Genomic DNA, 144,179 nt, shown 5'->3' with positions numbered 1-144,179 from the left:
GGTAGCACTACACTACACTGGCTGGTAGCACTACACTGGCTGGTAGCACTACACTGGCTGGTAGCACTACACTGACTGGTAGCACTACACTGACTGGTAGCACTACACTACACTACACTGACTGGTAGCACTACACTACACTACACTGACTGGTAGCACTACACTACACTACACTGACTGGTAGCACTACACTACACTACACTGACTGGTAGCACTACACTGACTGGTAGCACTACACTGACTCACTGTGATGACAAACATATTGAATTCTGGAGCGCTTTGCCACAATTACAGTTGATCTTTTTTTACTTTTTATTGTCTGAAGTAATGAGCTTTGTCCATGTGAAAACACCCCCCACCCCCCCCTCGTTTATTCACTATTTTATAGAAACAATATGCTCCTCCTGCCTTTGTTTTGAATGGTGTTTTCCTAGTCTTTGTAATGACATTAAATGTCCACTAGATGGGAGTGTTTTCACTAAAGTACCTACTTTTCCAAAACCCCAATCTGTTTGATTATTCGATAAATATATTAATAATCACTACCCTTTCCAAGACACAAAGCCTGGATGAAAATATTGTTTCTACAAAATAATTAAACTGTTGAGGAGGCTTCAGTGGAGGAAGGACCAGGGTTATTCCACAGCCCATTTATTCTGGAACAGAGTAATACATCAAATCAAGTCAAGCTTTACTTATATAGCATATTTTCAGACCTGAATGCAACACTATTTGCTTCACTGGAAAGAAATATGAAAATAAAAACGGAAATATTTACTACACAAGAAACATAAGATGAAAAAAAAGATGAACAGTTTAAAACTGGAAGACTAATAAAGCACTCTAAAAAAAAAAACAAAGCTAAAAATATGTTTTAAAATCTATTTTAAATATGTCCACAGTTTCAGCCCCTCTCGGGTTCTCTGGCCGGCTATTCCAGAGGCTGGGGGCATAATAACTAAAGGCTGCCTCTCCATGCCTCTTAGTCCAAGGCTTTGGGATAGTTAAAAGGCCAGTGCCAGAGGACCTGAGGGACCTACTGGGTACATAACTTAAAAGCATTTCTGACACGTATTGGGGGGCACAATCGTGGATTGGTTTAAAAACCATTAGAAGAATCTTACAATCAATTCTAAAACTCACAGGCAGCCAACTGGTCTCTGTATGTTTTGCAGTTGACCAATGGCTTTCTTGGGTTGACCAGAGCAGGAGAGCATTACAGTTGTCACGCCTGCTTGTAATTAAAGCATGGATGAGTCTCTCTATATCAGGCTGAGAGAGAAACGGACACACCTTGGCAATGTTCCTCAGGTGGTAAAAAGCTATTGTGGTTACATTCCTAATGTGTGATTCGAAATTGAGTTCAGACTCTAAAATAACACCTAGGTTTTTACCTGGTGATTTCTTTATTGCCCATGAATTAAAATGTGCAGCCAGATGTGCTTTGGCTCCAACATCAAGTACCTCTGTCTTGATTTAGCTGGAGGAAGTTGTGAGCTGTCCAAGTATTTAAATATTGTATGTGTTGCCTTATCAACAAAGTAGAATAACAATTGTTGGACTGTGAAAACCATGACAAATACTAACAGGTTAGAGTAGCCCTGAAAGGCCCCAGGGTCAGCAACAACAGTAAGCAATGGACACCATGATGCCCAAAGAGCTCTCCAAACAGGTCATGGACAAAGTTGTGGAGAAGTACAGATCAGGGTTGGGTTATTAAAAAATAACCGAAACTTTGAACATCCCACGGAGCACCATTAAATCAATTAATAAAAAATTGAAAGAAAATATGGCACCAAAATAAACATGCCAAGAGAGGGTAGCCCACCAAAACTCACGGACCAGGCAAAGAGGGCATTAATCAGAGAGGCAAAAAAGAGACCAAAGATAACCCTGAAGGAGCTGCAAAGCTCCACAGCGGAGATTGGAGAATCTGTCCATAGAACCACTTTAAGCCATACACACCACAGAGCTGGGCTTTATGGAAAAGTGGCCAAGAAAAAAGCCATTGCTTTCAGAAAAAAATAAGCAAACATGTTTGGTGTTCGCCAACAGGCAAGTGTGACACTACCCAAACAAATGGAAAAAGATACTCTGGTTAGATAAGACAAAAGTTTTGCTTTTTGGCCATCAAGGAAAAGGCTGGCGCAAACCCAACACCTCTCATCACCCCTAGAATACCATCCCCACAGTGAAGCATGGTGGTAACAGCATCATGCTGTGGGTAGATTTTCATCGGCAGAGACTAGGAAACTGGTCAGAATTGAAGGAATGATGGATGGCACTAAATACACGGAAATTCTTGAGAGAAACCTGTTTCAGTCTTCCAGAGATTTGAGACTGGGACGGAGGTTCACCTTTCAGCAGGACAATGACCCTAAGCATACTGCAAAAGCAACACTTGAGTGGTTTAAGGGGAAACATTTAAATATCTTGGAATGGCCTAGTCAAAGCCCAGACCTCAATCCAATTGAGAATCTGTGGTATGACTTAAAGATTGCTGTACTCCAGCGGAACCCATCCAACATGAAGGAGCTGGAGCAGTTTTGCCTTGAAGAAAGGGCAAAGATCCCAGTGGCTAGATGTGCCAAGTTTATAGAGACATACCCCAAGAGACTTGCAACTCTATTTGCTGCAAAATGTGTCTCTACAAAGTATCGACTTTGGGAGGGTGAATAGTTATGCACGCTCAAGTTTTCAGTTTTTTTGTTGTTTTATTTCTTGTTTGTTTCACAATTAAAAAATATTTTACATCTTCAAAGTGATAGGCATGTTGTTTAAATCAAATGATACAAATCCCCAACAAATCCATTTTAATTCCACGTTATAAGGCAACAAAATAGGAAAAATGCCAAAGGGGGGTAAATAATTTCGCAAGCCACTGTAGAGGAGTTAGAATAGAAAATTAGGAAAGAGAGGAAAGGAAAGGAGGAAAGGAAGCTACGAAATGTAGAGGAGCTAGAATAGAAAATGAGGAAAGAAAGGAGGAAAGGAAGCTAGGAAATGTAGAGGAGCTAGAATAGAAATGAGGACCGAAAGGAAAGGAGGAAAAGGAAGCTAGGAAATGTAGAGGAGCTAGAATAGAAAATGAGGACAGAGAGGAAAGGAAAGGAGGAAAGGAAGCTAGGAGCTAGTGTGGATCGGCGACTACTTCAGCAGGAGTTAACTATCACTCACAGCCACATTGTAATCTTCGAGTCCTTGAATATTTTGGTTGTTTATCAACCACTAGCCGAACATTCTGCTTCTCTGCTCGGAGCCTTTTGAAAGTGGGGTACAGGGCATGTCATCTCTCCACTATTTCATGAGGAAATTGTTCATTAATGGAGAATGGGTTGTTCTTCAGTTCTCTGCCTTGTTACAACAAGGTAATCTTCAATTTGTAGTGTGTTAGCATAGCTACGATTGGACGGGGGCCTTCCCTCTCTTCTGCCACCGAAACGGTGAGCCCTTTGACAATCAATTGTGTCCACCTGTTCGTCCGTCATCTTGAGATGACGTTTCATGAACACCTTGACTTTTTCCTCCAATGTCTGATATTTTTCATTTTCATCCTCAATTCACTTTATAACAATATTAATCTTCATACTTCTGCACTTTAGTTCAAGTAATTCTGCTTTCATTGTATTTATCATCGTACCGTAGCCTCTCTGTAGTTTCTTTTAGGGCAGTCCGCTGTAGTTTTCAATATCTTATTTCTTCCGCTCGTATTTCTTCCATTTTATTACTGTAATCTATTCCCGTTTTTTAGACCTCAACCTCCCCCAGGCAATAGATCCAGCTTTTTAACTGCTCGCTCATGCTTTTTAAGCAATGCTGTATCTTCTGGAGACATAGTTATAAAACATCCCCCTCCAATGTTACATTTTAGACAGCCCTTCAGTTTCGCTCTCAGAGCTTGAGGAAAGGTCTTCTCTTGTTCTCTTCGATACTTTCTGATTTATTTTTCGAGCAAATCAATATGCTGATCAATAAATAGTTCAAGTTTCTTTATTTTATCCAGAATGTTTATTTCACAGTTTTTCAGCTAATCCTCAATTTGATGATTTAATTAATGGGACAAGCTGCCACCTGCCACGTCATCAACCACCTAGAGGGCTTTCCCGATTGGGGTGAGGGTTAGAAAAAGACCAAGTGTTAGCCCACTTAGTTAAAGCCCATAGGTATGAGTTCAGGAAGCTAACACAACTCTTCAAGTCTCCTGCAAGGTTACTCATGAAAAGAGCACCTCGGTGACATTTCACCCCCACTTTGACCTCATACTCAGAGATCACAGCACCAATATAACTGAGTTCTGGGTTCTAAATCAGGCCTACTGCATAACAACAACAACCACAACAAGCAGAAGGATCCACGAGATGAGCAGCATGAAACCTGAAGACGTGTTTGTTTGACTGATGGGGTTCTAACCCAGGTCTCCTGTGTGCCAGACACAGCGTGTTACACTTCACCTTTGACCTCCTCCTTGAAGAGACTCATTCAAGTCCCATGACCAATGCCTAGGCTTTAGCTCAACAGGCTAATACAGTCTGAACCCAGTCAGTCATATGTTAACCTTATAATGACTACCCTGGCCGGAGACTTGAAACCAACACATGTCAAACTACCACATCTAACACTAACACATGTCAAACTACCATGTCTAATGCAAACTAACATGTCTAACGCAAACTAACACATGTCAAACTAACATGTCTAACGCAAACTAACACATGTCAAACTAACATGTCTAACACAAACTAACACATGTCAAACAAACACGTCTAACACAAACTAACACATGCCAAACTAATATGGAAAGCCAAAAGGTTCAAATCGCCTTGACCGGAACATGTCTTACGTACCCGATTTAATCTGGTTACTACTCCTGCCCAGAAACTAGAATATGCATATAATTAGTAGATGTGGATAGAAAACACCCTAAAGTTTCTAAAACTGTTTGAATGGTGTCTGTGAATATAACAGAACTCATATGGCAGGCCAAAACCTGAGAAGATTCCATACAGGAAGTGCCCTCTCTGACCATTTCTTGTCCTTCTATAGCCTCTTTATGGAAAATAGAGGATTTCTGCTGTAATGTGACATTTTCTAAGGCTCCCATAGGCTCTCAGAAGGCGCCAGAACGGGGAATGATTACTCTGCAGTCCCTGGGCGAAAAACAGTAGGGCTTTTGGAAAGTGGTTGTTCTGAGAACAATGACATGGGTGCGCGCGTGCATGTGAAGACTCCATTTTCTATTTTCAGTGTTTGTACGAAAACAAGGTCTCCCGGTTGGAATATTATCGCTATTTTACGAGAATAATCGCATAAAAATTGATTTTAAACAGCGTTTGACATGCTTCGAAGTACGGTAATGGAATATTTTGACATTTTTTGTCACGATACGCGCCGGCCCGTCACCCTTCGGATAGTGTCTTGAACGCAAGAACAAAATGCAGCTATTTGGATACAACTATGGATTATTTGGAACCAAAACAACATTGGGTGTTGAAGTAGAAGTCCTGGGAGTGCATTCTGACGAAGAACAGCAAAGGTAATCCAATTTTTCTTATAGTAAATCTGAGTTTGGTGAGTGCCAAACTTGGTGGGTGCAAAATAGCTAGCCATGATGGCCAGGCTATCTACTCAGAATATTGCTGTGCTTTCGCCGAAAAGCTATTTTAAAATCGGACACCGCGATTGCATAAAGGAGTTCTGTATCTATAATTCTTAAAATAATTGTTATGTTTTTTGTGAACTTTTATCGTGAGTAATTTAGTAAATTCACCGGAAGTTTTCGGTGGGTATGCTAGTTCTGAACATCACATGCTAATGTAAAAAGCTGGGTTTTATAAATATGAACTTGATTGAACAAAACATGCATGTATTGTATAACATAATGTCCTAGGAGTGTCATCTGATGAAGATCATCAAAGGTTAGTGCTGCATTTAGCTGTGGTTTTGTTTTTTGTGACATTATATGCTAGCTTGAAAAATGGGTGTCTGATTATTTCTGGCTGGGTACTGACATAATTTAATGTTTTGCTTTCGTTGTAAAGCCTTTTTGAAATTGGCAATGTGGTTAGATAAAGGAGAGTCTTGTCTTTAAAATGGTGTAAAATAGTCATATGTTTGAAAAATTGACGTTTTTTGATTTTTGAGGAGTTTGTAATTCGTGCCACGCTCTATCATTGGATATTGGCGAGGCGTTCCGCTAGCGGAACATCTAGATGTAAGAGGTTAGATAGCATATAGTTAATATACTGTCAAGTTTGATGTATAAATACTAACGTAAGGTAGATAGCTTACATACTGCTGTAATGATATGCTGTGTGGTTCATAAGGACAGTGTAGCTATCAAAATGTTAGCCAACATAACGTGTAAGGTAACTTATTTGCCTTCTTCATCAACTGGTAATACATAAATAATGAAGCAGGTTAATAGATTAAACATTCCACTTTTAATTCCAATGCTTTTTTTCAAGATACAACATTGTCATCTTTGGCGGTATAGATGGATTTTCAAGGAAGGTCAGTATATTATTTAGTGTACATATTGCATATTTCCCATCACCCTTCCCATCACCAGTCTGGTGTCAAGCGTAGGCTACCTCTTGTATAGATGTTCTATCTGGACACTGCAGCCAATAACAAAGCAACGACTGCTTTTGGGTACTTTATGGATGGATGGAGTGAGTCGGCAGAAATGGCTTCAAGGTAAATATTGATATAATAGAATGAAAAAAATAAATACTTGTATTGTTATTGTAACATCTTGTGACGAGTTATTTTCTGTATAAAAACCCTTGACATCTTCCTCGTCAAACCTCGTAAGATTGATATCTGTGCTGTATCGACGTATCGTGAAAATGACATCTGCTGCTTTAGATTAAACGATCATATCTCAGTTATTGTTTTCATATCTACAAAAAATTAACTGTTTTCTTTACTTTCAGAGTGCGAGCTGATCAAGGGGTCACCAATATAGATATTGCCAGATGTTCACTGTCCGAGGAACAGGCCGTGGAAGCTTTATTCCTGGCAAAATTGTCCACAACCAGAGGTAATTTAACTGTTCTTTTTCTCTCTTCCTTTCTGCCTGTCTTGTTGTACATGGAAGCTGTCTCACATGCATTCATTAAAAAACCCTTAAGATGTCAGCTGCTAATTTTCAGATTTACACCACATAAACACAGCCATTTTCACAAGCCCCTGTTGCTGCCAAATGTATCATCACTAATACAGATTTGTTTCTTTTGAGCATTCCAGATTCAGCAGGTGGAGGACCTGCTTTATCAGGAGGATAATCTGGAATCTGGAATCACTGACAATGGGGTCCTTGTTCCTGACATCACATGCCCCCTGTCTACTGAGAATCTTGCTGTGCTGCAACGTCAAGTGAACCCTGCCACTGACTCCTCATTTTTTTGGTCAGGACATATACATGCTCTTCGATTAGTTATGAGTCTCCAGCATTTTAGGTGCAGTCCTCCCACATTATGTAGGATATTGTTTTAGCCCCAGTGCCAGTCTTGATAATGACAATCATTTGTATTTTTTGGTGGAGGGTGAAAGGATAGCAGGCCCAGCTGTCAAAGTGAGAGATTAGGCTATTCTGGATAGAGCAGGTACTTTCGTGTAGTCTATTTCTTGTGAGGTTTTCTGTCTTTAGATACAGAGAGCTATCAAAGCCTGTCTGCAAATTAAGAGATCCCAATGAAGAGCAGCGGTTCTCAGTCCTGGTCCTGGGTACTCAAAAGGGGTACACATTTTTGTTTTTGCCTTAGCACTGCACAGCTGATTCAAATGATCAACTCATCATCAAGCTTCAAGTGGTATTTATGTATTCATTTGTGATGCCATCCTTGATATGATCCTGCTATTGTCACATGCTACACATGCACATGTATCAATCTATCCAATGTTATCATGGTTTGTTATAAGGGATATTATACTTATGTTATACAGGAAGTATTATTGAAGAGATGCTTTACATTGAAATACAGATTGATGCAGTAGTCCCAGAGTTAATGATCCAAGGTCAGTTTTGTATTTCACTTCCTGATGATTATGATGACTGACCGTGTTAGAATTAAAAAACAAGGCTTAATCATGCTCTCTCTCTATCCATCTGTCTCTCGTCTGCAGTTATGTTTTGATGTGAGAGAGGAAGCCAGTCCCGTCATCGCCACCTCACCCGATCTTAAGATAACCTTCGGGCCGACTGGGGGTCCAAGGCTGGTTAGGAGACACCGCATTTGTGATGAACTGAGAGAATATTAGGGTAGCACTGTAATTCATTAAACATATGCTGTCTGCCTCTGTTCTTACCTCTTTCCCTTTCTGTCTTCTACACCTCTCTCCCCACCTAATTTTTCTTCCTCGTTTTATAATGCACACCAGATGTGCATTGAAGTACAGATTTAACTTGTATTTATAATATAATATTACAATTATTATATTTATAATGCATGTATTATGTATTTATAACAACTGGATAATGAACTTCTTTCAATAAAATGTTTCACATTTTCCGCTGGTTGAAATGAAGTATCTCATTGAAATACTATCCTGTGTCCTCAGATTAATGCAGATGAAGGGAGTTAGATATGCATCAGGAAGAGCAGTGTACTGTTTTTTTTCTGTATATATGAATTACAAATCAGCCTTTACTTAAATCTTGTTTTCAGTCTATTGCATAGTTACAATGTGTAATCATTGATGTCCAAGGTGCAGGAGTGGTAAACACTGTTTAAGTGTATAATTGTAATACATACATGCAAAACTGAAAGCGCAAACCACTGCTTTTAATCAGGGAAAAGTGACCGGAAACATGACCGAATACAAACAGTGCAGCAATCAAACAAGCTAAGCGTCAGTATAGAGACAAAGTAGAGTCTGATTTTATTTTATTTTATTTGAACCTACCATTAACCTATATTAATTGTTTATGGTTCATTGAATAAGCATGGGAAACAGTGTTTAAACCCTTTACAATGAATATCTGTTATTTAGATTTTTATGAGTTATCTTTGAAAGACAGGGTCCTGAATAAGGGACGTTTCTTTTTTTGCTGAGTTTATATTATACACTTTAATAATGTTTACATAACTCATATCATATGTATATCTATGCTGCTCAGCCATCGCTCATCCATATATTTCTATGTACATATTCTCATTCACCCCTTTAGATTTGTGTGTATTAGGTAGTTGTTGGGGGATTTGTTAGATTACTTGTTAGATATTACTGCACTGTCAGAACTAGAAGCACAAGCATTTCGCTACACTCACATTAACATCTGCTAACCATGTGTATGTGACAAATAAAATATGATTTGATTTGATTTGAATATATTCAATGTACAGGCTACAATGTGGGGGATCTCATGCGTGGTAATAACTACAGTACATGTATATAGGACTTGCATCCTTGGCACAATAAAGTTATTATATTCTACTCTATCCATAGGCTTCATTAATGCCATTAAGACTTGAAGTTGATACAACAACTATGATAGCTGAGGTTCATAGATAGGTTCTGAACTAATATTCATACCAAACGTTTTAGGGTCCATACACAGATCAGCTACATACTGTAGCTAGCTACACATCCATAGGCATACAGTTATTTTTATCCTCCACTACACAATCAGCAAATAAATAGTTAGCTAGCTATGTTACTTCAGCTGCATTGCACGACAAATATAAGCAAGCTAACACAATTGTACATTCAATTTGCAGTAAATGCTTTAGCTAGCTAGATTCTTTACATCCACTGTTTAACAAGACGACGGCCTGATCTTCTGGTTTTCTCAGAGTCCCTAAAACATTAAACAACACGAATTACAAATTCATACTCATGTCATAACACTAGCTAGCTGCCTAATGTTAGCTAGTCAGCTAACTTGCTACATAGCAATTTTCGTAAATTAACTTTAATACAAAAAAATATGCTCAATCGTTTGTCTCTACATTAACTAACATATTCCTCTCAATTGTACATTTTTTGCTTGACTCATTATGACATTATAATTACTTACATTTGCTTCCCCTGTAATGTTTTGTCAGCCATCTTTGTTGAAACAAGCCACCAGGGACGTGTGGCTCGCGCTAAAATCATCATTGGAACCACTCAATATAATTGGTCATATAAAAACCCAAATGCATAATGAGTGCTCTAACTCCCCCTTGTGGTGGTCTGGAGTAATGAAGCCGTGACGCTGGGTACCTCTAAGTCCCGCGGTGTAAGCTCACAACTTTTAAAGGAGGAACCACTGTAGGTTAATGTAGGTTGTTAGGTACATTTTAGGCTATTATTAGGTTAATGTAGTTTACTGTTCAGTTAATGAACATGCACCTATGGAACCGTTGTTAACCTCTCCAGGGTCGGCGGGACGAAATCGTCCCACCTACGTAACAGCCAGTGGAATCCTGTGGCGCGTTATTCAAATACCTTAGAAATGCTATTACTTCAATTTCTCAAACATATGACTATTTTACAGCTATTTAAAGACAAGACTCTCGTTAATCTAACCACACTGTCCGATTTCAAAAAGGCTTTACAACGAAAGCAAAACATTAGATTATGTCAGCAGACTATCCAGCCAGAAATTATCAGACACCCATTTTTCAAGCTAGCATATAATGTCACAAAAACCCAGAAGACAGCTAAATGCAGCACTAACCTTTGATGATCTTCATCAGATGACACACCTAGGACATTATGTTATACAATACATGCATGTTTTGTTCAATCAAGTTCATATTTATATCAAAAACCAGCTTTTTACATTAGCATGTGACGTTCAGAACTAGCATACCCCCCGCAAACTTCCGATGAATTTACTAACAATTTACTAAATTACTCTCGATAAACGTTCACAAAAAGCATAACAATTATTTTAAGAATTGTAGATACAGAACTCCTCTATGCACTCGATATGTCCGATTTCAAAAAGGCTTTACAACGAAAGCAAAACATTAGATTATGCCAGCAGAGTACCCAGCCAGAAATAATCAGACACCCATTTTTCAAGCTAGCATATAATGTCACAAAAACCCAGAAGACAGCTAAATGCAGCACTAACCTTTGATGATCTTCATCAGATGACACACCTAGGACATTATGTTATACAATACATGCATGTCTGTTCAATCAAGTTCATATTTATATCAAAAACCAGCTTTTTACATTAGCATGTGACGTTCAGAACTAGCATACCCCCCGCAAACTTCCGATGAATTTACTAACAATTTACTAAATTACTCACGATAAACGTTCACAAAAAGCATAACAATTATTTTAAGAATTATAGATACAGAACTCCTCCATGCACTCGATATGTCCGATTTCAAAAAGGCTTTACAACGAAAGCAAAACATTAGATTATGTCAGCAGAGTACCCAGCCAGAAATAATCAGACACCCATTTTTCAAGCTAGCATATAATGTCACAAAAACCCAGAAGACAGCTAAATGCAGCACTAACCTTTGATGATCTTCATCAGATGACACACCTAGGACATTATGTTATACAATACATGCATGTCTGTTCAATCAAGTTCATATTTATATCAAAAACCAGCTTTTTACATTAGCATGTGACGTTCAGAACTAGCATACCCCCCGCAAACTTCCGATGAATTTACTAACAATTTACTAAATTACTCACGATAAACGTTCACAAAAAGCATAACAATTATTTTAAGAATTATAGATACAGAACTCCTCTATGCACTCGATATGTCCGATTTTAAAATAGCTTTTCGGATGAAGCACATTTTGCAATATTCTAAGTACATAGCCTTGCCATCACGGGCTAGCTATTTAGACACCCGGCAAGTTTAGCCTTCACCAAAATCACATTTACTATAAGAAAAATTGTCTTACCTTTCCTGTTCTTCGTCAGAATGCACTCCCAGGACTTCTACTTCAATAACAAATGTTGGTTTGGTCCCAAATAATCCATCGTTATATCCGAATAGCGTCGTTTTGTTCGTGCGTTCCAGAAACTATCCGAAATGGTAAATAACGGTCGTGCGCATGGCGCATATCGTGACAAAAAAATTCTAAATATTTCATTACCGTACTTCGAAGCATGTCAACCGCTGTTTAAAATCAATTTTTATGCAATTTATCTCGTAGAAAAGCGATAATATTCCGACCGGGAATCTGCGTGTCTGTAAGAAGAGGGAAAAACAGAAAGACGGGGGCGGACTGTGCACGCGCCTAAAGCCCTTTGTCCCCTGATAGACCACTTAGCAAAAGCGCTCCTGTGTTTCAGCCAGGGCTTTGAATTACGTCATTCAGGTTTTTCCCGGGCTCTGAGACCCCATTGGAGCTGTGGGAAGTGTCACGTAACAGCTAAGATCCTGACTCTTCAATAAACAGAAACAAGAAGAACGACTCCTTGTCAGACAGGCCACTTCATGCATGAAACCTTCTCAGGTTTTTGCCTGCCAAATGAGTTCTGTTATACTCACAGACACCATTCAAACAGTTTTAGAAACTTTAGGGTGTTTTCTATCCATATGTAATAAGTATATGCATATTCTAGTTACTGGGTAGGAGTGGTAACCAGATTAAATCGGGTACGTTTTTTATCCGGCGGTGTAAATACTGCCCCCTAGCCCTAACAGGTTAACTAGCCTTTCAAAGCACTTCATGATGACAGAAGTGAGTGCTACGGGGCGGTAGTCATTTAGTTCTGTTACCTTTGCTTTCTTGGGTACAGGAAAAATTGTGGCCATCCTGAAGCATGAGGGGACAATAGACTGGGATAGGGAGTGATTAAATATGTCCGTAAACACACCAGCCAGCTGGTCTGCGCCTGCTCTGAGGATGTGGCGAGGGATGCCGTCTGGGCCAGCAGCCTTGCGAGAGTTAACAAGTTTAAATGTTTTACTCACGTCAGCAAATGAGAAGGAGGGGGGGGGCTGCAGTCTTTCGAGCCGCGACGGTGGCACTGTATTATCCTCAAAGTGGACAAAGAAGGTGTTTAATTTGTCTGGAAGCGTGACGTCAGTGTTAGTGACGTGGCTGATTTTGTTTTTGATGTCCGTGATTTCCTGTAGACCCTGCCACATACGTCTCGTGTCTGAGCCGTTGAATTGCGACTCCAACTTGTCCCTGTACCGGCATGTCACTTGTTTGATTGCCTTACGGAGGGAATAACTACACTGTTTATATTCAGCTATATTTCCAGACCTCTTTCCATGGTTAAATGTGGCGCGAATACCTCCATCTGGTTAGGTATAGTGGTTACAACATCTCCAATGCACTTCTTTATAAACGCACTCACCGAGTCAGCATATAGGTCGATGTTGTTCTCTGAGGCTGACCGGAACATATTCCAGTCCGCGTGATCAAAACAATATTGAAGCGTGGCTTCCAATTGGTCAGACCAGCATTGAATGGTTCTCATCACTGGTACATCCTGTTTAGGTTTCTGCCTATAAGACGGAACGAGCAAGATGGCGTCATGGTTGGATTTGCCGAAGGGAGGGCAGGGCAGGGATTTGTATGCATCACGGAAGTTAGAGTAGCAGTGATCGAGAGTATTAGCCCTACGTGTCGTGCAATCAATATGCTGATAGAATTTAGGTAGCCTTGTTCTCAAATTTGCTTTGTTAAAATCCCCAGCTACAATAAATGCAGCCTCCGGATATGTAGTTTACATATCTATTGAAGTTCCTTGATTGCCGTCTTGTTGTTCACTTGAGGAATGTACACAGCTGTGACTATAACTTACGATGTTAGGTTAATGTAGGTTAATGTTAGGTTAATGTTCTGTTCATGTAGGTTAATATTTGGTTAATCTAAGTTAGCGGCTACTTCTCAGAGAGTTTTGAATTGTCAAGAGGAGTTGAACAAGGCTGTCCGCTGTCACCATATCTATTCATTAAGGCCATAGAAATGTTACTATTAAAATCAGATCAAATAACAACATTAGAGGATTTGAAATCCAAGGCTTAAAAACAAAGGTGCTCATGTATGCTGATGACTCAAGTTTTATATTAAGTCTGCAAGCTAGATGCCTGCAATGTCTCATTGAAGATATAGACTTTTCTGGACTCACTGACTAAAACCTAACTACGATAACTGTACAATATTACGTATTGGATCTTTAAAAAATACAACTTCTACATTACCCTGCAGTTTACCTATAAAATGGCCTGATGGTGAAGTAGACAAAACAAAATATATAAATGAGCTCTCCGCAATGAATTTTAATAGAAAACTAGTAAAAATAGACACGATCCTGCAAACATGGAGAGGTAAATACCTGTCTATTTATGGAAAAATTGCCCTGATTAACTCTTTAGTATATCTCAGTTTTCTCACTTACTTATGCTGCCTACTCCTGGTGATTCGTTTCTCAAATCAAATGGGTAAAACATATTTCGCTTTATCTTGGATGCTAAACCAGACAAGATAAAGTGTGCCTACGGTAGCCCACTGACAAAGAAATGATCAGTCTATAATTTTAATGGTAGGTTTATTTGAACAATGAGGGACAGAATAACAACAACAAAGTCCAGAAAAACGCACGTCAAAAATGTTATAAATTGATTTGCATTTTAATGAGGGAAATAAGTATTTGACCCCCTTTGCGAAACATAACTTAGTACTTGGTGGCAAAACCCTTGTTGGCAATCACAGAGGTCAGACGTTTCTTGTAGTTGGCCACCAGGTTTGCACACATCTCAGTGATTTTGTCCCACTCCTCTTTGCAGATCTTCTCCAAGTCATTAAGGTTTTGAGGCTGACGTTTGGCAACTCGAACCTTCAGCTCCCTCCACAGATTTTCTATGGGATTAAGGTCTGAAGACTAGCTAGGCCACTCCAGGACCTTAATGTGCTTCTTCTTGAGCCACTCCTTTGTTGCCTTGGCCGTGTGTTTTGGGTCATTGTCATGCTGGAATACCCATCCACAACCCATTTTCAATGCCCTGGCTGAGGGAAGGAGGTTCTCACCCAAGATTTGACGGTACATGGCCCCGTCCATCGTCCCTTTGATACGATGAAGTTGTCCTGTCCCCTTAGCAAAAAACACCCCTAAAGCATAATGTTTCCACCTCCATGTTTGACGGCGGGGATGGCGTTCTTGGGGTCATAGGCAGCATTCCTCCTCCTCCAAACACGACGAGTTGAGTTGATGCCAAAGAGCTCCATTTTGGTCTCATCTGACCACAACACTATCACCCAGTTGTCCTCTGAATCATTCAGATGTTGATTGGCAAACTTCAGACGGGCTGTAATTTTTTGTGAAGAATCAACACCAAGTGGGACACAATCATGAAGTGGAACGAAATTTATTGGATATTTCAAACTTTTTTAACAAATAAAAAACTGAAAAATTGGGCGTGCAAAATTATTCAGCCCCTTTACTTTCAGTGCAGCAAACTCTCTCCAGAAGTTCAGTGAGGATCTCTGAATGATCCAATGTTGACCTAAATGACTAATGATGATAAATAGAATCCACCTGTGTGTAATCAAGTCTCCTTATAAATGCACCTGCGCTGTGATAGTCTCAGAGGTACGTTTAAAGCGCAGAGACCATCATGAAGAACAAGGAACACACCAGGCAGGTCCGAGATACTGTTGTGGAGAAGTTTAAAGCCGGATTTGGATACAAAAAGATTTCCCAAGCTTTAAACATCTCAAGGAGCACTGTGCAAGCGATAATATTGAAATGGAAGGAGTATCAGACCACTGCAAATCTACGAAGACCCGGCCGTCCCTCTAAACTTTCAGCTCATACAAGGAGAAGACTGATCAGAGATGCAGCCAAGAGGCCCATGATCACTCTGGATGAACTGCAGAGATCTACAGCTGAGGTGGGAGACTCTGTCCATAGGACAACAATCAGTCGTATACTGCACAAATCTGGCCTTTATGGAAGAGTGGCAAGAAGAAAGCCATTTCTTAAAGATATCCATAAAAAGTGTCATTTAAAGTTTGCCACTAGCCACCTGGGAGACACACCAAACATGTGGAAGAAGGTGCTCTGGTCAGATGAAACCAAAATCGAACTTTTTGGCAACAATGCAAAACGTTATGTTTGGCGTAAAAGCAACACAGCTCATCACCCTGAACACACCATCCCCACTGTTAAACATGGTGGTGGCAGCATCATGGTTTGGGCCTGCTTTTCTCCAGCAGGGGCAGGGAAGATGGTTAAAATTGATGGGAAGATGGATGGAGCCAAATACAGGACCATTCTGGAAGAAAACCTGATGGAGTCTGCAAAAGACCTGAGACTGGGACGGAGATTTGTCTTCCAACAAGACAATGATGCAAAACATAAAGCAAAATCTACAATGGAATGGTTCACAAATAAACATATCCAGGTGTTAGAATGGCCAAGTCAAAGTCCAGACCTGAATCCAATTGAGAATCTGTGGAAAGAACTGAAAACTGCTGTTCACAAACGCTCTCCATCCAACCTCACTGAGCTCGAGCTGTTTTGCAAGGAGGAATGGGCAAAAATGTCAGTCTCTCGATGTGCAAAACTGATAGAGACATACCCCAAGCGACTTACAGCTGTAATCGCAGCAAAAGGTGGCGCTACAAAGTATTAACTTAAGGGGGCTGAATAATTTTGCTCTGACAATTTTTCATTTTTTTATTTGTTAAAAAAGTTTGAAATATCCAATAAATTTTGTTGCACTTCATAATTGTGTCCCACTTGTTGTTGATTCTTCACAAAAAAATACAGTTTTATATCTTTATGTTTGAAGCCTGAAATGTGGCAAAAGGTCGAAAAGTTCAAGGGGGCCGAATACTTTCGCAAGGCACTGTATATGTCCTTTCTTGAGCAGGGGGACCTTGCGGGCACTGCAGGATTTCAGTCCTTCATGGTGTAGTGTGTTACCAATTGTTTTCTTGGTGACTATGGTCCCAGCTGCCTTGAGATCATTGACAAGATCCTCCCGTGTAGTTCTGGGCTGATTCCTCACCGTTCTCATGATCATTGCAACTCCACGTGGTGAGATCTTGCATGGAGCCCCAGGCCGAGGGAGATTGACAGTTCTTTAGTGTTTCTTCCATTTTTGAATAATCGCACCAACTGTTGTCACCTTCTCACCAAGCTGCTTGGCGATGGTCTTGTAGCCCATTCCAGCCTTGTGTAGGTCTACAATCTTGTCCCTGACATCCTTGGAGAGCTCTTTGGTCTTGACCATGGTGGAGAGTTTGGAATCTGATTGATTGATTGCTTCTGTGGACAGGTGTCTTTTATAAAGGTAACAAACTGAGATTAGGAGCACTCCCTTTAAGAGTGTGCTCCTAATCTTAGCTCGTTACCTGTATAAAAGACACCTGAGAGCCAGAAATCTTTCTGATTGAGAGGGGGTCAAATACTAATTTCCCTCATTAAAATGCAAATCAATTTATAACATTTTTGACATGCGCTTTTCTGGATTTTTGTTGTTGTATTCTGTCTCACTGTTCAAATAAACCTACCATTGAAATTATAGACTGATCATTTCTTTGTCAGTGGGCAAATATACAAAATCAGCAGGGATCAAATACTTTTTTCCCTCACTGTAGAGCCCTGAATTAGCACATCCCATGTGATGTATCTTAAGTGGTAACAATGAGTCAAAATCCACTTAACAAGGCTGTCTGAAACATTATAAAACAAGTCATATGTTTCATATACAGTACCAACCACTTTTCATTTTTTTTCAAGTTAATATGCACAGTGGGCTATAAGAAAGAAAAAAACCTGCTTTAATAAAATATATAATTTGAAGAACAAACGTCGCAATTCATACCTTGTAGTAAAACTGAAATGAGCTTTCGATTTTAAAATAAGACAGGTTAAATGTAAAAAAAAAAAAAAGTTTAATGTTCTTTTACTTAAAAAATAATCCTTATCATATAGGCCTAGACCTAGTTTCTCAAACTCAGTCCTGAAAAGTGTGTGTGTAGGTGAAAACAAGTAAAAATGAAATAAAAAGGTTTTCTGTGTGCCTTCACTCTGTCTTCCTCCTCAATGATGTTTCAACAAAGCACCAAGAACTTGTCTGTCTGTCTGTCTGTCTGTCTGTCTGTCTGTCTGTCTGTCTGTCTGTCTGTCTGTCTGTCTGTCTGTCTGTCTGTCTGTCTGTCTGTCTGTCTGTCTGTCTGTCTGTCTGTCTGTCTGTCTGTCTGTCTGTCTGTCTGTCTGTCTGTCTGCCTGCCTGTCTCCCGCTTTTCTCCCACTCTTTACCCTCTGTAGTGTGTGAAACTACACAATGTCTTGCAGGAACTTGCACAATGTTAAAACAATATATTATTTCGATACATTGTAAAAAATTCAGTATTTTTCCACACTCTACCCTAGCCAGGTGAAAATTGGGGGAGGGACATAACAAATAAATAACTTTGCATGTGTGGCTCCTTATCACAAACAATCAGTATGGCAAAAAATGATCTCTCCTCAGAGGGCCTTAGAAATAATTTTTGCAGAGAGAGAAGCTAGTTTGGAAAGAACGTCTTTTACTTTGGAATGTGAGGATCGTGTCAATTCAGAGTATGACAGTGAGTTGGAAGAAGAGGATGAGATTAACCCTCAGCCAGGCCCAGGACCAGCCCGTCAGCAACCAGCCCCAGGACCAGCCCGTCAGCAGCCAGCCCCAGGACCAGCCCGTCAGCAACCAGCCCCAGGACCAGCAGCCAGCCCCAGGACCAGCCCGTCAACAACCAGCCCCAAGACCAGCCCATCAGCAGCCAGCTGCAGGACCAGCCCGTCAGCAACCAGCACATCTGCAGCTTGCAGGAAGAGAAATATGTATGTAAACATTTTTTTAAATTTTTTGCCCAAGGAATGAGCCACCCCGCAATGTGATACGGATGCATCCAGGGTCGACGTGGATGGTGGTTACTCATGTACAGGACATAAAGTCTTCCTTTCAACTGTTCATCCCAGACACCATCCTGAAAATCATTCTGGACTGCACTAATTTGGAGGGAAGGAGTGTTTTTAGAGAGAGATGGAAGGAGATGGACCAAACTCATTTTCATGCATACTTTGGGGTTCTTATCCTTGCTGTTTTCAGATCCAATGGGGAATCCAAAAACCTGTGGAATGCAGAAATTGGCAGAGAACTTTTCAGTGCAACAATGTCTCTGGAAAACATTTACATTTTGTCAGCCATCTTTGCTGAAGAAAGTCGCCAGGGATGGGTGGCTCGTGTCAAATTTGTCATTGGAACTGCTCGATATGACTGGTCATATAAATAACTTGGGACCCAAATGCATAATGAGTGTTCTAACTCCCCCTTGTGGTGGTCTGGAGCAATGAAGCCGTGACACTGGGTACCTCAAATTCCCGCGGTGTAAGCTCACAACTTTTAAAGGAGGAACCACTGTATATAGGTCCTGGATGTCAGGGAGCTTGGCCCCAGTGATATACTGGGCTCAACGTTACCGTTGATGAGCCACTTATGCCATTTAGGGGCCGCTGCCTCTTCATGCAGTACATACCGTTTAAACCCGCAAAATATGGGATCAAGATCTGGGCTGCCTGTAATGCTGCTTCATCATATGAGTGGAACTTGTAAGTGTATACGGGGAGGCCAGATGGAGGAGCCTCTGAGAAGAACCAAGGGATGTGGGTTGTCCTAGACGTGACACAGAGACTCCGTGGCAACAATATTGAATGAGATAACTGTTTTACTTCGCACAGGCTGAGACAGGGAGCTCCTCAAGAGAAAGTTGACAATGGTAGGAAAAGTATGAAAAAAAAACAAGCCAGAGCTTCAGCTGTTAAATTAGTGCAGTACAGCTATTCAGGATGACAGTGTGATCACGCTCTCCTTAGCTGATATGGGCAAGACCTTTAAACAGGTCAACATTCACAAAGCCACAGGGCTAGACGGATTACCAGGACATGTACCCCGAGCATGCGCTGACCAACTGGCAAGTGTCTTCACTGACATTTTCAAACTCTCCCTGACCAAGTCTGTAAAACCAACATGTTTCAAAAAGACCATCATAGTTCCTGTGCACAAGATAGCCAAGGTAACATGCCTAAATGATTACCATCCCGTAGCACTCACCATGGTAGCCATGAAGTGCTTTGAAAAGCTGGTCATGGCTCAAATCAACACCATCATGCCGGAAACCCTAGACCCACTCCAATTCGCACACCACCCCAACAGATCCACAGGTGACGCAATCTCAATCACGCTCCACACTGCCCTTTCACACCTGGACAAAAGGAACATCCATGTGAGAATGCTATTCATTGACTACAGCTCAGCGTTCAACTCCACAGTGCCCACAAAGCTTATCATTAAGCTAAGGACCCTGGGACTAAACACCTCCCTCAGCAACTGGATCCTGGACTTCCTGATGGGCCACCCCCAGGTGGTAAGGGTAGGCAACAAAACATCTTCCACGCTGATCCTCAACACACTGGAGCCCCTCAGTGGTGCATGCTTAGTCCCCTCCCATACTCCCTGTTCACCCACGACTGCATGGCCAAGCACGACTCCAACACCATCATTAAGTTTGCTGACGACACAACGGTGGTAGGCCTGATCACCGATCATCGCTGGGACTGAAGTGGAGCGGGTCGAGAATTTCAAGTTCCTTGGTGTCCACATCACCAACAAACTATCATGGTCCAAACACACCAAGACAGTTGTGAAGAGGGCATGGCAACACCTTTTCCCCCTCAGGAGACTGAAAAGGTTTTGCATGGGTTCCCAGATCCTCAAAACATTATACAGCTGCACCATCGAGAGCATCCTGACCGGTTGCATCACCGCCTGGTATGGCAACTGCTTGGAATCTGACCGTAAGGTGCTACAGAGGGTAGTTCATATGGCCCAGTACATCTCTGGGGCCAAGCTTCCTGACATCCAGGACCTATATACTGAGCGGTGACAGAGGAAGGCCCAAAAAATTGTCGAAGACTCCAGTCATCCAAGTCATAGACTATTCTCTCTGCTACTGCACGGCAAGCGGTATCAGAGTGCCAAATCTAGGACCAAAAGGCTCTTTAACTCCAAGCCATAAGACTGCTGAACAATTAATCAAATGGCCACCGGACTATTTACATTGCCCCCGCCCCCCCCGCCCCCCCCCCTCCCATTTACATGGACTCCCGAGTGTTTTTTTACACTGGTGCTACTTGCTTGTTATTTTCTATGCACAGTCACGTTATACATTACCTTGACTAACCTGTACCACTACCATTACCACTAACCACATTGACTCGGTACCGTTACCCTCTGTGTTGTTATGTCATTTTCTTGTTACTTTTTGATTTTTATACATTTTTTTTTTTACATTAGTTTATTTAGTAAATATTTTCTTGACTCTATTTCTTGAACTGCATTGTTGGTTAAGGCCTAAGGTCTCGTAAGTAAGCATTTCACTGTTGAGTATAACAACACAGGCTAGCAGTAGTACAGTAGCTAAATAGCAGGGCTATAGGCTAGCCATATTACAAACGCTATGTAAACAGCACAGGAATAACAGCAGTGATGGCTAAGCAGTAGCATATAGCAGCTAATAGCACTGGGCTAATAGGCAGAAAATGGCACACAATGGTCACGCTATGTACAGGGGCTATCAGAGGGGCTGGCATAGCATACTATATGTGACTCGTTTCAGGAAACTAGGTGTATGTCACGCGTTACTACTTCACAGGACAGATACTTGAATGTAAACATTTTTTTTAATCAAAATGTTATTTTTTTGTTGGCAGAAATGCCTTCTGGAACATGTGAACTTTCATGTGCTTTAATAACAAACTTGTATGCCATCTGTAAAAATGTATAAAATGGTTAAATTATGAGCATAGTTGGTTTAGTCACAGAAAAAGACAGGAAACCTTCTCGCTAGCCATGATTGGCTGAGATAATGGATGGGCTGGACATGCCGAGAGATTGGTCTGCCCTGTATACCGATTCTGTATATAATATGAGCTGGTCATTTTGTGTAGGTAATCCTTTCTAATGCAGATTTTTTGAGAAATATCACAAAGAACTGCATCAGTGTTGCTAAGGCTCTCCACTTTCTGATGGACAGTTTTTTTTAAATTAGTGGGATGCCTGGTGGAAGCAGAGTATGGTATCTATGGTAGCTAAGGAGATGGAGAAAATTCAGGCATTCGGTTGCAAATTTGCAGAGGGAGTTGAAAAGAGAACACAAATGGCTCATGTATAAAACACCTGCCTCCGGATTGCATCTTCAAAATAAGGGTAACCATGGCATTCGTGACAGAGAGGGAGAAGAGTTCATCCATGTATACAGGTAAGAGAGTCTAGCTAGCTACATTTTCAGATATTGTACGTTTCTAATTTAGTCAGAAAGTTGTTTTCATTGCAAGTTAAGGTGTACTGTTAGCTAGCTAGCTAACGTTACCTGTATGATTTGTGCATTGCTAGTTATAGCCTAATGTTAGCTAGCTTGCTAACATTGAACCTAGTTTTCTTAGCTTTAAATTACCTCTAGATTCATGCTGTATAGTAACGTTATTAGTTGGTAGGTAGCCTAGTGGTTAGAACGTTGGGCCAGTAACTGAAAGGTTGCTAGATCGAATCCCCGAGCTGACAAGGTAAAAATCTGTTGTTCTGCCCCTGAACAAGTCAGTTAACCCACTGTTCCTAGGCCGTCATTGTAAATATGAATTTGTTCTTAACTGACTTGCCTAGTTAAATAAGGTTAAATGAAAAAATCAATTGGGATTATGGTTCATTGTTTAGCTAGCTAGCTACATGTCTAAACAGAAGACTCCTCTATGCAAGTAACCATTTCTCTCTACCATTTACACCTGTATCATTTGCATGTGACAAATACATTTTGATTTTGTTTGATGTAGTGTGTGTTTACCAGAGGCGGTAATGAGAAGAAAAATATGATCTGCACCAAAGTCAAATTAGGATATAACGTTAGGCCAACGAAACAGTGTCCATGTTCTAACATTATCTGGTCAAATGTTTTTATTTCGTCCCACTCACATCTGTAAGCTATTTTCTGTAATTAGCTCTCCATTAAGTGGTAAATAATGATCTTGTTATCAGTTTATTTTCCTGTAATAATGAATACAAATTAGCTAAGTTAAAACGTTGTCAGCTATATGGTCATTATTTGAACTGGCTAGCTAGCTAACTTAACATTAGCCAGCCAGCTAACAAGCTAGAAACAAACCAAAACGTTATTTAGAAAGTTGCTTTTAGTTGCCTGGTTTGTTAGATTGACATAAACTACATTCATTTTTTAAATGGATGGGTTTATTGGTGTTAAAAACACTAGTTATGCTATTTTGGAAAAAAAATGCTGATGTCATGCAGCCTGTTGTTTTTGTGTTTATACTTATTCATGACGACAATAGAATGTTCAGACATGTCAATAAACGTAGTATAAACCAGCCTTTAGTCTCTAAATCTTTGGTTGTTCAGTACACTACTATACTCACTATGTTTAGCACATGGCCTCACATGTGAATCCTTAAAGAGATGGTTGGAACTAAGGCTTAAGAGGGTGTGAACGATGTAGTAGACAAGTAGTGGTGGCTAGCAGGGTAATGTACAGTTGCTAAAGGGCTAGCACACAATGTAAGCGGAAACAATAGTAGCTACCGTAGGGCTAGCATGCTAAGTGCTAATGCTAAGTGACTATGCTATATAATGGGGGCCGCCATCTTAGGTTATGCAATACACAAACATAGCGGCCATCTTAAGGCCTGGCATGACATATAAACACACACCTCTTACATGGTATTCACACACCAACACCAGAGGGAAGGGAAGTGTCCACAGGTGAGGCGCTCTCTGTTGATGCAGCCAGGAGGTTAGAAATCAGCCGTTGACTCTCGAAGCCGCAGATGGAGTCAGCTGACTTTGTTCAGGAGAGTTAGACAAGGCGACCGCAGCAACCCGGACTAGCAACAGAGCTCTGGACGGCCGGTTTACAATCCATAGGGGGAAGGACTCTACTTCAGCAGCTGGAGAATCCCAAAGTTTGTCTCTTGTCCCAGAGTTTTTTTTTTATTACAATAGCTAAAGGTAACGCCTAATACACACACACACACACACACAGACAAAGTGTGTACTGATGACTAGATATCACGTCTAATAATACACAATCAATATTATTACAGCTGACCAATAACACACTGTCTGGCTGATCCGCATTTGACCTGCTCAATGCAGTGTCTGTGTGTGTGTGTGTGTGTGCATGTGCGTGTGTGTGTGTGTATGTGTATTCCATCGTCTGTGTTCTGATCCCATGATGTGTGTGTGTTTACTCCAGCAGGTGAGGGATGATTTTGGTTATTGAGAAGTGTCAGGGTAAGAACACTTCAGTATGTTTTATACCTGATATATATCATCACACACACACACACACACACACACACACACACACCACACACACACACACACACACACACACACACACACACACACACACACACACACACACACACACACACACACACACACACACACACACACACACACACACACTTCAATCCCTCTTTATGGCTTCATATCTCATTCTGATAGGCTGGAGAATAACAGTACATCACACAAGCAGATGGTTGTTTAACAGGTGGATGTGTTTCTCAGTATGATAACCCGGTGTGAACAGAGAAACAAGCCCAGGAGAAGTTTTCACATTTTTCCAATTGAAATGTATTGGAGGTCAATCCTCGCCACAGGGACATTGCAGTCATGGGTTGTATTTCTAGAGGTTTTTTTCTTTAGTCAACACATAGAGTTGTATAGAGGGCTTCCAGCACGCGGTTTAGTCAACACATAGAGTTGTATAGAGGGCTACCAGCAAGCGGTTTAGTCAACACATAGAGTTGTATAGAGGGCTTCCAACAAGTGGTTTAGTCAACACATAGAGTTGTATAGAGGGCTTCCAGCAAGCGGTTTAGTCAACACATAGAGTTGTATAGAGGGCTCATCTTTGCATCTGTGCCATATTATCTTCCGTGGCATCATGGGCAGCACCATTGAGGGATATCTACATTTTTATGTAGTACATTTTTTTTCTTCTACTTGTATGAGTTTATTGACAGTCGATAAACAAACGGAAAGGGTACAATAGTGCCATAACAGAGTGTTTTTTCTGAGCAGGTATCAAGCCAATGTTAGGGATATACTGCCACCTGCAGTGCTGGAATATTTGCACGGGAGTATAATTCACTGGCTGGAATTCTCTGATTCTCCTTTAACCCATATGAAGTCCCACCCTACTTCAAAATGGTGAAATGGGAGCGGCCTATTAAACAGGCTTTGTGGCCCTCTATACAACTCTGAGTGAACACAATCTGAAAGTTTTCTAGTTGTGAGTTTGAACTTCCATTATCATCAGATATTTGACCTTTGGCCTGAGTGGATTTGGTCTACGTGATAGTTGTTCTTGATGTGTGTCTATACTGTGTGTGTGTGTGTGTGTTTCAAAGCACACACACATTACACACAATTGTGTGTTTTAAGTCTGTATGAGCACAGTTGTGTTCAGAGTGTGTGTTTTGTGTCTGTGTGAGTCCAGTTGTGTTCAGAGTGTGTGTTTTGGGTCTGTGTGAGTGCAAATGTGTTCAGAGTGTGTGTTTTGGGTCTGTGTGAGTGCAAATGTGTTCAGAGTGTGTGTTTTGAGTCTGTGTGAGTACAGTTGTGTTCAGAGTGTGTGTTTTGGGTCTGTGTGAGTGCAAACATGTTCAAAGTGAGTGTTTTGGGTATGTGTGAGTAAAGTTGTGTTTTGGGTCTGTGTGAGTACAGTTGTGTTCAGAGTGTGTGTTTAGGGCCAGTGTGAGTGCAGTTGTGTTCAGAGTGTGTGTTTTGGGTCTATGTGAGTACAGTTGTGTTTTGGGTCTGTGTGAGTACAGTTGTGTTTTGGGTCTGTGTGAGTACAGTTGTGTTCAGAGTGTGTGTTTTGGGTCTGTGTGAGTACAGTTGTGTTTTGGGTCTGTGTGAGTACAGTTCTATTCAGAGTGTGTGTTTTGGGTCTGTGTGAGCAATATTGACAAGCCATTCATTGAAAGAAGAGCAAGAGGCGGAGTTAAGTCAACACTGATCACAAATAAACTAAAAAACACACCGATGCTGCTTTTACCCCCTATAGACACCCAGTCTCTTTACCCCCTATAGACACCCAGTCTCTTTACCCCCTATAGACACCCAGTCTCTTTACCCCCTATAGACACCCAGTCTCTTTACCCCCCTACAGACACCCAGTCTCTTTACCCCCCTACAGACACCCAGTCTCTTTACCCCCTATAGACACCCAGTCTCTTTACCCCCTATAGACACCCAGTCTCTTTACCCCCTATAGACACCAGTCTCTTTACCCCCATAGACACCCAGTCTATTTAACCCCTATAGACACCCAGTCTCTTTACTCCCAACAGATACCCAGTCTCTAACCCCCTATAGACACCCAGTCTCTTTACCCCCTATAGACACCCAGTCTCTAACCCCCTATAGACACCCAGTCTCTAACCCCCTATAGACACCCAGTCTCTAACCCCCTATAGACACCCAGTCTCTTTACCCCCTATAGACACCCAGTCTCTTTACCCCCATAGACACCCAGTCTCTTTACCCCCTATAGACACCCAGTCTCTTTACCCCCATAGACACCCAGTCTCTTTACCCCCTATAGACACCCAGTCTCTTTACCCCCATAGACACCCAGTCTCTTTACCCCCTATAGACACCCAGTCTCTTTACCCCCTATAGACACCCAGTCTCTTTACCCCCTATAGACACCCAGTCTCTTTACCCCCTATAGACACCCAGTCTCTTTACCCCCTATAGACACGCAGTCTCTTTACCCCCTATAGACACCCAGTCTCTTTACCCCCTATAGACAGCCATTCTATTTTACCCCCTATAGACACCCAGTCTCTTTACCCCCTATAGACACCCAGTCTCTTTACCCCCTATAGACACCCAGTCTCTTTACCCCCTATAGACACCCAGTCTCTTTACCCCCTATAGACACCCAGTCTCTTTACCCCCTATAGACACCCAGTCTCTAACCCCCTATAGACACCCAGTCTCTTTACCCCCTATAGACACCCAGTCTCTTTACCCCCTATAGACACCCAGTCTCTTTACCCCCTATAGACACCCAGTCTCTTTACCCCCTATAGACACCCAGTCTCTTTTTTCTCTCTATCTCTCTCTCTCTCTCTCTCTCTCTCTCGTCCTCTCTCTCGTCCTCTCTCTCGTCCTCTCTCTCGTCCTCTCTCTCTCCTTTCTCCCTCTCTCTCGCCCTCTCTCTCTCCTTCTCTTTCTCTCTCCTTCTCTCTCTCTCTCTCTCTCTCTCTCGCCCTCTCTCTCTCTCGTCCTCCCTCTATTCTCTCTCCTTTCTCTCTCTATTCTCTCTCCTTTCTCTCTCTCTTTCTCCCTCTCTCTCGACCTCTCTCTCTCTCCTTCTCTCTCTCTCTCCTCTCTCTCCTTCTCTCTCTCGCCCTCTCTCTCTCTCTCTCTCTCGTCCTCTCTCTCTCCTTTCTCCCTCTCTCGCCCTCTCTCTCTCTCCTTCTCTCTCTCTCTCCTTCTCTCTCGCCCTCTCTCTCTCTCATCCTCCCTCTATTCTCTCTCCTTTCTCTCTCTCTTTCTCCCTCTATTCTCTCTCCTTTCTCCCTCTCTCTCTCTCTCTCTCTCTCTCCTTCTCTCTCTCTCCTTCTCTCTCTCGCCCTCTCTCTCTCTCTCCTTCTCTCTCTCTCTCCTTCTCTCTCTTGCTCTCTCTCCTTCTCTCCTTCTCTCTCTCCTCTCTCTCCTTCTCTCTCTCGCCCTCTCTCTCCTTCTCTCTCCTCTCTCTCTCTCTCTCTCGCCCTCTCTCTCCTCTCTCTCTCCTTCTCTCTCTCTCTCTCTCTCGCCCTCTCTCTCTCTTTCTCTCTCTCTCACCCTCTCTCTCTCTCCTTCTCTCTCTCTCTCTCACCCTCCCTCTCTCTCCTTCTCGGTCTCTCCCTCGCTCTCTCTGCTCTATAGTCCATTCTATTATATCTATATAATTCTAGTTTATCAATGTATAAGCGTAGCCTCTAGGCCCATGTAAACCCCAGACTCTTTCAGTTTTATTTCATTTCACGGAGATTCGTCTTAATGGATTTCACTGTAATCCAGCCTCTATAATGTTATTCGCTTTTTAATGGAGTGTGTGCATGCGTACGTGCGTGGGTGGGTTTTTGAGTCAGTCTGCCTGCGTGTATGTGTGTCTGTTCGTGTGTGTGTGTGTGTGTGTCTCCCTTTGTCTGTACAATCATTCCTGGAGTTTGAGCTGTGATAGGTCATCTGTGGGCTTCAGTGTAATTTCCCCCTGCAGCGCAGTGCTACCGTGTGTGTGTGTTTCTCCATTAGCACCGGCTGTCCGCTAATCAGTTGGTTTCAGTTTCTGCTTCATATTAACTAGGCTACTTTTCATTAGAAAGTTTTAATACGCTAGTCTGTCGAGTAGTCTCCCGCTAGAATGAATGGTATGCATCTTCAAGCGATCTATTGACAGGACAAGACACCTGTCAGTCACAAAGCGAGCGATGACAGGGAAACAGTCTGCTGTCTGTCCCGCCTCCCAGTACAATTTGTACATGCTGTGGTTGGTTGCAGTCAGTGTTGCCATGTTCCCGCCAATTTGGGCAATGGTTGAAAATGAAAATGTATTGGTCGTGGGGTTTGCGGGCTATTTCTAATGACCCCTGTTCACTAGCATGTGGTGCAGCATGGTGAAACACCGAAGCGATGAAGAAAAAGAAGCGGAGAGGGCGAAGCACCGTTGGGCAGCGTGAACTTGGCGTGGGAGGCAGTGAAAAAAGTTCAACATTTCCCAATGTGGCGACCGCTGCGCGATAACCAATCATATCGAGTGACGAATTTCCATGACGAGTTTGATGCTATTCGACCCAAGGCTGGAGACTTTCTTCAGCAAAGATGGCAAAAATACTAGGATGGAAGCAAATGTAAGTAATTATAACGTCATATATTGAATCACGCAAAAAACATACAGTTGAGAGGGAAATGTTAGTTAATGTAGAGACAAATTATTTTGCATAAAGTTCATTTACAAAGTTGCTATTTATCAAGCTGGCTAGCTTTATGGGTGTTGTGATATGAAATTGTAATTATGATTGTTTCTTTCTTTCAGGGACTCCTGAAACAACCAGAAAACCATTCTGTTGTCTTGTGAAACAGTGGATGTAAAGAATCTAGCTAGCTAAAGTATTTACTGCAAATTGAATGTACAATTTTGTAAGCTTGGCTTGCTTATAGTATTTGCCATGCAATGCAGCTGAAGTAATGTAGCTAACTATTTTCTTGCTTATTGTTCAGTGGAGGTTAAAATATCTGTATGTTTATGGATGTGTAGATATCTATGTGGCCGATCTATATATGTACAGTGAGGGAAAAAAGTATTTGATCCCCTGCTGATTTTGTACGTTTGCCCACTGACAAAGAAATGATCAGTCTATAATTTTAATGGTAGGTTTATTTGAACAGTGAGAGACAAAATAAAACAAAAAAATCCAGAAAAACGCATGTCAAAAATGTTATAAATTGATTTGCATTTTTATGAGGGAAATAAGTATTTGACCCCCCTCTCAATCAGAAAGATTTCTGGCTCCCAGGTGTCTTTTATACAGGTAACGATCTAAGATTAGGAGCACACTCTTAAACTCAGTTTATATCACTGTATACTAAAATGTTTGGCATGAATATTAGTTCAGAACCTATCTATGAACCTCAGCTATCATAGTTGTTGTATCAACTTCAAGTCTGAATGGCATTAATAATGAAGCCTATGGGTAGAGTAGAATATAATAACTTTATTGTGCCAAGGATGCAAGTCCTATATACATGTACTGTAGTTATTACCATGCATGAGATCCCCCACATTGTAGCCTGTACATTGAATATATTCACTGATCATGTACTCTACCTTGGCAAATAAAGGTGTGATTCAGTTAAGAATGTCTTTGAGATTATTTTTTAAATTGTATTAACCTTTATTTAACTTGGCAAGTCAGCTAAGAACAAATTCTTATTTACAATGACGGCCTAGGAACAGTGGGTTTACCTTGTCAGCTCGGGGGATTCGATCTAGCAACACTGTGCTAACTACAGACAACAGCATAGGCAAGAAGGTAGAGACAACAATACATCAGGGGAAGCAGCCACAACTGTCAGTAAGAGTGTCCATGATTGAGTCTTTGAATGAAGAGATGGAGATAAAACTGTCCAGTATGAGTGTTTGTTGCAGCTCGTTCCAGTCGCTAGCTACAGTGAACTGAAAAGACGTGCAACATATATAGAGAAATATAATTTTAAAAACAGTACACTACACTTCCTATGTATCATGTAGATACTCTAAAACAAGTTCATCTCGACATCTAATGCCCTTCATCTGCATTGATCTGATAAACACAGGATAGGTGTAGTACTTCATCAAATGAGAGACTTAATTTCAACCAGTAGAGAAAAGCTTTATTGAAAGAAGTTCATTATCCAATTGTTATAAATACATGCATTATAAAAATAATTGTAATATTATAAATACATAACATTCATTATAAATATAATTGTACTATTATAAATACATAATACATTCATTATAAATACAAGTTCAATCTGTGTTTCAATGCACATCTGGTGTGCATTATAAAATGAGGAAGAAAGATGAGGTGGGGAGAGAGGTGTAGAAGACAGAAAGGGAAAGAGGTAAGAACAGAGACAGACAGCATATGATTAATGAATTACAGTGCTACCCTAATATTCTCTCAGTTCATCACAATTACAGTGTCTCTAGCGGTGTCTCCTAACCAGTCTTGGGCCCCTAGTCGGCCCGAAGGTTATCTTAAGAGCGGGTGAGGTTGCGATGACAGGACTGGCTTCCTCTCTCACATCAAAACATACCTGCAGACGAGAGACAGATGGATAGAGAGAGAGCATGATTAAGCCTTGTATTTTTTTTATTCTAACACGGTCAGTCATCATAATCATCAGGAGGTGAAATACAAAACTGACCTGGGATCATTAACTCTGGGACTACTGCATCTCTATCTGTATTTCAATGTAAAGCATCTCTTTAATAATACTTCCTGTATAATATAAACTGACCTTGGATCATTAACTCTGGGACTACTATATCTCTATCTGTATTTCAATGTAAAGAATCTCTTTAATAATACTTCCTGTTGACCTGACCAAGTGACCTCTCACCTTTGATTATGCTGTGCCCTCTATCTATGTAGTCAGTTCAGATGCGGGACGGGTTCACCGGCACAGCTGATATAACCTAGAGGATTTAGGGAGAAGGGGAGAGAGGGATGAAGTGAAGGAGAGAGACTTATTGAGAAAATAAGGTAGTTAAAGAGACAGTGTTCAACAGGAATCTGTGTTTGTGGCCTCACCTGGTGTCCACATCACACTAAGTGGCTGCATAGTACTTCATGCTGAAAAACATGAACGGACACACGAGGACAAACAATATAGCATAGTTATAGAAATAATGAAGTGTCTTACTATTCTCCATGGTTGGCCCTCTTGCCTATTCATTGAAGGTGCCACAGCAATACACTTGTGCTTACTGCACAACACAATTCATCAATCAGATTGATACACGAGTGTGTAGCTTATAGGGTGTCTAATTGTTCATTTTTTTCACAATATGGGTGACTTAAAATAGCCTGCTTTTGTACAGACATCACACCCTTAACTTTTTAGGGTATAGGGGGCAGTATTTTCAATTTCGGATGAAAAGCGTGCCCAGAGTAAACTGCCTAATACTAGGGCCCAGAGTCAAATATTTGCATATTATTAGTAGATTTGGATAGAAAACACTCTGACGTTTCTAAAACTGTTTGAATGATGTCTGTGAGTATAACAGAACTCATATGGCAGGCAAAAACCTGAAAAAAATCCAACCAGGAAGTGTGGAAATCTGAGAATTGTAGTTCTTCTTTTGAATTCCTATCAAAACTACAGTGTCTGTGGGGTCACGTTGCACTTCCTAAGGCTTCCATTGGCCTGTCAACAGCCTTCAGAAAGTTTTTCCATCATCCTCCTGTTACTGGGCAGAGAATAGTAGCTCAGTCAATCAGTGGACTACCTATGGACAAAGGGCTTGGTGATGCGCGAGCCCGACAGCGCACCCCTCCTTTTTCTTCTTGAATGAATACGCTATTGTCCGGTTGGAATATTATCAACGTTTTATGTTAAAAATACCCTAAGGATTGATTGTAAACAACGTGTGACATGTTTCTACGACCGGTAATGGTACATTTTGACTTTTCGTCTATGGTACTGCGCTCGCGCGTTATGCCTTTGGATAGTGATCTGAACGCACAAACAAAACGGAGGTATTTGGACATAAATATGGAGTATTTCGAACAAAACAAAAATGTCTTGTGGAAGTAGGAGTCCTCGGAGTGCATTCTGACGAAGATCAGCAAAGGTAACAGAATATTTATAATACTAATTCAGAGTTTTGTTGATGCCAGAACTTGGCGGGTAGCTGTATAGCTTGCTTTGATGGTTGAGCTATGTACTCAGAATATTGAACAATGTGCTTTCTCCGTAAAGTTATTTTGAAATCTGACAAAGCGGTTGCTTCAAGGAGTAGTGTATCTATAATTCTTTCAATAACTGTTGTAAATTTTATCAACGTTTATAATGAGTATTTTTTTTAATTGATGTGCACATTCACCGGAGTTTTGGTGGGAATACATTTTCTGAACATCACGCGCCAATGTAAAATGCTGTTTTTGGATATAAATATGAACTTTATCGAGCAAAACATACATGGATTGTATAACATGAAGTCCTATGAGTACCATCTGATGAAGATCATCAAAGGTTAGTGAATATTTTTGCTGTACTTTTGGTTTTTGTGATGCATGTCCTTGCTTGGAAAATGGCTGTGTGGATTTTCTTGTGAAGTTTATGTCCTAACATTATCAAATTTTATGCTTTCGCCGTAAAGCCTTTTTGAAATCGGACAATGTGGTTAGATTAACCTGTTATGGCTAGGGGGCAGTATTTTCACGGCCGGATAAAAAACGTACCCAATTTAATCTGATTATTACTCCTGCCCAGAAACTAGAATATGCATATAATTATTAGCTTTGGATAGAAAACACTCCAAAGTTTCTAAAACTGTTTGAATGGTGTCTGTGAGTATAACAGAACTCATATGGCAGGCCAAAACCTGAGAAGATTCTGTACAGGAAGTACCCTGTCTGACCATTTCTTGGCCTTCTTGATTATCTCTATCCAATACAGGGGATCTCTGCTGTTACGTGACACTTCCTACGGCTCCCATGGGCTCTCAGAAGGCGGCAAAAAGCTGAATGATATCGAGGCAGCCTCTGGCTGAAAAACATTAGTGCGTTTGGATAGTGGCCAGTCACAGTACTATGAGACTCAGGCTCGTGCACGAGGGGATCCCATGCTTTTATTTTCTCTCTCTTTTGTACGTAAACACGCTTTCCCGGTCGGAATATTATCGCTTTTTTACGAGAAAAATTGCATAAAAATTGATTTTAAACAGCGGTTGACATGCTTCGAAGTACGGTAATGGAATATTTAGACATTTTTTGTCACGAAATGCATCGTGCGCGTGACCCTTATTTACACTTCGGATAGTGTCTTGAACGCACGAACAAAACGCCGCTATTTGGATATAACAATGGATTATTTGGGACCAAACCAACATTTGTTATTGAAGTAGCAGTCCTGGGAGTGCATTCTGACGAAGAACACCAAAGGTAATCAAACTTTTCTAATAGTAAATCGGAGTTTGGTCAGGGCTAAACTTGGTGGGTGTCTAAATAGCTAGCCGTGATGGCTGGGCTATCTACTCAGAATATTGCAAAATGTGCTTTCACCGAAAAGCTATTTTAAAATCGGACACCTCGATTGCACAAAGGAGTTCTGTATCTATAATTCTTCAAATAATTGTTATGTTTTTTGTGAACGTTTATCGTGAGTAATTTAGTAAATTCACCGGAGGTTTGCTAGTTCTGAACGTCACATGCTAATGTAAAAAGCTGGTTTTTGATATAAATATGAACTTGATTGAACAAAACATGCATGTATTGTATAACATAATGTCCTAGTTGTGTCATCTGATGAAGATCATCAAAGGTTAGTGCTGCATTTAGCTGTGGTTTTGTTTTTTGTGACATTATATGCTAGCTTGAAAAATGGGTGTCTGATTATTTCTGGCTGGGTACTCTGCTGACATAATCTAATGTTTTGCTTTTGCTGTAAAGCCTTTTTGAAATCGGACAGTGTGGTTAGATAAAGGAGAGTCTTGTCTTTAAAATGCTGTAAAATAGTCATATGTTTGAAAAATTGAAGTTTTTGTATTTTTGAGGAATTTGTAATTCGCGCCACGCCTATCATTGGATATTGGAGCAGGTGTTCCGCTAGTGGAACGTCTAGATGTAAGAGGTTAACGAGAGTCTTATCTTTAAAATGGTGTAAAATAGTTGATTGTTTGAGAAAATGAAATTATGAGATTTTTGATGTTTTTTTTATTTCGCTCCATGCTATTTCACTGGCTGTTGTAGTGTGTCGTCTCGCAGGTGGGACGGTCACCATAGAGGTTAACTAAACAGCACACTCACCTGAGAAGTAGAAATCAAAGGGAGAGAAACTGTGAATTGAATAACTGCAGTTGACATAGTTAACCTTACTAGGGCGTGTGGGACGTTAGCATCCCACCTGGCCAACATCCAGTGAAATTGCAGAGCACCAAATTCAAAAACAGAAATACTAATTAAAAAAATTCATGAAACATACAAGTGTTATACAACGGTTTAAAGATAAACTTCTTGTTAATCCAACCACGGTGTCAGATTTCAAAAAGGCTTTACGGTGAAAGCATACCATGCGATTATCTGAGGACAGCGCCCAGCAGACAAATCATTACAAACAGTTAGCAGCCAAGAAGAGGAGTAACAAAAGTCAGAAATAGCGATAAAATGTGTCACTTACCTTTGATGATCTTCATATGGTTGCACTCCGAAGACTCCATGTTACACAATAAATGTTCGTTTTGTTCGATAATGTCCCTCATTATGTCCAAAAACCTCTGTTTTGTTGGTGCGTTTTGTTCAGCAATCCATTGGAACAAAGCACGGTCACAACAGACAGATGAAAAATCTAAAAAGTACAATAAAAGTTCGTAGAAACATGTCAAACGATGTTTAAAATCAATCCTCAGGTTGTTTTTGTCATAAATAATCAATAATATTTCAACCGGACAAAAGCTTCGTCAATAGAAAAGGAGAAACATATCATGTGCTGGACTCATGTCTGGAAATTTCCACTGTCCACTCATTGAAAGTGCTGTATCTCCCTCATTTTTCAGAGTAAAAGCCTGAAACAATGCCTAAAGACTGGCCACGTGTAGAAGAAGCCATAGAGATCGTGAACTGGGTCCTAAGTCTTTGTATGGTGGATAGGCTTTCAATGGAAAAACAGCCTTTCAAAATAATAGTACTTCCTGGATGGATTTTCTTTAGGTTTTCGCCTGCCATATCAGTTCTGTTATACTCACAGACATTGTTTTGGAAACTTTAGAGTGTTTTCTATCCAAATCTACCAATTATATGCATATCCTAGCTTCTGGGCCTGAGTAGCAGGCAGTTTAATTTGGGCATGCTTTTCATTCCAAATGCTGCCCCCTACCCTAGTGAAGTTAAAAAAATGGAAGTATACTCTTATTGCAATGTGAATGGCTCTTGAAAGAGCCTTTGGTTGTGCATAGTGTAGTCTATGGTGTTGCCAGGGAACAGCACCGTCTTCGAAGAAGTAGGAGGTGAAGATCTCCTGCACACGGAGTGCCTCTCTTGCTGCGTTGTTGGACCCCATCCTTGAAACATCCCGCAGAGCAGCAGACCACCTCTGGCACACGGCGGCCAGCTGCAGATCCCCTCCTGGTCCTCGTGTCCATCCTCATGAAGTTACGCGGGACACAGGTAGCCTTCACACACCTGAATTCCTCCAGGAGGCAGTCCCAGATGGCCCTGGTCACCCAACCTTGCAGTGCCCTACACGTTAACTGTAGGCAATCTTTTTGAAGGAATCTCCAGGTATCTGTAGGAATATGGAATATAATGTCATTATTATACTTTTACATCGCCAGGTGATTGTGGATTACTAATATATCTTATAACAAATCACGATAACATTGGATTGATAGATGCATGGGCACACACATGTTCATGTGTAGCATGTGACAATAACAGGATCATATCAAGGATAGCGTCACAAATGAATACATAAATACCACTTGAAGCTTGATAATGAGTTGATCATTTGAATCAGCTGTGCAGTGCTGAGGCAAAAACAAAAATGTGCCCCCAGGACCTTGAGTCCCCAGGACCAGGACTGAGAACCACTGCTCTTCATTGGGACCTCCTCATGTGTAAACAGGCTTTCATAGCTCTCTTTATCTGAGGACAGAAAACACTCACAAGAAACAGACTTGATAATACTCAAATTAAAAAATGCAGCTAATTTGACTTAGCCTGCACTGTAACTAGTTAGCTAATATTACATTGTTTTAAAAAAAAAACATTTTCTAAATGTATTCACTTACTTCAGTTCAGTTCTCCCAGCCTTTTGGACGATTGGAAACAGGGAAGCAAAGTTTGTCACCAGAGTATTTTAGAGTATATTAATATTTACCTGTGAATAAATTCATAAAATGGAGAATGGATTAAACTATTTACCCATTTCATAACCAGACCTTCATACAAACTTTCTACGCTGAGTTCTTGACACACAATCGAACGTGCTGCCATATGCTGCCAGCACACCCCCAAGCGAGCCACTCTGGGTGGCCTTATGCGACACGCGGCAATTTACCGCATGCTGGTGCACACGACACGAATCGTTAAGTCGCACCGCGGCCGCCAAGGCATTTCTCTTAAAGATATTTCACTGTGACCTGCTACTGACTGTCAGGCAGTGAGACAAGCTGTTGCTGTGTGAGTGAGTGGTGGGGAGGTCTGGAGAGGGTGTGTGTGTGTGTGTGTGTGTGTGTGTGTGTGTGTGTGTGTGTGTGTGTGTGTGTGTGTGTGTGTGTGTGTGTGTGTGTGTGTGTGTGTGTGTGTGTGTGTGTGTGTGTGTGTGTGTGTGTGTGTTAATAGAGCACTACGGTTACTGGCTGAGTCACATGAGCGAGAGGAGCGAGATCAACACCCACGTTGTGACACCTGTTTACCAGTTGCAGGCTATTTTAAATAGTTACTACAGAGACACCCAGTTCCGAACCTTTTTTTTTTTCATCAAATACATTAATACGCTGGAACAGGATGCACATCAATAAATAATGGAGACAAAGCACTGGAAAGCAACTTTGGACGCACTAGAGCGCGTTACATCAAATCTGCTCAGAGGTGCTTTAAACTGCATTATAATGTTGACTGCTTATAGAAAACAGCAGCAAGCTCAGTTATTGGGTATCGGAGGCTGCCAGAGTGGACATTTTGAAATGGAAGTTATGGAACTCTCTCGCGTGGTTCTTTTTAATGGGGAAAAGTTCTCAATGAACCTGACACTAGGATTAATGTGGAGAATTATACATTTTCCTCTGTTAGTCATCAAGTAAAACCTATTAATATATATGCCATTGTAGACTACAATTTGATACAATAAAAATGTTGAAATTACGATATCACCGGAGTCATTGTGTAACAGTGTAGGTTCCGTCCCTCTCTTCGCCCCAACCCGGGCTCGTACCAGGGACCCTTGCACACATCAACAACTAACACCCACGAAGCATCGTTACCCATTGCGCCACAAAAGCCGCGGCCCTTGCAACGCAAGGGGAACAACCACTTCAGGTCTCAGAGCGAGTGACGTCACTGATTGAAATGCTATTAGCGCACACCACCGCTAACTAACTAGCCATTTCACATCGGTTACACTCACCCCCCCTTTGACCTCCTCCTTTTCCGCAGCAACCAATGATCCGGGTCACGGCACCAATGTAACAGTGTAGGTTCCGTCCCTCTCTTCGCCCCAACCCGGGCTCGAACCAGGGACCCTTGCACACATCAACAACTGACACCCCACGAAGCATCGTTACCCATCGCGCCACAAAAGCCACGGCCCTTGCAACGCAAGGGGAAACCCTACTTCAAGTCTCAGAGCGAGTGACGTCACTGATTGAAATGCTATTAGCGCGCACCACCGCTAACTAACTAGCCATTTCACATCGGTTACAAATGCAAATCAATTTGTGCCACTTGTGTAGCCTACCTGAAGCTGGAAAACTAATTATAATGTTGTATAAATACAATAGGAAATTCAATCCCCTCAACTTTTGTTTTCCCACGCAAAAAAAGATACCATGACCACTTTGTACGGGATGGACCAATTGAATGTGTTGGAAGTGGAAACGGATCCGGCTGGATGCAGGAGAATGACTTCCTCATTTTCCTCGAACACTTCGCCCAAGCGTACCAAGGTCAGCCTGGAAAGGAAAGTGGTCCTTCTCCTTGACAACCACCGCTCACATCTGTCTATCAAGGTTGTTGATTTCTGTAGGCCGTCTGGCATGGTCTTGCTCCCCCCCCCCCCCCCCCTTCCCTTACACACTCTTCACACAAGCTCCAGCCCAGTGGACAGGTGTGTGTACGGGCCGTTGAACAAAATGGCTAACTCAGCCAGTGGATGACGTTGAACCACGGAAAGACCAGTCAAAAATTTGGACACACCTACTCATTTAAGGGTTTTTCTTAATAAAAAACCTACTATTTTCTACATTGTAGATTAATAGTGAAGACAACAAAACTATGAAAATAACACATATGGAAGTTTTTCTGAACTGCCTTTACTTGCGCATAAAGCATAGAGAGGCGTGTGCTGCTGCTGGTGCTGCTGGCACCTGCACAGATCAAAATATGGCTGTAGTTGATGTAGCCTACGTTGACTGATGTATCTTACAATCTGGAGAGATGGGGATAATGTTCTATATTCAGCTGAGGAGAGATGGGGATAATGTTCTCTATTCAGCTGAGGAGAGATGGGGGATAATGTTCTATATTCAGTTGAGGAGAGATGGGGGATAATGTTCTCTATTCAGCTGAGGAGAGATGGGGATAATGTTCTATATTCTGTTGAGGAGAGATGGGGGATAATGTTCTATATTCAGTTGAGGAGAGATGGGGATAATGTTCTATATTCAGTTGAGGAGAGATGGGGATAATGTTCTACATTCAGCTGAGGATAGATGGGGTATAATGTTTTATATTCAGTTGAGGAGAGATGGGGATAATGTTTTATATTCAGTTGAGGAGAGATGGGGATAATGTTCTATATTCAGTTGAGGTGAGATGGGGGATAATGTATTTTCAGTTGAGGAGAGATGGGGGATAATGTTCTATATTCAGTTGAGGAGAGATGGGGATAATGTTCTATATTCAGCTGAGGAGAGATGGGGGAATAATGTTCTATATTCAGCTGAGGAGAGATGGGAATAATGTTCTATATTCAGCTGAGGAGAGATGGGGGAATAATGTTCTATATTCAGCTGAGGAGAGATGGGGATAATGTTCTATATTCAGCTGAGGAGAGATGGGGATAATGTTCTATAGTCAGCTGAGGAGAGATGGGGATAATCTATATTCAGTTGAGGTGAGATGGGGATAATGTTCTATATTCAGTTGAGGAGAGATGAGGATAATGTTCTATATTCAGTTGAGGAGAGATGGGGATAATGTATATTCAGCTGAGGAGAGATGGGGATAATGTTGTATATTCAGCTGAGGAGAGATGGGGGATAATGTTCTATATTCAGTTGAGGAGAGATGGGGATAATGTTCTATATTCAGCTGAGGAGAGATGGGGGATAATGTTCTATATTCAGCTGAGGAGAGATGGGGGATAATGTTCTATATTCAGCTGAGGAGAGATGGGGGATAATGTTCTATATTCAGCTTAGGAGAGATGGGGATAATGTTCTATATTCAGTATAGGAGAGATGGAGATAATGTTCTATATTCAATTGAGGTGAGATGGGGATAATGTTCTATATTCAGTTGAGGTGAGATGGGGATAATGTTCTATATTCAATTTAGGAGAAATGGGGATAATGTTCTATATTCAGCTGAGGAGACATTCCCCCTCCGTCCAGTCTGAGTTGGTGGGCGTAGCTACGGATGTGGAGGGTGAGAAAGGAGAGTCGTCGGCCAAGTTCCTTACTGTGGTTACGTGAAGCAGGGACTGTACTACGTCACAGAGATGGAACGCTTCGCGCCGCCACGGAAACGACCCCACACCGGCTTCAGTCTGCGCTCCGTCACCCCTGAGGAACTGTACCAGAGGAAGGTAGGTAGTACACACCACAACCACAACCAACATACAAACATGGCTGAGGAATTGTAGTACGCACCACAACCAAAATATAACATGGCTGACTGACATTCGCAAGTACCAAAGGTACCTGAGTGGAACGTTCTGAAACTAAACAACCTTTTTTTATCAAGCAGAATATTACAAATATTGCAGAAATATGACTCTAAATATAGATCAATATGTAAATAAGATAAATTAAGTTATCATTATCATCATCGTAACCCTGATCATATCCTCCACCTCTGATTCAAAAGCCTCTGCATGAATAATTCTAGTTAGTATATTTCACATATCTGTGTGAACACTTTCAACTTTCATGATGTAGAGGGTGAGGAGAGAAGAGAGAGGATAGGAGAGTCCTTCACTCCAGTCTGGTTCTTCTGTTTTGAAGAGAAGAGAGGATAGGAGAGTCCTTCACTCCAGTCTGGTTCTTCTGTTTTGAAGAGAAGGGAGGATAGGAGAGTCCTTCACTCCAGTCTGGTTCTTCTGTTTTAAAGAGAAGATTCTTAATAATCAGATTATGTAGTGACTGTGAGTGAGACTTCCATTGGCTGGAGTACCCTTTGGTTAGGGGGGATAGTTGTGATGTCCGCACGTGTGTATCAGGGTTAGTGTGTATCAGGGTTAGTGTCTCTCAGGGTTAGCGTGTGTCAGGGTTAGCGTGTATCAGGGTTAGTGTCTCTCAGGGTTAGTGTGTATCAGGGTTAGCGTGTATCAGGGTTAGCGTGTATCAGGGTTAGCGTGTATCAGGGTGTATCAGGGTGTATCAGGGTTAGCGTGTATCAGGGTTAGCGTGTATCAGGGTTAGCGTCTATCAGGGTTAGCGTGCATCAGGGTTAGCGTGCATCAGGGTTAGCGTGTATCAGGGTTAGCGTGTATCAGGGTTAGCGTCTATCAGGGTTAGCGTCTATCAGGGTTAGCGTCTATCAGGGTTAGCGTGCATCAGGGTTAGCGTGCATCAGGGTTAGCGTGTATCAGGGTTAGCGTGCATCAGGGTTAGCGTGCATCAGGGTTAGCGTGTATCAGGGTTAGCGTGTATCAGGGTTAGCGTCTATCAGGGTTAGCGTCTATCAGGGTTAGCGTCTATCAGGGTTAGCGTGTATCAGTGTGTATCAGGGTTAGCGTGTATCAGGGTTAGCGTGTATCAGGGTTAGCGTGTATCAGGGTTAGCGTGTATCAGGGTTAGCGTGTCTCAGGGTTAGCGTCTCTCAGGGTTAGCGTCTCTCAGGGTTAGCGTCTCTCAGGGTTAGCGTCTCTCAGGGTTAGCGTCTCTCAGGGTTAGCGTCTCTGAGGGTTAGCGTCTCTCAGGGTTAGCGTCTCTCAGGGTTAGCGTGTATCAGGGTTAGTGTCTGGGCTGTTTACAGGCCTGTCTGTGATACACACACCACTTGTTTTACTATCCATGTGGGGACCTAAAATAGATTTCCATTTAAACCTTGACCCTGACTCTAAACATCATCTTCCCTCAACCTAACTTCACAACAGAGGATTATCCTTGTTTTACTATCCTCGTGGTGACATTAGGGGATTTCTAGTATCCACGACGACACACACACACACACACATTTTAATAATTTAGCAGATGCGCTTATCCAGACTGATTTACAGTAAGTACATTCATCTTCAGATAGCTAGGTGAGACAACCACATATTACAGTAGTTAGTATATTCAGATAGCTAGGTGGGACAACCACATATCACAGTAGTTAGTATATTCAGATAGCTAGGTGGGACAACCACATATCACAGTAGTTAGTATATTCAGATAGCTAGGTGGGACAACCACATATCACAGTAGTTACTATATTCAGATAGCTAGGTGGGACAACCACATATTACAGTAGTTAGTATATTCAGATAGCTAGGTGGGACAACCACATATCACAGTAGTTAGTATATTCAGATAGCTAGGTGGGACAACCACATATCACAGTAGTTAGTATATTCAGATAGCTAGGTGGGACAACCACAAATCACAGTAGTTAGTATATTCAGATAGCTAGGTGGGACAACCACATATCACAGTAGTTAGTATATTCAGATAGCTAGGTGGGACAACCACATATCACAGTAGTTAGTATATTCAGATAGCTAGGTGGGACAACCACATATTACAGTAGTTAGTATATTCAGATAGCTAGGTGGGACAACCACATATCACAGTAGTTAGTATATTCAGATAGCTAGGTGGGACAACCACATATCACAGTAGTTAGTATATTCAGATAGCTAGGTGGGACAACCACATATCACAGTAGTTAGTATATTCAGATAGCTAGGTGGGACAACCACATATCACAGTAGTTAGTATATTCAGATAGCTAGGTGGGACAACCACATATCACAGTAGTTAGTATATTCAGATAGCTAGGTGGGACAACCACATATTACAGTAGTTAGTATATTCAGATAGCTAGGTGGGACAACCACAATCCCAGTAGTTAGTATATTCAGATAGCTAGGTGGGACAACCACATATTACAGTAGTTAGTATATTCAGATAGCAAGGTGGGACAACCACATATCACAGTAGTTAGTATATTCAGATAGCTAGGTGGGACAACCACATATCACAGTAGTTAGTATATTCAGATAGCTAGGTGGGACAACCACATATTACAGTAGTTAGTATATTCAGATAGCTAGGTGGGACAACCACATATTACAGTAATAAGTACATTCATCTTCTGATGGGGGGGGGGGGGGGGGGGGTGCAGTGGGACTTTTTAAGAAGCTCTTTGAAGACGTAGGATTTCAGATGTTTTCAGAAGATGGGCAGGGACTGTCCTAGCTTCAGGGTGAAGCTGGTTCCACCATTGGGCTGCCAGGACAGAAAGGTGCTTGGAAAGAGTGAGTGGGAGAGAGAGAGAGAGAGGGAGGGAGGGAGGGAGGGAGGGAGGGAGAGAGAGAGAGAGAGAGAGGGGGAGGGAGTGGGAGAGAGAGAGAGAGAGAGAGAGAGAGGGGGAGGGAGTGGGAGAGAGAGGGGGAGAGAGAGAGAGACAGAGGGAGGGACACACAAGGACACACATAACAGAAGCTAGTGAAATGCAGTGCTGTATTCAGTAGTTGTTCAGTCTATTGTTATGCAGACAGAAAGCTCAGCTCTGCAGAATTTAATCAGCTCTGCTCACACACACACTCTGGACCAATCTGAATGATGAAGAAGTGCTGATGCAGTGTGGGGAGTTAAGGCTTAAACTGTGGCACCCTATTCCCTACATAGTGCACTACTTTTGACCAAGGCACATAGGCCTGTTTAAGGAATAGGGTGCCATTGGGGATTCATCCCTTGACTTTTAGAACTCCCTTTGTCCATTTGATTCAATCCCCCTCGTTCTCTCTCCTTCTCTCCCCTCGTTCTCTTTCCTTCCCATCATCTCTCCCTCAATCCCCCTTTCTCTCTCTCCTTCCCTCCATCTCCCTCAATCCCCCCTTTCTCTCTCCTTCCCTCCATCTCCCTCAACCCACCCTTTCTCTCTCCATCTCCCTCAACCCCCCTCTTTCTCTCTCCTTCCCTCCATCTCTCCCTCAACCCCCCTCTTTCTCTCTCCTTCCCTCCGTCTCTCCCTCAACCCCCCTCGTTCTCTCTCCTTCCCTCCATCTCCCTCAACCCCCCTTTCTCTCCTTCCCTCCATCTCCCTCAATACCCCCCTTTCTCTCTCCTTCCCTCCATCTCCCTCAACCCCCCCTTTCTCTCTCCTTCCCTCCATCTCCCTCAACCCCCCCTTTCTCTCTCCTTCCCTCCAGCTCCCTCAACCCCCCCTCTTTCTCTCTCCTTCCCTCCATCTCCCTCAACCCCCCCTCTTTCTCTCTCCTTCCCTCCATCTCCCTCAACCCCCCCTTTCTCTCTCCTTCCCTCCATCTCCCTCAACCCCCCCTTTCTCTCTCCTTCCCTCCATCTCCCTCAAACCCCCCTCTTTCTCTCTCCATCTCCCTCAATCCCCCCTTTCTCTCTCCTTCCCTCCATCTCCCTCAATCCCCCCTTTCTCTCTCCTTCCCTCCTTCCCTCCATCTCTCCCTCAACCCCCCTCTTTCTCTCTCCTTCCCTCCATCTCTCCCTCACTTCCTTTATAGCTCTCCCTCAGCTTAGTTTGACTGCCAGGCTTAAACATGACAGATACTTGAGCCCCCAAAAGAGAGTCCTTTATATTCCTTCCCATGCTGCTTGTGGGCTGAGGCCCAGCCAGAGACCGATATTAACGATCTTAATTCACCTATTATAGACATGGCCTGTATCGACCAACCCTGTGCTGAGTGTATGTGTGGCGTCACATTGATCTCTACGTCGGGAGATGGCGCTGTCGAGCAAGATGAAACACCATTGTAAAACACTGAGTCGAGAGAGCAGAGGATGCATAGCCGCGGGAATTAGTCGTGCTGAAGGGGCTGCAGCACACCCTGAAAAAAATTGTAATAATAAAATATACACTGCTCAAAAAAATAAAGGGAACACTTAAACAACACATCCTAGATCTGAATGAAAGAAATAATCTTATTAAATACTTTTTTCTTTACATAGTTGAATGTGCTGACAACAAAATCACACAAAAATAATCAATGGAAATCCAATTTATCAACCCATGGAGGTCTGGATTTGGAGTCACACTCAAAATTAAAGTGGAAAACCACACTACAGGCTGATCTAACTTTGATGTAATGTCCTTAAAACAAGTCAAAATGAGGCTCAGTAGTGTGTGTGGCCTCCACGTGCCTGTATGACCTCCCTACAACGCCTGGGCATGCTCCTGATGAGGTGGCGGATGGTCTCCTGAGGGATCTCCTCCCAGACCTGGACTAAAGCATCCACCAACTCCTGGACAGTCTGTGGTGCAACGTAGCGTTGGTGGATGGAGCGAGACATGATGTCCCAGATGTGCTCAATTGGATTCAGGTCTGGGGAACGGGCGGTCCATAGCATCAATGCCTTCCTCTTGCAGGAACTGCTGACACACTCCAGCCACATGAGGTCTAGCATTGTCTTGCATTAGGAGGAACCCAGGGCCAACCGCACCAGCATATGGTCTCACAAGGGGTCTGAGGATCTCATCTCGGTACCTAATGGCAGTCAGGCTACCTCTGGCGAGCACATGGAGGGCTGTGCGGCCCCCCAAGGAAATGCCACCCCACACCATAACTGACCCACCGCCAAACCAGTCATGCTGTAGGATGTTGCAGGCAGCAGAACGTTCTCCACGGCGTCTCCAGACTCTGTCACGTCTGTCACGTGCTCAGTGTGAACCTGCTTTCATCTGTGAAGAGCACAGGGCGCCAGTGGCGAATTTGCCAATCTTGGTGTTCTCTGGCAAATGCCAAACGTTCTGCACGGTGTTGGGCTGTAAGCACAACCCCCACCTGTGGACGTCGGGCCCTCATACCACCCTCATGGAGTCTGTTTCTGACCGTTTGAGCAGACACATGCACATTTGTGGCCTGCTGGAGGTCATTTTGCAGGGCTCTGGCAGTGCTCCTCCTGCTCCTCCTTGCACAAAGGCAGAGGTAGCGATCCTGCTGCTGGGTTGTTGCCCTCCTACGGCCTCCTCCACGTCTCCTGATGTACTGGCCTGTCTCCTGGTAGTGCCTCCATGCTCTGGACATGAGGTGGCGGATGGTCAGTTTGATTTCACAGAAGTGTGATTGACTTGGAGTTACATTGTGTTGTTTAAGTGTTCCCTTTATTTTTTTGAGCAGTATATATACACATATATATATATATATATATATATATATATATATATATACACATATACATATATATACACGATAAACGTTCACAAAAAACATAACAATTATTTTAAGAATTATAGATACAGAACTCCTCTATGCACTCGCTATGTCCGATTCTAAAATAGCTTTTCGGTGAAAGCACATTTTGCAATATTCTCAGGAGATAGCCCGGCATCACAGGGCTAGCTATTTAGACACCCACCAAGTTTAGCACTCACCAAAATCAGATTTACTATAAGAAAAATGTTATTACCTTTGCTGTCTTCGTCAGAATGCACTCCCAGGACTTCTACTTCAATAACAAATGTTGGTTTGGTTCAAAATAATCCATAGTTATGTTCAAATATCCTCTGTTTTGTTCGTGCGTTCAAGACACTATCCGAATGGTAAAGAAGGGTGACGCGCACGACGCATTTCGTGACAAAAAAATTCTAAATATTCCATTACCGTACTTCGAAGCATGTCAACCGCTGTTTAAAATCAATTTTTATGCCATTTTTCTCGTAAAAAAGCGATAATATTCCGAACGGGAATCTGTGTTTAGGTTCAAAGACGAAAGAAAATAAAAACATGGGGTCGACTTGTGCATGCGCCTCAGCCCATTGTCCTCTGATAGAGCACTTGCCAAAAGCGCTAATGTTTTTCAGCCAGTGGCTGGAATTACATCATTCAGCTTTTTCCCACCTTCTGAGAGCCTATGGGAGCCGTAGGAAGTGTCACGTTACAGCAAAGATCCTCAGTCTTCAATAAACAGAGTCAAGAAGCTCAAGGAATGGTCAGAGAGGGCACTTCCTGTACAGAATCTTCTCAGGTTTTTGCCTGCCATATGAGTTCTGTTATACTCACAGACACCATTCAAACAGTTTTAGAAACTTTAGGGTGTTTTCTATCCAAAGCCAATAATTATATGTATATTCTAGTTTCTGGGCAGTAGTAATAACCAGATTAAATCGGTACGTTTTTTATCCGGCCGTGTAAATACTGCCCCCTACAGGTTAAAGTGGTACTGGTATGCTGATTTAGTCTGTTCATGTCTGGTTGACCTACGGTCTGGTTAATGGTCATGTCTGGTTTACCTACGGTCTGGTTTATGGTCATGTCTGGTTTACCTACAGTCTGGTTTATGTTTCCGACAGGCGCCTACACACACTTATATTTTAATAATTTAGCAGACGCTCTTATCCAGAGTGAATGCATACATTTCATATATATATATATATATAGTACTTGCCCCCCATGGGAATCGAACCCACAACCCTGGCGTTGCACACACCATGCTCTACCAACTGAGCCACAGGGAATGGCCATGTCTGGTTGACCGACGGTCTGGTTGATGGTCAGTAGTAAATGTAATGTGATGACCAGGTGTTTGATTTGGTTCCTCTGGTCATGTCTGCTTGACTTACGATCATGTGTGTTTAGGGTTGCAAAATTACAGTAACTTCTCCCCCAAAACTTCCAGAAATCCATGTAGGAAGATTCCAGGAATCAATAAGGAATAAGCAGTAAATCAGGAATCCTCCAACTTGTATTTCTGGAAAACCTGGACGTTTGGGGATTTGGGGAAAGTGACTGGACTTTTTAAACCTTGTGTGGTTACCTCTGGGACCTCCCATATGAAAATGGATGCACGCCTGACTAAGTCTCTTTGAATTAAAAACATCTGCTCGATGGCTATATTATATTATGGTTGACTTGTGGTCCTGGAGCAGAATGAGTTGTGTCTGAGCAGACCGAAGCTGCTGAGTTACTTAGACCGTCTAGCCACCTACGAGGTAAGATCCTGACCTCTAACATCTGAACCCTGAACTCTGACCCTATGAGGTAACCCTAACCTAACAGCTGACCCTAAAACCACGAGGTAAACACATATGTTTTTATATTTTTAACAACTAGACTAGATAGATAGCAAAATGTAGCGTTTTTCCCTGTTCAGGTGATGGGTTTCGGGAAAACTCTGAGCCCTATGTACAACCAGAATTTCAAAGTTTGTCTGATCAGATGTTGAACATTGAGTAAGTAGCACCTTTCTTGTTACATCGTCATAGTAACAGTCAGTCAGCTTCTGAGAGACAAAATCCATTTTGTGATTTTTTTCTGAACACACACACACTTAGGCATGACATGCCAGCATCAAACGCTGACACCACACATCCAAGTATATCTGACCAAATTAGGAAATACGAGCATTGCAATTTTGAATTGCGTAAAGTGAGTGTGGAAGAGGTGAAACAATTATTGTTGTCTGTCAACAATAACAAGCCACCAGGGTCTAACAATTTGTATGGAAAATTACTGGGGAAAGAGTTGGATGTTATTGCCACTCCTATTTGCCATATCTTCAATGTAAACCGACTAGAGTGTGTGTGCCCTCAGGCCTGGAGGGAAGCTAAAGTCATTCCTCTACCTAATAATAGTAAAGCCCCCCTTTACTGGCTCGAATAGCCAACCAATCAGCCTGTTACCAATCCTTAGTAAACTTCTGGTGGAAAAAAATGGTGTTTGACCAGATACAATGCCATTTTACAGTAAACAAATTGACAAACTTTCAGCACACTTATAGGGAAGGACATTCAACAAATACAGCACTTACACAAATGATTGGCTGAGATAAAGTGACAATAAAAGATTGTGTGAGCTGTTTTGTTAGACTACAGTGCGGCTTTTGACATTATTGATCATAGTTGGCTGATGGAAAAATGTATGTTTTATGGCTTTACACCCCCTGCTATATTGTGTCTAAAGAGTTACAAGTCAAACAGAACACAGAGGGTGCTCTTTAATGGAAGCCTCTAGTATAATCAGGAATTCCCCAGGGCAGCTGTCTAGGCCCCTTACCATTTCAAACTTTACCAATGACATGCCACTGGCTTTGAGTAAAGCTATTGAGCAAGTTGAGATAACTAAACTGCTTGGAGTAACCCTGGATTGTAAACTGTCATGGTCAAAACATGTTGATACAACAGTAGCTAAGATGGGAAGAAGTCTGTCCATAATGAAGCACTGATCTGCCTTTTTAACCACACAATCAACAAGGCAGGTTCTACAGGCCCTAGTTTTGAGCACCTGGTCTACTGTTCATTCGAGTGGTCAGATGCCACAAAGAGGGACCTCGGAAAATGTAAATTGTCTCAGAACAGGGCAGCACGGCCTGCCCTTAAATGTACAAGGAGAGCTAATACTGTGTCCATCATGGCTCAAAGTACACGTGGATGTTGTATTGTAAATACCCGATAGTGGAACACACTAAATGTATTGGCTAAAATGTTATGAAATGTAATGTCATAAAATTATTTAAATTGTATATAACTGCCTTGCCATTGGATACTTAACAAATGCAAATTCAAAAATACACAAACTGTCTATGAATATGATAGTAGGCAAGCTGACAGGGTCGATATGCCTATTCATCATGTCTATCTTGTCGTGTCTTTGGGGGGTACCATTAAATTGAAGATATGTTTATCAATTAGCTCCCTGTAATTATTATCACGTGATTAAACTGATTAATCGTTTAATTGTAATTAACTAGGAGATCGGGGCACCAAGGAGAATATTCAGATTACAAAGCTATAATTTTCCTAATATAACTTTCCTGTACTATAATATTATATTCTATTATAGTATAGGCCGGTTATCTTCTGGTTTAAATGGTGTATTTTACCTCGCGTTCAGTCTCATTCCAAACGTCGTAAATTGTTGTATCTGCACGGACCCAGTCTTTACTAAAATCATCCATACATCAATTGTCTTAAAATCATTTATTTACTACACTAAGTAATTAACAGAAAACATACAAACAGTAATTATCGTCACAAAGGATTGGCATAGTAATGTGCGCCAATGGCTAACAGGCCTGGCTAGTCTGCTAGACAATGGGTCATAAACGGTCAGCTGAGAATGCACACCTACAGAGTTCATTAATATTAACAATTGACAATTGAAGGCTCACTCATTCGGGAACAATTGCAATCAATATATATTTACGCTCAGTGTGTCGTTCTGATTCTTGCTGGAGAGTTCGGTTCTGTTGGGGAGCCTTCTCCGCATTCTCTCTCTCTCTCTCTCTCTCTTACGGTTAGAATGGATGTTTCGTTGGTCTTCGCGTTCGATGATATAATTTACTTAGCTGCAGACTAATAATTAATATCAAAGACTTGTTCTTATTCTGTCGGTATCAATAGTCTAAAAGTTAACCACGTGGTATGGTTCACTTTTAGTAGAGGAATTGGATGGTAAAACCTATTGGCCATGGAGTGGGGGCCTGGTCTGAAGAAATGTAAATCAGGGGGTGTTTTATAGTGCCCATCGAACAGGCTTGTCAAATGATGCCTGGTCCTGTATGTGTCCCTGGGGGCGTGCCCATGACTGAGCTAGACTTGGTTACAGAAATACAATTCTATCACATTACATAAGTACATAGCATCTCAATGTCTTACAAAAGCTTTATCCTTATTAATACATTCTATACAACCATTATGATGCAAGTCTCAAGCTGATGCTATTATATAAACAGTTTTATGGTAATATGGCTATATTGTCTCTTCTGAGTATCACAAAATTGTACCAAGCGGATCAGTTCGTAGCTGGATTCTTCACCAATCTTCCATACCTTCTCCAGCACACACATGTCGCTCGGTTCTCCAATTCTATGAGTTGGAAGAATTTCCATTGTCTCTCTATGGGCCATGTGGCCAGAGACTCTCCTGGAATTTTAGAGTTTTTATAACCCTTTACACACAGGGCCTGGGTTGGGGGGGGGGGGGGGGGGGTAGGTTGGGTGGTGGTGCAAAAGGGAGGGGGTCAACTGTCCTCCCTGTACCAAAAGAGGCCAACGTTATGACAATCTATACATCATGTCTATCTATCCATCATGTCTATCTATCTATTCATCATGTCTATCTATCTTTCTGTTACGCCTCTTGGAGGAGGGAACACAACGCCCTGCTACACTCAACTCTCCATGGAGTGAAAAAGGTATGTGGCTTTAGGTGGAGGTATAGAGGTATGGGACTGTAGGTGGAGGTATAGAGGTATGGGACTGTAGGTGGAGGTATAGAGGTATGGAACTGTAGGTGCGGGTAAAGATGACTGAGGCAGAGAAGTTTACTATTAACAGGGAATTTATTTCCTTCACTTGGGGAAAAGGGGCTGGATGGAACCAGAGCAAAGAAAGTAAGAGTTAAAGAGCCCCCTCTCCTACCCACTACTTATCTATTTTAGCACCACCTGGCGCACTAACCAAAATACAGGGGGTGGTCCGCCCAGGTCTTACCTAGTGCGCATAAGAGTACATACTACGGGTATATGTATGCCCGCAGGCCTCATAAGAGTACATACTACGGGTATACGTATGCCCGCAGGCCTCTTGCCTAAGCACTCGCAAGGTGCCTTCCCCCAGGGAACAAAGAAAACAAACTTAAAGTGAACAATTTCAATAATAAAAACCACTGAGTCCTATTGGCGCACACACATACCTCAGCAGGACCGGCTACAAAATAATGTTGACAAAACTGTCTCTGAGCAACAACCAACACAAAACATCCAAGAAGCTCTGTCTGAGCAACAAAGGAACACTGGCTTTTATCCAGCTGCAGAAGGAGTCAGTAATTGCAGACAGCTGTATCCCCTAACGAGAAGGCGGGATCAGAGCTCCAATCTGCAATAGGGCCGACCAATCAGCTGCTTGGGGGAATCCAGGAAGCCATTTCCTGAAATACACACATACATATACACAAACCCACAACGTAGAAACTGGGGAATGTAACACTTTCCATCATGTCTGTCTGTCTGTCTATCTATCTATCCATATCTATCTATTCATCATGTATATCTATCTATCCATCATGTCTTTCTATCTATCTATCTATCTATCTATCTATCTATCTATCTATCTATCTATCTATCTATCTATCTATCTATCTATCTATCTATCTATCTATCTATCTATCTATCTATCTATCTATCTATCTATCTATCTATCTATCTATCTATCTATCTATCTATCTATCTATCTATCTATCTATCTATCTATCTATCTATCTATCTATCTATCTATCTATCTATCTATCTATCTATCTATATAGATAGACATGTTTAATAGATAGATAGATAGATAGACATGATGAATAGATAGATAGTGATGATTAATAGATAGATAGACATGATGAATAAATTGACATGATGAATAGATAGACATGATGAATAGATAGACATGATAAATAGATAGATAGTCATGATGAATAGATAATAGACATGATGAATAGATAATAGACATGATGAATAGATAGATAGACATGATGAATAGATAGATAGACATGATGAATAGATAGATAGACATGATGAATAGATAGAATGACATGATGAATAGATAGATAGTCATGATGAATATACAGACATGATGAATAGATAGATATACATGATAAATAGATAGATATACATGATAAATAGATAGATAGACATGATGAATAGATAGATAGACATGCTGAATAGATAGATAGACATGATGGAAAGATAGATAGTCATGATGAATAGATCGATAGACATGATGAATAGATAGATAGACATGATGAATAGATAGATAGACATGATGAATAGATAGATAGTCATGATGAATAGATAGATAGTCATGATGAATAGATAGATAGACATGATGAATAGATTGACATGATGAATAGATAGATAGACATGATAAATAGATAGATAGTCATGATGAATAGATAATAGACATGATGAATAGATAGATAGACATTATGAATAGATAGATAGACATGATGAATAGATAGATAGTCATGATGAATAGATTGATAGATAGACATGATGAATAGATAGACATGATGAATAGATAGATATACATGATAAATAGATAGATAGATATGATGAATAGATAGATAGACATGATGAATAGATAGATAGACATGATGGATAGATAGATAGACATGATGAATAGATAGATAGACATGATGAATAGATAGATAGACAGACAGAAACAGACATGATGGATAGATAGACATGATGGATAGATAGATAGACATGATGAATAGATAGATAGACATGATGAATAGATAGATAGACAGACATAAACTGACATGATGGATAGATAGACATGATGGATAGATAGATAGACATGATGGATAGATAGATAGACATGATGAATAGATAGATAGACATGATGAATAGATTGACATGATGAATAGATAGACATGATAAATAGATAGATAGTCATGATGAATAGATAGATAGACATGATGAATAGATAGATAGTCATGATGAATAGATAGATAGACATGATGAATAGATTGACATGATGAATAGATAGATATGATAAATAGATAGATAGTCATGATGAATAGATAATAGACATGATGAATAGATAGATAGACATGATGAATAGATAGATAGACATGATGAATAGATAGATAGACATGATGAATAGATAGATAGTCATGATGAATAGATAGATAGACATGATGAATAGATAGATAGACATGATGAATAGATAGATAGACAGACAGAAACAGACATGATGGATAGATAGACATGATGGATAGATAGATAGACATGATGAATAGATAGATAGACAGACAGAAACAGACATGATGGATAGATAGACATGATGAATAGATAGATAGACAGACAGAAACTGACATGATGGATAGATAGACATGATGGATAGTTAGATAGACATGATGAATAGATAGATAGACATGATGAATAGATAGATAGACAGACAGAAACAGACATGATGGATAGATAGATAGATAGACAGATAGACAGACATGATGTATAGATAGATAGATAGATAGACAGAGAGATAGACATGATGAATGGATAGATAGACATGATGAATAGATAGATAGACATGATGAATAGATTGACATGATGAATAGATAGACATGATAAATAGATAGATAGTCATGATGAGATAGATAATAGACATGATGAATAGATAGATAGACATGATGAATAGATAGATAGACATGATGGATAGATAGATAGACATGATGAATAGATAGATAGACATGATGAATAGATAGATAGACAGACAGAAACAGACATGATGATAGATAGATAGATAGACATGATGATAGATAGACATGATGGATAGATAGATAGATAGACATGATGAATAGATAGATAGACAGACAGAAACAGACATGATGGATAGATAGACATGATGAATAGATAGATAGACAGACAGAAACTAGACATGATGGATAGATAGACATGATGGATAGATAGACATGTTGAATAGATAGATAGACATGATGAATAGATAGATAGACAGACAGAAACAGACATGATGGATAGATAGACATGATGGATAGATAGATAGACATGATGAATAGATAGATAGACAGACAGAAACAGACATGATGGATAGATAGACATGATGAATAGATAGATAGACAGACAGAAACTGACATGATGGATAGATAGACATGATGGATAGATAGATAGACATGATGAATAGATAGATAGACATGATGAATAGATAGATAGACAGACAGAAACAGACATGATGGATAGATAGATAGATAGACAGATAGACAGACATGATGTATAGATAGATAGATAGATAGACAGAGAGATAGACATGATGAATGGATAGATAGACATGATGAATAGATAGATAGACATGATGAATAGATTGACATGATGAATAGATAGACATGATAAATAGATAGATAGTCATGATGAATAGATAATAGACATGATGAATAGATAGATAGACATGATGAATAGATAGATAGACATGATGGATAGATAGATAGACATGATGAATAGATAGATAGACATGATGAATAGATAGATAGACAGACAGAAACAGACATGATGGATAGATAGACATGATGGATAGATAGATAGACATGATGAATAGATAGATAGACAGACGGATACGACATGAGGATAGATAGACATGATGAATAGATAGATAGACAGACAGAAACAGACATGATGGATAGATAGATAGATAGACAGATAGACAGACATGATGTATAGATAGATAGATAGATAGACAGAGAGATAGACATGATGAATGGATAGATAGACATGATGAATAGATAGATAGACATGACTGAAACATGACATGATGGATAGATAGACATGATGGATAGATAGATAGACATGATGAATAGATAGATAGACATGATGAATAGATAGATAGACAGACATGAAACAGACATGATGGATAGATAGAGCATGATGGATAGATAGATAGACATGATGAATAGATAGATAGACAGACAGAAACAGACATGATGGATAGATAGACATGATGAATAGATAGATAGACAGACAGAAACTGACATGATGGATAGATAGACATGATGGATAGATAGATAGACATGATGAATAGATAGATAGACATGATGAATAGATAGATAGACAGACAGAAACAGACATGATGGATAGATAGATAGATAGACAGATAGACAGACATGATGTATAGATAGATAGATAGATAGATAGACAGAGAGATAGACATGATGAATGGATAGATAGACATGATGAATAGATAGATAGACATGATGAATAGATTGACATGATGAATAGATAGACATGATAAATAGATAGATAGTCATGATGAATAGATAATAGACATGATGAATAGATAGATAGACATGATGAATAGATAGATAGACATGATGGATAGATAGATAGACATGATGAATAGATAGATAGACATGATGAATAGATAGATAGACAGACAGAAACAGACATGATGGATAGATAGACATGATGGATAGATAGATAGACATGATGAATAGATAGATAGACAGACAGAAACAGACATGATGGATAGATAGACATGATGAATAGATAGATAGACAGACAGAAACAGACATGATGGATAGATAGATAGATAGACAGATAGACAGACATGATGTATAGATAGATAGATAGATAGACAGACAGATAGACATGATGAATGGATAGATAGACATGATGAATAGATAGATAGACATGATGAATAGATTGACATGATGAATAGATAGACATGATAAATAGATAGATAGTCATGATGAATAGATAATAGACATGATGAATAGATAGATAGACATGATGAATAGATAGATAGATAGTCTATCTATCTATCTATCTATCTATCTATCTATCTATCTATCTATCTATCTATCTATCTATCTATCTATCTATCTATCTATCTATCTATCTATCTATCTATCTATCTATCGTATATCTATCTATTCATCATGTCTATCTATTCATCATGTCTATCTATCCATTCATCATGTCTATCTATCCATTCATCATGTCTATCTGTCTGTCTATCTATCTATCTATCTATCTATCTATCTATCTATCTATCTATCTATCTATCTATCTATCTATCTATCTATCTATCTATCTATCTATCTATCTATCTATCTATCTATCTATCTATACATCATGTCTGTCTATCTGTCTATCTATCTATCTATTCATCATGTCTATCTATCTATTCATCATGTCTATCTATCTATTCATCATGTCTATCTATCTATTCATCATGTCTATCTATCTATTCATCATGTCTATCTATCTATTCATCATGTCTATCTATCTATCCATCATGTCTATCTATCTATCCATCATGTCTATCTATCTATTCATCATGTCTATCTATCAATTCATCATGTATATCTATCTATTCATCATGTCTATCTATTCATCATGTCTATCTATTCATCATGTCTATCTATCTATTCATCATGTCTATCTATCTATTCATCATGTCTATCTATCTATTCATCATGTCTATCTATCTATCCATCATGTCTATCTATCTATCCATCATGTCTATCTATCTATTCATCATGTCTATCTATCAATTCATCATGTATATCTATCTATTCATCATGTCTATCTATTCATCATGTCTATCTATTCATCATGTCTATCTATCCATTCATCATGTCTATCTGTCTATCTATCTATCTATCTATCTATCTATCTATCTATCTATCTATCTATCTATCTATCTATCTATCTATCTATCTATCTATCTATCTATCTATCTATCTATCTATACATCATGTCTGTCTATCTGTCTATCTATCTATCTATTCATCATGTCTATCTATCTATCTCATCATGTCTATCTATCTATTCATCATGTCTGTCTATCTGTCTATCTATCTATCTATTCATCATGTATATCTATCTATCCATCATGTCTATCTATTCATCATGTCTATTATCTATTCATCATGTCTATTATCTATTCATTATGACTATCTATCTATTTATCATGTCTATCTATCTATTCATCATGTCTATCTATCAATTCATCATGTCTATCTATCTATTCATCATGTCTATCTATCTATTCATCATTACTATGTATTCATCATGTCTGTCTATCTATCTATTCATCATGTCTATCTATTCATCATGTCTATCTATCATGTCTATCTATCTATTCATCATGTCTATCTATTTATTCATCATTACTATCTATTCATCATGTCTGTCTATCTATCTATTCATCATGACTATCTATCTATTCATCATGTCTATCTATCTATTCATCATGTCTATCTATCTATTCATCATGTCTATCTATCTATTCATCATGTCTGTCTATCTATTCATCATTACTATCTATTCATCATGTCTATCTATCTATCTATTCATCATGACTATCTATCTATTCATCATGTCTATCTATCTATTCATCATGTCTATCTTTTCATCATGTCTATCTATCTATTTATCATGACTATCTATTCATCATGTCTGTCTATCTATCTATTCATCATGTCTATTATCTATTCATCATGTCTATCTATCATGTCTATCTATCTATTCATCATGTCTATCTATCTATTCATCATTACTATCTATTCATCATGTCTGTCTATCTATCTATTCATCATGTCTATCTATTCATCATGTCTATCTATCTATCCATCATGTCTATCTATTTATGATGTCTATCTATCTATTCATGATGTCTATCTATCTATTCATCATTACTATCTATTCATCATGTCTGTCTATCTATCTATTCATCATGACTATCTATCTATTCATCATGTCTATCTATCTATTCATCATGTCTATCTATCTATTCATCATGTCTATCTATCTATTTATCATGTCTATCTATCTATTCATCATGTCTATCTATTCATCATGTCTGTCTATCATGTCTATCTATCTATTCATCATGTCTATCTATCTATTCATCATTAGTATCTATTCATCATGTCTGTCTATCTATCTATTCATCATGTCTATCTATCTATCCATCATGTCTATCTATCTATTCATCATGTCTATCTATTCATCATGTCTATCTATCATGTCTATCTATCTATTCATCATGTCTATCTATCTATTCATCATTACTATCTATTAATCATGTCTGTCTATCTATCTATTCATCATGTCTATCTATTCATCATGTCTATCTATCATGTCTATCTATTTATGATGTCTATCTATCTATTCATGATGTCTATCTATCTATTCATCATGTCTATCTATTCATCATGTCTATCTATCCATCTCTAATATTATAGTCTGCTAATCCACCTCAAAGGTGGCAGGAAGTTAAATATCACCAGTGTTGACTCTCCTCTCCTCCTCTGTCTCACACCTTTATCCCTCCTGTGTTTCACCCTCCCTCTCCACCCCCTCCCCTCTAGGAGATATTATCCCCATGCTGCAGAGGAGAGATATGACTCAATCAGAATTTTGTTCTGTCAGCAAGAACCTATGCCAGGCTAAAACCTTTTACCTCCATAGCCTGCCCCTCCCTCCCTCCCTCCCCATCGCTTTCTCTCTTTCTGACGCTGTCTATCTCCCTCTCTCCCCCCCTCTCTCTCTCCCCTCTCTCTCTCTGACTCTCTCTGTCTCCCCCTCTCTATCTCCCTCCCCATCTCTCTCTGACTCTCTCTATCTCCCTCTCTCTCCCTCCCCCCTCTCTCTCTCTGACTCTCTCTCTAACTCCCTCCCCCCTCTCTCCCTCTCTCTGACTCTCTCTGTCTCCCCCCTCTCTATCTCCCTCCCCATCTCTCTCTCTCCCTCCCCCCTCTCTCTCTCTCTCTGACTCTCTCTCTAACTCCTTCCCCCTCTCTCTATCTCCTCCCCCACTCTCTCTCTCTGACTCTCTAACTCCCTCCCCCCTCGCTCTCTCTCTGACTCTCTCTCTAACTCCCTCCCCCCTCTCTCCCTCTCTCTCTATCTCCTCCCCCACTCTCTCTCTCTGACTCTCTAACTCCCTCCATCTACCTCCTCCTCGCTCTCTCAATCTCCTTCCCCCCTCTCTCCCTCCCCCTCTCTCTCTCTGACTGTCTTCCACTCTCGTCTTCTCTGTCTCCCCCTTTCTCTCTCTCTTTTTTTTCGTCTCTCTCTGTCTCTCTCAATTCAATTCAATTGAATGGGCTTTATTGGCAATGGTAAACATTTGTTTACATAGCAAAAGTAATTGAAATAAACAATAAACAAAAGTGAGAAGAAACAAAAAACAACATCAACAAAAAAAACATTAAAAAATATAGCTATGAGCAGCAATGAACGGGGTTCACAGGATGACAGAAAGTACACAAGATCTGTTGGAGAACAAAGCAAGCACTTTGTGCATATTATTTAAATCTCAAGTTGGTTCACTCCACATTATCATTCCAAAATGCATCAATACACTCGCATAACTGTAATACACTGACTGTGCAATTGGCAGGACTTCCGATTTCACATTTTCCAGAAATAACAGATCCACTTTTCACTAAGTTCAGACCACATAATAGGGCAACAATATGTGATTATACATATTTACTTATCCAAATATTTCACATTGTTTGTCTACGTAATTTAAATCTATCACTTATTAATTAAGATAAAGTTGATCAACAGTTATTGCTCTAGTAAACTCTGGTGTCACTGGTGTCAATGACTGCTATAGTACCACCAACTGGTCTGGTGTCAATGACCTCTATAATACCACCAACTGGACTGGTGCCAATGACCTCTATAGTAGTGCCAACTGGTCTGGTGCCAATGACCGCTATAGTAGTGCCAGCTGGTCTGGTGCCAATGTCCTCTATAGTACCACCAACTGGTCTGGTGCCAATGACCTCTATAGTACCACCAACTGGTCTGGTGCCAATGACCTCTATAGTAGCACCAGCTGGTCTGGTGCCAATGACCTCTACAGTACCACCAGCTGGTCTGGTGCCAATGACCTCTATAGTACCACCAGCTGGTCTGGTGCCAATGACCTCTATAGTACCACCAGCTGGTCTGGTGCCAATGAACTCTATAGTACCACCAGCTGGTCTGGTGCCAATGACATCTATAGTAGCACCAGCTGGTCTGGTGCCAATGACATCTATAGTACCACCAACTAGCCTGGTGCAGCCATCTAAGGTTGCAGTGACTTTATATTCACACAGCTTCTAAAGACATAAACATGAGGTTTACATACCACGTTTCATGGCCCAATCTCCATCGGTTCAGTTGTTATCCTCTTACATCTAGACGTTCCGCTAGTGGAACACCTGCTCCAATATCCAATGATAGGCGTGGCGCGAATTACAAATTCCTCAAAAATACAAAAACTTCAATTTTTCAAACATATGACTATTTCACACCATTTTAAAGACAAGACTCTCCTTTATCTAACCACACTGTCCGATTTCAAAAAGGCTTTACAGCGAAAGCAAAACATTAGATTATGTCAGCAGAGTACCAAGCCAGAAATAATCAGACACCCTTTTTTCAAGCTAGCATATAATGTCACAAAAACCCAGAAGACAGCTAAATGCAGCACTAACCTTTGATGATCTTCATCAGATGACACACCTAGGACATTATGTTATACAATACATGCATGTTTTGTTCAATCAAGTTCATATTTATATCAAAAAACAGCTTTTTACATTAGCATGTGGCGTTCAGAACTAGCATACCCCCCGCCTTCCGGGGAATTTGCTAACAATTTACTAAATTACTCACGATAAACATTCACAAAAAGCATAACAATTATTTTAAGAATTATAGATACAGAACTCCTCTATGCACTCGATATGTCCGATTTTAAAATAGCTTTTTGGTGAAAGCACATTTTGCAATATTCTAAGTACATAGCCCAGGCATCACGGGCTAGCTATTTAGACACCCGGCAAGTTTAGCACTCACCAATATCAGATTTACTATTATAAAAGTTTGATTACCTTTTGTTGTCTTCGTCAGAATGCACTCCCAGGACTGCTACTTCAATAACAAATGTTGGTTTGGTCCAAAATAATCCATCGTTATATCCGAATAGCGGCGTTTTGTTCGTGCGTCCCAGACACTGTCCGAATGGTAAAGAAGGGTCGTCGCGCATGGCGCAATTCGTGACAAAAAATGTCTAAATATTCCATTACTGTACTTCGAAGCATGTCAACCGCTGTTTAAAATCCATTTTTATGCCATTTCTCTCGTAAAAAAAGCGATAATATTCCGACCGGGAATGTCCATTTAGCTAAACAGAGGAAAGAAACAAAGCTTTCGGTCGACGCGGGCACGAGCCTGAGTCTCACAGTACTGTAACCAGCCACTACCCAAACGCGCTACTTTTTTTCAGCCAGAGCCTGCAAAGCCACGATTCAGCTTTTTGCCGCCTTCTGAGAACCTATGGCAGCCGTAGGAAGTGTCACGGGACAGCTAAGATCCTCACTCTTCAATAAACAGAGACAAGAAGAACGACACCTTGTCAGACAGGCCACTTCCTGCATGAAATCTTCTCAGGTTTTTGCCTGCCATATGAGTTCTGTTATACTCACAGACACCATTCAAACAGTTTTAGAGACTTTAGGGTGTTTTCTATCCAAAGCCAATAATTAGATGCATATTCTAGTTACTGGGCAGGAGTAGTAACCAGATTAAATCGGGTACGTTTTTTATCCAGCCGTGAAAATACTTCCCCCTAGCCATAACAGGTTAAAATCCTGTTGTTGGTTCAGTTCTTATAGTCCTGCTGTTGGTTCAGTTGTTATAGTCCTGCTGTTGGTTCAGTTCTTATAGTCCTGCTGTTGGTTCAGTTCTTATATCCCTGCTGTTGGTTCAGTTCTTATAGTCCTGCTGTTGGTTCAGTTCTTATAGTTCTGCTGTTGGTTCAGTTCTTATATCCCTGCTGTTGGTTCAGTTCTTATAGTCCTGCTGTTGGTTCAGTTCTTATATCCCTGCTGTTAGTTCAGTTCTTATAGTCCTGCTGTTGGTTCAGTTCTTATAGTCCTGCTGTGATATGTGGCTGAAAAGGAACTAGTAGCCAGTTGTTGTTGTTGGCTCATTAAGTCTAGAAGCAGTCTATCTATTTGCTGGATCCTGAAGTCTAGAAGCAGTCTATCTCTACTGCTGGCTCCTGAAGTCTAGAAGCAGTCTATCTATTTGCTGGCTCCTGAAGTCTAGAAGCAGTCTATCTATTTGCTGGCTCCTGAAGTCTAGAAGTAGTCTATCTATTTGCTGGCTCCTGAAGTCTAGAAGCAGTCTATCTAACGTGCTGGCTCCTGAAGTCTAGAAGCAGTCTATCTAACATGCTGGCTCCTGAAGTCTAGAAGCAGTCTATCTCTACTGCTGGCTCCTGAAGTCTAGAAGCAGTCTATCTATTTGCTGGCTCCTGAAGTCTAGAAGCAGTCTATCTAACGTGCTGGCTCCTGAAGTCTAGAAGCAGTCTATCTAATGTGCTGCTCCGGCTGGCGCTCGCGGCCCGAAGTCTAGAAGCAGTCTCACCTGCTGGCGCCGAGTTTGGCGTCCGCGGCTCCTGAAGTCTAGAAGCAGTCTCTTGCTGGCCCGAAGCGGCGTCCCCGCTGGCTCCTGAAGTCTAGAAGCAGTCTATCTATCCTGCTGGATCCTGAAGTCTAGAAGCAGTCTATCTATTTGCTGGCTCCTGAAGTCTAGAAGCAGTCTATCTCTACTGCTGGCTCGTTAAGTCTAGAAGCAGTCTTTCTAACCTGCTGGCTCCTGAAGTCTAGAAGCGGTCTATCTAATTGCTGGCTCCTGAAGTCTAGAAGCAGTCTTTCTAACCTGCTGGCTCCTGAAGTCTAGAAGCAGTCTATCTCTACTGCTGGCTCCTGAAGTCTAGAAGCAGTCTATCTATTCTGCTGGATCCTGAAGTCTAGAAGCAGTCTTTCTATCCTGCTGGATCCTTAAGTCTAGAAGCAGTCTATCGAATTGCTGGCTCCTTAAGTCTAGAAGCAGTCTATCTAAATGCTGGGTCCTGAAGTCTAGAAACAGTCTATCTATTTGCTGGCTCCTGAAGTCTAGAAGCAGTCTATCTAAATGCTTGCTCTAAGCAGTCTATCTATTTGCTGGCTCCTGAAGTCTAGAAGCAGTCTATCTAAATGCTGGCTCCTGAAGTCTAGAAGCAGTCTATCTATTTGCTGTCTCCTGAAGTCTAGAAGCAGTCTATCTATTTGCCGGCTCCTGAAGTCTAGAAGCAGTCTTTCTATTTGCCGGCTCCTGAAGTCTAGAAGCAGTCTATCTATTTGCTGGCTCCTGAAGTCTAGAAGCAGTCTATCTATCCTGTTTGGTATGGTATGATTTGGTATGATTAGAGAACAAAACGATTCGATTCGATGCGATACAAAACACTAACATTTGTTACAGACTAATTTTCCATTCGACATTCAAATCTGCTGCTGATGTTTCCCATTAGCTGGGTCTCTCTGAGCTGGGCCTCTCTGAGCTGGGCCTCTCTGAGCTGGGCCTCTCTGAGCTGGGCCTCTCTGAGCTGGGTCTCTCTGAGCTGGATCTGTCTGAGCTGGATCTCTCTGAGCTGGATCCTCTCTGAGCTGGGCCTCTCTGAGCTGGGCCTCTCTGAGCTGGGCCTCTCTGAGCTGGATCTGTCTGAGCTGGATCTCTCTGAGCTGGATCTCTCTGAGCTGGATCTCTCTGAGCTGGGCCTCTCTGAGCTGGGCCTCTCTAAGCTGGATCTCTCTGAGCTGGGCCTCTCTGAGCTGGGCCTCTCTGAGCTGGGTCTCTCTGAGCTAGATCTGTCTGAGCTGGGCCTCTCTGAGCTGACTTCTCTGTGTGTGTGTGTGTGTGTGTGTGTGTGTGTGTGTGTGTGTGTGTGTGTGTGTGTGTGTGTGTGTGTGTGTGTGTGTGTGTGTGTGTAAATAATGTATGTCTACGGTGTATGTACTATATAGTAGAGGTGGGACCAAATCACTATTATTTCAGTCACAAGCAAGTCTCAAGTCCCAAGGTGAAAGTTGAGTCCCAAGGTGAAAGTTGAGTCCCAAGTCCCAAGGTCCAAGTCGAATCCCAAGGTCCAAGTCGAGTCCTCCCAAGGTCCAAGTCGAGTCCCAAGGTCCAAGTCGAGTCACAAGGTTCAAGTTGAGTCCCAAGTAGAACGGGTCGACTCTCGAGTCAATTCCAAGTTGCCAAAAATTACAAAAATTACAAATAAAAATTACAAGTCCAGCTACGCTTGGAAGATGCAAGTCTACACCGGTAAGGCGGCCGGCGGAGCCCCCGAGAAGAACCAGGGCGCGCGCGTCGTCCTCGATCTCACGCAGGGGCTGCACGGTGGTCACAACGTCACCTGCAACAATTTCTTCACCTCCTACGAACTCGGCCAGCGGCTCCTCGAGAGGAACCTCACCATGGTCGGCACGGTGCGAAAGAACAAGCCCGAGCTCCCTCCCGCGCTGCTCCAGTCAAAGGGCAGACAGGTCTCGTCCTCCAGGTTCGCCTTCACGCCCACCGCCACTCTGGTGTCCTACCTGGCAAAGAGAAATAAGAACGTGCTACTCCTGAGCACGCTGCACACGGAAGCCGACATTAGCGATCGCCGCGACCGTAAGCCGGCCCTCATCCTAGACTACAACCGCAACAAGGGCGGCGTGGACAACCTAGACAAGGTGGTCGGCACCTACAGCTGCAGACAGATGACTGCCCGCTGGCCCCTGGTCATCTTCCACAACATCCTCGACGTGTCCTCCTACAACGCCTTTCTCATATGGCGAGAGATCAAGCCCGACTGGATGCCTCGGAAGCGGAACAAGAGGAGGGTGTTCCTGGAGCAGCTGGGAAAGGCGCTTGTCAAGCCCTTGATACAAAGAAGGCAGCGTCTCCCCCGCACCGAAGCCGCGTCCGCACTTGTCAAAAAGTGCTGCAGAGTGCCGACCGCGACGCGGCTCCTCTGCCAGCCCGGGAGCACGCCGCTGGCCCGGACGCCGCTGGCCCGTCCACCGCCCCACTAGTGGCGAGTAAGAGGAAGAGGTGTCAGCTCTGCCCGCCCAAGAAGGACGCCAAGACACACACGGCGTGCTGCAGGTGTAAGAAATACATCTGCAAAGGCTGTTCGCACGCCTACTGTCACACTTGTGCCCTCTGGGCCTTTAGCCGAGACGGGACAGGGTGACCCGCCCGGGGACACAGGGAGTAGGCAGAATGGGAGGACAACGGGAGGGTTATGAAAGTATTTACTAAAATAAACTATTATATACATATATATATATATATACACTAATTAAAGAGCAGCAGTAAAATAACAAGCGAGGCTGTATAGAGTGGGTACCGGTACAGAGTCAATGTGCGGGGGTAGAGGTTAGTTGAGGTAAGTGAGGTAATATGTACATGTAAGTAAAGGTAAAGTGACTATGCATAGATAATTAACAGAGAGTAGCAGCAGCATAAAAATGGGGGGTGGGGACAATGCAAATAGTCCAGGTAGCCATTTGATTAGCTGTCAAGCTGTTAAGAAGCCTCTTGAAACTAGACTTGGCGCTATGGTACCGCTAGCCGTGCGGTAGCAGAGAGAACAGTCTGACCAGGGTGGCTTGAGTCTTTGGCAATTTTTTGGGCCTTTCTGACACTGCCTGGTATTGATGTCCTGGATGGCAGGAAGCGAGACCCCAGTGATGTACTGGGACGTACGCACTACCCTCTATAGTGCCTTACAGTCAGAGGCCGAACTGTTGCCAAACCAGCCAGTGATGCAACCAGTCTGGATGCTCTCGGTGGTGCAGCTGTAGGACCGTTTTGAGGATCTGAGGACCCATACCAAATCTTTTTCGTCTCCTGAGGGGGAATAGATTTTGTCGTGCCCTCTTCACGACTGTCAAGGAATTTGAAGCTCTCAACCTGCTCCACTACAGCCCCGTTGATGAGAATGGGGGCGTGCTCGGTCCTCCTTTTCCTGTAGTCCACAATCATCTCCTTTGTCTTGATCACGTTGTGGGAGAGAATGTTATCCTGGAAAATTAATATCCTGTCCTTAAAGCAAAAGCTAAAAATTCTGGTGGCAATTCAAAAGTACAGTTTTCTGGCATAGCTATGTCACTTACTCCATGTACTGTATCTCAACGTGAGAAACATGCAGAAATTTTTGGAAAAGCCAGTGCTTCTGACTATGCTGCATATATCTGAGGGTTATATCTCCCTGGTAGGATGGGATGAGAAAGTGTCAGTCAAAATGTTTCCAGACACAGGCTCAGTAGAATAATTGGTTTGTCAATCCGTATTGTCATTCTCTTCTGAGTCAGATACAGGTGATTCTATACTCATGCGTGGATTGATCCTTTTTCCTGTTCTTGTGCATTCATTGCAACTTGACTCAGATCTTGTTAAAGTGTCACATGAGATGACGCTGGAGAGATGAAGCAGGCACAGGGAGTGAAACATTTAAGAAAGAACGGACATAGACAGGAACAGCATCAGCAAACTAATACTAAAGACAAAAAACAATTAATGCAGCAGCGGGGAACAGAGCAAGGGAACTGACAAATATAGGGGAGGAAATAAACAGATGATAAGTGAGTCCAGGTGAGTCCAATATCGCTGATGCGCGTGACGAGGGAAGGCAGGTGTGCGTAATTGATGGCAGGTGTGCGTGATGCAGGGCAGCCTGGTGCCCTTAAGCGCCAAGGGGGGGGGGGATGGGATGACAGTACCCCCCCTCTAAGGGCGCCACCCGGCATCCCACCTGGGCGAACCGGCCAAGACATGGGCGCTGGGCAAGCCGGTTGGGGCGTGGGAGCCCAACGAACCAGCAGGAACGTGAGAGCCTTGCGAGCCGGCTGAGGCATGGAAGCCAGACAATCCGATTGAGGCAAGACGCCTGTCGATCCCGCTGCAGAGAGGGAGCCCGATGATCTGGTGGAGAGGGACGTGGGATGGGATGCCGCCGAGCCAACCGAGGCAAGGAAACCTCTCAAGCCAGCCAGAGCGTGGAAGCCCGACGGGCTGGCTTAGGCACTCCCGGTTCCATCGGTGGCAGAATCCACCCCAACGTCAACAACAAAACAAAAAACAAACAAAAATAACTCCTGGACTAGCTGGGCGAACAAGAACTGACGATCCAACTGAGGCCCGAAATGGGATGGGCGCCATCTGAGCCAACCGGGTCAAGGAAACCTCTTGAGCCAGTTAGGGCGTGGAAGCCCGACGAGCCGGCTAGGCACCCCGGTTCCATCGGTGGCGACCCAGAGCCGATGCCACCATACTAACCGGAACGCCAGTACTCCCCGATGCTTTGTGTGCCAGCTTCTGCATTCTGTCACATGGAATGACGCTGGAGAGGCGAAGCAGGTACGGGGAGTAAAACATTTCATAAATAACGGACATGAAACGAGACAGGAACAGCATCAGCAAACTAATACTAAAGACAAAAAACAATCAATGCAGCAGCGGGGAACAGAGCAAGGGAACTGACAAATATAGGGGAGGTAATAACAGGTGATTAGTGAGTCCAGGTGAGTCCAGTATCGCTGATGTGCGTGATGAGGGAAGGCAGGTGTGCGTAAATGATGGCAGGAGTGCGAGATGCAGGGGAGGGAAGAGTGGAAGCAGACGTCACAGACAGGTTTGTACTGGTGTACGTCCTCATCTACCAGTTCAAATCAAATCAAATTTATATAGCCCTTCTTACATCAGCTGATATCACAAAGTGCTGTACAGAAAGTCAGCCTAAAACCCCAAACAGCAAGCAATGCAGGTGTAGAAGCACGGTGGCTAGGAAAAACTCCCTAGAAAGGCCAAAACCTAGGAAGAAACCTAGAGAGGAACCAGGCTATGAGGGGTGGCCAGTCCTCTTCTGGCTGTGCCGGGTGGAGATTATAACAGCACATGGGCTAGATGTTCAAATGTTCATAAATGACCAGCATTGTCAAATAATAATAATCATAGTAGTTGTCGAGGGTGCAACAAGTCAGTAACACAAGAGTAAGTGTCAGTTGGCTTTTTCATAGCCGATCTTTGAGAGTATCTCTACCGCTCCTGCTGTCTCTAGAGAGTTGAAAACAGCAGGTCTGGGACAGGTAGCACGTCCGGTGAATAGGTCAGGGTTCCAGCAGGTCTGGGACAACAGGTCTGGGACAGGTAGCACGTCCGGTGAAAAGGTCAGGGTTCCATAGCTGCAGGCAGAACAGTTGGAACTGGAGCAGCAGCACGGCCAGGTGAACTGGGGACAGCAAGGAGTCATCAAGACAGGTTGTCCTGAGGCATGGTCCTAGGGCTCAGGTCCTCCGAGATAGAGAAAGAAATAAAGAAAAAGAGAGAATTACAGAGAGCATATTTAAATTCACACAGGACACCAGAAAAGACAAGAGAAATACTCCAGATGTGACAGACTGACCCTAGCCCCCCGACACATAAACTACTGCAGCATAAATACTGGGGCTGAGACAGGAGGGGTCAGGAGACACTGTGGCCCCATCTGATGAAACCCCCGGACAGGGCCAAACAGGTAGGATATAACCCCACTCACTTTGCCAAAGCACAGCCTCCACACCACTGGAGGGATATCTCCAACCACCAACATACCATCCCGGGACAAGGCCGAGTATAGCCCACAAAGATCTCCGCCACGGCACAGCCCAAGGGGGGGCGGCAACCCAGACAGGAAGAGCACGTCAGTGACTCAACCCACTCAAGTGACGCACCCCTCCCAGGGACGGCATGGAAGAACACCAGTAAGCCAGTGACTCAGCCCCCGTAATAGGGGTAGAGGCAGAGAATCCCAGTGGAAAGAGGGGAAACCGGCCAGGCAGAGACAGCAAGGGCGGTTCGTTGCCCCAGCCTTTCCGTTCACCTTCACACCCCTGGGCCAGACTACACTTAATCAAAGGACCTACTGAAGAGATATGTCTTCAGTAAAGACTTAAAGGTTGAGACTGAGTCTGCGTCTCTCACATGGGTAGGCAGACAATTCCATAAAAATGGAGCTTTTATAGGAGAAAGCCCTGCTTCCAGCTGTTTGCTTAGAAATTCTAGGAACAATTAGGAGGCCCGCGTCTTGTGACCGTAGCGTACGTGAAGGTATGTACGGCAGGACCAAATCGGAAAGATAGGTAGGAGCAATGCCCTTGTAGGTTAGCAGTAAAACCTTGAAATCAGCCCTTGCCTTAACAGGAAGCCAGTGTAGGGAGGCTAGCACTGGAGTAATATGATCAAATTTTTTGGTTCTAGTCAGGATTCTAGCAGCCGTATTTAGCACTAACTGAAGTTTATTTAGTGCTTTATCCGGGTAGCCGGAAAGTAGAGCATTGCAGTAGTCCAACCTAGAAGTAACAAAGGCATGGATTAATTTTTCTGCGTCATTTTTGGACAGAAAGTTTCTGATTTTTGCAATGTTACGTAGATGGAAAAAAGCTGTCCTTGAAACAGTCTTGATATGTTAATCAAAAGAGAGATCAGGGTCCAGAGTAACGCCGAGGTCCTTCACAGTTTTATTTGAGACGACTGTACAACCATCCAGATTAATTGTCAGGTTCAACAGAAGATCTCTTTGTTTCTTGGGACCTAGAATAAGCATCTCTGTTTTGTCCGAGTTTAAGAGTAGAAAGTTTGCAGCCATCCACTTCCTTATGTCTGAGACACAGGCTTCTAGCGAGGGCAATTTTGGGGCTTCACCATGTTTCATTGAAATGTACAGCTGTGTGTCATCCGCATAGCAGTGAAATTTAACATTATGTTTTCGAATGACATCCCCAAGAGGTAAAATATATAGTGAAAACAATATTGGTCCTAAACGGAACCTTGAGGAACACCGAAACACAGAGACAAACTGATATCTTTCCGACAGATAAGACCTAAACCAGGCCAGAACTTGTCCATGTAGACCAGTTTGGGTTTCCAATCTCTCCAAAAGAATGTGGTGATCGATGATATCAAAAGCAGCACTAAGATCTAGGAGCACGAGGACAGACGCAGAACCTCGGTCTGACGTCATTAAAAGGTCATTTACCACCTTCACAAGTGCAGTCTCAGTGCTATGATGGGGTCTAAAACCAGACTGAAGCGTTTCGTGTACATTGTTTGTCTTCAGGAAGGCAGTGAGTTGTTGCGCAACAGCTTTTTCAAAAAATGTTGAGAGGAATGGAAGATTCGATATAGGCCGATAGTTTTTTATAATTTCTGGGTCAAGATTTGGCTTTTTCAAGAGAGGCTTTATTACTGACACTTTTAGTGAGTTTGGTACACATCCGTTGTATAGAGAGCCGTTTATTATGTTCAACATAGGAGGGCCAAGCACAGAAAGCAGCTCTTTCAGTAGTTTAGTTGGAATAGGGTCCAGTATGCAGTTTGAAGGTTTAGAGGCCATGATTATTTTCATCATTGTGTCAAGAGATATAGTACTAAAACACTTTAGTGTCTCCCTTGATCCTAGGTCCTGGCAGGGTTGTGCAGACTCAGGACAACGGAGCTTTGGAGGAATACGCAGATTTAACCTCTATGGGCTAGGTGGGACGCTTGCGTGCCAGTGTAATCCTGTGGCGCGATATTGAAATACCTAAAAAATGCAAAAACTTCAATTTTTCAAACATATGACTATTTTACACCATTTTAAAGACAAGACTCTCGTTAATCTAACCACACTGTCCGATTTCAAAAAGGCTTTACAATGAAAGCAAAACATTAGATTATGTCAGCACAGTACCCAGCCAGAAATAATCAGACACCCATTTTTCAAGCTAGCATATAATGTCACATAAACCCAAACCACAGCTAAATGCAGCACTAACCTTTGATGATCTTCATCAGATGACAACCCTAGGACATTATGTTATACAATACATGCATGTTTTGTTCAATCAAGTTCATATTTATATCAAAAACCAGCTTTTTACATTAGCATGTGACTAGCATTCCGACCGAACACTGCCGGTGAATTTACTAAATTACTCACGATAAACGTTCACAAAAAACATAACAATTATTTTAAGAATTATAGATACAGAACTCCTCTATGCACTCAATATGTCCGATTTTAAAATAGCTTTTCGGTGAAAGCACATTTTGCAATATTCTAAGTAGATAGCCCGGCATCACAGGGCTAGCTATTTAGACACCCAGCAAGTTTAGCACTCACCAAAGTCAGATTTACTATAAGAAAAATGTTATTACCTTTGCTGTTCTTCGTCAGAATGCACTCCCAGGACTTCTACTTCAATAACAAATGTTGGTTTGGTCCCAAATAATCCATTGTTATATCCAAATAGCGGCGTTTTGTTCGTGCGTTCAAGACACTAACCGAAAATGTAAATAAGGGTGACGAGTATGGCGCATTTCGTGACAAAAAAATTCTAATTATTCCATTACCGTACTTCAAAGCATGTCAACCGCTGTTTAAAATCAATTTTTATGCCATTTTTCTCGTATAAAAACCGATAATATTCCAACCGGGAAATCGTTTTTTAGTACAAAGAGAGTGAAAGTAAAATCATACTATCCCCTCATGCACGAGCCTCAGTCTAATGGCCCTCTGATAGAGCACTTGCCAAACGCGCTAATGTGTTTCAGCCTGGGGATGGAATTACATCGTTCAGCTTTTTCCCGCCTTCTGAGAGCCCATGGGAGCCGTAGGAAGTGTCACGTCATGCCAGAGATCCCCTGTATTTGTTAGAGATGATCAAGGAGGGCAAGAAATGGTCAGACAGGCCACTTCCTGTAAGGAATCTTCTCAGGTTTTGGCCTGCCAAATGAGTTCTGTTATACTCACAGACACCATTCAAACAGTTTTAGAAACTTTAGGGTGTTTTCTATCCAAAGCCAATAATTATATGCATATTGTAGTTACTGGGCAGGAGTAGTAACCAGATTAAATCGGGTACGTTTTTTATCCGGCCGTGTCAATACAGCCCCCTAGCCCTAACAGGTTAAAGAGGAGTCCGTAATTTGCTTTCTAATGATCATGATCTTTTCCTCAAAGAAGTTCATGAATTCATCACTGCTGAAGTGAGAGCCATCCTCTCCTGGGGAATGCTGCTTTTTAGTTAACTTTGCGACAGTATCAAAAAGAAATTTCGGATTGTTCTTATTTCCTCAATTAAGTTGGAAAAATAGGATGATCGAGCAGCAGTGAGGGCTCTTCGATACTGCACGGTACTGTCTTTCCAAGCTAGTCGGAGGACTTCCAGTTTGGTGTGGCGCCATTTTCGTTCCAATTTTCTGGAAGCTTGCTTCAGAGCTCATGTATTTTCTGTATACCAGGGAGCTAGCAGTTGAGGTTATTGATCCCTTTCTGGGTATCCAGTGTATAGGTCTGGGCTAGGGTGTCACCACCTTCTGGTTACACAGCAAACCACTGTTCTCCCTGAGGAGTCAGACCCCTGTTCTCCCTGAGGACTCAGACCCCTGTTCTCCCTGAGGACTCAGACCCCTGTTCTCCCTGAGGACTCAGACCCCTGTTCCCACTGAGGAGTCAGACCCCTGTTCCCACTGAGGACTCAGACCCCTGTTCCCACTGAGGAGTCAGACCCCTGTTCCCACTGAGGACTCAGACCCCTGTTCTCCCTGAGTAGTCAGACCCCTGTTCCCACTGAGGACTCAGACCCCTGTTCCCACTGAGGACTCAGACCCCTGTTCCCACTGAGGACTCAGACCCCTGTTCTCACTGAGGAGTCAGACCACTGTTCCCACTGAGGACTCAGACCCCTGTTCCCCCTGAGGACTCAGACCCCTGTTTTCCCTGAGGAGTCAGACCCCTGTTCTCCCTGAGGAGTCAGACCCCTGTTCTCCCTGAGGAGTCAGACCCCTGTTCCCACTGAGGAGTCAGACCCCTGTTCTCCCTGAGGAGTCAGACCCCTGTTCCCACTGAGGAGTCAGACCCCTGTTCTCCCTGAGGAGTCAGACCCCTGTTCTCCCTGAGGACTCAGACCCCTGTTCTCCCTGAGGACTCAGACCCCTGTTCCCACTGAGGAGTCAGACCCCTGTTCCCACTGAGGACTCAGACCCCTATTCCCACTGAGGAGTCAGACCCCTGTTCCCACTGAGGACTCAGACCCCTGTTCCCACTGAGGACTCAGACCCCTGTTCTCCCTGAGTAGTCAGACCCCTGTTCCCACTGAGGACTCAGACCCCTGTTCCCACTGAGGACTCAGACCCCTGTTCCCACTGAGGACTCAGACCCCTGTTCTCACTGAGGAGTCAGACCACTGTTCCCACTGAGGACTCAGACCACTGTTCCCACTGAGGACTCAGACCCCTGTTCCCCCTGAGGACTCAGACCCCTGTTCTCCCTGAGGAGTCAGACCCCTGTTCTCCCTGAGGAGTCAGACCCCTGTTCTCCCTGAGGAGTCAGACCCCTGTTCTCCCTGAGGAGTCAGACCCCTGTTCCCACTGAGGAGTCAGACCCCTGTTCTCCCTGAGGAGTCAGACCCCTGTTCCCACTGAGGAGTCAGACCCCTGTTCCCACTGAGGAGTCAGACCCCTGTTCTCCCTGAGGAGTCAGACCCCTGTTCTCCCTGAGGAGTCAGACCCCTGTTCTCCCTGAGGAGTCAGACCCCTGTTCTCCCTATTCTCCCTGATTAGTCAGACCCCTGTTCTCCCTGTTCTCCCTGAGGAGTCAGACCCCTGTTCTCCCTGTTCTCCCTGAGGAGTCAGACCCCTTGTCACGGGCTGGCTCGAGGAACAACAGGAGAGGTAGAGTCAGGCGTGGGAGACAGAGAGTTCGTGACCACACTTCTTTATTTGAAGCACTGTATGTGGTCGACAAAGTATAGGGGCGCAGCCCTTAAAGATTCTGCGGTGGTGTACACAAATAAAATAAACCACTGGCAGAAGGAAAACTCAGTACACGTTCTTTTCGCACAAAAAACCCGGACAAGCAACACAATCACGTACAACCACATACATCCTACGCTAACCTAAATAACCCCCCCTTACTAATGACTAACCCAAGCCTACCTAGACCTAACCAAACGAAAGTGAAACAAAAAGGGATCGATGGTAACTAGTAGGCCGGCGACGACGACCGCCGAGCTCCGCCCGGCCGAGGAGGGGCGCCACCATCCGTCACTGTCGTGACAGTACTCCACCCCTGACGCGCGGCTCCCGCAGCGTGCCGACGCCGGCCTCAAGGACGCCCCGGAGGGCGAGGCGCAGGGCGATCCGGATGGAGGCTGTGGAACTCCCGGATGAGCACTGGGTCCAGTATGTCCTCCACCGGTACCCAGCACCTCTCCTCCGGGCCGTACCCCTCCCAGTCCACGAGGTACTGCAGGCCCCTCGCCCGGCGTCTGGAGTCCAAGATGGACCGGACTGTGTACGCCGGGGGCCCCCCGATGTCCGGGGGGGTGGAGGGACCTCCCGTACCTCATCTTCCTGCAGCGGACCAGCTACCACCGGCCTGAGGAGAGACACATGAAACGAGGGGTTAATACGATAATAAGAAGGAAGTTGTAATCTGTAACACACCTCGTTTATTCTCCTCAGGACTTTAAATGGCCCCACAAACCGCGGACCCAGCTTCCGGCAGGGCAGGCGGAGGGGCAGGTTCCGGGTCGAGAGCCAGACTCTCTCCCCTGGGGTGAACACGGGGGCCTCGCTGCGGTGCCGGTCAGCGCTCGCTTTTTGTCGCTCCCTGGCTCGTTCCAGGGATTCCTGCACAGCGTTCCAGGTCTCCCTTGAGCGCTGAACCCATTCCTCCACCGCAGGGGCCTCCGTCTGGCTCTGATGCCATGGCCCCAGGACCGGCTGATAACCCAACACACATTGGAATGGTGACATGTTGGTGGAGGAGTGGCGCAAAGAGTTCTGAGCCATTTCGGCCCATGGCACGAACCTTGCCCACTCCCCTGGCCGGTCCTGGCAGTAGGACCGCAGGAACCTGCCCACCTCCTGGTTTACCCTTTCCACCTGCCCATTACTTTCGGAGTGAAACCCCGAGGTCAGACTGACCGAAACCCCCAGTCGCTCCATAAACGCCCGCCACACTCGGGATGTGAACTCGGGGCCTCGATCTGAGACGATATCCTCGGGCACCCCGTAGTGCCGGAAGACGTGGGTGAATAAGGCTTCCGCGGTCTGCAGGGCCGTAGGAAGACCGGGTAACGGAAGCAGACGGCAGGACTTAGAAAACCGGTCCACAACGACCAGGATCATAGTGTTGCCCTGAGACGGCGGGAGATCGGTCAAGAAATCCACCGCCAGGTGGGACCATGGTCGTTGTGGAACCGGGAGGGGTTGTAATTTCCCTCTAGGCAGGTGCCTGGGAGCCTTACTCTGAGCGCACACCGAACAGGAGGAGACATAGTGCCTCACGTCCCTCACCAAGGTGGGCCACCAGTATCTCCCACTAAGACCACGCACTGTCCGCTCAACCCCTGGGTGACCCGAGGAGGGAAGCGTGTGAGCCCACCGAATCAGCCGATCGCGAACACCGAGCGCAACGCACTTACGACCCACTGGACACTGCGGAGGAGTAGGCTCCGTCCGTAACGCCCGCTCGATGTCCGCGTCCACCTCCCAGACCACCGGTGCCACCAGGCAGGAGGCTGGAAGTATGGGCGTGGGATCGGTGGACCGTTCCTCGGCGTCATGGAGACGAGACAGTGCGTTGGCCTTAGTGTTCCGGGAACCTGGGATATACGAGATGTTAAACCGAAATCTCGTAAAGAACATCGCCCACCTGGCTTGACGCGGGTTCAGTCTCCTCGCCGCCCGGATGTACTCCAGATTGCGGTGGTCAGAACAGATGAGAAAAGGGTGACGCGCCCCCTCAAGCCAATGTCTCCACACCGTCAGGACTCTGACCACAGCCAACAGCTCCCTGTCCCCCACATCATAGTTACGCTCCGCCGGACTCAACTTCCTAGAGAAGAAGGCGCAGGGGCGAAGCTTGGGGGGGGGCGCCCGAGCGCTGGGACAGCACGGCTCCTACCCCAGCCTCGGACACATCCACCTCCACTATGAAGGGCAAAGAGGGGTCCGGGTGCGCCAGCACCGGAGCGTCGGTGAACAAAACCTTCAGACGACTAAAGGCCCTGTCCGCCTCCGCGGACCACTGCAACCGCACCGGGCCCCCCTTCAACAGTGAGGTAATGGGAGCCGCCACCTGCCCAAAGCCCCGGATAAACCTCCGGTAGTAATTGGCAAATCCCCAAAAACGCTGCACCTCCTTCACCGTGGTGGGAGTCGGCCAATTACGCACAGCTGAGACGCGGTCACATTCCATCACTACCCCTGATGAGGAAATGCGATACCCCATGAAAGAGACGGCTGGTTTGGAAAACTCACATTTCTCAGCCTTGACGTATAGTTCATGCTCCACCAGTCGCCCAAGCACTTTACGCACCAGAGACACATGCTCGGCGCGTGTAGCGGAGTAGACCAGAATGTCATCGATGTACACCACTACACCCTGACCGAGCAGGTCCCGGAGAATCTCGTCCACAAAGGATTGAAAGACTGCGGGAGCATTCTTTAACCCATACGGCATGACGAGGTACTCATAATGGCCAGATGTGGTACTAAATGCAGTTTTCCACTCGTCCCCTCCTCGGATACGCACCAGATTATATGCGCTCCTGAGATCCAATTTCGTGAAGAAGTGCGCCCCGTGAAATGACTCCATCGCCGAGGCGATGAGAGGTAGTGGGTAACTGAAACCCACTGTGATGGCATTTAGACCTCTATAGTCAATGCACGGGAGCAGACCTCCCTCCTTCTTCTTCACGAAAAAGAAGCTCGAGGAGACAGGTGAGTGAGATGGCCGAATGTATCCCTGCCTCAAAGACTCAGTGACGTATGTCTCCATAGCCGCTGTTTCCTCCTGAGACAGGGGATAAACGTGACTACGAGGAAGGGCAGCGCCCACCTGGAGGTTTATCGCACAGTCTCCTCGTCGATGAGGTGGTAATTGGGTCGCCTTCATTTTACTGAAGGCGATAGCCAAATCGGCATTCTCTGAGGGAATGTGCACGGTGGAGACTTGGTCTGGACTCTCCACCGTAGTTGCAACGATGGAAACTCCTATGCACCTGCCCGAGCACTCATTTGACCACCCCTTAAGAGCCCTCTGTCCCCACGAAATCTTAGGGTTGTGAGTGGCTAGCCAGGGAATCCCTAGAACCACTGGAAACGCTGGGGAATCGATGAGGAAAAGACTAATCCGCTCCTCATGGCCCCCCCGCATTACCATGACCAGCGGCACAGTGACCTCCCTGACCAGCCCTGACCCTAGTGGTTGACTGTCTAGGGCGTGCACGGGGAAGGGTTGGTCCAACTGGACCAGGGGAATCCCTAACTTAGCCGCGACCCCACGGTCCATAAAACTCCCTGCTGCGCCTGAATCGACTAGAGCCTTAAACCGGGAGTGAGTGGAGAAACCAGGAAAAGACACTGACACATACATGTGACGGACAGGGGGGTCTGGGTGAGGCTGGTGCTGACTCACCTGAGGTGTCAAAGGAGCGCTCTGCCTGCCTACTGGACTCCTATGGGAGTCTCCCCAGCACCGGTCCACAGTGTGCCCTCTGCAACCACATGAGGTGCAGGAGCGACCTCCCCCTCCAGTCTTCCTGGCTGCTGCCCCTCTATCTCCATAGGCGTGGGAGCAGGAGGGCTGGAGGGTGGAATGAGCAGGGCCCGGGTCGGACGTCCGCGGGCGGCCAGCAGATTGTCCAGTCGGATGGACTTATCCACCAGTTGGTCCAGTGTGTGGGTCGTGTCCCGACAGGCTAATTCCCGGCGGACGTCCTCCCTCAAACTACAACGGTAGTGATCTATAAGGGCCCTCTCATTCCACCCTGCTCCCGCGGCCAGGGTCCGGAACTCGAGAGCGAAATCCTGCGCGCTCCTCGTCTCCTGCCTCAGGTGAAACAGCCACTCACCCGCCGCTCTCCCCTCCGGGGGATGATCGAATACTGCCCGAAAGCGGCGGGTGAACTCTGGGTAGTTGTCCCTGGCTGAGTCCGGACTGTCCCACACGGCGTTTGCCCATTCCAGGGCCTTACCCGTGAGACAGGAGACGAGGACGCTGACGCTCTCCTCCCCCGAGGGAGAGGGACGAACGGTCGCCAGGTATAACTCCAACTGGAGTAAGAAGCCCTTACACCCAGCGGCCGTTCCATCGTACTCCCTGGGGGGAGCGAGTTTCACCCCACTGGTACTGGGTGCTGTGGGTGCTGGTGGGGGCGCAGGCTGTTGGCCTGCCGCGTTCAGGGGGCCGAGAGCGCGTCGGACCCAGCTCTCCAGGCGCGCCAACACCTGATCCATGGCGTTCCCCAGCCGGTGGAGCAGGGTGGAGTGTTGGTCTACGGTTTCCTCCATGGACATGGCTGGCGCTGAAGCTCCTGCTGACTCCATTAAGTTGTGGTACGTGATTTCTGTCACGGGCTGGCTCGAGGAACAACAGGAGAGGTAGAGTCAGGCGCAGGAGACAGAGAGTTCGTGACCACACTTCTTTATTTGAAGCACTGTATGTGGTCGACAAAGTATAGGGGTGCAGCCCTTAAAGATTCTGCGGTGGTGTACACAAATAAAATAAACCACTGGCAGAAGGAAAACTCAGTACACGTTCTTTTCGCACAAAAAACCCGGACAAGCAACACAATCACGTACAACCACATACATCCTACGCTAACCTAAATAACCCCCCCTTACTAATGACTAACCCAAAACAGGTGCGTGCCTACCTAGACCTAACCAAACGAAAGGGAAACAAAAAGGGATCGATGGTAGCTAGTAGGCCGGCGACGACGACCGCCGAGCTCCGCCCGGCCGAGGAGGGGCGCCACCATCCGTCACTGTCGTGACACCCCTGCTCAAAACTCTCCGGTCCAGTTATCTATCCAGCTTGTGCAGTGACATGTGCCATGAGATGTGAGGTTTCAGTAACTGAAAAAAATTATGTGTGATACAGAACGGTTTGACTCGCCTTTGCCAGATTATCTCTTGTCTTTTTCTCGTAATGACTTAGTGAAGGAACAGCAGGATAACCACCCTTTGAAGGAGTTGTTTGATACTGTTGTCTGGTGATCGGATAGAAGGCTCTGCACAAGCTTACTAGCTTCAGAACACTATGCTAGTTCAAACAAGGTTATTGGCTTCAGAACAAGGTTACTAGCTTCAGAATAGTATGTTAGTTCACACAAGGTTACTGGCTTCAGAACAGTATGTTAGTTCACACAAGTGCTTCAGCAGCTTTGTCAAGCGTAACATCATGCAGAGTCTCAGGGTGCGTTAGATTGTTCTCATCAAACCCTGAAGTCTCTCCTGCGTACATACTGTATAGAGCTAGACAGCTGAGGAACAGTAGAGCCACCACTAAATGTACTCTATTATGTACTGGTGAAATGGCAAAAGAGAAACTGGAAAGTGAACAAGTAAAGATGAAGAATATTGATGACCGTCGGTCTAAACATAGACCATTTTTTGTCTTGGTGACCAGGTTTTTAGCTCTGTTACCTATTGTAGGTTCTCCTTCTCAGGCCAAATTCACTGGGCCTTTCATGATGGTGCGGCCTCCCTGGTAGAGCATGGTGTTTGCAATGCCAGGGTTGTGGGTTCAATTCCCACAGGGGGCCAGTAAGGGACAAAAAAAAATGTATGAATTGAAATGTATGCATTCACTACTGTAAGTTGCTCTGGATAAGAGCGTCTGCTAAATTACTAAAATGTAAAATGTGCACATGGTGTCTGAGCAGAACAATCTGATTCCAGCTCCTAGGTGCATGATGAAGGCCACTGAACTTTTTCATGCAGAATTTGTTGAAACCTTACCGTTCATCAGCATCGACTCCTGTTAAATCAGGTGATAGTTCACTTAGAGTTGCTTCTGCCCTTTCTGCATTCTCAGTTGCCCTAGACTCCTTTTCACCTTGTATGAGTTGTATGAGGAGAGTTCAGCTCCAGATGGTGTTTTGCCGTTGAAAAAGAAAAATCAGTAGAGTTGGGGCATTTGGATATCGGTGTTGTTGGGGCATTTGGATATCGGTAAACGTACTGAGTTGATTAAACGTTTTGAATGTTGTCCTGCTCTGTTTTCTGATGTGCCGTTTCGTACTCATGTCATTGACGCTGATGGTAGAGATGCTCAGCCAATAAGGCAACGCTTCTACCGTGTTTCTCCTGACAACCGCAAACACTTAGATGTAGAAGTCAAGTAGATGATGGAAACGATATAGCTGAACATTCTTGTTCCATTTGGGCTTCACCTTGTCTGTTTGTCAAGAACAGCGGTGGCAAAAAGTACCCAATTGTCATACTTGAGTAAATGTAAAGATTACTTTTTTATGAAAGGTCTCTAGTAAAAGTGAAACTCACCCAGTAAAATACTACTTTGGTAAAAGCTGATACTTAAGTATCAAAAGTAAATATAATTGCTAAAATGTACTTAGGTGTAAAAATCATTTCACCTTCCTTATATTAAGCAAACCAGACGGCACAATTTCCTTGTTTTTAAACAGACGGCACAATTTCCAATTTCCTGCCAGGGGCACACTCCCAAAACTCAGACATAATTTACAAATTATGCATCTGTGTTTAGTGAGTCTGCCAGATCAGAGGCAGTAGGGGTGACCAGGGTTGTTTTCTTGATGTGTGATTTGGACCATTTTCCTGTCCTGCTAAGCATTTGAAATGTAACAATTACTTTGGGTGTCAGGGAAAATGTATGGAGTAAAAAGTACATCATTTTCTTCATGAATGTAGTGAAGTAAAAGTAAAAGTTGTCAAACATATTAATAGTAAAGTACAGATACCCCAAAAAACGACTTAAGTAGTACTTTAAAGTATTTATACTTAAGTACTTTAAACTACTGGTCAAGAAGCCTGATGTATCTTTTAGGCCATGCACATATTATAGTAAAGGTAACATTAGGAAGCCTGGTGTATGTTTTAGGCCATGCACAGATTATAGTAAAGGTAAGAAGCCTGATGTATATTTTAGGCCATGCACAGATTATAGTAAAGGTAACATTAAGAAGCCTGATGTATATTTTAGGCCATGCACAGATTATAGTAAAGGTAACATTAGGAAGCCTGGTGTATCTTTTAGGCCATGCACAGATTATAGTAAAGGTAACATTAAGAAGCCTGTTGCCTTTCTTCTTCCCTGTATGGAGGATTGTGTTGATCAAGAAAGTTCTGGTAAAATGATAGTGGCAGGTTAACTCCAAGAGCAAGGGAAATTTCATCACAACCTCTGGACTGAATTGTATACAGTTATGCCTTTTGGTTTGCAGAACCCTAATTAGGAGCTTATGGAGGTGGGAGCTGTTTTTGCAGCTGTACAATTTGGACATTCACCATATCAAGGTCAAAGAAAATGTCCTTGCCGATGCCTTGTCCTGCGCCTTCACGCCGTAGTTTTTGTTATTGTTTTGGATAACTTGCCTGTGCTCTCCTGTCTCCTTCTCTCCCTCTTAAAGTCGCTCCTTAGGATCCGAGGTTGCTGAGGTGGGAGAGGGAGGGGCAGCCTGGAGGGCAAAGGTGGGTTGAATCGGTACATCAAAAATTCTCTTCCCAACTATATTGCAGAGCTGTTAATTTGTTGGTCCTTTAATGAAGTTGGTATACATTTGTATTCATCACAATTTTCTTTAATCAATTTTTGTCTTTTAATGCAGGGTCGACAGACAAGTTCCTTACCACTTTGCCTCTTCCATTTTTGCCGTAATGCTGCAATTTAGTTGATTGTATTTTTGTTAGCTGCGGGTGACATCACTGCACCAGTCCTATTTATGATATCATTTACAAAGATTGTACTGTTTTTAAACTTTTTTTTTCCTACAAGAATATACTTTTTTTTTAATCAATTAGTATATTTGAGTTTAATCCTAGTATTTGTTGTAATATTTGTTCAGTCTTTTCTGGTGGATTAAATTGAAATTGCAACCAACTTTCTATGGATTGTTTTAAAAATAGTGATATTTGGGAGATGATTTCCTTTTCAAATAACTGAAAGTAAGAGGTTTTAATCTGAATAAAGGGGAAAAGGCCATTCTTGAACATGTCGTGAGACATTCTTACTAATCTTCTAGAGTACCAGTTTGGATTTAAGTATAACTTTTGTGTGACTGAAGCGCTTAGAGAATTACCCAGAAAGACTCAGAGCTGTAATGCTTGCCAATGGTGATTCTAATATGTATTGACTCCGGAGTGTGAATACTTATGTAAATTACATATTTCTGTATTACATTTTGTATAAACATGTTTTGACTTTGTGATTGAGGGGTATTGTGTCTAGATGGGGGTGGGGGGGGGGTTGTAACACAACAAAATGTGGAATAAGTCAAGGGGTATGAATGATTTCTGAAGGCACTGTTTGCCATGCATTAAAGGTTTCTTCGGTGTTAATAAAATTTAAAAAAGATGAACTTATGTAAAATGGGCAGAAAAGTCCAAATTAATTAATGTGATGCAGGTCAACTGTGTCACAAGTACAAATGTGTGCCATTATTTAAACAATTTCATGCACTGAATTAGATGAATCTTAAACCATTTTCAATGAACTTTTTGCAACGTTTAACTTTAATAAAAGTGCTTTATAAGATTAAAATTGTTTGTACATTGTTTTTTTTTAAATAGCGGTTTTAGGGTGTGTAATCCCATGTAGAAAATGTCTAGCCCTCCTGTAAATAACCTTTTTTTCAAATCTGTCCCCTTTTAATTTAAGAATATAGTTGAATAGCCCTTGTCTAAATGTTCCCGGTTGGAAAAGGGGTACTATTATTTGACAAGGTCCAACAATTGTCCTTGTTGGCAAGGGGTCCGGATGGATATTGTCATTTACCGGCATAGTAACAAACCCCCTCGTCACTACCAATGCAATCCCAAACTATTCACATCCCTCTTGTTGGCGGAGAGAACATTTTGCATTTATAAAGCTAATTTCTTGCAACTCTACTCATTTTGCCCATGTTTTACGTGTGTTCATATGATACCTGAGTGACTCAACAAAATCAATGAAGGCCCCCTGGGGGTCGAGGCCCCTGCGCATGTAATCTGGCCATGATAACTACAAAATGTCGATGCTGTTTAGCCGATCTTACCTGTCTAGCTAGCATAGGCTAGTTGATCAACTGGAAATTTCTGACAGGTAATAAATAGCTATTTAACCCCTGGTCGGGCTCCGTCCCACATACATCCAGCGAAAAATCCTATCGCTATTAGCATAACGAAATTTAATATATATATTTTTTCAATATAGGACTATGTTATATCGTTTTATAGATACACCTCTCCTGAATCGAACCACGTTGTCCGATTTCAAAAAGGCTTTACAGCAAAAGCAAAACATTAGATTATGTTAGAGGAGTATATCGTAAAAGTAGCCACATAGCCATTTTCCGACCAACCACATGCATCACAAATAACCAAAAAACAGCTAAATGCAGCACTAACCTTTGACAATCTTCATCAGATGACACCCCTAGGACATCATGTTACACAATACATGCATTCTTTTGTTCGATAAAGTTCATATTTATATATAAAAACAGCATTTTACATCGGCGCGTAACGTTGACTAACTATTTTCCCTCAAATGCATCCGGTGAAACAGCGCTACAATTTATTAAATTACTATTCGAAAACATTTTTAAAATGTAATATTGTCATTCTAAGATTTATAGATGAATATCTCTTGAAAGCACCTGTAATGCCAGATTTAGAAATAACTTTACTGGGTAATCACACTTTGCGATAAAAGGGGATGCGATACTCAGAAAATAGGCTAGCAATACAGGTCAGCGCCATATTGGAACAATCGCATATCAAATCTTGTCTTGTATACTATTGTCAATAATCCCTTACCTTTGATTGTCTTCATCAGAAAGCACTTCCAGGAATCCCAGGTCCACAACAAATGTATTTTCGTTCGAAAAAATTAATCCTTTATGTTCCAATAGCTTGTTCTTGTTAGCGCGTTCTGAAGGCTGCTCCAAAACTTCCGTCGTGCGCGGGACACCTCTTTCGAAAAAATGCATATTTTTTTTATTTAGGTTCGTTCAAACATGTCAAACGTTGTAGAATATAAATCTTTAGGGACTTTTTCAACCAGAGCTCCAATAAGATTCAAGGGGGATGATTGCATTGTCTTTCAAAACGTTTCGAAAGGGGAGGGTAGCCAGGGGCGCCGGCGTCATAATGGTGATGGCCCTCCTCATGTGACCACGTTCCACTGCGTCTCATTCATTCAGTTTTCACAGTAGAAGGCTCAAATCACTTTGTAAAGACTGGGGACATCTAGTGGAAGCAATAGGAAGTGCTCAATGAACCATTGCTCACTGTGTGAATTACAGGCAAAGTGGTGAAGTTGAGTCCGCAATTCAGAATTCCACATCCTGTTACGATCGGTCTCGGGGTTTTGACTGCCATATGAGTTCTGTTATACTCATAGACACCATTCAAACAGTTTTAGAAACTTTAGGGTGTTTTCTATCCACAAGTATTCATTATATGCATATCCTAGCTTCTGAGTTTGAGTAGGAGGCCGTTTAAAATGGGCACAAATTGTTTTCAAAAATCGCTGTAGCGCCCCCTATCCTAGGCGACCGTCAAGAGGTTAAAGGGGCAATCAGCAGTTGCCACATCCATTTTTGAACTTAAGTATTTATGATAGGTACCCATTGATTCTTGAAGAATATAATTTAGATGCCTCATGAGCTTAGTTTAACTGTTGTTCCCCATCAGAACGCAAAATACAAGCTTGTTTACAAACACAGTAAGTTTAAACACTGGAAAGACTCAACATGGCTGAACTCTATTTTTGATATCAAGGATGGTCAGTCTTTGCATCCATAGCTCAGGTCTATGAATTTAAGAGTGATTACATTTCTTCAGTCCCTTCTGAAACTGCTGATTGGCCCTTTTAAGGTCTGTCAGTGACAGACGTAACCAAAGGAAAACTGATCATGCAAAAAAACATTTAGGAATGTTCCCTTGTACATTAAAATGTAAAAAAACATATTTTTTGATTAAAATGTTTTGTTGCACATGAGGGGTGGGGGGGCAGTATGTCAGGGTTAAGGTTTAGAGGTCAGGGGTTACCTGTGTCTGTAGGTTGCTGGACGCGGCTAGTAGGGGGTGGATGCTGACGGGGAGGCAGTGTGACAGGCAGAAGGCCAGCCGCTCCTTCCGAGCACCCATGTACCACACACACTGTCCAAGCAGAAGAGGAGAACGGGAGGAGGAGGAGGAGAGCGGGAGGGAGGAGGAGGAAACAGGGAAAATATGGCCTGAGACATGGTGTAAAGAAATTCCTTAAAATGGAAAATACTTTCTTTACTCTATTTTCTTAAAACTGCATTTTTGGTTAAGGGCTTATACAGTAAGCATTTCACTGTAAGGTATACACCTGTCGTATTCAGCGCATTTGACCTCAATATAACACCAGAACAGTGTTGGGAGCTCAATAGAACACCAGAACAGTGCTGGGACCTCAATAGAAAACCAGAATAGTGTTGGGAGCTCAATATAACACCAGAACAGTGCTGGGACCTCAATATAACACCAGAACAGTGTTGGGAGCTCAATATAACACCAGAACAGTGTCAATAGAACACCAGAACAGTGTTGGAACCTCAATATAACACCAGAACAGTGTTGGGAGCTCAATAGAACACCAGAACAGTGTTGGGACCTCAATAGAAAACCAGAATAGTGTTGGGAGCTCAATATAACACCAGAACAGTGCTGGGACCTCAATATAACACCAGAACAGTGTTGGGAGCTCAATATAACACCAGAACAGTGTCAATAGAACACCAGAACAGTGTTGGAACCTCAATATAACACCAGAACAGTGTCAATATAACACCAGAACAGTGTTGGGACCTCAATAGAACACCAGAACAGTGTTGGGACCTCAATAGAAAACCAGAATAGTGTTGGGAGCTCAATATAACACCAGAACAGTGTCAATAGAACACCAGAACAGTGTTGGAACCTCAATATAACACCAGAACAGTGTCAATAGAACACCAGAACAGTGTTGGAACCTCAATATAACACCAGAACAGTGTCAATATAGCATCAGAACAGTGTTGGGAGCTCAATATAACACCAGAACAGTGTCAATATAACACCAGAACAGTGTTGGGACCTCAATATAACACCAGAACAGTGTTGAGACCTTAATATAACCCCAGAACAGTGTTTGGACCTCAATGTAACACCAGAAGAGTGTTGGGACCTCAATATAACACCAGAACAGTGTGAAAATAACACCAGAACAGTGATGGGACCTCAATATAACCCCAGAACAGTGTCAATATAACACCAGAACAGTGATGGGACCTCAATATAACACCAGAACAGTGTCAATATAACCCCAGAACAGTGTTGGGACCTCAATATAACACCAGAACAGTGTTGGGACCTCAATGTAACACCAGAACAGTGTTGGGACCTCAATATAACACCAGAACAGTGTCAAAATAACACCAGAACAGTGATGGGACCTCAATATAACCCCAGAACAGTGTCAATATAACACCAGAACAGTGATGGGACCTCAATATAACACCAGAACAGTGTCAATATAACACCAGAACAGTGTTGGGACCTCAATATAACACCAGCACAGTGTTGGGACCTCAATATAACACCAGAACAGTGTTGGGACCTCAATATAACACCAGAACAGTGTCAATATAACCCCAGAACAGTGTTGGGACCTCAATATAACACCAGAACAGTGTCAATATAACACCAGAACAGTGTAGGGTCCTCAATATAACACCAGAACAGTGTTTGGACCTCAGGCCATGAAAGGTGAACACACACACGCACACACATAGATGAGAGGTGGAGGGAAGGAGAGAGGGAGAAGGAGAGAGAAAGAGAGAGAGGGAGAAGGAGAGAGAGAGAGGCACCTATGTACACATGCACACACCCCGATGGGTTAATCTAGCATGGTATCTGTCCATCCTCTATAAAATATTAAGCAGCAAACCCTCAGGCTGTGCACTCTTCAAAACCTTCCCAACTTTATTTATTTATTTATTTACAGATTTGTTTATTCCTGTTCTGTGCCTCAGACACCACAGGGTGATAAGGTTCAGAGACCGAAAGGGAGAGAGAAAGAGGGTGAAGGAGGGAGAGAAAGAGAAAGGGAGAGATGCAGTCTTAAAGCAGAGACAATAAACATAGCCCCCAGAGAGACAGAAAGACACGAGAGTTATCTTGTCAGAGGAACACTAGTGGTTAGTGGTGAGGGGTGAAGACTAGTGGTTAGTGTTGAGGGGTGAAACTAGTGGTTAGAGTTGAGAGGTGAAGACTAGTGGTTAGTGTTGAGGGGTGAAGACTAGTGGTTAGTGTTGAGGGGTGAAGACTAGTGGTTAGTGTTGAGGAGTGAAGACTAGTGGTTAGTGTTGAGGAGTGAAGACTAGTGGTTAGTGATGAGGAGTGAAGACTAGTGGTTAGTGTTGAAGACTAGTGGTTAGTGGTGAGGGGTGAAGAATAGTGGTTAGTGTTGAAGACTAGTGGTTAGTGTTGAAGACTAGTGGTTAGTGTTGAAGACTAGTGGTTAGTGGTGAGGGGTGAAGACTAGTGGTTAGTATTGAGGAGTGAAGACTAGTGGTTAGTGGTGAAGACTAGTGGTTAGTGTTGAGGAGTGAAGACTAGTGGTTAGTGGTGAGGGGTGAAGACTAGTGGTTAGTGGTGAGGGGTGAAGACTAGTGGTTAGTGTTGAGGAGTGAAGACTAGTGGTTAGTGTTGAGGGGTGAAGACTAGTGGTTAGTGTTGAAGACTAGTGGTTAGTGTTGAAGACTAGTGGTTAGTGTTGAAGACTAGTGGTTAGTGTTGAGGAGTGAAGACTAGTGGTTAGTGTTGAGGAGTGAAGACTAGTGGTTAGTGTTGAGGAGTGGAGACTAGTGGTTAGTGTTGAGGGGTTAAGACTAGTGGTTAGTGTTGAGGGGTGAAGACTAGTGGTTAGTGTTGAGGGGTGAAGACTAGTGGTTAGTGTTGAGGAGTGAAGACTAGTGGTTAGTGTTGAGGGGTGAAAACTAGTGGTTAGTGTTGAGGGGTGAAGACTAGTGGTTAGTATTGAGGAGTGAAGACTAGTGGTTAGTGTTGAGGAGTGAAGACTAGTGGTTAGTGTTGAAGACTAGTGGTTAGTGTTGAAGGCTAGTGGTTAGTGTTGAAGACTAGTGGTTAGTGTTGAAGACTACTGGTTAGTGTTGAAGACTAGTGGTTAGTGTTGAAGACTAGTGGTTAGTGTTGAGGAGTGAAGACTAGTGGTTAGTGACGAGGGGTGAAGACTAGTGGTTAGTGATGAGTGTTGAAGACTAGTGGTTAGTATTGAGGGTTGAAGACTAGTGGTTAGTGTTGAGGGGTGAAGACTAGTGGTTAGTGTTGAAGACTAGTGGTTAGTGTTGAGGAGTGAAGACTAGTGGTTTGTGTTGAGGAGTGAAGACTAGTGCTTAGTATTGAGGGGTGAAGACTAGTGGTTAGACTAGTGGTTAGGGTTGAGGGGTGAAGACTAGTGGTTAGACTAGTGGTTAGTGATGAGGGGTGAATACTAGTGGTTAGTGTTGAGGAGTGGAGACTAGTGGTTAGACTAGTGGTTAGTGTTGAGGGGTGAAGACTAGTGGTTAGTGTTGAGGGTGAAGACTTGTGGTTAGTATTGAGGAGTGAAGACTAGTGGTTAGTGTTGAGGGGTGAAGATTAGTGGTTAGTGTTGAGGAGTGAAGACTAGTGGTTAGTGTTGAAGACTAGTGGTTAGTGTTGAGGGATGAAGACTAGTGGTTAGTATTGAGGGGTGAAGACTAGTGGTTAGTGTTGAGGGGTGATGACTAGTGGTTAGTGTTGAGGGGGGAAGACTAGTGGTTAGTGTTGAAGACTAGGGGTTAGTGTTGAGGGGTGAAGACTAGTGGTTAGTGTTGAGGAGTGAAGACTAGTGGTTAGTGGTGAGGGGTGAAGACTAGTGGTTAGTATTGAGGAATGAAGACTAGTGGTTAGTGTTGAAGACTAGTGGTTAGTGTTGAAGACTAGTGGTTAGTGTTGAAGTCTAGTGGTTAGTGTTGAGGAGTGAAGACTAGTGGTTAGTGTTGAGGAGTGAAGACTAGTGGTTAGTGTTGAGGAGTGGAGACTAGTGGTTAGTGTTGAGGGGTTAAGACTAGTGCTTAGTGTTGAGGGGTGAAGACTAGTGGTTAGTGTTGAGGGGTGAAGACTAGTGGTTAGTGTTGAGGAGTGAAGACTAGTGGTTAGTGTTGAGGGGTGAAGACTAGTGGTTAGACTAGTGGTTAGGGTTGAGGGGTGAAGACTAGTGGTTAGTGTTGAGGGGTGAAGACTAGTGGTTAGTGTTGAAGACTAGTGGTTAGTGTTGAGGACTGAAGACTAGTGGTTAGTGTTGAAGACTAGTGGTTAGTGTTGAAGACTAGTGGTTAGTGGTGAGGGGTGAAGACTAGTGGTTAGTATTGAGGAGTGAAGACTAGTGGTTAGTGTTGAAGACTAGTGGTTAGTGTTGAGGAGTGAAGACTAGTGGTTAGTGGTGAGGGGTGAAGACTAGTGGTTAGTGGTGAGGGGTGAAGACTAGTGGTTAGTGTTGAGGGGTGAAGACTAGTGGTTAGTGTTGAGGGGTGAAGACTAGTGGTTAGTGTTGAAGACTAGTGGTTAGTGTTGAAGACTAGTGGTTAGTGTTGAAGACTAGTGGTTAGTGTTGAGGAGTGAAGACTAGTGGTTAGTGTTGAGGAGTGAAGACTAGTGGTTAGTGTTGAGGAGTGAAGACTAGTGGTTAGTGTTGAGGGGTTAAGACTAGTGGTTAGTGTTGAGGGGTGAAGACTAGTGGTTAGTGTTGAAGACTAGTGGTTAGTGTTGAGGAGTGAAGACTAGTGGTTAGTGTTGAGGGGTGAAGACTAGTGGTTAGTGTTGAGGAGTGAAGACTAGTGGTTAGTATTGAGGGGTGAAGACTAGTGGTTAGTGTTGAGGGGTGAAGACTAGTGGTTAGTGTTGAAGACTAGTGGTTAGTGTTGAAGGCTAGTGGTTAGTGTTGAAGACTAGTGGTTAGTGTTGAAAACTACTGGTTAGTGTTGAAGACTAGTGGTTAGTGTTGAAGACTAGTGGTTAGTGTTGAGGAGTGAAGACTAGTGGTTAGTGACGAGGGGTGAAGACTAGTGGTTAGTGTTGAGGGGTGAAGACTAGTGGTTAGTGTTGAGGAGTGAAGACTAGTGGTTAGTATTGAGGAGTGAAGACTAGTGGTTAGTGTTGAGGAGTGAAGACTAGTGGTTAGTGTTGAGGAGTGAAGACTAGTGGTTAGTATTGAGGGGTGAAGACTAGTGGTTAGACTAGTGGTTAGGGTTGAGGGGTGAAGACTAGTGGTTAGACTAGTGGTTAGTGATGAGGGGTGAAGACTAGTGGTTAGTGTTGAGGAGTGGAGACTAGTGGTTAGACTAGTGGTTAGTGTTGAGGGGTGAAGACTAGTGGTTAGTGTTGAGGAGTGAAGACTTGTGGTTAGTATTGAGGAGTGAAGACTAGTGGTTAGTGTTGTGGGGTGAAGATTAGTGTTTAGTGTTGAGGAGTGAAGACTAGTGGTTAGTGTTGAAGACTAGTGGTTAGTGTTGAGGGGTGAAGACTAGTGGTTAGTGTTGAGGACAGGTGGTTAGCGTTGAGGGGTGGAGACTAGTGGTTAGTGTTGAAGACTAGTGGTTAGTGTTGAGGAGTGAAGACTAGTGTTTAGTGTTGAGGGGTGAAGACTAGTGGTTAGTGTTGAGGGGTGAAGACTAGTGGTTAGACTAGTGGTTAGTGTTGAGGAGTGAAGACTAGTGGTTAGTGTTGAGGAGTGAAGACTAGTGGTTAGTGTTGAGGAGTGGAGCCTAGTGGTTAGTGTTGAGGGGTTAAGACTAGTGGTTAGTGTTGAGGGGTGAAGCCTAGTGGTTAGTGTTGAGGGGTGAAGACTAGTGGTTAGTGTTGAGGAGTGAAGACTAGTGGTTAGTGTTGAGGGGTGAAGCCTAGTGGTTAGTGTTGAGGGGTGAAGACTAGTGGTTAGACTAGTGGTTAGGGTTGAGGGGTGAAGACTAGTGGTTAGTGTTGAGGGGTGAAGACTAGTGGTTAGTGTTGAAGACTAGTGGTTAGTGTTGAGGAGTGAAGACTAGTGGTTAGTGTTGAGGAGTGAAGACTAGTGGTTAGTGTTGAGGAGTGAAGACTAGTGGTTAGTGTTGAGGAGTGAAGACTAGTGGTTAGTGTTGAAGACTAGTGGTTAGTGTTGAGGGGTGAAGACTAGTGGTTAGTGTTGAAGACAGGTGGTTAGCGTTGAGGGGTGGAGACTAGTGGTTAGTGTTGAAGACTAGTGGTTAGTGTTGAGGAGTGAAGACTAGTGTTTAGTATTGAGGGGTGGAGACTAGTGGTTAGTGTTGAAGACTAGTGGTTAGTGTTGAGGAGTGAAGACTAGTGTTTAGTATTGAGGGGTGAAGACTAGTGGTTAGTGTTGTGGGGTGAAGACTAGTGGTTAGACTAGTGGTTAGTGTTGAGGGGTGAAGACTAGTGGTTAGTGTTGAGGAGTGAAGACTAGTGGTTAGTATGAAGGAGTGAAGACTAGTGGTTAGTGTTGAAGACTAGTGGTTAGTGTTGAGGAGTGAAGACTAGTGGTTAGTATTGAGGGGTGAAGACTAGTGGTTAGACTAGTGGTTAGGGTTGAGGGGTGAAGACTAGTGGTTAGACTAGTGGTTAGTGATGAGGGGTGAAGACTAGTGGTTAGTGTTGAGGAGTGGAGACTAGTGGTTAGACTAGTGGTTAGTGTTGAGGGGTGAAGACTAGTGGTTAGTGTTGAGGAGTGAAGACTTGTGGTTAGTATTGAGGAGTGAAGACTAGTGGTTAGTGTTGTGGGGTGAAGATTAGTGTTTAGTGTTGAGGAGTGAAGACTAGTGGTTAGTGTTGAAGACTAGTGGTTAGTGTTGAGGGGTGAAGACTAGTGGTTAGTGTTGAAGACAGGTGGTTAGCGTTGAGGGGTGGAGACTAGTGGTTAGTGTTGAAGACTAGTGGTTAGTGTTGAGGAGTGAAGACTAGTGTTTAGTATTGAGGGGTGAAGACTAGTGGTTAGTGTTGAGGGGTGAAGACTAGTGGTTAGACTAGTGGTTAGTGTTGAGGGGTGAAGACTAGTGGTTAGTGTTGAGGAGTGAAGACTAGTGGTTAGTATGAAGGAGTGAAGACTAGTGGTTAGTGTTGAAGACTAGTGGTTAGTGTTGAGGAGTGAAGACTAGTGGTTAGTGTTGAGGAGTGAAGACTAGTGGTTAGTGGTGAGGGGTGAAGACTAGTGGTTAGTGTTGAAGGCTAGTGGTTAGTGTTGAAGACTAGTGGTTAGTGTTGAAGACTACTGGTTAGTGTTGAAGACTAGTGGTTAGTGTTGAAGACTAGTGGTTAGTGTTGAGGAGTGAAGACTAGTGGTTAGTGATGAGGGGTGAAGACTAGTGGTTAGTATTGAGGGGTGAAGACTAGTGGTTAGTGTTAAAGACTAGTGGTTAGTGTTGAGGAGTGATGACTAGTGGTTAGTGTTAAGAAGTGAAGACTAGTGGTTAGTGTTGAAGACTAGTGGTTAGTGTTGAGGAGTGAAGACTAGTGGTTAGTGTTGAAGACTAGTGGTTAGTGTTGAGGGGTGAAGACTAGTGGTTAGTGTTGAAGACAGGTGGTTAGTGTTGAGGGGTGAAGACGAGTGGTTAGTGTTGAAAACTAGTGGTTAGTGTTGAGGAGTGAAGACTAGTGGTTAGTGTTGAGGAGTGAAGACTAGTGGTTAGTATTGAGGGGTGAAGACTAGTGGTTAGTGTTGAGGGGTGAAGACTAGTGGTTAGACTAGTGGTTAGTGTTGAGGGGTGAAGACTAGTGGTTAGTGTTGAGGAGTGAAGACTAGTGGTTAGTATGAAGGAGTGAAGACTAATGGTTAGTGTTGAAGACTAGTGGTTAGTGTTGAGGAGTGAAGACTAGTGGTTAGTGTTGAGGAGTGAAGACTAGTGGTTAGTGGTGAGGGGTGAAGACTAGTGGTTAGTGCTGAAGGCTAGTGGTTAGTGTTGAAGACTAGTGGTTAGTGTTGAAGACTGGTGGTTAGTGTTGAGGAGTGAAGACTAGTGGTTAGTGTTGAGGAGTGAAGACTAGTGGTTAGTGTTGAGGAGTGGAGACTAGTGGTTAGTGTTGAGGGGTTAAGACTAGTGGTTAGTGTTGAGGGGTGAAGACTAGTGGTTAGTGTTGAGGGGTGAAGACTAGTGGTTAGTGTTGAGGAGTGAAGACTAGTGGTTAGTGTTGAGGGGTGAAAACTAGTGGTTAGTGTTGAGGGGTGAAGACTAGTGGTTAGTATTGAGGAGTGAAGACTAGTGGTTAGTGTTGAGGAGTGAAGACTAGTGGTTAATGTTGAAGAATAGTGGTTAATGTTGAAGGCTAGTGGTTAGTGTTGAAGACTAGTGGTTAGTGTTGAAGACTACTGGTTAGTGTTGAAGACTAGTGGTTATTGTTGAAGACTAGTGGTTAGTGTTGAAGACTAGTGGTTATTGTTGAGGAGTGAAGACTAGTGGTTAGTGATGAGGGGTGAAGACTAGTGGTTAGTGATGAGTGGTGAAGACTAGTGGTTAGTATTGAGGGGTGAAGACTAGTGGTTAGTGTTGAGGGGCGAAGACTAGTGGTTAGTGTTGAAGACTAGTGGTTAGTGTTGAGGAGTGAAGACTAGTGGTTTGTGTTGAGGAGTGTAGACTAGTGGTTAGTATTGAGGGGTGAAGACTAGTGGTTAGACTAGTGGTTAGGGTTGAGGGGTGAAGACTAGTGGTTAGACTAGTGGTTAGTGATGAGGGGTGAAGACTAGTGGTTAGTGTTGAGGAGTGGAGACTAGTGGTTAGACTAGTGGTTAGTTTTGAGGGGTGAAGACTAGTGGTTAGTGTTGAGGAGTGAAGCCTTGTGGTTAGTATTGAGGAGTGAAGACTAGTGGTTAGTGTTGAGGGGTGAAGATTAGTGGTTAGTGTTGAGGAGTGAAGACTAGTGGTTAGTGTTGAAGACTAGTGGTTAGTGTTGAGGGGTGAAGACTAGTGGTTAGTATTGAGGGGTGAAGACTAGTGGTTAGTGTTGAGGGGTGAAGACTAGTGGTTAGTGTTGAGGGGTGAAGACTAGTGGTTAGTGTTGAAGACTAGGGGTTAGTGTTGAGGGGTGAAGACTAGTGGTTAGTGTTGAAGACTAGTGGTTAGTGTTGAGGAGTGAAGACTAGTGGTTAGTGTTGAGGAGTGAAGACTAGTGGTTAGTGGTGAGGGGTGAAGACTAGTGGTTAGTATTGAGGAATGAAGACTAGTGGTTAGTGTTGAAGACTAGTGGTTAGTGTTGAAGACTAGTGGTTAGTGTTGAAGACTAGTGGTTAGTGTTGAGGAGTGGAGACTAGTGGTTAGTGTTGAGGGGTTAAGACTAGTGGTTAGTGTTGAGGGGTGAAGACTAGTGTTTAGTGTTGAGAGTTATGAAAACTAGTGGTTAGTGTTGAGGAGTGAAGACTAGTGGTTAGTGTTGAGGGGTGAAGACTAGTGGTTAGTGTTGAGGGGTGAAGACTAGTGGTTAGTATTGAGGAGTGAAGACTAGTGGTTAGTGTTGAAGACTAGTGGTTAGTGTTGAGGAGTGAAGACTAGTGGTTAGTGGTGAGGGGTGAAGACTAGTGGTTAGTGGTGAGGGGTGAAGACTAGTGGTTAGTATTGAGGAGTGAAGACTAGTGGTTAGTGTTGAGGAGTGAAGACTAGTGGTTAGTGTTGAAGACTAGTGGTTAGTGTTGAAGGCTAGTGGTTAGTGTTGAAGACTAGTGGTTAGTGTTGAAGACTACTGGTTAGTGTTGAAGACTAGTGGTTATTGTTGAAGACTAGTGGTTAGTGTTGAAGACTAGTGGTTATTGTTGAGGAGTGAAGACTAGTGGTTAGTGATGAGGGGTGAAGACTAGTGGTTAGTGATGAGTGGTGAAGACTAGTGGTTAGTATTGAGGGGTGAAGACTAGTGGTTAGTGTTGAGGGGCGAAGACTAGTGGTTAGTGTTGAAGACTAGTGGTTAGTGTTGAGGAGTGAAGACTAGTGGTTTGTGTTGAGGAGTGTAGACTAGTGGTTAGTATTGAGGGGTGAAGACTAGTGGTTAGACTAGTGGTTAGGGTTGAGGGGTGAAGACTAGTGGTTAGACTAGTGGTTAGTGATGATGGGTGAAGACTAGTGGTTAGTGTTGAGGAGTGGAGACTAGTGGTTAGACTAGTGGTTAGTTTTGAGGGGTGAAGACTAGTGGTTAGTGTTGAGGAGTGAAGCCTTGTGGTTAGTATTGAGGAGTGAAGACTAGTGGTTAGTGTTGAGGGGTGAAGATTAGTGGTTAGTGTTGAGGAGTGAAGACTAGTGGTTAGTGTTGAAGACTAGTGGTTAGTGTTGAGGGGTGAAGACTAGTGGTTAGTATTGAGGGGTGAAGACTAGTGGTTAGTGTTGAGGGGTGAAGACTAGTGGTTAGTGTTGAGGGGTGAAGACTAGTGGTTAGTGTTGAAGACTAGGGGTTAGTGTTGAGGGGTGAAGACTAGTGGTTAGTGTTGAAGACTAGTGGTTAGTGTTGAGGAGTGAAGACTAGTGGTTAGTGTTGAGGAGTGAAGACTAGTGGTTAGTGGTGAGGGGTGAAGACTAGTGGTTAGTATTGAGGAATGAAGACTAGTGGTTAGTGTTGAAGACTAGTGGTTAGTGTTGAAGACTAGTGGTTAGTGTTGAAGACTAGTGGTTAGTGTTGAGGAGTGGAGACTAGTGGTTAGTGTTGAGGGGTTAAGACTAGTGGTTAGTGTTGAGGGGTGAAGACTAGTGTTTAGTGTTAAGTTATGAAAACTAGTGGTTAGTGTTGAGGAGTGAAGACTAGTGGTTAGTGTTGAGGGGTGAAGACTAGTGGTTAGTGTTGAGGGGTGAAGACTAGTGGTTAGTATTGAGGAGTGAAGACTAGTGGTTAGTGTTGAAGACTAGTGGTTAGTGTTGAGGAGTGAAGACTAGTGGTTAGTGGTGAGGGGTGAAGACTAGTGGTTAGTGGTGAGGGGTGAAGACTAGTGGTTAGTGTTGAGGAGTGAAGACTAGTGGTTAGTGTTGAGGGGTGAAGACTAGTGGTTAGTGTTGAAGACTAGTGGTTAGTGTTGAAGACTAGTGGTTAGTGTTGAGGAGTGAAGACTAGTGGTTAGTGTTGAGGAGTGAAGACTAGTGGTTAGTGTTGAGGAGTGGAGACTAGTGGTTAGTGTTGAGGGGTTAAGACTAGTGGTTAGTGTTGAGGGGTGAAGACTAGTGGTTAGTGTTGAGGGGTGAAGACTAGTGGTTAGTGTTGAGGAGTGAAGACTAGTGGTTAGTGTTGAGGGGTGAAAACTAGTGGTTAGTGTTGAGGGGTGAAGACTAGTGGTTAGTATTGAGGAGTGAAGACTAGTGGTTAATGTTGAGGAGTGAAGACTAGTGGTTAGTGTTGAAGACTAGTGGTTAGTGTTGAAGGCTAGTGGTTAGTGTTGAAGACTAGTTGGTTAGTGTTGAAGACTACTGGTTAGTGTTGAAGACTAGTGGTTAGTGTTGAAGACTAGTGGTTAGTGTTGAGGAGTGAAGACTAGTGGTTAGTGATGAGGGGTGAAGACTAGTGGTTAGTGATGAGTGGTGAAGACTGGTGGTTAGTATTGAGGGTTGAAGACTAGTGGTTAGTGTTGAGGGGTGAAGACTAGTGGTTAGTGTTGAAGACTAGTGGTTAGTGTTGAGGAGTGAAGACTAGTGGTTTGTGTTGAGGAGTGAAGACTAGTGGTTAGTATTGAGGGGTGAAGACTAGTGGTTAGACTAGTGGTTAGGGTTGAGGGGTGAAGACTAGTGGTTAGACTAGTGGTTAGTGATGAGGGGTCAAGACTAGTGGTTAGTGTAGAGGAGTGGAGACTAGTGGTTAGACTAGTGGTTAGTGTTGAGGGTGAAGACTTGTGGTTAGTATTGAGGAGTGAAGACTAGTGGTTAGTGTTGAGGGGTGAAGATTAGTGGTTAGTGTTGAGGAGTGAAGACTAGTGGTTAGTGTTGAGGAGTGAAGACTAGTGGTTAGTGTTGAGGGGTGAAGACTAGTGGTTAGTGTTGAAGACTAGTGGTTAGTGTTGAGGGGTGAAGACTAGTGGTTAGTGTTGAGGAGTGAAGACTAGTGGTTAGTGTTGAGGAGTGAAGACTAGTGGTTAGTGGTGAGGGGTGAAGACTAGTGGTTAGTATTGAGGAATGAAGACTAGTGGTTAGTGTTGAAGACTAGTGGTTAGTGTTGAAGTCTAGTGGTTAGTGTTGAGGAGTGAAGACTAGTGGTTAGTGTTGAGGAGTGAAGACTAGTGGTTAGTGTTGAGGAGTGGAGACTAGTGGTTAGTGTTGAGGGGTTAAGACTAGTGGTTAGTGTTGAGGGGTGAAGACTAGTGGTTAGTGTTGAGGTGTGAAGACTAGTGGTTAGTGTTGAGGAGTGAAGACTAGTGGTTAGTGTTGAGGAGTGAAGACTAGTGGTTAGTGGTGAGGGGTGAAGACTAGTGGTTAGTATTGAGGAATGAAGACTAGTGGTTAGTGTTGAAGACTAGTGGTTAGTGTTGAAGTCTAGTGGTTAGTGTTGAGGAGTGAAGACTAGTGGTTAGTGTTGAGGAGTGAAGACTAGTGGTTAGTGTTGAGGAGTGGAGACTAGTGGTTAGTGTTGAGGGGTTAAGACTAGTGGTTAGTGTTGAGGGGTGAAGACTAGTGGTTAGTGTTGAGGGGTGAAGACTAGTGGTTAGTGTTGAGGAGTGAAGACTAGTGGTTAGTGTTGAGGGGTGAAGACTAGTGGTTAGTGTTGAGGGGTGAAGACTAGTGGTTAGTATTGAGGAGTGAAGACTAGTGGTTAGTGTTGAAGACTAGTGGTTAGTGTTGAGGAGTGAAGACTAGTGGTTAGTGGTGAGGGGTGAAGACTAGTGGTTAGTGGTGAGGGGTGAAGACTAGTGGTTAGTGTTGAGGGGTGAAGACTAGTGGTTAGTGTTGAAGGATAGTGGTTAGTGTTGAAGACTAGTGGTTAGTGTTGAGGAGTGAAGACTAGTGGTTAGTGATGAGGGGTGAAGACTAGTGGTTAGTGATGAGTGGTGAAGACTAGTGGTTAGTATTGAGGGGTGAAGACTAGTGGTTAGTGTTGAGGGGTGAAGACTAGTGGTTAGTGTTGAAGACTAGTGGTTAGTGTTGAGGAGTGAAGACTAGTGGTTAGTGTTGAGGAGTGAAGACTAGTGGTTAGTGTTGAGGAGTGAAGACTAGTGGTTAGTATTGAGGGGTGAAGACTAGTGGTTAGACTAGTGGTTAGGGTTGAGGGGTGAAGACTAGTGGTTAGACTAGTGGTTAGTGATGAGGGGTGAAGACTAGTGGTTAGTGTTGAGGAGTGGAGACTAGTGGTTAGACTAGTGGTTAGTGTTGAGGGGTGAAGACTAGTGGTTAGTGTTGAGGAGTGAAGACTTGTGGTTAGTATTGAGGAGTGAAGACTAGTGGTTAGTGTTGAGGGGTGAAGATTAGTGGTTAGTGTTGAGGAGTGAAGACTAGTGGTTAGTGTTGAAGACTAGTGGTTAGTGTTGAGGGGTGAAGACTAGTGGTTAGTGTTGAAGACAGGTGGTTAGCGTTGAGGGGTGGAGACTAGTGGTTAGTGTTGAAGACTAGTGGTTAGTGTTGAGGAGTGAAGACTAGTGTTTAGTATTGAGGGGTGAAGACTAGTGGTTAGTGTTGAGGGGTGAAGACTAGTGGTTAGACTAGTGGTTAGTGTTGAGGGGTGAAGACTAGTGGTTAGTGTTGAGGGGTCAAGACTAGTGGTTAGTGTAGAGGAGTGGAGACTAATGGTTAGACTAGTGGTTAGTGTTGAGGGGTGAAGACTAGTGGTTAGTGTTGAGGGTGAAGACTTGTGGTTAGTATTGAGGAGTGAAGACTAGTGGTTAGTGTTGAGGGGTGAAGATTAGTGGTTAGTGTTGAGGAGTGAAGACTAGTGGTTAGTGTTGAGGAGTGAAGACTAGTGGTTAGTGTTGAGGGGTGAAGACTAGTGGTTAGTGTTGAAGACTAGGGGTTAGTGTTGAGGGGTGAAGACTAGTGGTTAGTGTTGAGGAGTGAAGACTAGTGGTTAGTGTTGAGGAGTGAAGACTAGTGGTTAGTGGTGAGGGGTGAAGACTAGTGGTTAGTATTGAGGAATGAAGACTAGTGGTTAGTGTTGAAGACTAGTGGTTAGTGTTGAAGTCTAGTGGTTAGTGTTGAGGAGTGAAGACTAGTGGTTAGTGTTGAGGAGTGAAGACTAGTGGTTAGTGTTGAGGAGTGGAGACTAGTGGTTAGTGTTGAGGGGTTAAGACTAGTGGTTAGTGTTGAGGGGTGAAGACTAGTGGTTAGTGTTGAGGGGTGAAGACTAGTGGTTAGTGTTGAGGAGTGAAGACTAGTGGTTAGTGTTGAGGAGTGAAGACTAGTGGTTAGTGGTGAGGGGTGAAGACTAGTGGTTAGTATTGAGGAATGAAGACTAGTGGTTAGTGTTGAAGACTAGTGGTTAGTGTTGAAGTCTAGTGGTTAGTGTTGAGGAGTGAAGACTAGTGGTTAGTATTGAGGAGTGAAGACTAATGGTTAGTGTTGAGGAGTGATGACTAGTGGTTAGTGTTGAGGGGTTAAGACTAGTGGTTAGTGTTGAGGGGTGAAGACTAGTGGTTAGTGTTGAGGGGTGAAGACTAGTGGTTAGTGTTGAGGAGTGAAGACTAGTGGTTAGTGTTGAGGGGTGAAGACTAGTGGTTAGTGTTGAGGGGTGAAGACTAGTGGTTAGTATTGAGGAGTGAAGACTAGTGGTTAGTGTTGAAGACTAGTGGTTAGTGTTGAGGAGTGAAGACTAGTGGTTAGTGGTGAGGGGTGAAGACTAGTGGTTAGTGTTGAGGGGTGAAGACTAGTGGTTAGTGTTGAAGGCTAGTGGTTAGTGTTGAAGACTAGTGGTTAGTGTTGAGGAGTGAAGACTAGTGGTTAGTGATGAGGGGTGAAGACTAGTGGTTAGTGATGATTGGTGAAGACTAGTGGTTAGTATTGAGGGGTGAAGACTAGTGGTTAGTGTTGAGGGGTGAAGACTAGTGGTTAGTGTTGAAGACTAGTGGTTAGTGTTGAGGAGTGAAGACTAGTGGTTAGTGTTGAGGAGTGAAGACTAGTTGTTAGTGTTGAGGAGTGAAGACTAGTGGTTAGTATTGAGGGGTGAAGACTAGTGGTTAGACTAGTGGTTAGGGTTGAGGGGTGAAGACTAGTGGTTAGACTAGTGGTTAGTGATGAGGGGTGAAGACTAGTGGTTAGTGTTGAGGAGTGGAGACTAGTGGTTAGACTAGTGGTTAGTGTTGAGGGGTGAAGACTAGTGGTTAGTGTTGAGGAGTGAAGACTTGTGGTTAGTATTGAGGAGTGAAGACTAGTGGTTAGTGTTGAGGGGTGAAGATTAGTGGTTAGTGTTGAGGAGTGAAGACTAGTGGTTAGTGTTGAAGACTAGTGGTTAGTGTTGAGGGGTGAAGACTAGTGGTTAGTGTTGAAGACAGGTGGTTAGCGTTGAGGGGTGGAGACTAGTGGTTAGTGTTGAAGACTAGTGGTTAGTGTTGAGGAGTGAAGACTAGTGTTTAGTATTGAGGGGTGAAGACTAGTGGTTAGTGTTGAGGGGTGAAGACTAGTGGTTAGACTAGTGGTTAGTGTTGAGGGGTGAAGACTAGTGGTTAGTGTTGAGGAGTGAAGACTAGTGGTTAGTGTGAAGGAGTGAAAACTAGTGGTTAGTGTTGAAGACTAGTGGTTAGTGTTGAGGAGTGAAGACTAGTGGTTAGTGTTGAGGAGTGAAGACTAGTGGTTAGTGGTGAGGGGTGAAGACTAGTGGTTAGTGTTGAAGGCTAGTGGTTAGTGTTGAAGACTAGTGGTTAGTGTTGAAGACTACTGGTTAGTGTTGAAGACTAGTGGTTAGTGTTGAGGGGTGAAGACTAGTGGTTAGTGTTGAGGAGTGAAGACTAGTGGTTAGTGTTGAGGGGTGAAGACTAGTGGTTAGTGTTGAGGGGTGAAGACTAGTGGTTAGTATTGAGGAGTGAAGACTAGTGGTTAGTGTTGAAGACTAGTGGTTAGTGTTGAGGAGTGAAGACTAGTGGTTAGTGGTGAGTGGTGAAGACTAGTGGTTAGACTAGTGGTTAGTGTTGAGGGGTGAAGACTAGTGGTTAGTGTTGAGGAGTGAAGACTAGTGGTTAGTGTGAAGGAGTGAAAACTAGTGGTTAGTGTTGAAGACTAGTGGTTAGTGTTGAGGAGTGAAGACTAGTGGTTAGTGTTGAGGAGTGAAGACTAGTGGTTAGTGGTGAGGGGTGAAGACTAGTGGTTAGTGTTGAAGGCTAGTGGTTAGTGTTGAAGACTAGTGGTTAGTGTTGAAGACTACTGGTTAGTGTTGAAGACTAGTGGTTAGTGTTGAGGGGTGAAGACTAGTGGTTAGTGTTGAGGAGTGAAGACTAGTGGTTAGTGTTGAGGGGTGAAGACTAGTGGTTAGTGTTGAGGGGTGAAGACTAGTGGTTAGTATTGAGGAGTGAAGACTAGTGGTTAGTGTTGAAGACTAGTGGTTAGTGTTGACTAGTGGTTAGTGTTGAGGAGTGAAGACTAGTGGTTAGTGGTGAGGGGTGAAGACTAGTGGTTAGTGGTGAGGGGTGAAGACTAGTGGTTAGTGTTGAGGGGTGAAGACTAGTGGTTAGTGTTGAAGGCTAGTGGTTAGTGTTGAAGACTAGTGGTTAGTGTTGAGGAGTGAAGACTAGTGGTTAGTGATGAGGGGTGAAGACTAGTGGTTAGTGATGAGTGGTGAAGACTAGTGGTTAGTATTGAGGGGTGAAGACTAGTGGTTAGTGTTGAGGGGTGAAGACTAGTGGTTAGTGTTGAAGACTAGTGGTTAGTGTTGAGGAGTGAAGACTAGTGGTTAGTGTTGAGGAGTGAAGACTAGTGGTTAGTGTTGAGGAGTGAAGACTAGTGGTTAGTATTGAGGGGTGAAGACTAGTGGTTAGACTAGTGGTTAGGGTTGAGGGGTGAAGACTAGTGGTTAGACTAGTGGTTAGTGATGAGGGGTGAAGACTAGTGGTTAGTGTTGAGGAGTGGAGACTAGTGGTTAGACTAGTGTTTAGTATTGAGGAGTGAAGACTAGTGGTTAGTGTTGAGGGGTGAAGATTAGTGGTTAGTGTTGAGGAGTGAAGACTAGTGGTTAGTGTTGAAGACTAGTGGTTAGTGTTGAGGGGTGAAGACTAGTGGTTAGTGTTGAAGACAGGTGGTTAGCGTTGAGGGGTGGAGACTAGTGGTTAGTGTTGAAGACTAGTGGTTAGTGTTGAGGAGTGAAGACTAGTGTTTAGTATTGAGGGGTGAAGACTAGTGGTTAGTGTTGAGGGGTGAAGACTAGTGGTTAGACTAGTGGTTAGTGTTGAGGGGTGAAGACTAGTCGTTAGTGTTGAGGAGTGAAGACTAGTGGTTAGTGTGAAGGAGTGAAGACTAGTGGTTAGTGTTGAAGACTAGTGGTTAGTGTTGAGGAGTGAAAACTAGTGGTTAGTGGTGAGGGATGAAGACTAGTGGTTAGTGTTGAAGGCTAGTGGTTAGTGTTGAAGACTAGTGGTTATTGTTGAAGACTAGTGGTTAGTGTTGAGGAGTGAAGACTAGTGGTTAGTGATGAGTGGTGAAGACTAGTGGTTAGTATTGAGGGGTGAAGACTAGTGGTTAGTGTTGAGGGGTGAAGGTTAGTGTTGAAGACTAGTGGTTATTGTTGAAGACTAGTGGTTAGTGATGAGGGGTGAAGACTAGTGTTTAGTGATGAGTGGTGAAGACTAGTGGTTAGTATTGAGGGGTGAAGACTAGTGGTTAGTGTTGAGGGGTGAAGACTAGTGGTTAGTGTTGAAGTCTAGTGGTTAGTGTTGAGGAGTGAAGACTAGTGGTTAGTGTTGAGGAGTGAAGACTCGTGGTTAGTGTTGAGGAGTGAAGACTAGTGGTTAGTATTGAGGGGTGAAGACTAGTGGTTAGACTAGTGGTTAGGGTTGAGGGGTGAAGACTAGTGGTTAGACTAGTGGTTAGTGATGAGGGGTGAAGACTAGTGGTTAGTGTTGAGGAGTGGAGACTAGTGGTTAGACTAGTGTTTAGTGTTGAGGAGTGAAGACTTGTGGTTAGTATTGAGGAGTGAAGACTAGTGGTTAGTGTTGAGGGGTGAAGATTAGTGGTTAGTGTTGAGGAGTGAAGACTAGTGGTTAGTGTGAAGGAGTGAAGACTAGTGGTTAGTGTTGAAGACTAGTGGTTAGTGTTGAGGAGTGAAAACTAGTGGTTAGTGGTGAGGGATGAAGACTAGTGGTTAGTGTTGAAGGCTAGTGGTTAGTGTTGAAGACTAGGGGTTATTGTTGAAGACTAGTTGTTAGTGTTGAGGAGTGAAGACTAGTGGTTAGTGATGAGGGGTGAAGACTAGTGGTTAGTGATGAGGGGTGAAGACTAGTGGTTAGTATTGAGGGGTGAAGACTAGTGGTTAGTGTTGAAGACTAGTGGTTAGTGTTGAGGAGTGAAGACTAGTGGTTAGTGGTGAGGGGTGAAGACTAGTGGTTAGTGGTGAGGGGTGAAGACTAGTGGTTAGTGTTGAGGGGTGAAGACTAGTGGTTAGTGTTGAAGGCTAGTGGTTAGTGTTGAGGAGTGAAGACTAGTGTTTAGTATTGAGGGGTGAAGACTAGTGGTTAGTGTTGAGGGGTGAAGACTAGTGGTTAGACTAGTGGTTAGTGTTGAGGGGTGAAGACTAGTGGTTAGTGTTGAGGAGTGAAGACTAGTGGTTAGTGTGAAGGAGTGAAGACTAGTGGTTAGTGTTGAAGACTAGTGGTTAGTGTTGAGGAGTGAAGACTAGTGGTTAGTGTTGAGGAGTGAAGACTAGTGGTTAGTGGTGAGGGGTGAAGACTAGTGGTTAGTGTTGAAGGCTAGTGGTTAGTGTTGAAGACTAGTGGTTAGTGTTGAAGACTACTGGTTAGTGTTGAAGACTAGTGGTTAGTGTTGAGGGGTGAAGACTAGTGGTTAGTGTTGAGGAGTGAAGACTAGTGGTTAGTGTTGAGGGGTGAAGACTAGTGGTTAGTGTTGAGGGGTGAAGACTAGTGGTTATTATTGAGGAGTGAAGACTAGTGGTTAGTGTTGAAGACTAGTGGTTAGTGTTGAGGAGTGAAGACTAGTGGTTAGTGTTGAGGGGTGAAGACTAGTGGTTAGTGTTGAAGGCTAGTGGTTAGTGTTGAAGACTAGTGGTTAGTGTTGAGGAGTGAAGACTAGTGGTTAGTGATGAGGGGTGAAGACTAGTGGTTAGTGATGAGTGGTGAAGACTAGTGGTTAGTATTGAGGGGTGAAGACTAGTGGTTAGTGTTGAGGGGTGAAGACTAGTGGTTAGTGTTGAAGACTAGTGGTTAGTGTTGAGGAGTGAAGACTAGTGGTTAGTGTTGAGGAGTGAAGACTAGTGGTTAGTATTGAGGGGTGAAGACTAGTGGTTAGACTAGTGGTTAGGGTTGAGGGGTGAAGACTAGTGGTTAGACCAGTAGGTTAGTGATGAGGGGTGAAGACTAGTGGTTAGTGTTGAGGAGTGGAGACTAGTGGTTAGACTAGTGGTTAGTGTTGAGGAGTGAAGACTTGTGGTTAGTATTGAGGAGTGAAGACTAGTGGTTAGTGTTGAGGGGTGAAGATTAGTGGTTAGTGTTGAGGATTGAAGACTAGTGGTTAGTGTTGAAGACTAGTGGTTAGTGTTGAGGGGTGAAGACTAGTGGTTAGTGTTGAAGACAGGTGGTTAGCGTTGAGGGGTGGAGACTAGTGGTTAGTGTTGAAGACTAGTGGTTAGTGTTGAGGAGTGAAGACTAGTGTTTAGTATTGAGGGGTGAAGACTAGTGGTTAGTGTTGAGGGGTGAAGACTAGTGGTTAGTGTTGAGGAGTGAAGACTAGTGGTTAGTGTGAAGGAGTGAAGACTAGTGGTTAGTGTTGAAGACTAGTGGTTAGTGTTGAGGAGTGAAGACTAGTGGTTAGTGTTGAGGAGTGAAGACTAGGGGGTGAAGACTAGTGGTTAGTGTTGAGGGGTGAAGACTAGTGGTTAGTGTTGAGGGGTGAAGACTAGTGGTTAGTGTTGAGGGGTGAAGACTAGTGGTTAGTATTGAGGAGTGAAGACTAGTGGTTAGTGTTGAAGACTAGTGGTTAGTGTTGAGGAGTGAAGACTAGTGGTTAGTGGTGAGGGGTGAAGACTAGTGGTTAGTGGTGAGGGGTGAAGACTAGTGGTTAGTGTTGAGGGGTGAAGACTAGTGGTTAGTGTTGAAGACTAGTGGTTAGTGTTGAGGAGTGAAGACTAGTGGTTAGTGTTGAGGAGTGAAGACTAGTGGTTAGTGTTGAGGAGTGAAGACTAGTGGTTAGTATTGAGGGGTGAAGACTAGTGGTTAGACTAGTGTTTAGGGTTGAGGGGTGAAGACTAGTGGTTAGACTAGTGGTTAGTGATGAGGGGTGAAGACTAGTGGTTAGTGTTGAGGAGTGGAGACTAGTGGTTAGACTAGTGGTTAGTGTTGAGGGGTGAAGACTAGTGGTTAGTGTTGAGGAGTGAAGACTTGTGGTTAGTATTGAGGAGTGAAGACTAGTGGTTAGTGTTGAGGGGTGAAGATTAGTGGTTAGTGTTGAGGAGTGAAGACTAGTGGTTAGTGTTGAAGACTAGTGGTTAGTGTTGAGGGGTGAAGACTAGTGGTTAGTGTTCAAGACAGGTGGTTAGCGTTGAGGGGTGGAGACTAGTGGTTAGTGTTGAAGACTAGCAGTTAGTGTTGAGGAGTGAAGACTAGTGTTTAGTATTGAGGGGTGAAGACTAGTGGTTAGTGTTGAGGGGTGAAGACTAGTGGTTAGTATTGAGGAGTGAAGACTAGTGGTTAGTGTTGAAGACTAGTGGTTAGTGTTGAGGAGTGAAGACTAGTGGTTAGTGGTGAGGGGTGAAGACTAGTGGTTAGTGTTGAGGGGTTGGTTAGTGTTGAAGGAGTGAAGACTAGTGGTTAGTGTTGAAGACTAGTGGTTAGTGTTGAGGAGTGAAGACTAGTGGTTAGTGTTGAGGAGTGAAGACTAGTGGTTAGTGGTGAGGGGTGAAGACTAGTGGTTAGTGTTGAAGACTAGTGGTTAGTGGAAGACTACTGGTTAGTGTTGAAGACTAGTGGTTAGTGTTGAAGACTAGTGGTTAGTGTTGAGGAGTGAAGACTAGTGGTTAGTGTTGAGGGGTGAAGACTAGTGGTTAGTGGTGAGGGGTGAAGACTAGTGGTTAGTGTTGAAGGCTAGTGGTTAGTGTTGAAGACTACTGGTTAGTGTTGAAGACTAGTGGTTAGTGTTGAAGACTAGTGGTTAGTGTTGAGGAGTGAAGACTAGTGGTTAGTGTTGAGGGGTGAAAACTAGTGGTTAGTGTTGAGTGGTGAAGACTAGTGGTTAGTATTGAGGAGTGAAGACTAGTGGTTAGTGTTGAGGAGTGAAGACTAGTGGTTAGTGTTGAAGACTAGTGGTTAGTGTTGAAGGCTAGTGGTTAGTGTTGAAGACTAGTGGTTAGTGTTGAAGACTACTGGTTAGTGTTGAAGACTAGTGGTTAGTGTTGAAGACTAGTGGTTAGTGTTGAAGACTAGTGGTTATTGTTGAGGAGTGAAGACTAGTGGTTAGTGATGAGTGGTGAAGACTAGTGGTTAGTATTGAGGGGTGAAGACTAGTGGTTAGTGTTGAGGGGTGAAGACTAGTGGTTAGTGTTGAAGACTAGTGGTTAGTGTTGAGGAGTGAAGACTAGTGGTTTGTGTTGAGGAGTGAAGACTAGTGGTTAGTATTGAGGGGTGAAGACTAGTGGTTAGACTAGTGGTTAGGGTTGAGGGGTGAAGACTAGTGGTTAGACTAGTGGTTAGTGGTGAGGGGTGAAGACTAGTGGTTAGTGTTGAGGAGTGGAGACTAGTGGTTAGACTAGTGGTTAGTTTTGAGGGGTGAAGACTAGTGGTTAGTGTTGAGGAGTGAAGACTTGTGGTTAGTATTGAGGAGTGAAGACTAGTGGTTAGTGTTGAGGGGTGAAGATTAGTGGTTAGTGTTGAGGAGTGAAGACTAGTGGTTAGTGTTGAAGACTAGTGGTTAGTGTTGAGGGGTGAAGACTAGTGGTTAGTATTGAGGGGTGAAGACTAGTGGTTAGTGTTGAGGGGTGAAGACTAGTGGTTAGTGTTGAGGGTTGAAGACTAGTGGTTAGTGTTGAAGACTAGGGGTTAGTGTTGAGGGGTGAAGACTAGTGGTTAGTGTTGAAGACTAGTGGTTAGTGTTGAGGAGTGAAGACTAGTGGTTAGTGTTGAGGAGTGAAGACTAGTGGTTAGTGGTGAGGGGTGAAGACTAGTGGTTAGTATTGAGGAATGAAGACTAGTGGTTAGTGTTGAAGACTAGTGGTTAGTGTTGAAGGCTAGTGGTTAGTGTTGAAGAATAGTGGTTAGTGTTGAGGAGTGAAGACTTGTGGTTAGTATTGAGGAGTGAAGACTAGTGGTTAGTGTTGAGGGGTGAAGATTAGTGGTTAGTGTTGAGGAGTGAAGACTAGTGGTTAGTGTTGAAGACTAGTGGATAGTGTTGAGGGGTGAAGACTAGTGGTTAGTATTGAGGGGTGAAGACTAGTGGTTAGTGTTGAGGGGTGAAGACTAGTGGTTAGTGTTGAGGGTTGAAGACTAGTGGTTAGTGTTGAAGACTAGGGGTTAGTGTTGAGGGGTGAAGACTAGTGGTTAGTGTTGAAGACTAGTGGTTAGTGTTGAGGAGTGAAGACTAGTGGTTAGTGTTGAGGAGTGAAGACTAGTGGTTAGTGGTGAGGGGTGAAGACTAGTGGTTAGTATTGAGGAATGAAGACTAGTGGTTAGTGTTGAAGACTAGTGGTTAGTGTTGAAGGCTAGTGGTTAGTGTTGAAGACTAGTGGTTAGTGTTGAGGAGTGAAGACTAGTGGTTAGTGATGAGGGGTGAAGACTAGTGGTTAGTGATGAGTGGTGAAGACTAGTGGTTAGTATTGAGGGGTGAAGACTAGTGGTTAGTGTTGAGGGGTGAAGACTAGTGGTTAGTGTTGAAGACTAGTGGTTAGTGTTGAGGAGTGAAGACTAGTGGTTAGTGTTGAGGAGTGAAGACTAGTGGTTAGTGTTGAGGAGTGAAGACTCGTGGTTAGTATTGAGGGGTGAAGACTAGTGGTTAGACTAGTGGTTAGGGTTGAGGGGTGAAGACTAGTGGTTAGACTAGTGGTTAGTGATGAGGGGTGAAGACTAGTGGTTAGTGTTGAGGAGTGGAGACTAGTGGTTAGACTAGTGGTTAGTGTTGAGGGGTGAAGACTAGTGGTTAGTGTTGAGGAGTGAAGACTTGTGGTTAGTATTGAGGAGTGAAGACTAGTGGTTAGTGTTGAGGGGTGAAGATTAGTGGTTAGTGTTGAGGAGTGAAGACTAGTGGTTAGTGTTGAAGACTAGTGGTTAGTGTTGAGGGGTGAAGACTAGTGGTTAGTGTTGAAGACAGGTGGTTAGCGTTGAGGGGTGGAGACTAGTGGTTAGTGTTGAAGACTAGTGGTTAGTGTTGAGGAGTGAAGACTAGTGTTTAGTATTGAGGGGTGAAGACTAGTGGTTAGTGTTGAGGGGTGAAGACTAGTGGTTAGACTAGTGGTTAGTGTTGAGGGGTGAAGACTAGTCGTTAGTGTTGAGGAGTGAAGACTAGTGGTTAGTGTGAAGGAGTGAAGACTAGTGGTTAGTGTTGAAGACTAGTGGTTAGTGTTGAGGAGTGAAAACGAGTGGTTAGTGTTGAGGAGTGAAGACTAGTGGTTAGTGGTGAGGGGTGAAGACTAGTGGTTAGTGTTGAAGGCTAGTGGTTAGTGTTGAAGACTAGTGGTTAGTGTTGAAGACTACTGGTTAGTGTTGAAGACTAGTGGTTAGTGTTGAAGACTAGTGGTTAGTGTTGAGGAGTGAAGACTAGTGGTTAGTGATGAGGTGTGAAGACTAGTGGTTAGTGATGAGGGGTGAAGACTAGTGGTTAGTAATGAGGGGTGAAGACTAGTGGTTAGTGTTGAAGACTAGTGGTTAGTGTTGAGGAGTGAAGACTAGTGGTTAGTGGTGAGGGGTGAAGACTAGTGGTTAGTGGTGAGGGGTGAAGACTAGTGGTTAGTGTTGAGGGGTGAAGACTAGTGGTTAGTGTTGAAGGCTAGTGGTTAGTGTTGAAGACTAGTGGTTAGTGTTGAGGAGTGAAGACTAGTGGTTAGTGATGAGGGGTGAAGACTAGTGGTTAGTGATGAGTGGTGAAGACTAGTGGTTAGTATTGAGGGGTGAATACTAGTGGTTAGTGTTGAGGGGTGAAGACTAGTGGTTAGTGTTGAAGACTAGTGGTTAGTGTTGAGGAGTGAAGACTAGTGGTTAGTGTTGAGGAGTGAAGACTAGTGGTTAGTGGTGAGGGGTGAAGACTAGTGGTTAGTATTGAGGAATGAAGACTAGTGGTTAGTGTTGAAGACTAGTGGTTAGTGTTGAAGGCTAGTGGTTAGTGTTGAAGACTAGTGGTTAGTGTTGAGGAGTGAAGACTAGTGGTTAGTGATGAGGGGTGAAGACTAGTGGTTAGTGATGAGTGGTGAAGACTAGTGGTTAGTATTGAGGGGTGAAGACTAGTGGTTAGTGTTGAGGGGTGAAGACTAGTGGTTAGTGTTGAAGACTAGTGGTTAGTGTTGAGGAGTGAAGACTAGTGGTTAGTGTTGAGGAGTGAAGACTAGTGGTTAGTGTTGAGGAGTGAAGACTAGTGGTTAGTATTGAGGGGTGAAGACTAGTGGTTAGACTAGTGGTTAGGGTTGAGGGGTGAAGACTAGTGGTTAGACTAGTGGTTAGTGATGAGGGGTGAAGACTAGTGGTTAGTGTTGAGGAGTGGAGACTAGTGGTTAGACTAGTGGTTAGTGTTGAGGGGTGAAGACTAGTGGTTAGTGTTGAGGAATGAAGACTTGTGGTTAGTATTGAGGAGTGAAAACTAGTGGTTAGTGTTGAGGAGTGAAGACTAGTGGTTAGTGGTGAGGGGTGAAGACTAGTGGTTAGTGTTGAAGGCTAGTGGTTAGTGTTGAAGACTACTGGTTAGTGTTGAAGACTAGTGGTTAGTGTTGAAGACTAGTGGTTAGTGTTGAGGAGTGAAGACTAGTGGTTAGTGTTGAGGGGTGAAGACTAGTGGTTAGTGGTGAGGGGTGAAGACTAGTGGTTAGTGTTGAAGGCTAGTGGTTAGTGTTGAAGACTACTGGTTAGTGTTGAAGACTAGTGGTTAGTGTTGAAGACTAGTGGTTAGTGTTGAGGAGTGAAGACTAGTGGTTAGTGTTGAGGGGTGAAAACTAGTGGTTAGTGTTGAGTTGTGAAGACTAGTGGTTAGTATTGAGGAGTGAAGACTAGTGGTTAGTGTTGAGGAGTGAAGACTAGTGGTTAGTGTTGAAGACTAGTGGTTAGTGTTGAAGGCTAGTGGTTAGTGTTGAAGACTAGTGGTTAGTGTTGAAGACTACTGGTTAGTGTTGAAGACTAGTGGTTAGTGTTGAAGACTAGTGGTTAGTGTTGAAGACTAGTGGTTATTGTTGAGGAGTGAAGACTAGTGGTTAGTGATGAGGGGTGAAGACTAGTGGTTAGTGATGAGTGGTGAAGACTAGTGGTTAGTATTGAGGGGTGAAGACTAGTGGTTAGTGTTGAGGGGTGAAGACTAGTGGTTAGTGTTGAAGACTAGTGGTTAGTGTTGAGGAGTGAAGACTAGTGGTTTGTGTTGAGGAGTGAAGACTAGTGGTTAGTATTTAGGGGTGAAGACTAGTGGTTAGACTAGTGGTTAGGGTTGAGGGGTGAAGACTAGTGGTTAGACTAGTGGTTAGTGGTGAGGGGTGAAGACTAGTGGTTAGTGTTGAGGAGTGGAGACTAGTGGTTAGACTAGTGGTTAGTTTTGAGGGTTGAAGACTAGTGGTTAGTGTTGAGGAGTGAAGACTTGTGGTTAGTATTGAGGAGTGAAGACTAGTGGTTAGTGTTGAGGGGTGAAGATTAGTGGTTAGTGTTGAGGAGTGAAGACTAGTGGTTAGTGTTGAAGACTAGTGGTTAGTGTTGAGGGGTGAAGACTAGTGGTTAGTATTGAGGGGTGAAGACTAGTGGTTAGTGTTGAGGGGTGAAGACTAGTGGTTAGTGTTGAGGGTTGAAGACTAGTGGTTAGTGTTGAAGACTAGGGGTTAGTGTTGAGGGGTGAAGACTAGTGGTTAGTGTTGAAGACTAGTGGTTAGTGTTGAGGAGTGAAGACTAGTGGTTAGTGTTGAGGAGTGAAGACTAGTGGTTAGTGGTGAGGGGTGAAGTCTAGTGGTTAGTATTGAGGAATGAAGACTAGTGGTTAGTGTTGAAGACTAGTGGTTAGTGTTGAAGGCTAGTGGTTAGTGTTGAAGACTAGTGGTTAGTGTTGAGGAGTGAAGACTTGTGGTTAGTATTGAGGAGTGAAGACTAGTGGTTAGTGTTGAGGGGTGAAGATTAGTGGTTAGTGTTGAGGAGTGAAGACTAGTGGTTAGTGTTGAAGACTAGTGGATAGTGTTGAGGGGTGAAGACTAGTGGTTAGTATTGAGGGGTGAAGACTAGTGGTTAGTGTTGAGGGGTGAAGACTAGTGGTTAGTGTTGAGGGTTGAAGACTAGTGGTTAGTGTTGAAGACTAGGGGTTAGTGTTGAGGGGTGAAGACTAGTGGTTAGTGTTGAAGACTAGTGGTTAGTGTTGAGGAGTGAAGACTAGTGGTTAGTGTTGAGGAGTGAAGACTAGTGGTTAGTGGTGAGGGGTGAAGACTAGTGGTTAGTGTTGAGGAATGAAGACTAGTGGTTAGTGTTGAAGACTAGTGGTTAGTGTTGAAGGCTAGTGGTTAGTGTTGAAGACTAGTGGTTAGTGTTGAGGAGTGAAGACTAGTGGTTAGTGATGAGGGGTGAAGACTAGTGGTTAGTGATGAGTGGTGAAGACTAGTGGTTAGTATTGAGGGGTGAAGACTAGTGGTTAGTGTTGAGGGGTGAAGACTAGTGGTTAGTGTTGAAGACTAGTGGTTAGTGTTGAGGAGTGAAGACTAGTGGTTAGTGTTGAGGAGTGAAGACTAGTGGTTAGTGTTGAGGAGTGAAGACTCGTGGTTAGTATTGAGGGGTGAAGACTAGTGGTTAGACTAGTGGTTAGGGTTGAGGGGTGAAGACTAGTGGTTAGACTAGTGGTTAGTGATGAGGGGTGAAGACTAGTGGTTAGTGTTGAGGAGTGGAGACTAGTGGTTAGACTAGTGGTTAGTGTTGAGGGGTGAAGACTAGTGGTTAGTGTTGAGGAGTGAAGACTTGTGGTTAGTATTGAGGAGTGAAGACTAGTGGTTAGTGTTGAGGGGTGAAGATTAGTGGTTAGTGTTGAGGAGTGAAGACTAGTGGTTAGTGTTGAAGACTAGTGGTTAGTGTTGAGGGGTGAAGACTAGTGGTTAGTGTTGAAGACAGGTGGTTAGCGTTGAGGGGTGGAGACTAGTGGTTAGTGTTGAAGACTAGTGGTTAGTGTTGAGGAGTGAAGACTAGTGTTTAGTATTGAGGGGTGAAGACTAGTGGTTAGTGTTGAGGGGTGAAGACTAGTGGTTAGACTAGTGGTTAGTGTTGAGGGGTGAAGACTAGTCGTTAGTGTTGAGGAGTGAAGACTAGTGGTTAGTGTGAAGGAGTGAAGACTAGTGGTTAGTGTTGAAGACTAGTGGTTAGTGTTGAGGAGTGAAAACTAGTGGTTAGTGTTGAGGAGTGAAGACTAGTGGTTAGTGGTGAGGGGTGAAGACTAGTGGTTAGTGTTGAAGGCTAGTGGTTAGTGTTGAAGACTAGTGGTTAGTGTTGAAGACTACTGGTTAGTGTTGAAGACTAGTGGTTAGTGTTGAAGACTAGTGGTTAGTGTTGAGGAGTGAAGACTAGTGGTTAGTGATGAGGGGTGAAGACTAGTGGTTAGTGATGAGGGGTGAAGACTAGTGGTTAGTATTGAGGGGTGAAGACTAGTGGTTAGTGTTGAAGACTAGTGGTTAGTGTTGAGGAGTGAAGACTAGTGGTTAGTGGTGAGGGGTGAAGACTAGTGGTTAGTGGTGAGGGGTGAAGACTAGTGGTTAGTGTTGAGGGGTGAAGACTAGTGGTTAGTGTTGAAGGCTAGTGGTTAGTGTTGAAGACTAGTGGTTAGTGTTGAGGAGTGAAGACTAGTGGTTAGTGATGAGGGGTGAAGACTAGTGGTTAGTGATGAGTGGTGAAGACTAGTGGTTAGTATTGAGGGGTGAATACTAGTGGTTAGTGTTGAGGGGTGAAGACTAGTGGTTAGTGTTGAAGACTAGTGGTTAGTGTTGAGGAGTGAAGACTAGTGGTTAGTGTTGAGGAGTGAAGACTAGTGGTTAGTGGTGAGGGGTGAAGACTAGTGGTTAGTATTGAGGAATGAAGACTAGTGGTTAGTGTTGAAGACTAGTGGTTAGTGTTGAAGGCTAGTGGTTAGTGTTGAAGACTAGTGGTTAGTGTTGAGGAGTGAAGACTAGTGGTTAGTGATGAGGGGTGAAGACTAGTGGTTAGTGATGAGTGGTGAAGACTAGTGGTTAGTATTGAGGGGTGAAGACTAGTGGTTAGTGTTGAGGGGTGAAGACTAGTGGTTAGTGTTGAAGACTAGTGGTTAGTGTTGAGGAGTGAAGACTAGTGGTTAGTGTTGAGGAGTGAAGACTAGTGGTTAGTGTTGAGGAGTGAAGACTAGTGGTTAGTATTGAGGGGTGAAGACTAGTGGTTAGACTAGTGGTTAGGGTTGAGGGGTGAAGACTAGTGGTTAGACTAGTGGTTAGTGATGAGGGGTGAAGACTAGTGGTTAGTGTTGAGGAGTGGAGACTAGTGGTTAGACTAGTGGTTAGTGTTGAGGGGTGAAGACTAGTGGTTAGTGTTGAGGAATGAAGACTTGTGGTTAGTATTGAGGAGTGAAAACTAGTGGTTAGTGTTGAGGGGTGAAGATTAGTGGTTAGTGTTGAGGAGTGAAGACTTGTGGTTAGTGTTGAAGACTAGTGGTTAGTGTTGAGGGGTGAAGACTAGTGGTTAGTGTTGAAGACAGGTGGTTAGCATTGAGGGGTGGAGACTAGTGGTTAGTGTTGAAGACTAGTGGTTAGTGTTGAGGAGGAAAACTAGTGTTTAGTATTGAGGGGTGAAGACTAGTGGTTAGTGTTGAGGGGTGAAGACTAGTGGTTAGACTAGTGGTTAGTGTTGAGGGGTGAAGACTAGTCGTTAGTGTTGAGGAGTGAAGACTAGTGGTAAGTGTGAAGGAGTGAAGACTAGTGGTTAGTGTTGAAGACTAGTGGTTAGTGGTGAGGGGTGAAGACTAGTGGTTAGTGTTGAAGGCTAGTGGTTAGTGTTGAAGACTAGTGGTTAGTGTTGAAGACTACTGGTTAGTGTTGAAGACTAGTGGTTAGTGTTGAAGACTAGTGGTTAGTGTTGAGGAGTGAAGACTAGTGGTTAGTGATGAGGGGTGAAGACTAGTGGTTAGTGATGAGGGGTGAAGACTAGTGGTTAGTATTGAGGGGTGAAGACTAGTGGTTAGTGGTGAGGGGTGAAGACTAGTGGTTAGTGGTGAGGGGTGAAGACTAGTGGTTAGTGTTGAGGGGTGAAGACTAGTGGTTAGTGTTGAAGGCTAGTGGTTAGTGTTGAAGACTAGTGGTTAGTGTTGAGGAGTGAAGACTAGTGGTTAGTGATGAGGGGTGAAGACTACTGGTTAGTGATGAGTGGTGAAGACTAGTGGTTAGTATTGAGGGGTGAATACTAGTGGTTAGTGTTGAGGGGTGAAGACTAGTGGTTAGTGTTGAAGACTAGTGGTTAGTGTTGAGGAGTGAAGACTAGTGGTTAGTGTTGAGGAGTGAAGACTAGTGGTTAGTGTTGAGGAGTGAAGACTAGTGGTTAGTATTGAGGGGTGAAGACTAGTGGTTAGACTAGTGGTTAGGGTTGAGGGGTGAAGACTAGTGGTTAGACTAGTGGTTAGTGATGAGGGGTGAAGACTAGTGGTTAGTGTTGAGGAGTGGAGACTAGTGGTTAGACTAGTGGTTAGTGTTGAGGGGTGAAGACTAGTGGTTAGTGTTGAGGAGTGAAGACTTGTGGTTAGTATTGAGGAGTGAAGACTAGTGGTTAGTGTTGAGGGGTGAAGATTAGTGGTTAGTGTTGAGGAGTGAAGACTAGTGGTTAGTGTTGAAGACTAGTGGTTAGTGTTGAGGGGTGAAGACTAGTGGTTAGTGTTGAAGACAGGTGGTTAGCGTTGAGGGGTGGAGACTAGTGGTTAGTGTTGAAGACTAGTGGTTAGTGTTGAGGAGTGAAGACTAGTGTTTAGTATTGAGGGGTGAAGACTAGTGGTTAGTGTTGAGGGGTGAAGACTAGTGGTTAAACTAGTGGTTAGTGTTGAGGGGTGAAGACTAGTGGTTAGTGTTGAGGAGTGAAGACTAGTGGTTAGTGTGAAGGAGTGAAGACTAGTGGTTAGTGTTGAAGACTAGTGGTTAGTGTTGAGGAGTGAAGACTATTGGTTAGTGTTGAGGAGTGAAGACTAGTGGTTAGTGGTGAGGGGTGAAGACTAGTGGTTAGTGTAGAAGGCTAGTGGTTAGTGTTGAAGACTAGTGGTTAGTGTTGAAGACTACTGGTTAGTGTTGAAGACTAGTGGTTAGTGTTGAGGGGTGAAGACTAGTGGTTAGTGTTGAGGAGTGAAGACTAGTGGTTAGTGCTGAGGGGTGAAGACTAGTGGTTAGTGTTGAGGGGTGAAGACTAGTGGTTAGTATTGAGGAGTGAAGACTAGTGGTTAGTGTTGAAGACTAGTGGTTAGTGTTGAGGAGTGAAGACTAATGGTTAGTGGTGAGGGGTGAAGACTAGTGGTTAGTGTTCAGGGGTGAAGACTAGTGGTTAGTGTTGAAGGCTAGTGGTTAGTGTTGAAGACTAGTGGTTAGTGTTGAGGAGTGAAGACTAGTGGTTAGTGATTAGGTGTGAAGACTAGTGGTTAGTGATGAGTGGTGAAGACTAGTGGTTAGTATTGAGGGGTGAAGACTAGTGGTTAGTGTTCAGGGGTGAAGACTAGTGGTTAGTGTTGAAGACTAGTGGTTAGTGTTGAGGAGTGAAGACTAGTGGTTAGTGTTGAGGAGTGAAGACTAGTGGTTAGTGTTGAGGAGTGAAGACTAGTGGTTAGTATTGAGGGGTGAAGACTAGTGGTTAGACTAGTTGTTAGGGTTGAGGGGTGAAGACTAGTGGTTAGACCATAGGTTAGTGATGAGGGGTGAAGACTAGTGGTTAGTGTTGAGGAGTGGAGACTAGTGGTTAGACTAGTGGTTAGTGTTGAGGAGTGAAGACTTGTGGTTAGTATTGAGGAGTGAAGACTAGTGGTTAGTGTTGAGGGGTGAAGATTAGTGGTTAGTGTTGAGGATTGAAGACTTGTGGTTAGTGTTGAAGACAAGTGGTTAGTGTTGAGGGGTGAAGACTAGTGGTTAGTGTTGAAGACAGGTGGTTAGCGTTGAGGGGTGGAGACTAGTGGTTAGTGTTGAAGACTAGTGGTTAGTGTTGAGGAGTGAAGACTAGTGGTTAGACTAGTGGTTAGTGTTGAGGGGTGAAGACTAGTGGTTAGTGTTGAGGAGTGAAGACTAGTGGTTAGTGTGAAGGAGTGAAGACTAGTGGTTAGTGTTGAAGACTAGTGGTTAGTGTTGAGGAGTGAAGACTAGTGGTTAGTGTTGAGGAGTGAAGACTAGTGGTTAGTGGTGAGGGGTGAAGACTAGTGGTTAGTGTTGAAGGCTAGTGGTTAGTGTTGAAGACTAGTGGTTAGTGTTGAAGACTACTGGTTAGTGTTGAAGACTAGTGGTTAGTTGAGGGGTGAAGACTAGTGGTTAGTGTTGAGGAGTGAAGACTAGTGGTTAGTGCTGAGGGGTGAAGACTAGTGGTTAGTGTTGAGGGGTGAAGACTAGTGGTTAGTATTGAGGAGTGAAGACTAGTGGTTAGTGTTGAAGACTAGTGGTTAGTGTTGAGGAGTGAAGACTAGTGGTTAGTGGTGAGGGGTGAAGACTAGTGGTTAGTGGTGAGGGGTGAAGACTAGTGGTTAGTGTTGAGGGGTGAAGACTAGTGGTTAGTGTTGAAGACTAGTGGTTAGTGTTGAGGAGTGAAGACTAGTGGTTAGTGTTGAGGAGTGAAGACTAGTGGTTAGTGTTGAGGAGTGAAGACTAGTGGTTAGTATTGAGGGGTGAAGACTAGTGGTTAGACTAGTGGTTAGGGTTGAGGGGTGAAGACTAGTGGTTAGACTAGTGGTTAGTAATGAGGGGTGAAGACTAGTGGTTAGACTAGTGGTTAGGGTTGAGGGGTGAAGACTAGTGGTTAGACTAGTGGTTAGTAATGAGGGGTGAAGACTAGTGGTTAGTGTTGAGGAGTGGAGACTAGTGGTTAGACTAGTGGTTAGTGTTGAGGGGTGAAGACTAGTGGTTAGTGTTGAGGAGTGAAGACTTGTGGTTAGTATTGAGGAGTGAAGACTAGTGGTTAGTGTTGAGGGGTGAAGATTAGTGGTTAGTGTTGAGGAGTGAAGACTAGTGGTTAGTGTTGAAGACTAGTGGTTAGTGTTGAGGGGTGAAGACTAGTTGTTAGTGTTGAAGACAGGTGGTTAGCGTTGAGGGGTGGAGACTAGTGGTTAGTGTTGAAGACTAGTGGTTAGTGTTGAGGAGTGAAGACTAGTGTTTAGTATTGAGGGGTGAAGACTAGTGGTTAGTGTTGAGGGGTGAAGACTAGTGGTTAGACTAGTGGTTAGTGTTGAGGGGTGAAGACTAGTCGTTAGTGTTGAGGAGTGAAGACTAGTGGTTAGTGTGAAGGAGTGAAGACTAGTGGTTAGTGTTGAAGACTAGTGGTTAGTGTTGAGGAGTGAAAACTAGTGGTTAGTGTTGAGGAGTGAAGACTAGTGGTTAGTGGTGAGGGGTGAAGACTAGTGGTTAGTGTTGAAGGCTAGTGTTTAGTGTTGAAAACTAGTGGTTAGTGTTGAAGACTACTGGTTAGTGTTGAAGACTAGTGGTTAGTGTTGAAGACTAGTGGTTAGTGTTGAGGAATGAAGACTAGTGGTTAGTGATGAGGGGTGAAGACTAGTGGTTAGTGATGAGGGGTGAAGACTAGTGGTTAGTATTGAGGGGTGAAGACTAGTGGTTAGTGTTAAAGACTAGTGGTTAGTGTTGAGGAGTGATGACTAGTGGTTAGTGTTAAGAAGTGAAGACTAGTGGTTAGTGTTGAAGACTAGTGGTTAGTGTTGAGGAGTGAAGACTAGTGGTTAGTGTTGAAGACTAGTGGTTAGTGTTGAGGGGTGAAGACTAATGGTTAGTGTTGAAGACAGGTGGTTAGTGTTGAGGGGTGAAGACGAGTGGTTAGTGTTGAAGACTAGTGGTTAGTGTTGAGGAGTGAAGACTAGTGGTTAGTGTTGAGGAGTGAAGACTAGTGGTTAGTATTGAGGGGTGAAGACTAGTGGTTAGTGTTGAGGGGTGAAGACTAGTGGTTAGACTAGTGGTTAGTGTTGAGGGGTGAAGACTAGTGGTTAGTGTTGAGGAGTGAAGACTAGTGGTTAGTATGAAGGAGTGAAGACTAGTGGTTAGTGTTGAAGACTAGTGGTTAGTGTTGAGGAGTGAAGACTAGTGGTTAGTGTTGAGGAGTGAAAACTAGTGGTTAGTGGTGAGGGGTGAAGACTAGTGGTTAGTGTTGAAGGCTAGTGGTTAGTGTTGAAGACTACTGGTTAGTGTTGAAGACTAGTGGTTAGTTTTGAAGACTAGTGGTTAGTGTTGAGGAGTGAAGACTAGTGGTTAGTGTTGAGGGGTGAAGACTAGTGGTTAGTGGTGAGGGGTGAAGACTAGTGGTTAGTGTTGAAGGCCAGTGGTTAGTGTTGAAGACTACTGGTTAGTGTTGAAGACTAGTGGTTAGTGTTGAAGACTAGTGGTTAGTGTTGAGGAGTGAAGACTAGTTGTTAGTGTTGAGGGGTGAAAACTAGTGGTTAGTGTTGAGGGGTGAAGACTAGTGGTTAGTATTGAGGAGTGAAGACTAGTGGTTAGTGTTGAGGAGTGAAGACTAGTGGTTAGTGTTGAAGACTAGTGGTTAGTGTTGAAGGCTAGTGGTTAGTGTTGAAGACTAGTGGTTAGTGTTGAAGACTACTGGTTAGTGTTGAAGACTAGTGGTTAGTGTTGAAGACTAGTGGTTAGTGTTGAAGACTAGTGGTTATTGTTGAGGAGTGAAGACTAGTGGTTAGTGATGAGGGGTGAAGACTAGTGGTTAGTGATGAGTGGTGAAGACTAGTGGTTAGTATTGAGGGGTGAAGACTAGTGGTTAGTGTTGAGGGGTGAAGACTAGTGGTTAGTGTTGAGGAGTGAAGACTAGTGGTTAGTGATGAGGGGTGAAGACTAGTGGTTAGTGATGAGTGGTGAAGACTAGTGGTTAGTATTGAGGGGTGAATACTAGTGGTTAGTGTTGAGGGGTGAAGACTAGTGGTTAGTGTTGAAGACTAGTGGTTAGTGTTGAGGAGTGAAGACTAGTGGTTAGTGTTGAGGAGTGAAGACTAGTGGTTAGTGGTGAGGGGTGAAGACTAGTGGTTAGTATTGAGGAATGAAGACTAGTGGTTAGTGTTGAAGACTAGTGGTTAGTGTTGAAGGCTAGTGGTTAGTGTTGAAGACTAGTGGTTAGTGTTGAGGAGTGAAGACTAGTGGTTAGTGATGAGGGGTGAAGACTAGTGGTTAGTGATGAGTGGTGAAGACTAGTGGTTAGTATTGAGGGGTGAAGACTAGTGGTTAGTGTTGAGGGGTGAAGACTAGTGGTTAGTGTTGAAGACTAGTGGTTAGTGTTGAGGAGTGAAGACTAGTGGTTAGTGTTGAGGAGTGAAGACTAGTGGTTAGTGTTGAGGAGTGAAGACTAGTGGTTAGTATTGAGGGGTGAAGACTAGTGGTTAGACTAGTGGTTAGGGTTGAGGGGTGAAGACTAGTGGTTAGACTAGTGGTTAGTGATGAGGGGTGAAGACTAGTGGTTAGTGTTGAGGAGTGGAGACTAGTGGTTAGACTAGTGGTTAGTGTTGAGGGGTGAAGACTAGTGGTTAGTGTTGAGGAATGAAGACTTGTGGTTAGTATTGAGGAGTGAAAACTAGTGGTTAGTGTTGAGGGGTGAAGATTAGTGGTTAGTGTTGAGGAGTGAAGACTTGTGGTTAGTGTTGAAGACTAGTGGTTAGTGTTGAGGGGTGAAGACTAGTGGTTAGTGTTGAAGACAGGTGGTTAGCATTGAGGGGTGGAGACTAGTGGTTAGTGTTGAAGACTAGTGGTTAGTGTTGAGGAGGAAAACTAGTGTTTAGTATTGAGGGGTGAAGACTAGTGGTTAGTGTTGAGGGGTGAAGACTAGTGGTTAGACTAGTGGTTAGTGTTGAGGGGTGAAGACTAGTCGTTAGTGTTGAGGAGTGAAGACTAGTGGTAAGTGTGAAGGAGTGAAGACTAGTGGTTAGTTTTGAAGACTAGTGGTTAGTGGTGAGGGGTGAAGACTAGTGGTTAGTGTTGAAGGCTAGTGGTTAGTGTTGAAGACTAGTGGTTAGTGTTGAAGACTACTGGTTAGTGTTGAAGACTAGTGGTTAGTGTTGAAGACTAGTGGTTAGTGTTGAGGAGTGAAGACTAGTGGTTAGTGATGAGGGGTGAAGACTAGTGGTTAGTGATGAGGGGTGAAGACTAGTGGTTAGTATTGAGGGGTGAAGACTAGTGGTTAGTGGTGAGGGGTGAAGACTAGTGGTTAGTGGTGAGGGGTGAAGACTAGTGGTTAGTGTTGAGGGGTGAAGACTAGTGGTTAGTGTTGAAGGCTAGTGGTTAGTGTTGAAGACTAGTGGTTAGTGTTGAGGAGTGAAGACTAGTGGTTAGTGATGAGGGGTGAAGACTACTGGTTAGTGATGAGTGGTGAAGACTAGTGGTTAGTATTGAGGGGTGAATACTAGTGGTTAGTGTTGAGGGGTGAAGACTAGTGGTTAGTGTTGAAGACTAGTGGTTAGTGTTGAGGAGTGAAGACTAGTGGTTAGTGTTGAGGAGTGAAGACTAGTGGTTAGTGTTGAGGAGTGAAGACTAGTGGTTAGTATTGAGGGGTGAAGACTAGTGGTTAGACTAGTGGTTAGGGTTGAGGGGTGAAGACTAGTGGTTAGACTAGTGGTTAGTGATGAGGGGTGAAGACTAGTGGTTAGTGTTGAGGAGTGGAGACTAGTGGTTAGACTAGTGGTTAGTGTTGAGGGGTGAAGACTAGTGGTTAGTGTTGAGGAGTGAAGACTTGTGGTTAGTATTGAGGAGTGAAGACTAGTGGTTAGTGTTGAGGGGTGAAGATTAGTGGTTAGTGTTGAGGAGTGAAGACTAGTGGTTAGTGTTGAAGACTAGTGGTTAGTGTTGAGGGGTGAAGACTAGTGGTTAGTGTTGAAGACAGGTGGTTAGCGTTGAGGGGTGGAGACTAGTGGTTAGTGTTGAAGACTAGTGGTTAGTGTTGAGGAGTGAAGACTAGTGTTTAGTATTGAGGGGTGAAGACTAGTGGTTAGTGTTGAGGGGTGAAGACTAGTGGTTAAACTAGTGGTTAGTGTTGAGGGGTGAAGACTAGTGGTTAGTGTTGAGGAGTGAAGACTAGTGGTTAGTGTGAAGGAGTGAAGACTAGTGGTTAGTGTTGAAGACTAGTGGTTAGTGTTGAGGAGTGAAGACTATTGGTTAGTGTTGAGGAGTGAAGACTAGTGGTTAGTGGTGAGGGGTGAAGACTAGTGGTTAGTGTAGAAGGCTAGTGGTTAGTGTTGAAGACTAGTGGTTAGTGTTGAAGACTACTGGTTAGTGTTGAAGACTAGTGGTTAGTGTTGAGGGGTGAAGACTAGTGGTTAGTGTTGAGGAGTGAAGACTAGTGGTTAGTGCTGAGGGGTGAAGACTAGTGGTTAGTGTTGAGGGGTGAAGACTAGTGGTTAGTATTGAGGAGTGAAGACTAGTGGTTAGTGTTGAAGACTAGTGGTTAGTGTTGAGGAGTGAAGACTAATGGTTAGTGGTGAGGGGTGAAGACTAGTGGTTAGTGTTCAGGGGTGAAGACTAGTGGTTAGTGTTGAAGGCTAGTGGTTAGTGTTGAAGACTAGTGGTTAGTGTTGAGGAGTGAAGACTAGTGGTTAGTGATTAGGGGTGAAGACTAGTGGTTAGTGATGAGTGGTGAAGACTAGTGGTTAGTATTGAGGGGTGAAGACTAGTGGTTAGTGTTCAGGGGTGAAGACTAGTGGTTAGTGTTGAAGACTAGTGGTTAGTGTTGAGGAGTGAAGACTAGTGGTTAGTGTTGAGGAGTGAAGACTAGTGGTTAGTGTTGAGGAGTGAAGACTAGTGGTTAGTATTGAGGGGTGAAGACTAGTGGTTAGACTAGTTGTTAGGGTTGAGGGGTGAAGACTAGTGGTTAGACCATAGGTTAGTGATGAGGGGTGAAGACTAGTGGTTAGTGTTGAGGAGTGGAGACTAGTGGTTAGACTAGTGGTTAGTGTTGAGGAGTGAAGACTTGTGGTTAGTATTGAGGAGTGAAGACTAGTGGTTAGTGTTGAGGGGTGAAGATTAGTGGTTAGTGTTGAGGATTGAAGACTTGTGGTTAGTGTTGAAGACTAGTGGTTAGTGTTGAGGGGTGAAGACTAGTGGTTAGTGTTGAAGACAGGTGGTTAGCGTTGAGGGGTGGAGACTAGTGGTTAGTGTTGAAGACTAGTGGTTAGTGTTGAGGAGTGAAGACTAGTGGTTAGACTAGTGGTTAGTGTTGAGGGGTGAAGACTAGTGGTTAGTGTTGAGGAGTGAAGACTAGTGGTTAGTGTGAAGGAGTGAAGACTAGTGGTTAGTGTTGAAGACTAGTGGTTAGTGTTGAGGAGTGAAGACTAGTGGTTAGTGTTGAGGAGTGAAGACTAGTGGTTAGTGGTGAGGGGTGAAGACTAGTGGTTAGTGTTGAAGGCTAGTGGTTAGTGTTGAAGACTAGTGGTTAGTGTTGAAGACTACTGGTTAGTGTTGAAGACTAGTGGTTAGTTGAGGGGTGAAGACTAGTGGTTAGTGTTGAGGAGTGAAGACTAGTGGTTAGTGCTGAGGGGTGAAGACTAGTGGTTAGTGTTGAGGGGTGAAGACTAGTGGTTAGTATTGAGGAGTGAAGACTAGTGGTTAGTGTTGAAGACTAGTGGTTAGTGTTGAGGAGTGAAGACTAGTGGTTAGTGGTGAGGGGTGAAGACTAGTGGTTAGTGGTGAGGGGTGAAGACTAGTGGTTAGTGTTGAGGGGTGAAGACTAGTGGTTAGTGTTGAAGACTAGTGGTTAGTGTTGAGGAGTGAAGACTAGTGGTTAGTGTTGAGGAGTGAAGACTAGTGGTTTTTGTTGAGGAGTGAAGACTAGTGGTTAGTATTGAGGGGTGAAGACTAGTGGTTAGACTAGTGGTTAGGGTTGAGGGGTGAAGACTAGTGGTTAGACTAGTGGTTAGTAATGAGGGGTGAAGACTAGTGGTTAGACTAGTGGTTAGGGTTGAGGGGTGAAGACTAGTGGTTAGACTAGTGGTTAGTAATGAGGGGTGAAGACTAGTGGTTAGTGTTGAGGAGTGGAGACTAGTGGTTAGACTAGTGGTTAGTGTTGAGGGGTGAAGACTAGTGGTTAGTGTTGAGGAGTGAAGACTTGTGGTTAGTATTGAGGAGTGAAGACTAGTGGTTAGTGTTGAGGGGTGAAGATTAGTGGTTAGTGTTGAGGAGTGAAGACTAGTGGTTAGTGTTGAAGACTAGTGGTTAGTGTTGAGGGGTGAAGACTAGTTGTTAGTGTTGAAGACAGGTGGTTAGCGTTGAGGGGTGGAGACTAGTGGTTAGTGTTGAAGACTAGTGGTTAGTGTTGAGGAGTGAAGACTAGTGTTTAGTATTGAGGGGTGAAGACTAGTGGTTAGTGTTGAGGGGTGAAGACTAGTGGTTAGACTAGTGGTTAGTGTTGAGGGGTGAAGACTAGTCGTTAGTGTTGAGGAGTGAAGACTAGTGGTTAGTGTGAAGGAGTGAAGACTAGTGGTTAGTGTTGAAGACTAGTGGTTAGTGTTGAGGAGTGAAAACTAGTGGTTAGTGTTGAGGAGTGAAGACTAGTGGTTAGTGGTGAGGGGTGAAGACTAGTGGTTAGTGTTGAAGGCTAGTGTTTAGTGTTGAAGACTAGTGGTTAGTGTTGAAGACTACTGGTTAGTGTTGAAGACTAGTGGTTAGTGTTGAAGACTAGTGGTTAGTGTTGAGGAATGAAGACTAGTGGTTAGTGATGAGGGGTGAAGACTAGTGGTTAGTGATGAGGGGTGAAGACTAGTGGTTAGTATTGAGGGGTGAAGACTAGTGGTTAGTGTTAAAGACTAGTGGTTAGTGTTGAGGAGTGATGACTAGTGGTTAGTGTTAAGAAGTGAAGACTAGTGGTTAGTGTTGAAGACTAGTGGTTAGTGTTGAGGAGTGAAGACTAGTGGTTAGTGTTGAAGACTAGTGGTTAGTGTTGAGGGGTGAAGACTAATGGTTAGTGTTGAAGACAGGTGGTTAGTGTTGAGGGGTGAAGACGAGTGGTTAGTGTTGAAGACTAGTGGTTAGTGTTGAGGAGTGAAGACTAGTGGTTAGTGTTGAGGAGTGAAGACTAGTGGTTAGTATTGAGGGGTGAAGACTAGTGGTTAGTGTTGAGGGGTGAAGACTAGTGGTTAGACTAGTGGTTAGTGTTGAGGGGTGAAGACTAGTGGTTAGTGTTGAGGAGTGAAGACTAGTGGTTAGTATGAAGGAGTGAAGACTAGTGGTTAGTGTTGAAGACTAGTGGTTAGTGTTGAGGAGTGAAGACTAGTGGTTAGTGTTGAGGAGTGAAAACTAGTGGTTAGTGGTGAGGGGTGAAGACTAGTGGTTAGTGTTGAAGGCTAGTGGTTAGTGTTGAAGACTACTGGTTAGTGTTGAAGACTAGTGGTTAGTGTTGAAGACTAGTGGTTAGTGTTGAGGAGTGAAGACTAGTGGTTAGTGTTGAGGGGTGAAGACTAGTGGTTAGTGGTGAGGGGTGAAGACTAGTGGTTAGTGTTGAAGGCCAGTGGTTAGTGTTGAAGACTACTGGTTAGTGTTGAAGACTAGTGGTTAGTGTTGAAGACTAGTGGTTAGTGTTGAGGAGTGAAGACTAGTTGTTAGTGTTGAGGGGTGAAAACTAGTGGTTAGTGTTGAGGGGTGAAGACTAGTGGTTAGTATTGAGGAGTGAAGACTAGTGGTTAGTGTTGAGGAGTGAAGACTAGTGGTTAGTGTTGAAGACTAGTGGTTAGTGTTGAAGGCTAGTGGTTAGTGTTGAAGACTAGTGGTTAGTGTTGAAGACTACTGGTTAGTGTTGAAGACTAGTGGTTAGTGTTGAAGACTAGTGGTTAGTGTTGAAGACTAGTGGTTATTGTTGAGGAGTGAAGACTAGTGGTTAGTGATGAGGGGTGAAGACTAGTGGTTAGTGATGAGTGGTGAAGACTAGTGGTTAGTATTGAGGGGTGAAGACTAGTGGTTAGTGTTGAGGGGTGAAGACTAGTGGTTAGTGTTGAGGAGTGAAGACTAGTGGTTAGTATTGAGGGGTGAAGACTAGTGGTTAGACTAGTGGTTAGGGTTGAGGGGTGAAGACTAGTGGTTAGACTAGTGGTTAGTGGTGAGGGGTGAAGACTAGTGGTTAGTGTTGAGGAGTGGAGACTAGTGGTTAGACTAGTGGTTAGTTTTGAGGGGTGAAGACTAGTGGTTAGTGTTGAGGAGTGAAGACTTGTGGTTAGTATTGAGGAGTGAAGCCTAGTGGTTAGTGTTGAGGGGTGAAGATTAGTGGTTAGTGTTGAGGAGTGAAGACTAGTGGTTAGTGTTGAAGACTAGTGGTTAGTGTTGAGGGGTGAAGACTAATGGTTAGTATTGAGGGGTGAAGACTAGTGGTTAGTGTTGAGGGGTGAAGACTAGTTGTTAGTGTTGAGGGTTGAAGACTAGTGGTTCGTTTTGAAGACTAGGGGTTAGTGTTGAGGGGTGAAGACTAGTGGTTAGTGTTGAAGACTAGTGGTTAGTGTTGAGGAGTGAAGACTAGTGGTTAGTGTTGAGGAGTGAAGACTAGTGGTTAGTGGTGAGGGGTGAAGACTAGTGGTTAGTATTGAGGAATGAAGACTAGTGGTTAGTGTTGAAGACTAGTGGTTAGTGTTGAAGACTAGTGGTTAGTGTTGAAGACTAGTGGTTAGTGTTGAGGAGTGAAGACTAGTGGTTAGTGTTGAGGAGTGAAGACTAGTGGTTAGTGTTGAGGAGTGGAGACTAGTGGTTAGTGTTGAGGGGTTAAGACTAGTGGTTAGTGTTGAGGGGTGAAGACTAGTGGTTAGTGTTGAGGGGTGAAAACTAGTGGTTAGTGTTGAGGAGTGAAGACTAGTGGTTAGTGTTGAGGGGTGAAGACTAGTGGTTAGTGTTGAGGGGTGAAGACTAGTGGTTAGTATTGAGGAGTGAAGACTAGTGGTTAGTGTTGAAGGCTAGTGGTTAGTGTTGAGGAGTGAAGACTAGTGGTTAGTGGTGAGGGTTGAAGACTAGTGGTTAGTGGTGAGGGGTGAAGACTAGTGGTTAGTGTTGAGGGGTGAAGACTAGTGGTTAGTGTTGAAGGCTAGTGGTTAGTGTTGAAGACTAGTGGTTAGTGTTGAGGAGTGAAGACTAGTGGTTAGTGATGAGGGGTGAAGACTAGTGGTTAGTGATGAGTGGTGAAGACTAGTGGTTAGTATTGAGGGGTGAAGACTAGTGGTTAGTGTTGATGGGTGAAGACTAGTGGTTAGTGTTGAAGACTAGTGGTTAGTGTTGAGGAGTGAAGACTAGTGGTTAGTGTTGAGGAGTGAAGACTAGTGGTTAGTGTTGAGGAGTGAAGACTAGTGGTTAGTATTGAGGGGTGAAGACTAGTGGTTAGACTAGTGGTTAGGGTTGAGGGGTGAAGACTTGTGGTTAGACTAGTGGTTAGTGTTGAGGGGTGAAGACTAGTGGTTAGTGTTGAGGAGTGGAGACTAGTGGTTAGACTAGTGGTTAGTGTTGAGGGGTGAAGACTAGTGGTTAGTGTTGAGGAGTGAAGACTAGTGGTTAGTGTTGAGGGGTGAAGACTAGTGGTTAGTGTTGAAGGCTAGTGGTTAGTGTTGAAGACTAGTGGTTAGTGTTGAAGACTACTGGTTAGTGTTGAAGACTAGTGGTTAGTGTTGAAGACTAGTGGTTAGTGTTGAGGAGTGAATACTAGTGGTTAGTGATGAGGGGTGAAGACTAGTGGTTAGTGATGAGTGGTGAAGACTAGTGGTTAGTATTGAGGGGTGAAGACTAGTGGTTAGTGTTGAGGTGTGAAGACTAGTGGTTAGTGTTGAAGACTAGTGGTTAGTGTTGAGGAGTGAAGACTAGTGGTTTGTGTTGAGGAGTGAAGACTAGTGGTTAGTATTGAGGGGTGAAGACTAGTGGTTAGACTAGTGGTTAGGGTTGAGGGGTGAAGACTAGTGGTTAGTGTTGAAGACTAGTGGTTAGTGTTGAGGAGTGAAGACTAGTGGTTTGTGTTGAGGAGTGAAGACTAGTGGTTAGTATTGAGGGGTGAAGACTAGTGGTTAGTGTTGAGGGGTGAAGACTAGTGTTTAGTGTTGAAGGCTAGTGGTTAGTGTTGAAGACTAGTGGTTAGTGTTGAGGAGTGAAGACTAGAGGTTAGTGATGAGGGGTGAAGACTAGTGGTTAGTGATGAGTGGTGAAGACTAGTGGTTAGTATTGAGGGGTGAAGACTAGTGGTTAGTGTTGAGGGGTGAAGACTAGTGGTTAGTGTTGAAGACTAGGGGTTAGTGTTGAGGAGTGAAGACTAGTGGTTAGTGTTGAGGAGTGAAGACTAGTGGTTAGTGTTGAGGAGTGAAGACTAGTGGTTAGTATTGAGGGGTGAAGACTAGTGGTTAGACTAGTGGTTAGGGTTGAGGGGTGAAGACTTGTGGTTAGACTAGTGGTTAGTGATGAGGGGTGAAGACTAGTGGTTAGTGTTGAGGAGTGGAGACTAGTGGTTAGACTAGTGGTTAGTGTTGAGGGGTGAAGACTAGTGGTTAGTGTTGAGGAGTGAAGACTTGTGGTTAGTATTGAGGAGTGAAGACTAGTGGTTAGTGTTGAGGGGTGAAGATTAGTGGTTAGTGTTGAGGAGTGAAGACTAGTGGTTAGTGTTGAAGACTAGTGGTTAGTGTTGAGGGGTGAAGACTAGTGGTTAGTGTTGAAGACAGGTGGTTAGCGTTGAGGGGTGGAGACTAGTGGTTAGTGTTGAAGACTAGTGGTTAGTGTTGAGGAGTGAAGACTAGTGTTTAGTATTGAGGGGTGAAGACTAGTGGTTAGTGTTGAGGGGTGAAGACTAGTGGTTAGACTAGTGGTTAGTGTTGAGGGGTGAAGACTAGTGGTTAGTGTTGAGGAGTGAAGACTAGTGGTTAGTATGAAGGAGTGAAGACTAGTGGTTAGTGTTGAAGACTAGTGGTTAGTGTTGAGGGGTGAAGACTAGTGGTTAGTGTTGAAGGCTAGTGGTTAGTGTTGAAGACTAGTGGTTAGTGTTGAAGACTAGTGGTTAGTGTTGAAGACTACTGGTTAGTGTTGAAGACTAGTGGTTAGTGTTGAAGACTAGTGGTTAGTGTTGAGGAGTGAATACTAGTGGTTAGTGATGAGGGGTGAAGACTAGTGGTTAGTGATGAGTGGTGAAGACTAGTGGTTAGTATTGAGGGGTGAAGACTAGTGGTTAGTGTTGAGGTGTGAAGACTAGTGGTTAGTGTTGAAGACTAGTGGTTAGTGTTGAGGAGTGAAGACTAGTGGTTTGTGTTGAGGAGTGAAGACTAGTGGTTAGTATTGAGGGGTGAAGACTAGTGGTTAAACTAGTGGTTAGGGTTTAGGGGTGAAGACTAGTGGTTAGTGTTGAAGACTAGTGGTTAGTGTTGAGGAGTGAAGACTAGTGGTTTGTGTTGAGGAGTGAAGACTAGTGGTTAGTATTGAGGGGTGAAGACTAGTGGTTAGTGTTGAGGGGTGAAGACTAGTGTTTAGTGTTGAAGGCTAGTGGTTAGTGTTGAAGACTAGTGGTTAGTGTTGAGGAGTGAAGACTAGAGGTTAGTGATGAGGGGTGAAGACTAGTGGTTAGTGATGAGTGGTGAAGACTAGTGGTTAGTATTGAGGGGTGAAGACTAGTGGTTAGTGTTGAGGGGTGAAGACTAGTGGTTAGTGTTGAGGAGTGAAGACTAGTGGTTAGTGTTGAGGAGTGAAGACTAGTGGTTAGTATTGAGGGGTGAAGACTAGTGGTTAGACTAGTGGTTAGGGTTGAGGGGTGAAGACTTGTGGTTAGACTAGTGGTTAGTGATGAGGGGTGAAGACTAGTGGTTAGTGTTGAGGAGTGGAGACTAGTGGTTAGACTAGTGGTTAGTGTTGAGGGGTGAAGACTAGTGGTTAGTGTTGAGGAGTGAAGACTTGTGGTTAGTATTGAGGAGTGAAGACTAGTGGTTAGTGTTGAGGGGTGAAGATTAGTGGTTAGTGTTGAGGAGTGAAGACTAGTGGTTAGTGTTGAAGACTAGTGGTTAGTGTTGAGGGGTGAAGACTAGTGGTTAGTGTTGAAGACAGGTGGTTAGCGTTGAGGGGTGGAGACTAGTGGTTAGTGTTGAAGACTAGTGGTTAGTGTTGAGGAGTGAAGACTAGTGTTTAGTATTGAGGGGTGAAGACTAGTGGTTAGTGTTGAGGGGTGAAGACTAGTGGTTAGACTAGTGGTTAGTGTTGAGGGGTGAAGACTAGTGGTTAGTGTTGAGGAGTGAAGACTAGTGGTTAGTATGAAGGAGTGAAGACTAGTGGTTAGTGTTGAAGACTAGTGGTTAGTGTTGAGGGGTGAAGACTAGTGGTTAGTGTTGAGGAGTGAAGACTTGTGGTTAGTATTGAGGAGTGAAGACTAGTGGTTAGTGTTGAGGGGTGAAGACTAGTGGTTAGTGTTGAGGGGTGAAGACTAGTGGTTAGACTAGTGGTTAGTGTTGAGGGGTGAAGACTAGTGGTTAGTGTTGAGGAGTGAAGACTAGTGGTTAGTATGAAGGAGTGAAGACTAGTGGTTAGTGTTGAAGACTAGTGGTTAGTGTTGAGGGGTGAAGACTAGTGGTTAGTGTTGAAGGCTAGTGGTTAGTGTTGAAGACTAGTGGTTAGTGTTGAAGACTAGTGGTTAGTGTTGAAGAGTACTGGTTAGTGTTGAAGACTAGTGGTTAGTGTTGAAGACTAGTGGTTAGTGTTGAGGAGTGAAGACTAGTGGTTAGTGTTGAGGAGTGAAGACTAGTGGTTAGTGTTGAGGAGTGGAGACTAGTGGTTAGTGTTGAGGGGTTAAGACTAGTGGTTAGTGTTGAGGGGTGAAGACTAGTGGTTAGTGTTGAGGGGTGAAGACTAGTGGTTAGTGTTGAGGAGTGAAGACTAGTGGTTAGTGTTGAGGGGTGAAAACTAGTGGTTAGTGTTGAGGGATGAAGACTAGTGGTTAGTATTGAGGAGTGAAGACTAGTGGTTAGTGTTGAGGAGTGAAGACTAGTGGTTAGTGTTGAAGACTAGTGGTTAGTGTTGAAGGCTAGTGGTTAGTGTTGAAGACTACTGGTTAGTGTTGAAGACTAGTGGTTAGTGTTGAAGACTAGTGGTTAGTGTTGAGGAGTGAAGACTAGTGGTTAGTGATGAGGGGTGAAGACTAGTGGTTAGTGGTGAGGGGTGAAGACTAGTGGTTAGTGTTGAGGGGTGAAGACTAGTGTTTAGTGTTGAAGGCTAGTGGTTAGTGTTGAAGACTAGTGGTTAGTGTTGAGGAGTGAAGACTAGAGGTTAGTGATGAGGGGTGAAGACTAGTGGTTAGTGATGAGTGGTGAAGACTAGTGGTTAGTATTGAGGGGTGAAGACTAGTGGTTAGTGTTGAGGGGTGAAGACTAGTGGTTAGTGTTGAAGACTAGGGGTTAGTGTTGAGGAGTGAAGACTAGTGGTTAGTGTTGAGGAGTGAAGACTAGTGGTTAGTGTTGAGGAGTGAAGACTAGTGGTTAGTATTGAGGGGTGAAGACTAGTGGTTAGACTAGTGGTTAGGGTTGAGGGGTGAAGACTTGTGGTTAGACTAGTGGTTAGTGATGAGGGGTGAAGACTAGTGGTTAGTGTTGAGGAGTGGAGACTAGTGGTTAGACTAGTGGTTAGTGTTGAGGGGTGAAGACTAGTGGTTAGTGTTGAGGAGTGAAGACTTGTGGTTAGTATTGAGGAGTGAAGACTAGTGGTTAGTGTTGAGGGGTGAAGATTAGTGGTTAGTGTTGAGGAGTGAAGACTAGTGGTTAGTGTTGAAGACTAGTGGTTAGTGTTGAGGGGTGAAGACTAGTGGTTAGTGTTGAAGACAGGTGGTTAGCGTTGAGGGGTGGAGACTAGTGGTTAGTGTTGAAGACTAGTGGTTAGTGTTGAGGAGTGAAGACTAGTGTTTAGTATTGAGGGGTGAAGACTAGTGGTTAGTGTTGAGGGGTGAAGACTAGTGGTTAGACTAGTGGTTAGTGTTGAGGGGTGAAGACTAGTGGTTAGTGTTGAGGAGTGAAGACTAGTGGTTAGTGTGAAGGAGTGAAGACTAGTGGTTAGTGTTGAAGACTAGTGGTTAGTGTTGAGGGGTGAAGACTAGTGGTTAGTGTTGAAGGCTAGTGGTTAGTGTTGAAGACTAGTGGTTAGTGTTGAAGACTAGTGGTTAGTGTTGAAGACTACTGGTTAGTGTTGAAGACTAGTGGTTAGTGTTGAAGACTAGTGGTTAGTGTTGAGGAGTGAAGACTAGTGGTTAGTGTTGAGGAGTGAAGACTAGTGGTTAGTGTTGAGGAGTGGAGACTAGTGGTTAGTGTTGAGGGGTTAAGACTAGTGGTTAGTGTTGAGGGGTGAAGACTAGTGGTTAGTGTTGAGGGGTGAAGACTAGTGGTTAGTGTTGAGGAGTGAAGACTAGTGGTTAGTGGTGAGGGGTGAAGACTAGTGGTTAGTGTAGAAGGCTAGTGGTTAGTGTTGAAGACTAGTGGTTAGTGTTGAAGACTACTGGTTAGTGTTGAAGACTAGTGGTTAGTGTTGAGGGGTGAAGACTAGTGGTTAGTGTTGAGGAGTGAAGACTAGTGGTTAGTGTTGAGGGGTGAAGACTAGTGGTTAGTGTTGAGGGGTGAAGACTAGTGGTTAGTATTGAGGAGTGAAGACTAGTGGTTAGTGTTGAAGACTAGTGGTTAGTGTTGAGGAGTGAAGACTAGTGGTTAGTGGTGAGGGGTGAAGACTAGTGGTTAGTGGTGAGGGGTGAAGACTAGTGGTTAGTGTTGAGGGGTGAAGAATAGTGGTTAGTGTTGAAGGCTAGTGGTTAGTGTTGAAGACTAGTGGTTAGTGTTGAGGAGTGAAGACTAGTGGTTAGTGATGAGGGGTGAAGACTAGTGGTTAGTGATGAGTGGTGAAGACTAGTGGTTAGTATTGAGGGGTGAAGACTAGTGGTTAGTGTTCAGGGGTGAAGACTAGTGGTTAGTGTTGAAGACTAGTGGTTAGTGTTGAGGAGTGAAGACTAGTGGTTAGTGTTGAGGAGTGAAGACTAGTGGTTAGTGTTGAGGAGTGAAGACTAGTGGTTAGTATTGAGGGGTGAAGACTAGTGGTTAGACTAGTTGTTAGGGTTGAGGGGTGAAGACTAGTGGTTAGACCATAGGTTAGTGATGAGGGGTGAAGACTAGTGGTTAGTGTTGAGGAGTGGAGACTAGTGGTTAGACTAGTGGTTAGTGTTGAGGAGTGAAGTCTTGTGGTTAGTATTGAGGAGTGAAGACTAGTGGTTAGTGTTGAGGGGTGAAGATTAGTGGTTATTGTTGAGGATTGAAGACTTGTGGTTAGTGTTGAAGACTAGTGGTTAGTGTTGAGGGGTGAAGACTAGTGGTTAGTGTTGAAGACAGGTGGTTAGCGTTGAGGGGTGGAGACTAGTGGTTAGTGTTGAAGACTAGTGGTTAGTGTTGAGGAGTGAAGACTAGTGGTTAGACTAGTGGTTAGTGTTGAGGGGTGAAGACTAGTGGTTAGTGTTGAGGAGTGAAGACTAGTGGTTAGTGTGAAGGAGTGAAGACTAGTGGTTAGTGTTGAAGACTAGTGGTTAGTGTTGAGGAGTGAAGACTAGTGGTTAGTGTTGAGGAGTGAAGACTAGTGGTTAGTGGTGAGGGGTGAAGACTAGTGGTTAGTGTTGAAGGCTAGTGGTTAGTGTTGAAGACTAGTGGTTAGTGTTAAAGACTACTGGTTAGTGTTGAAGACTAGTGGTTAGTTGAGGGGTGAAGACTAGTGGTTAGTGTTGAGGAGTGAAGACTAGTGGTTAGTGCTGAGGGGTGAAGACTAGTGGTTAGTGTTGAGGGGTGAAGACTAGTGGTTAGTATTGAGGAGTGAAGACTAGTGGTTAGTGTTGAAGACTAGTGGTTAGTGTTGAGGAGTGAAGACTAGTGGTTAGTGGTGAGGGGTGAAGACTAGTGGTTAGTGGTGAGCGGTGAAGACTACTGGTTAGTGTTGAGGGGTGAAGACTAGTGGTTAGTGTTGAAGACTAGTGGTTAGTGTTGAGGAGTGAAGACTAGTGGTTAGTGTTGAGGAGTGAAGACTAGTGGTTAGTGTTGAGGAGTGAAGACTAGTGGTTAGTATTGAGGGGTGAAGACTAGTGGTTAGACTAGTGGTTAGGGTTGAGGGGTGAAGACTAGTGGTTAGACTAGTGGTTAGTAATGAGGGGTGAAGACTAGTGGTTAGTGTTGAGGAGTGGAGACTAGTGGTTAGACTAGTGGTTAGTGTTGAGGGGTGAAGACTAGTGGTTAGTGTTGAGGAGTGAAGACTTGTGGTTAGTATTGAGGAGTGAAGACTAGTGGTTAGTGTTGAGGGGTGAAGATTAGTGGTTAGTGTTGAGGAGTGAAGACTAGTGGTTAGTGTTGAAGACTAGTGGTTAGTGTTGAGGGGTGAAGACTAGTGGTTAGTGTTCAAGACAGGTGGTTAGCGTTGAGGGGTGGAGACTAGCGGTTAGTGTTGAAGACTAGTGGTTAGTGTTGAGGAGTGAAGACTAGTGTTTAGTATTGAGGGGTGAAGACTAGTGGTTAGTGTTGAGGGGTGAAGACTAGTGGTTAGACTAGTGGTTAGTGTTGAGGGGTGAAGACTAGTCGTTAGTGTTGAGGAGTGAAGACTAGTGGTTAGTGTGAAGGAGTGAAGACTAGTGGTTAGTGTTGAAGACTAGTGGTTAGTGTTGAGGAGTGAAAACTAGTGGTTAGTGTTGAGGAGTGAAGACTAGTGGTTAGTGGTGAGGGGTGAAGACTAGTGGTTAGTGTTGAAGGCTAGTGTTTAGTGTTGAAGACTAGTGGTTAGTGTTGAAGACTACTGGTTAGTGTTGAAGACTAGTGGTTAGTGTTGAAGACTAGTGGTTAGTGTTGAGGAATGAAGACTAGTGGTTAGTGATGAGGGGTGAAGACTAGTGGTTAGTGATGAGGGGTGAAGACTAGTGGTTAGTATTGAGGGATGAAGACTAGTGGTTAGTGTTAAAGACTAGTGGTTAGTGTTGAGGAGTGATGACTAGTGGTTAGTGTTAAATAAGTGAAGACTAGTGGTTAGTGTTGAAGACTAGTGGTTAGTGTTGAGGAGTGAAGACTAGTGGTTAGTGTTGAAGACTAGTGGTTAGTGTTGAGGGGTGAAGACTAATGGTTAGTGTTGAAGACAGGTGGTTAGTGTTGAGGGGTGAAGACGAGTGGTTAGTGTTGAGGGGTGAAGACTAGTGGTTAGTGTTGAAGGCTAGTGGTTAGTGTTGAAGACTAGTGGTTAGTGTTGAAGACTAGTGGTTAGTGTTGAAGACTACTGGTTAGTGTTGAAGACTAGTGGTTAGTGTTGAAGACTAGTGGTTAGTGTTGAGGAGTGAAGACTAGTGGTTAGTGTTGAGGAGTGAAGACTAGTGGTTAGTGTTGAGGAGTGGAGACTAGTGGTTAGTGTTGAGGGGTTAAGACTAGTGGTTAGTGTTGAGGGGTGAAGACTAGTGGTTAGTGTTGAGGGGTGAAGACTAGTGGTTAGTGTTGAGGAGTGAAGACTAGTGGTTAGTGTTGAGGGGTGAAAACTAGTGGTTAGTGTTGAGGGGTGAAGACTAGTGGTTAGTATTGAGGAGTGAAGACTAGTGGTTAGTGTTGAGGAGTGAAGACTAGTGGTTAGTGTTGAAGACTAGTGGTTAGTGTTGAAGGCTAGTGGTTAGTGTTGAAGACTAGTGGTTAGTGTTGAAGACTACTGGTTAGTGTTGAAGACTAGTGGTTAGTGTTGAAGACTAGTGGTTAGTGTTGAGGAGTGAAGACTAGTGGTTAGTGTTGAGGGGTGAAGACTAGTGGTTAGTGGTGAGGGGTGAAGACTAGTGGTTAGTGTTGAGGGGTGAAGACTAGTGTTTAGTGTTGAAGGCTAGTGGTTAGTGTTGAAGACTAGTGGTTAGTGTTGAGGAGTGAAGACTAGAGGTTAGTGATGAGGGGTGAAGACTAGTGGTTAGTGATGAGTGGTGAAGACTAGTGGTTAGTATTGAGGGGTGAAGACTAGTGGTTAGTGTTGAGGGGTGAAGACTAGTGGTTAGTGTTGAAGACTAGGGGTTAGTGTTGAGGAGTGAAGACTAGTGGTTAGTGTTGAGGAGTGAAGACTAGTGGTTAGTGTTGAGGAGTGAAGACTAGTGGTTAGTATTGAGGGGTGAAGACTAGTGGTTAGACTAGTGGTTAGGGTTGAGGGGTGAAGACTTGTGGTTAGACTAGGGGTTAGTGATGAGGGGTGAAGACTAGTGGTTAGTGTTGAGGAGTGGAGACTAGTGGTTAGACTAGTGGTTAGTGTTGAGGGGTGAAGACTAGTGGTTAGTGTTGAGGAGTGAAGACTTGTGGTTAGTATTGACGAGTGAAGACTAGTGGTTAGTGTTGAGGGGTGAAGATTAGTGGTTAGTGTTGAGGAGTGAAGACTAGTGGTTAGTGTTGAAGACTAGTGGTTAGTGTTGAGGGGTGAAGACTAGTGGTTAGTGTTGAAGACAGGTGGTTAGCGTTGAGGGGTGGAGACTAGTGGTTAGTGTTGAAGACTAGTGGTTAGTGTTGAGGAGTGAAGACTAGTGTTTAGTATTGAGGGGTGAAGACTAGTGGTTAGTGTTGAGGGGTGAAGACTAGTGGTTAGACTAGTGGTTAGTGTTGAGGGGTGAAGACTAGTGGTTAGTGTTGAGGAGTGAAGACTAGTGGTTAGTATGAAGGAGTGAAGACTAGTGGTTAGTGTTGAAGACTAGTGGTTAGTGTTGAGGGGTGAAGACTAGTGGTTAGTGTTGAAGGCTAGTGGTTAGTGTTGAAGACTAGTGGTTAGTGTTGAAGACTAGTGGTTAGTGTTGAAGACTACTGGTTAGTGTTGAAGACTAGTGGTTAGTGTTGAAGACTAGTGGTTAGTGTTGAGGAGTGAAGACTAGTGGTTAGTGTTGAGGAGTGAAGACTAGTGGTTAGTGTTGAGGAGTGGAGACTAGTGGTTAGTGTTGAGGGGTTAAGACTAGTGGTTAGTGTTGAGGGGTGAAGACTAGTGGTAAGTGTTGAGGGGTGAAGACTAGTGGTTAGTGTTGAGGAGTGAAGACTAGTGGTTAGTGGTGAGGGGTGAAGACTAGTGGTTAGTGTAGAAGGCTAGTGGTTAGTGTTGAAGACTAGTGGTTAGTCTTGAAGACTACTGGTTAGTGTTGAAGACTAGTGGTTAGTGTTGAGGGGTGAAGACTAGTGGTTAGTGTTGAGGAGTGAAGACTAGTGGTTAGTGTTGAGGGGTGAAGACTAGTGGTTAGTGTTGAGGGGTGAAGACTAGTGGTTAGTATTGAGGAGTGAAGACTAGTGGTTAGTGTTGAAGACTAGTGGTTAGTGTTGAGGAGTGAAGACTAGTGGTTAGTGGTGAGGGGTGAAGACTAGTGGTTAGTGGTGAGGGGTGAAGACTAGTGGTTAGTGTTGAGGGGTGAAGACTAGTGGTTAGTGTTGAAGGCTAGTGGTTAGTGTTGAAGACTAGTGGTTAGTGTTGAGGAGTGAAGACTAGTGGTTAGTGATGAGGGGTGAAGACTAGTGGTTAGTGATGAGTGGTGAAGACTAGTGGTTAGTATTGAGGGGTGAAGACTAGTGGTTAGTGTTCAGGGGTGAAGACTAGTGGTTAGTGTTGAAGACTAGTGGTTAGTGTTGAGGAGTGAAGACTAGTGGTTAGTGTTGAGGAGTGAAGACTAGTGGTTAGTGTTGAGGAGTGAAGACTAGTGGTTAGTATTGAGGGGTGAAGACTAGTGGTTAGACTAGTTGTTAGGGTTGAGGGGTGAAGACTAGTGGTTAGACCATAGGTTAGTGATGAGGGGTGAAGACTAGTGGTTAGTGTTGAGGAGTGGAGACTAGTGGTTAGACTAGTGGTTAGTGTTGAGGAGTGAAGACTTGTGGTTAGTATTGAGGAGTGAAGACTAGTGGTTAGTGTTGAGGGGTGAAGATTAGTGGTTAGTGTTGAGGAATGAAGACTTGTGGTTAGTGTTGAAGACTAGTGGTTAGTGTTGAGGGGTGAAGACTAGTGGTTAGTGTTGAAGACAGGTGGTTAGCGTTGAGGGGTGGAGACTAGTGGTTAGTGTTGAAGACTAGTGGTTAGTGTTGAGGAGTGAAGACTAGTGGTTAGACTAGTGGTTAGTGTTGAGGGGTGAAGACTAGTGGTTAGTGTTGAGGAGTGAAGACTAGTGGTTAGTGTGAAGGAGTGAAGACTAGTGGTTAGTGTTGAAGACTAGTGGTTAGTGTTGAGGAGTGAAGACTAGTGGTTAGTGTTGAGGAGTGAAGACTAGTGGTTAGTGGTGAGGGGTGAAGACTAGTGGTTAGTGTTGAAGGCTAGTGGTTAGTGTTGAAGACTAGTGGTTAGTGTTAAAGACTACTGGTTAGTGTTGAAGACTAGTGGTTAGTTGAGGGGTGAAGACTAGTGGTTAGTGTTGAGGAGTGAAGACTAGTGGTTAGTGCTGAGGGGTGAAGACTAGTGGTTAGTGTTGAGGGGTGAAGACTAGTGGTTAGTATTGAGGAGTGAAGACTAGTGGTTAGTGTTGAAGACTAGTGGTTAGTGTTGAGGAGTGAAGACTAGTGGTTAGTGGTGAGGGGTGAAGACTAGTGGTTAGTGGTGAGGGGTGAAGACTACTGGTTAGTGTTGAGGGGTGAAGACTAGTGGTTAGTGTTGAAGACTAGTGGTTAGTGCTGAGGAGTGAAGACTAGTGGTTAGTGTTGAGGAGTGAAGACTAGTGGTTAGTGTTGAGGAGTGAAGACTAGTGGTTAGTATTGAGGGGTGAAGACTAGTGGTTAGACTAGTGGTTAGGGTTGAGGGGTGAAGACTAGTGGTTAGACTAGTGGTTAGTAATGAGGGGTGAAGACTAGTGGTTAGTGTTGAGGAGTGGAGACTAGTGGTTAGACTAGTGGTTAGTGTTGAGGGGTGAAGACTAGTGGTTAGTGTTGAGGAGTGAAGACTTGTGGTTAGTATTGAGGAGTGAAGACTAGTGGTTAGTGTTGAGGGGTGAAGATTAGTGGTTAGTGTTGAGGAGTGAAGACTAGTGGTTAGTGTTGAAGACTAGTGGTTAGTGTTGAGGGGTGAAGACAAGTGGTTAGTGTTCAAGACAGGTGGTTAGCGTTGAGGGGTGGAGACTAGTGGTTAGTGTTGAAGACTAGTGGTTAGTGTTGAGGAGTGAAGACTAGTGTTTAGTATTGAGGGGTGAAGACTAGTGGTTAGTGTTGAGGGGTGAAGACTAGTGGTTAGACTAGTGGTTAGTGTTGAGGGGTGAAGACTAGTCGTTAGTGTTGAGGAGTGAAGACTAGTGGTTAGTGTGAAGGAGTGAAGACTAGTGGTTAGTGTTGAAGACTAGTGGTTAGTGTTGAGGAGTGAAAACTAGTGGTTAGTGTTGAGGAGTGAAGACTAGTGGTTAGTGGTGAGGGGTGAAGACTAGTGGTTAGTGTTGAAGGCTAGTGTTTAGTGTTGAAGACTAGTGGTTAGTGTTGAAGACTACTGGTTAGTGTTGAAGACTAGTGGTTAGTGTTGAAGACTAGTGGTTAGTGTTGAGGAATGAAGACTAGTGGTTAGTGATGAGGGGTGAAGACTAGTGGTTAGTGATGAGGGGTGAAGACTAGTGGTTAGTATTGAGGGGTGAAGACTAGTGGTTAGTGTTAAAGACTAGTGGTTAGTGTTGAGGAGTGATGACTAGTGGTTAGTGTTAAGAAGTGAAGACTAGTGGTTAGTGTTGAAGACTAGTGGTTAGTGGTGAGGAGTGAAGACTAGTGGTTAGTGTTGAGGGGTGAAGACTAGTGGTTAGTGTTGAAGGCTAGTGGTTAGTGTTGAAGACTAGTGGTTAGTGTTGAGGAGTGAAGACTAGTGGTTAGTGATGAGGGGTGAAGACTAGTGGTTAGTGATGAGTGGTGAAGACTAGTGGTTAGTATTGAGGGGTGAAGACTAGTGGTTAGTGTTCAGGGGTGAAGACTAGTGGTTAGTGTTGAAGACTAGTGGTTAGTGTTGAGGAGTGAAGACTAGTGGTTAGTGTTGAGGAGTGAAGACTAGTGGTTAGTGTTGAGGAGTGAAGACTAGTGGTTAGTATTGAGGGGTGAAGACTAGTGGTTAGACTAGTTGTTAGGGTTGAGGGGTGAAGACTAGTGGTTAGACCATAGGTTAGTGATGAGGGGTGAAGACTAGTGGTTAGTGTTGAGGAGTGGAGACTAGTGGTTAGACTAGTGGTTAGTGTTGAGGAGTGAAGACTTGTGGTTAGTATTGAGGAGTGAAGACTAGTGGTTAGTGTTGAGGGGTGAAGATTAGTGGTTAGTGTTGAGGATTGAAGACTTGTGGTTAGTGTTGAAGACTAGTGGTTAGTGTTGAGGGGTGAAGACTAGTGGTTAGTGTTGAAGACAGGTGGTTAGCGTTGAGGGGTGGAGACTAGTGGTTAGTGTTGAAGACTAGTGGTTAGTGTTGAGGAGTGAAGACTAGTGGTTAGACTAGTGGTTAGTGTTGAGGGGTGAAGACTAGTGGTTAGTGTTGAGGAGTGAAGACTAGTGGTTAGTGTGAAGGAGTGAAGACTAGTGGTTAGTGTTGAAGACTAGTGGTTAGTGTTGAGGAGTGAAGACTAGTGGTTAGTGTTGAGGAGTGAAGACTAGTGGTTAGTGGTGAGGGGTGAAGACTAGTGGTTAGTGTTGAAGGCTAGTGGTTAGTGTTGAAGACTAGTGGTTAGTGTTAAAGACTACTGGTTAGTGTTGAAGACTAGTGGTTAGTTGAGGGGTGAAGACTAGTGGTTAGTGTTGAGGAGTGAAGAGTAGTGGTTAGTGCTGAGGGGTGAAGACTAGTGGTTAGTGTTGAGGGGTGAAGACTAGTGGTTAGTATTGAGGAGTGAAGACTAGTGGTTAGTGTTGAAGACTAGTGGTTAGTGTTGAGGAGTGAAGACTATTGGTTAGTGGTGAGGGGTGAAGACTAGTGGTTAGTGGTGAGGGGTGAAGACTACTGGTTAGTGTTGAGGGGTGAAGACTAGTGGTTAGTGTTGAAGACTAGTGGTTAGTGCTGAGGAGTGAAGACTAGTGGTTAGTGTTGAGGAGTGAAGACTAGTGGTTAGTGTTGAGGAGTGAAGACTAGTGGTTAGTATTGAGGGGTGAAGACTAGTGGTTAGACTAGTGGTTAGGGTTGAGGGGTGAAGACTAGTGGTTAGACTAGTGGTTAGTAATGAGGGGTGAAGACTAGTGGTTAGTGTTGAGGAGTGGAGACTAGTGGTTAGACTAGTGGTTAGTGTTGAGGGGTGAAGACTAGTGGTTAGTGTTGAGGAGTGAAGACTTGTGGTTAGTATTGAGGAGTGAAGACTAGTGGTTAGTGTTGAGGGGTGAAGATTAGTGGTTAGTGTTGAGGAGTGAAGACTAGTGGTTAGTGTTGAAGACTAGTGGTTAGTGTTGAGGGGTGAAGACAAGTGGTTAGTGTTCAAGACAGGTGGTTAGCGTTGAGGGGTGGAGACTAGTGGTTAGTGTTGAAGACTAGTGGTTAGTGTTGAGGAGTGAAGACTAGTGTTTAGTATTGAGGGGTGAAGACTAGTGGTTAGTGTTGAGGGGTGAAGACTAGTGGTTAGACTAGTGGTTAGTGTTGAGGGGTGAAGACTAGTCGTTAGTGTTGAGGAGTGAAGACTAGTGGTTAGTGTGAAGGAGTGAAGACTAGTGGTTAGTGTTGAAGACTAGTGGTTAGTGTTGAGGAGTGAAAACTAGTGGTTAGTGTTGAGGAGTGAAGACTAGTGGTTAGTGGTGAGGGGTGAAGACTAGTGGTTAGTGTTGAAGGCTAGTGTTTAGTGTTGAAGACTAGTGGTTAGTGTTGAAGACTACTGGTTAGTGTTGAAGACTAGTGGTTAGTGTTGAAGACTAGTGGTTAGTGTTGAGGAATGAAGACTAGTGGTTAGTGATGAGGGGTGAAGACTAGTGGTTAGTGATGAGGGGTGAAGACTAGTGGTTAGTATTGAGGGGTGAAGACTAGTGGTTAGTGTTAAAGACTAGTGGTTAGTGTTGAGGAGTGATGACTAGTGGTTAGTGTTAAGAAGTGAAGACTAGTGGTTAGTGTTGAAGACTAGTGGTTAGTGGTGAGGAGTGAAGACTAGTGGTTAGTGTTGAAGACTAGTGGTTAGTGTTGAGGGGTGAAGACTAATGGTTAGTGTTGAAGACAGGTGGTTAGTGTTGAGGGGTGAAGACGAGTGGTTAGTGTTGAAGACTAGTGGTTAGTGTTGAGGAGTGAAGACTAGTGGTTAGTGTTGAGGAGTGAAGACTAGTGGTTAGTATTGAGGGGTGAAGACTAGTGGTTAGTGTTGAGGGGTGAAGACTAGTGGTTAGACTAGTGGTTAGTGTTGAGGGGTGAAGACTAGTGGTTAGTGTTGAGGAGTGAAGACTAGTGGTTAGTATGAAGGAGTGAAGACTAGTGGTTAGTGTTGAAGACTAGTGGTTAGTGTTGAGGAGTGAAGACTAGTGGTTAGTGTTGAGGAGTGAAGACTAGTGGTTAGTGGTGAGGGGTGAAGACTAGTGGTTAGTGTTGAAGGCTAGTGGTTAGTGTTGAAGACTACTGGTTAGTGTTGAAGACTAGTGGTTAGTGTTGAAGACTAGTGGTTAGTGTTGAGGAGTGAAGACTAGTGGTTAGTGTTGAGGGGTGAAGACTAGTGGTTAGTGGTGAGGGGTGAAGACTAGTGGTTAGTGTTGAAGGCTAGTGGTTAGTGTTGAAGACTACTGGTTAGTGTTGAAGACTAGTGGTTAGTGTTGAAGACTAGTGGTTAGTGTTGAGGAGTGAAGACTAGTTGTTAGTGTTGAGGGGTGAAAACTAGTGGTTAGTGTTGAGGGGTGAAGACTAGTGGTTAGTATTGAGGAGTGAAGACTAGTGGTTAGTGTTGAGGAGTGAAGACTAGTGGTTAGTGTTGAAGACTAGTGGTTAGTGTTGAAGGCTAGTGGTTAGTGTTGAAGACTAGTGGTTAGTGTTGAAGACTACTGGTTAGTGTTGAAGACTAGTGGTTAGTGTTGAAGACTAGTGGTTAGTGTTGAAGACTGGTGGTTATTGTTGAGGAGTGAAGACTAGTGGTTAGTGATGAGGGGTGAAGACTAGTGGTTAGTGGTGAGGGGTGAAGACTAGTGGTTAGTGTTGAAGGCTAGTGGTTAGTGTTGAAGACTACTGGTTAGTGTTGAAGACTAGTGGTTAGTGTTGAAGACTAGTGGTTAGTGTTGAGGAGTGAAGACTAGTTGTTAGTGTTGAGGGGTGAAAACTAGTGGTTAGTGTTGAGGGGTGAAGACTAGTGGTTAGTATTGAGGAGTGAAGACTAGTGGTTAGTGTTGAGGAGTGAAGACTAGTGGTTAGTGTTGAAGACTAGTGGTTAGTGTTGAAGGCTAGTGGTTAGTGTTGAAGACTAGTGGTTAGTGTTGAAGACTACTGGTTAGTGTTGAAGACTAGTGGTTAGTGTTGAAGACTAGTGGTTAGTGTTGAAGACTAGTGGTTATTGTTGAGGAGTGAAGACTAGTGGTTAGTGATGAGGGGTGAAGACTAGTGGTTAGTGATGAGTGGTGAAGACTAGTGGTTAGTATTGAGGGGTGAAGACTAGTGCTTAGTGTTGAGGGGTGAAGACTAGTGGTTAGTGTTGAAGACTAGTGGTTAGTGTTGAGGAGTGAAGACTAGTGGTTTGTGTTGAGGAGTGAAGACTAGTGGTTAGTATTGAGGGGTGAAGACTAGTGGTTAGACTAGTGGTTAGGGTTGAGGGGTGAAGACTAGTGGTTAGACTAGTGGTTAGTGGTGAGGGGTGAAGACTAGTGGTTAGTGTTGAGGAGTGGAGACTAGTGGTTAGACTAGTGGTTAGTTTTGAGGGGTGAAGACTAGTGGTTAGTGTTGAGGAGTGAAGACTTGTGGTTAGTATTGAGGAGTGAAGACTAGTGGTTAGATTTGAGGGGTGAAGATTAGTGGTTAGTGTTGAGGAGTGAAGACTAGTGGTTAGTGTTGAAGACTAGTGGTTAGTGTTGAGGGGTGAAGACTAGTGCTTAGTATTGAGGGGTGAAGACTAGTGGTTAGACTAGTGGTTAGAGTTGAGGGGTGAAGACTTGTGGTTAGACTAATGGTTAGTGTTGAGGGGTGAAGACTAGTGGTTAGTGTTGAGGAGTGGAGACTAGTGGTTAGACTAGTGGTTAGTGTTGAGGGGTGAAGACTAGTGGTTAGTGTTGAGGAGTGAAGACTTGTGGTTAGTATTAAGGAGTGAAGACTAGTGGTTAGTGTTGAGGGGTGAAGATTAGTGGTTAGTGTTGAAGGCTAGTGGTTAGTGTTGAAGACTAGTGGTTAGTGTTGAAGACTACTGGTTAGTGTTGAAGACTAGTGGTTAGTGTTGAAGACTAGTGGTTAGTGTTGAGGAGTGAAGACTAGTGGTTAGTGATGAGGGGTGAAGACTAGTGGTTAGTGATGAGTGGTGAAGACTAGTGGTTAGTATTGAGGGGTGAAGACTAGTGGTTAGTGTTGAGGGGTGAAGACTAGTGGTTAGTGTTGAAGACTAGTGGTTAGTGTTGAGGAGTGAAGACTAGTGGTTTGTGTTGAGGAGTGAAGACTAGTGGTTAGTATTGAGGGTTGAAGACTAGTGGTTAGACTAGTGGTTAGGGTTGAGGGGTGAAGACTAGTG

Source organism: Salmo salar, chromosome 15 (assembly GCF_965601325.2).
Source record: "Salmo salar chromosome 15, fSalSal1, whole genome shotgun sequence".
Classification (NCBI taxonomy): Eukaryota; Metazoa; Chordata; class Actinopteri; order Salmoniformes; family Salmonidae; genus Salmo; species Salmo salar.
Note: the sequence above shows the minus strand (reverse complement) of the source record.